Source organism: Podarcis filfolensis (genome assembly GCF_964270895.1).
Source record: "Podarcis filfolensis genome assembly, chromosome: Z".
NCBI lineage: Eukaryota > Metazoa > Chordata > Lepidosauria > Squamata > Lacertidae > Podarcis > Podarcis filfolensis.
This window is the reverse complement of record NC_139617.1, coordinates 46,833,392-46,944,728: the sequence shown is the minus strand read 5'-3', so window position 1 is coordinate 46,944,728 and position 111,337 is coordinate 46,833,392. Positions and strand designations below refer to the sequence as shown.

Here is a 111,337-nt window from a genome sequence, read left to right as displayed (position 1 = left end):
TCATAATTTTAAGCCTTTCCATGTTTGTTTACTTGCTTGCTTTGTTCATCATTATAACGAATTATTTATTTGTTTATTTGTACTTAACACTCAAACACAGCATTTGCCTAGTTTCCTTCTAAAATGTGGCATGCAACATCCATTTTCCTTTTCTGGAGAAGGGGCGGCAAAGATTATGCACGATTGAAAATGAGAAATTTCTACACAATATTGTGCCTATGGGCAGCATGGTCTTCGGGGGGCTCCCAATAAAATATTTGAGGGGGCCAGGACCCCCAAAAGTTCATGGGCATTGCCATTGAAATAGTGTGTGTGTGCCGCACCATGTGATCGATTATGTGGGGTGGGGCTTACTTGGGCCCCCCAATATTTTATTCAAGTTAGCACACCTGCACCTGCCTCAACTCTGCCACTCCCCATTTTAATTTTAAGTAAGAGTATTGGCAGCTTTCACTTTCGATTGGTTGTGGGTTGCCTGCATTGTTTGTCTCTGTTTTATTTGTCTGGCATAGAAACCATGTAGGTGTTTTGCCTGTTTCGGGTGCATTCTGAGCATCGATAGCTTTTCTCTTGTTAAATGGGGAGCTTGTGATGCCCACAATAGTTTCTTAGCTTTCCAGATGTGTCCCCTGGGCCCCAAAGGGTTGGGGGCCACTGGCATGTTACTTCTGTTGTAAGCTGGTTTATGCAGATGGAATGGTGAGTACAAATCCTCTATTAAACAAACAAACAAACATCTCATTTAAAGACTTAAGTCCCCCCCTCTTTTTTAATAAAGATATGACCCTTAATAATAATAATAATAATTTATTATTTGTACCCCGCCCATCTGGCTGGGTTTCCCCAGCCACTCTGGGCAGCTTCCAACAAAGACCAAAAATACACTAAAATGCCACACATTAAAAACTTCCCTGAACAGGGCTGCCTTCAGATGTCTTCTGAATGTCAGGTAGTTGTTCTTCTCTTTGACATCTGATGGGAGGGCGTTCCGCAGGGAGGGTGCCACTACCAAGAAGGCCCTCTGCCTGGTTCCCTGTAGCTTGGCTTCTCACAACCAACAGAAGGCCCTCGGCACTGGACCTCAGCGTCCGGGCAGAACGATGTGGGTGGAGTGGGTGGAGACGCTCCTTCAGGTATACTGGGCCGACGTGAAGTCAGATTTGCTTGCTTAAGCTGCCCCAGAAAGGGCAAAAAGGCTTTTGGTGTACAGTAAGAATGACATAATATAATAATTTATATGCTACTTAATTCTAAGTTAGATTTCTAAGCAAAATATGAAAACCAGTGCACAGATATTAAAATATAAATATTCCTAATTAAAATACAGAGTAAATGATCCAATTGAAACATAAACAACCATAAGAAAATATACAGTAAAGCAATCTCATTAGAACAATACAGCAATTAATGAAATGTTTCCCAGTTAGTCACATCTACCTCTTGTAAGCAACAATAAAGCAATCAAGCAGGATTTAGATACTAAAAAGATACTGTCAAAGAACACTAAATTATAATATTTGCAAATAAATGAATGACCGCACAGAAATAGGTTTATGACTGCTTAGTTAAAGTTTTGGCTTCTGGCTTCCTCAGCAAACATTACTAATCCCAGCTGTGAAACAGAAGAAGGGGAATTATTCAAGTAAACTGTACTAAGCCTATCTCAACTCCCTTGCTAAACTGAGCTTGTCTTTTTACAAGGACCATGTGTCAGTCTTTCAGTCCTTAGACTTTAGAATTCCCAGCCTAATTAACATCGGGCAGGCACTGTCGCTATACTGTTTTCAACGTGTTTTCCCCCTACCTATTAGTTCTGCCCCCCCACTTTCTTCTCCCTAAACCCAGAGATTCCCTATGCAGTCAGTACAACTCTCCTATTTGGATTTTCAGAGCATAGGGAATCTCAAGATCCACATTAAGCCCAGGTATAGACTGGCCCAGTATGGAAGAGCCATTAATGAGCATTCATCCTTATTTGCTTGCAGGGAGTTTAGATGATGTTGCACCAAAGGAAGTGTCATCCTGAAATTTTGGGTACATTTCCTCCATCACTATCCCTACTGCAATAAGTCTGGATCCCATGGGCGTACCCAAGGAGGGTGGGGGTGGGGCACCTGTTCCCCCCATAAATCAAGTAAATAAATAAAAATACTTAACTGACCAAATGCATCACAGATAACTTGGTTCTTCCCCCACTAACATAAAGCCTCCTCCCCCCTCCCAATAAAGTCAAGTTACACCCACGCTGGATTTTGTTATGTGTAGTGGGTTTGATGCCCAAGACCTCCCAGTTGACTAACTGCACAACCTGAATTTGCAGCTGTGTGTTTGAATCCCACCCCAAAATAGTGACGGTCTGGAAGTGCCCCATTTCTACTCAGAAGCCCATGAGATTTCAATCAGGCTTACTCCCAGGTAAATGGGGTTAGGGATTGCAGCCTTAATCTGTCAGTTAATTAATAAAGATACTCATCCTAATTCACAGGTGAAACTTTAGGGCTCTACCATATGTCCTGTTCATCAAGCACTCATTCCGATTTGTTTGAGGGGAAGTTATCCAACTACTTCACTTAAGCGTGTGTGGAGCCTGTGGCACCGTGGGTTAATGCTTCTGGCTCTTATGCAGAAGGTTGGTGGTTCGAGCCCACGCAGGGATAACTGTGAGCAGGATGCTTTGCAGGATATTTGACCAGATGATGCTCAGGATCCCTTCCAACTCTGCAATTCAGCAACCATGACTTTCCTTACTGAAAATAAATAATATAAAAAAAATCCATGGTGCTGTTTGTTGGGGGTGGGGGCAGTGAGTTTGCTGCACAAGAGCACCAAATCCACTTTAGGGGCTGCACGCCCATCCACAAAATTGTGACACTTGCAAGCCTCTACCCGGAGGTAAGCCCCATCGAGTTCTGAGTTTAAGCACGCATGCAGGTTTCAATTTGAGTCTCCAGCTACGACTGATGCGAAATTTTGGCATGTTGTAAAAAAAAAAAAAAAGGTATAACAGAATAAAATGAATAAATGGATTTTTAAAAATATTTTAACAAAACTTTTATGTAGTCAACTTTGTCCCCCAGAGGAGCTGGTTGTGTTACTTGTTTATTTTTGCTTCTTTTAAAGTTTTGAGTTGAAGGAAGCACAGCAAAACGCGACTCTGGTGGGACTCGAACCCACAACCTTTGAATGACTTCACCCAGTCATTAGTCTAGAAGTCCAATGCGCTATCCATTGCGCCACAGAGCCTGCTAGATAGCGAAGGATGATCCTGCCCGTCCTCTTTTTGCCCTCCCTCCCTCCACCAGTTGCGGCTCGGCTGAGCTCTTGATCTGATTACAGAGCCGTACTTTTTCCTGTCGCCAGTTGTCCCTTTGCAAAGGCGTCTTAAGGCCACCGACTTTGCAAGGCGCGCGCGGGGACACCGCGAGCCTCTTCGCTTCTCCTTTGAAACTTCTTTTGCAAACTCCCAGTTCTTGCTTTGCTGTCTGAAGCTTTTTCTCAAAAAATAAAATAAATATGTGAAACTGCTTGAGATCATTTTAACGTGCGGTGGGAGGGCCATTGTCATAGGACCAGGGTCTGGGACAGGAGGAAACCGAGCTAGGTAGTGGGAGAGAAAGAGAGAAGGAAAAAGCAGAGCAAGAGTAAAGAAAGGAGTAAAGTCAAAGCACACAGCCCTTCCCCACCCACGTGCAAGGCTGCGGAGCGCAAGAAAGACTACAAATCCCGCGGTGCATTGCGGCAGAGCGCTGCTCTCTCGCGCCCCCTGCAGGACCCCCTTTTGCCAGAGCGCCTGCAGCATCAGTGACTAGCTGCTGTTGCTGCCGTTTGGTTTCTTCCTTTTCTCCTCCCGCTTGCAATTCTCATGCGGGAGGGAGGGCAGTGCAGGTGGAAAAGGGAGGAGGAAGGAAGTGCCAAAGGCAGGAGGAGCCGCAGCCGCTGGGCTGATCAGGAGAGCCTTTGCAAGAGGAGGAGGAGGAGGAGGAGGAGGCAGGAGAAGACAAGATCCTGCCCTTTTGACAGCTGCTGAACCAGCTGTTACTGCTGGACCCGCATCCTCTGCCCCGCGAGGAGGATGCGGTGTTGTGACACTCAGTAGCCACAGAGCTCCGTAGGAAAGCAGAGAGAGGTGGGTTGCTGCTGTGTCAGTGTCTATAGCGCTGCAGCATCACAGAGCGCTACATCGGGGGTGGGGGCTGGATAGAGAGGGGAGCCTTTTGTCAGGGGGTACGTCCCAGGATGCTGCTGCTCATTCTAAAGCCGGGTGGATACAGACCCCCGCAACTTGTGTGTGTGTGTTAAGGAAAGGGGGCTATTGTGCAAAGATGCCTATAAAAAAAGCTGCATCTCCCCCCACTTTCTGTTTGGGGAGTGGGTGTAGAAGCGGGGCCATTGACCTTATTTTCTCCTTTGTGTGTGCGTAATAATATATAATATCCTTCGTTTCCTAGCTGTCAGGCCCCAGCTATGCTTTCGTTTGGTTTAATGCTGCGGACGCCCTAATTCAGTCTGCAGTCCTACCTCCACTTACCTGTGAGCAAGCGCCATTAGACTCAACGGGTCTTGCTTCTGAGTAGACCTTGCTAGGAGTGCATTCTTCACAGCCTCATCTTGTGTCTGGTTTATGTCTAACGAGGCTTATAATAGCAGGCTTGCCTATTATCGCTGCTCCCTTTCTTCCTTTCCCATTATTTTTCGTAATAGCATCAGTGGGTTGCTGTGAAGCTGGGAGGACTTTAAGCTTGGCTCCTCCTGGGTAAAGCTAGTACTCTATTATTCCTTTGCAGATAATGAGAGTGGAGTAAAATGGAGTAGAGGGGTGAGGGAGCCACCATTTGGGATGTTTAATTGTATGTTGGTTTGATATCACTGAAAAGGACTTCTCAGAATTTAAGGCTCATATTTCAGGAATGAGTGTGGTGGGTATTTTTAAGTCCATTCTTAGGAGCTGGTGTTTTAATGTTTCTTTGGGTGGTGGGGGAAGTAAGGCTGGCTCTAAACATAAGATGAATAGATAATACTAAGGCTTTGTCGCCTTCTTCTTCTTCTTCTAAAAAAGATAATTTGATATATGTGAGAATCCTCCCCCATCCCAGAGTTCCCTGCTGCAATCACCTGTTTTCTCAAGCAACCAAGGCAGCATGTGTGTAATATTTCTTATTGAAAGGGATGGGGGATAAATTGCAGTTTTTGCTTTGCTAACCTGCAGAGAGTTCCTCCAGGATACTATAGGATTCACTCTCCGCAGCATGACCACAAAACCTGCCAGAAATTGAAAACCCAACAATTTTACTGAGTGTGTCATGTGTGCTTCTCCTGTGGCACAGAAATTACCTTAAAGAGATCAGGACATTGCCTCATTCAGACCTAGGTCTGGGGGTGGGTGAAGATTTTGAGGAGGCCCCTCTACATTCCTGACCCTGTTCTGATCTCTGAGGCCCAGATCTTCTACTCACCTGGCCTCCAGGTAAATGCTTTTTGAGCATTAAGGTGCCTTTTAAGCATCACCACACCTTTCCAAGCATAAGGTGTCCTTTTCACTCCAGTGTGTGTGTGTGTGTGTGTGTGTGTGTGTGTGTGTATATATAGATAGATGATAGATAGATAGATAGATGATAGATAGATATAGATATATAGATATATAGATGTAAAGGGCAGCCATAAGGAAATCACTGGTTGCTGGTGGACTGGGAAAGATAAGTGTATCTGTGTTGTTGTTGTTATTTTCAAAGCCGTGTACAGTCCGACCTTGGTTCTCAAATGCCTTGGTACTCAAACGCCTTGGTTCCCAAATGCGGAAAACCCAGAAGTAATTTTTGAATGTTTTTCGGAAGCCGAACGTCTGATGCGGCTGTCAGTTATTGTTTCTGGGGTACCTGCACCAATCAGAAGCTGCACCTTGGTTTTCGAACATTTCGGAAGTCAAACTAACTTCTGGAACAGATTAAGTTTGGTGCTTTTGTTTTTGCTATTTGTTTTTGTTTTTGAGGCTTTTTCGGTTAATTTGTTTTTATGACTGTGTGGAACCCAGTTCAGCTACTGATTGATTGATTGTGTGACTGCAGAAATGCATAAAAGCCGCCCCCCCCAATCCAAACAATGACTATCATCAGTGTAGGTAAGAATTATTATTGTTATTTTAATTTTTATCATCTACAATACTGTCTTATTTATTTTATTGTACAGTACATTGATTATTGCTTTCATTTTATGGATCAATGGTCTTGTTAGATAGCAAAATTAATGTTAAATTGCTGTTTTAGGGGTTGCTTTTAGAAGTCTAGAATGGATTAATCCATTTTGCATTACTTTCTATGGGAAAGCGCGCCTTGGTTTTGGAACGCTTTGGTTTTGGAATCGACTTCCAGAACAGATTATTAAGTTTGAAAAGCAAGGTACCACTGTAATACTGGAAGAATAATAATACTGGAAGAAGGAGAGTGCTTCTTAGCAAGCAGTGGTGAAATACCCCACCACCGCTGCTAGTCAGGGGAGACCAGTCTTCCCCAACGCAGTGCCCTGCAGAGGTTTTGTACTAGAACTGCTGTCAGCCCCGGTCAGCGGTGGCACCAATTTGGCTGGTGAGGGCGCTGAACCCTCCTGGTCTGACTTGGCACAAAGCAGCTTTCTCTGCCCATATTCCACCCTGGCAACCAGGACTGTGATGGGCTCACCATTGTTGTAGATGGTGCAGGGCTTTGCTTCTCTGGATCAGGATTCTAATCATGGACCTCTGCTTTGGAAGGTTGCAAAGGTTTTGAAAGTCCACAGTGGAAAGGTTGGGGGAAAGGCCAATATCGGTTATTTAAATGATATGCTTGCGTCAAAAGAACATACAGTATTTGAGGAAAAAAGGAAGCACAGCTAAAAGGCCAAAGGAAGGCTGTGTTTCTGAGTGACTGTTGTGCAAAGCTATTACACACACAGGAAGCTGCCTTATACAGAGCCAGGCCATTGGTCCATCTCTGTATCTCCTACACTGACTGACAGTAGCTCTCCAAGGCTTTAGATAGGGTACTCTCCCAGCCCTACCTGGAGATGCCAGGGAACTGTGTGCAGAGCACATGATGGACCTTTCCCATTTTGTTGGAGTCTTCAGCCTACATATTTGTAAATAAACATTAATGTTACGAAATGGCACTAAGCCTCCAGCAACAACCTTCTGAGCGGAGCCAAGCCTGAAAAGTGCTGTGCCCCTGGAACTTCTCACTGCTTAGAAATGTGGAGTGAGCATAACATGCTAGTGTGGCAACAGGGCAGTGCTAGAACAGGGATGGTGATTTTGTGGTCCAGCAACATCTGGAGAAGGGATGCTGGTGGCGCTGTGGGTTAAATCACAGAGCCTAGGACTTGCTGATCGGAAGGTCGGTGGTTCAAATCCCCGTGAGCTCCTGTTGCTCAGTCCCTGCTTCTGCCAACCCAGCAGTTCGAAAGCATGTCAAAGTGCAAGTAGATAAATAGGTACTGCTCTGGCGGGAAGGTAAACGGCATTTCCGTGTGCTGCTCTGGTTCACCAGAAGCGGCTTAGTCATGCTGGCCACATGACCTGGAAGCTGTACGCTGGCTCCCTCGGCCAATAAAGCGAGATGAGTGCCGCAACCCCAGAGTCGGTCACGACTGGACCTAATGGTCAGGGGTCCCTTTATCTTTAACATCTGGAGGGCAACAGTTTCCACCTCTGCACTACTGCAGACAACACTGGGAAGTTACCTTGTGTTCATAGTGTGTCTCTCATTTACAAATGTACAAGTGGAGTACAGTGGAAGCAAGTCTAACAGGTAGCAAAACCACTAAACCTGCCTCAGATGCTCAAAGCACGCGCACATCTCACACCACATGCCTTTCATCCAGCTTGACTCCTGATCAACAATTCCCAGAAATCTGTCTGTCTCCCAAATGAAACCTGATACTCTCATGCTTTAAAGGAAAATATCATTTGGGGACATGAACATTCTTTTTGCCAAGTCCATGCTTGCTCATTGGTTGCTTGGTGACAGGTCCAGTCAAAGGAATCAAGACTGTCAGGTTTGTAACAGTGAGTAGGAAGCAGCCGTGTTACATCACAATAATAAGCCATGGTGAACTCAAATGTTGAGTAATAGGAGCTCTACTTTCCAGTTCCTGGGTTCCCACTTTGACTGCTTAATAAACTTGTTTCCCTTTATCAAATGGCTCAAAGGGTAGTTGAATAGCGGATTGAACCCTTCGTGTTGGGGAAGAGCCATAGCTCAGTGTAAGAGCACCTGCCTTCCGTGCAAACGGTCCCAAGTTCAATCCCTGGCACGTCCAGGTAGGGCTGGGAATTTTGACAGTCTGAAACCCTGGAGAGCCTCTGCTGGTCAGTGTGGACATTATGGGGCTAGATGCATCCTGTGAGGCCAGAGGGGGATAGTGCAACCGGTGTGCCGTTCACATGGTGAGGGAGAAGCTGCTGCACCTGTTTTGGGAGGTTTGATTGAAGCCCAGATAGCTGCTAGGCGTAGGTGGGGATGACTCTGCCCTCTGGGAGGGAAGGAAGGCTAGATAAGGGTGGAACTGTGAAGAGGTGGAGAAACCGAGACAGGAGGCTGGAGGAGAGGAAGGCAGGAGGGAGCTCAAGAGCTGTTTACAGTGACCTGGGGATGTAAGTGATTCATCTACAGTGCTGTATATTTTGGAAAGTAGTTTGTCTGTTGATTTATAGTGTATAGATGTAGATTTCGGCTGGCAAATTTCGGCTGATGAGCACAGGTTAAATCCTGATTGGTTGGATGGGATCTATGCAAGCGTCTTCTTATTTCAGGAAGGTGTTTTGGATGGCGAAAACAGAGGTTTTCCCTATCGTATTAGCAGAAATTTCCGAGTGAACCTGCATGGGAATCCCTGCTCAAAATGATGGGGAAAACCCTCCCCACTTTTAGTGAGGGATTCCGAAGAGCACACCCCTTCCTGCTCTTTACGCTGAATAAGCCACTCACACAACTGCAAATTGTGAAAGAAGCACCTAGATTAATTTGGCCCAAAGTGTGATCAGCTTCTGAAGGAAATCAAACTAGATGTCTCTCCAAATTGTATAATTCTGAACAATTACAATAGCACTGCCGATGTACAGATTCTGTGGTCGTCTTTAAAAACACACAGAGAATTTTTTGGCAGGATTTTTAAAATTGTTCTTTTTCTGAGCGAAAAAGGGGCTAATTGACTTGCCCACTGTGTTTCGAATCCTCAAGACACAATGAACAAACTCTGCAGGGTTCCCTTGAGTCCAGTCCAGTGGGCTGGATTCAGGGGGGTCCCTGCTGCAGGATGGCATTAAGAACCCAGCCAGGGAGTTGTATTTAACCTTCTGCCCAGGCTTCAGCAAAAAACAGGATCCATTTTGTTGGATTTGCCACCCAAGACCAACAAACGAAGAGCAGAGGGGGTCAGATTCGTCTATCCCCATCCTCCTCATTGGCCAGCTTTTTAGCTGAATAACCCTTGGCTTGAGGACAGCCTGCAAACTGCAGTGTCATCTCAGGGCTTGCAAATCCCACCGGCATAGCTGATGCGTTTCCTGTTGCCTGTCTAACGTCCTGTTTCTCCCTGTCACATCAAAAGGGAGCGTGATGTGCACGAATAGGTTGAAGGCCAGGGAGGGTTTGTCTGGAGTTCAGGGTTGGAGCCTGTGCCTGCAGAGAAGAATCAAGTCCTTCAGAAGCTGAGGTGCTTTACGGACATCTAAGAGTTGTTCCTGTTTCCTGTGGTGCTTCAGGCATGCCTTTCTAGATGCACACATGCAAAGGGGCACTGGACACTATCAGAGCTGAAAATAGGGGCATGCTTGTCATGCCAGAGGCTTAGCTGTCAACTGTTCCCTTTTTTAAGGGAAATTGCCTTATTCCGAATAGGATTCCTCGCAAGAAAAGAGAAAAGTTGACAGCTATGACCAGAAGCAAGTGTGGTTGGATGTGGAAAGGGGAAGAATATGTGATTATTTCAGTTACACATACTTTTACTTAGTGAATACTACCTTGTTATAAGAGAACCACCTCCTTTATTTTCTGTAAGCCCTTCCCCAGAACTCACTTTTTGGCCAGGGTCATTGGATCATGCCCCTGACCCTGGGGCAGACTTCCCCATCCTTCCAGATGTTGTTGCAGTCACCATTCCCACCAGCCCCAGCTAGCATGTCAGGGGCTGTGGGAGTCCAGAACACATGGAATACAGCTGTGGTACTGCCAGAAGATCTCTTCATTCAGCATTTGTTCAGAGCATAGAATCGTAGAATCTTGAATTTGGAAGGGGACCCTGAGGGTCATCTAGCCCAACCCCAACCCGCCACAATGCAGGAATTTTATTTATCTATTTATTAATCTGTAAACTAAACTAAAACGTCTGTGACAAATGGCCACCCAACTTCTGCTCAAAAACTTCCAATGAAGGAAAGCCCACCACTTCTGAGGGAGTCCGTTCCACTGTTGAACAGGGCTTATTTTCAGAAAGTTTAGTCGTAGTTAGTTAGTAGTTAGTTTAGTTAGTTCAGAAAGTTGTGTAACTTGAAGCCATTGGTTTGGATATGTTGGTACTTATTATTTATTTATTTAATAAGATTTATACTCCACTTGACTATTAAAATCAAAAACAAAAAACCCTTTCAAAGTGGTTTTTAAGAAGATAATAACATCAAGATAAATTCACAACCATACTTTAAAACATACAAAAGTTGAAATACTACACAATCACCCTCAACTTTCTAAGCACCTGGGTAGGTTTGTCTAAACAAAAAATGTTTTTAGGAGTGCCGAAAAGAGCACAGTGAAGGCTTGATCTCAGTGGGCAGGGGCGTGTAGACGGCAATGGCTGTTTAATGACATTTCATTCCAATTACACACTTTGGAAAGAATATAAAGGTAGAGGTAAAGGGACCCCTGACCATTAGGTCCAGTCGTGACCGACTCTGGGGTTGCAGCGCTCATCTCGCTTTATTGGCCGAGGGAGCCGGCGTACAGCTTCCAGGTCATGTGGCCAGCATGACTAAGCCGCTTCTGGCGAACCAGAGCAGCACACGGAAACGCCGTTTATCTTCCCACTGGAGCGGTACCTACCGTATTTATCTACTTGCACTTTGACGTGCTTTTGAACTGCTAGGTTGGCAGAAGCAGGGACCGAGCAACGGGAGCTCACCCCGTCGCGGGGATTCGAACCACTGACCTTCTGATCGGCAAGTCCTAGGCTCTGTGGTTTAACCCACAGCGCCACCTGCATCCCTTGGAAAGAATATACAGTGTAGATACCAGTAAATGCCAAACTTTGCAGACTTGCAAAGTTAAGTACAACCTTCTTTAAACACTTGGCAAGAGTCGTTGACATGATATATAAATAAAGAAAATCCAGAATATCAAGGTAAAATTCAGGATAACAGGATATAACCTCTCCAATAAGAAAAGTGAGCAGAAGTTTCTTCTGGTGGTGAATTAATGGAAGAAATGCAGGGAGACTAGTTATTTCTGGTAATGTTGCCTCTGACTACTTTGCAGTGTTGTGTTAGTTCATCTACAAGTGCAAACTTCCAAACAAGTTTTGCAGAGTTAACTAACGATCATTTCTCCATCCAGGCTGCTACCAGGAAAAATCAATTATTATTGTTATCCTGCATTTTCCTGTCACTTACCTCGCCTAAAAGAAGTCTAATCTTTTGGGAAAGTGGGTTTGTTGCAATTGCACTAAACCTCCCAATCAACTATAACTGCCCACCCTGAATTTGTCGGTATGTCACAGAAGTCCCCCAGGTTAGGGAAACACTGTCCTTGTGGGCGGATGTCCAGATGCTGGATACCATGGTGGGCAGAGGCAAAACCAAAAGTCGGGAGCGTATCAGATGTAATTGTTACCTTTGTGAAGTAGGCTAGTTTCTGCACACACCCCTATCTATCTCCCATCCAGCCTTTATCAGAATTCAATGCCACATTTCAGCCAGGCAGAAAAACTTAGGAAGGGTGTGAAGCAGATCCAGTCAAGGGGGTGGCCTGGGGAGAGGTTCTGGCATTGGAAATGTCCCAAGGGCCAGGTGGAGAGGTTTCAAGGGCCACATTTGGGCCCCAGACCTGAGGTTCCACACCCCTGAAGTATGCACTGCATGAAGAAGTGTTTTTTTTGGCTTGTCCTGAACCTCCAGCCATTCAATGTCAGGGGATGATCCCTACATTCTAGTTTTGTAAGAGAGGAAGCAGGGAGTTAGGACTGAGATGGTTTTCAAACTTGTATGGTAGGACCGTCTCCTGAACAATCATACCAAAATTCCTGTAGCTCAGCTTGGTGCCCTCCAGAGTTGTTTTGGACTACTACTCCCATCAGCCCCAGCCAGCATGGCCAATTATCAGAAATGGCTGAAATGGTAGTCCAAACCACCTGGAGGGCATCCGGCTGGTAAAGGCTGCTGTTGGTGGATATTTCAAAGAAATATTGTGGTACTTGTTAAGTTGTGGGTGAACATATCAGACGACACAGCGATTCTTCAAACAGCTCTTGTTTATTCACAGGCCAGCACAGAACTGAACTGAAGGGTTCAGCCAGCCTGCTTATATAGAGCTCCAGTACAACGTTACTGTAACAACTTTCTAAAACTATCCAATCACTGAACGTCACTTTCGATCCCTTATTTGCATAACTATCTACAGTATCCCCCTGCTGGCCCAGGGTGAGAACTTCAGTACATAACAGTACTGATGAACAGAGAATGCCAAGATTTCTTTATCATCGTCACAGACCAGAAATTGACTTTTATAACATTCCCTTCCACGTTCCCAGGTCATATGGTACAGATAAACCAGCAAAGCACAACAGGCCGGGAAAATAATCAATAACCTTGGACTTCTGTACATGTTTATCCTGTTGCTCATTAGGTTATGGTCCAAATAGCATTCTCTCTGTCGGGAGAAGGTGAAGCAAAGAGGCAGAGAGACGTCGCTGAAGCAAAAGGCTGCCTTGTGCAGAAGAAGAATTAGCTAGGATTGCAAGCCCAGATTTCCCTTGGTGAGTTGGGCCTCGGCTTTTTAAAAATAAATGTTATTATTTAAAGTCTTTGTTCACAGTTTAGCAAAGGTGGACAGACGTGGCCAACCTGAGTGGCCATTTAGGGCCAGCTGTTTGGAAAGCAAGGGGTCACCCAAGTTAGGTGTTGGGTTGTTGTTGGTTTGGGGTGGGGGATAGTCTGCAAAATGTCATTGGTGCAATAATAGTGTATTAGTTGAAGAATTATATTGGACTATCCAAACATCATTCCACTTTATTAGTTGTTCTGCTGTGCTTTCCCAAACATGATTGCTTTATTGCTGCCTGGAGGAGCCCTTTCGTTATGAAAACGGGACAACTCTGGAACATTTGCGGCATGAAAAGTTGCAGGGTTTCAGCAGGGTTACGGGGCACACACTGGTTGGAAGGGCAGCTGTAAGTCTACCCCACAGCGCTTGCTGCATTGAAAACATGATGGTACAGCCCTCTTACTATCATCATCATCATCATTTATTATTTGTACCCTAGCCATCTGGCTGGGTCTCCCCAGCCACTCTGGGCGGCTTCCAACAAAGATTAAAAATACATTAAAATGTCACACGTTAAAAACTTCCTTGAACAGGGCTGCCTTCAGGTATCTTCTAAATAATAATAATAATAATAATTCATTGATCACAAATAGTCCTGAATGTGCAGTAAGAAGGGGGCTTGCAAGAGCTCCTCATCTCACCAAAGGGAACTTCCTTCTCTCCTCTCCCCAGGCCAGCATGTTACGTTCGGCGGCTCTGCTTCTCCTCTTTGTGGTCTTCCGGCTGTTCCTGGGGCTGCCATGGATCCAGGTGGTCCCGGCTCTCTTAATATTCTACTTGGGATCTGGAGGATGGACTTTCCTTCGCATCGTCATCATGACAGCCAGACGGGATGTTTCGTAAGTTTTGCAAACTGGCGGACCTCCCCCTCCGCGCCTCCTTCGCGTGGCTTCATCTGATTTATGTTTCTTGCTAACATGCCTTTTACAGCAATCATTTTGATGTAGCTGTAGGTCCAGAGTTTATGTGGGTTTCTCAGAAGCACATGAGAAATGCAAGCTTTGGCACTAGCTGCAGCACTCGGGATCTTGAAGCAAAGGGTATGTGCTGGTTACAGGAGGGGCCATTGCTCAGTGGAAGAGTACACAATGCTTCATTTTCGGAAGGGCCCAGTTTCTATCCCTGGTACGGTGGTACCTTGGGTTACATACGCTTCAGGTTACGGATTCCGCTAACCCAGAAATAGTACCTCAGGTTAAGAACTTCAGGATGAGAACAGAAATCGCGCAGCAGCGGCGTGGCGGCAGCGGGAGGCCCCATTAGCTAAAGTGGTGCTTCAGGTTAAGAAGAGTTTCAGGTTAAGAACGGACCTCTGGAACGAATTAAGTACATAACCAGAGGTACCACTGTATATCCAGTTGGAAGGACCAGCAGGAAGTAATGAGGGCCCTGGAAAGCCACTGCCCATCAGAACAGATTAGGGGGATCCAGCATGGTGCCATGAAGATGCACTTGGTCTATAATTCCCATCAGCCCCATCCAGCATGACCAGTGGTCAGGGCCCTGGAACAGATAATACAGGGTTAGGTGAACACACAGCCACACAGTCTGTTAAGAGGGATGCTTCCAATTTTAAATGTGTGGTTGCAACAGAAACAGGCAACTGCTCAGCCAATTCTGCTTCCCTCTTCATGGTGACCCAGGGCAACTTGCCTGGGTCTGAATGTCCCAGGCTTGTGCCTTTCCCTGCTCTCTGCCGTGCCATCAGCAGCTGCTTATGTAGGGCCCTCCAGATGTTGCGGGGCTTCAGCTCCTATAATCTCCAGCCATTCACCATTGGCTGAGGTTGATGCGAGTTGGAGTCAAACAGCATCTAGAGGACACCTGGTTAAGTCCAGGGGTCAGCAGACTTTTTCAGCAGGGGGCCAGTCCACTGTCCCTCAGACCTTGGGGGTGGTGGACTATATATATATATTTGGGGGGTGGGAAATGAATGAATTCCCATGCCCCACAAATAACCCAGAGATTCATTTTAAATAAAAGCACACATTCTACTCATATAAAAACACGCTGATTCCCAGACCATCCGCGGGCCGGATTTAGAAGGCAATTGGGCTGGATCTGGCCCCTGGGCCTTAGTTTGCCTACCCATAATCCACACTGATGGGCCAATACACCCTTTGGAAGTAAGCTTCTCACACCTCTCCTTGGAGCAGCAGAAGCAGTGGTGTCAGGGAGAGCGAGCTAGTGGAAGAGGTTTTCCCAACACTGGTGAAACTGATAAGGCTCTCCAAGGTGTTTTCAGATTCACTAAAAAGCAGAGACCTGTGTCACTTTCACAGAGAGCCTAGAAGGAACTGAAAAGGCTTTCTTTCATTCAAATGTGCCCACTGATGTGTTCGGGGCGGGGGGGGGAATTATTAAGATCCATGAGGATCTATGCCTTGGATCAATACTTTTGTGCTACTGGCAAGCACCAGATCTGTGATTATTTTTCTGTGCAGCCTACCAATGTAAGCCTTATTTGATGGTAGTTTGGCTGGGACCCAAAGCAAAAAGATGACAATTCAAGAGACTCCATTGTTTTAATCTTCTGTATGTAACTTTTACGCATACCCCATGGAAAGACTGTATGTGTGTGCATTCATGTGCGTGTGCCCTTCTTCTGTTTGTGCTGGGGCCAGGGATTGACCAAAGGGCAGGGGCAGGTGTCCACAGCACTCTCAGAATTCCAAAAGTTCCCACAGGCCCCCCAAAATTTGCAGCCCTGGTGTAATGTGAGGAACGATGTTGAAAGAGTCTCTGCTTGGAATAAAATGTTGCTGCTCATTTGTGATAACATTGCTAAATCTCCTTTGAAGTACTGTTCCATGCCAGACTGCACTTTGGACTTCAGACGTGCCTAAGAAATTACAAGCAGCCAAGCTTTCTAGTCTATGACTTTGCCTGGTCTGATGCCAAGAAACTGCTTTTGTTCAGGCAAAACTGGTTTTTGAAGGGAACACACACACACACACACACACACACACACACACACACACACAATAATCAAGCATGGCTCCTTTCAGGGTGTGGCAGTGTTGCAATCACCTCTCACCATCCCTGGTCTAAGAAACCCTACAAGAGAGGAGGAAAGGTCCTTGAAACTCAATAAGAGAAATCCTCCTTTTTGTTAGATGAACGTAAGAACATCAGAAGGGCCTGCTGGATCAGACCAGTGGCCCTTCAAGTACAGCATCCTGTTCTCACAGGCAGTGGACAACCAGATATCTGTGGGAAGCCTGCAAGCACAAGAGCCCTCTTCCTTCCTGAGGTTTCCTTGACAGATGGTCATCCAGCCTCTGCTCAAATATCTCCATGAAAGGAGAGCCCACCACTTCCCAAGATAGCCATTTCCACAGCCAAACAGCCCTTGTGTCAATAGTTTAGCCAGAATCTGCTCCCTGCCATTTCCACCACAGGGCTCTTCTATTCCTGTCCTCTGAAGTAACACAGAGTGAGTCTGCTCCGTCATTTGCAGGACAGCCTTCAGGTATTATAAGATGGCTATCATGTCTCCGCTGCGTATTTTCTTCTCTGGGCTAAACATTCCCAGCTTTTTCAACAGTACGGCTTAGTTTCCGGACACCTCCCCAACTTGGTTGCTCGCCTGTGGGCACACTCCAGTTTATCAATGTCCTTCTTAAAATGTGGCATACAGAACTAGATGCAGAACTGCAGATACAGTCTTCTAGTGCTGGTGTTATATTAGGGGTCCCACTCACCAGATCCTTGCTTAGAGCCAGTGTAGGGTAATTGTTAGAATGTTGGAATTTGACCTGGGAGACCAGGGTTCAAATCCCCACTCAGCCATAAAACTCATTGGGTATCCTTGGGCCACCCACTGCCTCTCAGGCTAACCTACCTCACAGGTTTGTTGAGAAGATAAAAATTGGAAGCTGAGAACCATGTACACCACCTTGAGCTCCTTGGAGGAAAAGGTGGTATACAAATATAGGTAAAGGGTAAAGGAACCCCTGACCATTAGGTCCAGTCGTGACTGACTCTGGGGTTGCGGTGCTCATCTTGCTTTACTGGCCAAGGGAGCCGGCGTACAGCTTCCAGGTCGCTTCTGTCAAACTAAACCGCTTCTGGCAAACCAGAGCAGCACATGGAAACACCATTTACCTTCCCGCCGGAGCGGTACCTATTTATCTATTTGCACTTTGATGTGCTTTCGAACTGCTAGGTTGGCAGGAGCAGGGACTGAGCAACGGGAGCTCACCCCGTCGCGGGGATTCGAACCTCCGACCTTCTGATCGGCAAGTCCTAGGCTCTGTGGTTTAACCCACAGCGCCACCTGCATCCCTGGTATACAAATATGATATAAGATAAATAAAAAATACAAGCAGGCTGGCTTCATAGTATTGGCAGGCAGCTAGGGAGATAGAGTTCAATTTGCCAGTGGGGAGCACTATTATATTAATGGCAAGAGACCTTAGCTCTGTGGCAGAGCATCTGCTTTGCAAGTGGAATGTCCCAGGTTCAGTTCCCTGATGGCATTTCCACGTAGGCCTGGCAGAGAACCCTGCCTGAAGTCTTGATGAGCCACTTCTGGTCTGTGTAGACAATACTGAACTAGGTGGACCAATATTTTAACTTGGACCTAGCAGCTTCCTGTGCTCCTGTTTGGGGAGGGCTGTAGCCCAGCAGTGGAGTACCTGCTTTGCATGCGGAAGGTCCCAGGTTCAGTCCCCTGTGCCATCACCATGTCGCAGGTGATGAGAGAGCCCCCAGCCCCAGCCCTGGAGCTCGGCTGGATGGTGTCACCTGGTATAAGGCATCTTTCCTGTGCCTACAGTTAGCCCCGTGTGAAAATTCTGTGACTGAGTGCTGAGGAGGCAGCAGGCTGGGTGTGTAGGTGGGGCTTTGCAATAAGGGCGAGTTTAGGAGGGGTTCTGAGCCTGGGATGCTTGCGAAACCCTCTTCCATGAAATGTATCCTGGTTCTTGTTCAGCTGAACACACCTACAGGCTTGAAGGAGATGCAGCGGCATGAGATTGCCATACTGTTAAGAGTGTTTCAATGAAGATGAGTGGGTGGGTAGTTCCTCTCCATTCCCTTGGGATGAGCTGGCCAACTGGAATCATGGCACCTCTGCCCTGGCCGGGCCCCACCTGGAGTCCTATGTCCAGCTCTGGGCACCACAGTTGAAGAAGGATATTGACAAGCTGGAAGGTGTGCAGAGGACGGCAAACAAGATTACAGTGGTACCTCGGGTTAAGAACTTAATTCGTTCTGGAGGGACATTCTTAACCTGAAACCGTTCTTAACCTGAGGTGCCACTTTAGCTAATGGGGCCTCCCACTGCCGCTGTGCCATGCCGGCACAATTTCTGTTCTCATCCTGAAGCAAAGTTCTTAACTCAAGGTACTATTTCTGGGTTAGCGGAGTTTGTAACCTGAAGCGTCTGTAACCTGAGGTACCACTGTATTGATAAAGGGCTTGAAAACCTAGCCTTATGAGGAGTGGTTGAGGGAGGTGGGTATGTTTAGGTTGGAGGAGCCTGAGAGGAGATATGAGAGCCATCTTCAAATATATGAAAGGCTGCTTTTTGCTGCTCCAGAGGCTAGGGCCCAAACTAATGAATTCCAATTACAAGGAAGGAGAACTTTCTGAGGGTGAGAGCCATTCAATTGTGGAACAGACTCCCTCAGAAGGTGATAGACTCTATTTCGTTGTATATTTTATAAAGCGTAGGTTGGATGGCCACCTGTCAGGGATTCTTTAGCTATGATTCCCATCCAACTCTACACATCTATGATTCTGTCTCCTGGAGGGAACCTTAGTTGTGCCTTCTTCTCCTTGCCAGGACTGGATACGTTGTCCTCTTGACTCGGTTGAAGGTTTGGTGGTACGTGAAGCACAAGTACACAGTTCCAAAGCTCTTCCAGCAGGCAGCACGCAAGCATCCAGGAAAAGCAGCCCTGATTTTCCAGGGGACAGGCGAGACGTGGACCTTCCAAGACCTGGATAACTATTCCAACCAGGTGGCCAACTTCCTGTATGAAAGAGGCTTCCGCTCTGGGGATGTCATCGCCCTGTTCATGGAATCCCGCAACCAGTATGTTGGTCTCTGGCTCGGCATGGCCAAGATCGGTGTGGAGGCTGCCCTCCTCAACTCTCACGTGCGGCAGGAGTCGCTCCTTCACTGCATCAACATCTCGCACTCAAAGGCCGTCGTGTTTGGAAGCGAGTTGGCTGATGGTGAGAGGCAGTGGGAGGGAATCCAGGGGCAGGAAGCAGAGCAGAAAGCAGGCAGAAGAGCCGGTGTATTTATTTGAAAAAGAGACTAAGGAACCTATGCCCCTCCAGCTTTTGTTGGACTCTAACACCCATCAGCCCCAGGCCAGCATGACCAGTGTTCTGGGATAATGGAGTTCAGCTCCTATATTTCTGGTTCATGTCAAAGCCACATGTGTCTATTCATAAGCCCATTCTATCCCATTTCTGCATTAATCTTAGATATATATTTTTAAAGAGTCTGTACAGAAATATGCATTCTGTATTGACGTACACATTTCTAAACATAGCTATACAACCCACTATTCATTTATTATATGGTCACAAACCTGCTAAAGTAGAGCCTATAAAGAACAGATGAGGATTCAAACATATGATTGCACATATTTAAAATGCTCTTTGATGCACTTATTTGTCCTAAAATATTCACACTGCACACATTTTTTTGAGCCAAGACTTCCAGATGTTGCTGGACTCATGACTTCCACAGTTTCCCCATCCCTGGTGTAGAAGATGAACCATTGTGAAGACCTGCAGCTGTGGATGCATGGGCCACTGTGGCAGAGAAGGTGTGTTCTCTGTGCTTTTGCTTCTAACACCTGTTCTCCCTTTCTAGCCTTGCGGGAAGTGCAGCCTTCCCTTGGGAAGTCCATTCACCTCTTCTGTTCTGGCGACTGGAAAGCGGAAAGCACGCTGCCAGGCTCAGAACATCTGGACCCTTTGATTGAAAAAGCATCTCGCCAGTCACCGACTCCCCCAGACAAGGGATTCCTAGGTAGGCACAGGCAGTGGGTAGGAACCATTTTTCATTGCATGTTTCTATGAAATTGCTACCGCCTTTTCAGTCTCTTTTACCTACTCTTTTGCCTTAACAGGCAGCCCTGTTTAGGGAAGTTTTTAATATTTAAAGCTGTATTGTGTTTTTAATATTCAATTGGGAGCCACCCAGAGTGGCTGGGAAAACCCAGCCAGATGGGTGTGGAATAAATTTATTATTATTATTATACTCGGGAGCTAACTCTGAAAAAGAAAGACCAAACCCCAAGTCACTGTTGCAGGATGTGTCTGAAGTCACATGCGTGTTCAGCACTGTGTATTCATACAAACACACCAACAAGAAGCTTGGAATATTTTGCTGGAGTTATGGCATTTGTCCATTCATGAATATATGCTTGTCTCTATTCTTGCCTGGATAAAACTCCTGACACCCAATAATTTTATTCTGGGCAAGCTATCCTAAAGACCAGATGGGCAGCCCAGTAATTCTTAGAGGCAAACAAACAGCTTTACATTAGGATTCTTGAGAGACACATTAACAAAGAAAGCTTGGTTTATTATAATAAATGAAAATGACGGAATGTATGAATTCTGTTTCAGACAGTAAAATTACAATTTAAGCAGGCAGCAAATCCTACCATACACAAACACCTAAAGAGTGGAAGAATCTCTACCTACTCTCAAAAGCCTACAGAAGTGAGCACGGCAGTTTTGCTAGCAGGGCTTACACTAATAACATAAGCAGCTAGATTTATTGTGCTTTTAAATTTACCCCAGGATTTCCTGCCTGCATCTCACCTCCCCATCTTGCAAAACGTGTTTGAATAAACCCTAGTGAGTTATGACTGGCTATCTTTTGTCTGCTCCCTGCCTTTCCATTACCAGGAGTTTGAGTAGACTTTGCTGGCAGCTAGATTTACATGTGTTGACCTTTACAAGGTGTGAGGAACTCAGGATATGCTTGAATGGCTTCAGGTCACTTTTTGAATTGAGGCTAGTATCAGGCTTATACTGAGGTCAAGCAAGGTTCATGATGGAGAATCTCATGTCATATTTAAGTTAGTATGTCAGCCTTTATACTTGTGCTGTGATCTACAGAGATAAACCATATAATAAGTTCAGATTGACACACACAGCTGTTCACATCAGTGTTCAGTTTAAGTCGCCACACCAAAACAGCTTATTATTCATATGGGGAAACCCATATGGGGAAACACAACCAGACGGGTGGGGTATAAATAAATTATTATTATTATTATTATTATTATTATTATTATTATTATTATTAGGGTTGGTGAAGCAGGTTTTATCTCTATCACTTCCAGGCAGGGCTGGGGGAGGTAGTACTGAGTTGGATGGACCAATGTTTTGCAAATTTATAAACTGCTTTACAGCAGTTTATTTCATAAATGACTGTGTCACAACTCAGGGAAAGCCTTCTTAAACAGAAACATCTTCAGTAGGCAGCCACCTAAATATCATAACGCTGAGTGCCTGTCTAATTTTGGCTGGTAATTAGGCTCATTAAAACAGGGCAGGGGAACCCGCAGCCTGCGAATTTCATGTGGGTGGTGAGGAGAAGCAAATGGCGGGAAAGAGGGTGGCAGAAATACAGTAAAGGGGTGCTCTGCCCACCTTATGTCTGGCCTGCCCACCACTGGCACCAGTCCTGCCCACAGCTGGCCTGCGGCCCCTGGCACACCTTCCCCAAGGGAATGTGGCCTCTGAAAGGGAAAAGGGCTCCCTGCCACAGAATAAAGCCAGGTGCTGGCACTGAAGTTCTGCTTTTTCACGGAACACCAATGCCACTAGATAGCAAAGGTGACCCTGAATTTTTCAACAACCTTTTGCCTTGCAGATAGATTGTTCTACATCTACACTTCAGGCACAACTGGGCTGCCCAAAGCTGCAATCATTGTCCATTGCAGGTGAGCAAAATCATAAGGGATCAGTCTGTGGGGTCGGGGTGAGGAAACTCCCAGTCAATTCTGTTTTGCGTTACTCCTTGAAAAAACAGGACTAAGTTTATTAAAAACCCAAATCCAAAACAGCAGGTTGAAAGCATAGAAGCCCCATACTGTGCATATTTACTCAGAAGTAAGCTTAGGGTGCACAGGGCAGGCTGTGTGGTGCCCATACCTCACGGTCCTACCCCCCAAAAGCTCCTGAAACCTGAGGCAATTGAAAGTAGCTATCCTTATCTCCTCTTCTCCAGGCTAAACATACTCAGCTCCCTTAACTGTTCCTCATAAGGCTTGGTGTCCAGACAAATACTGATATCTCTCTCTCTGGTCTCCCAATTCAGGTATTTCCGAATGGCAGCCCTGGTTTTCAATGGCTTCCGCATGCGACAGGACGATGTGGTCTATGACTGCCTCCCCTTATACCACGCAGCAGGTAACACCATCACTTTTAACCTTTCAGTCTTTTCCAGTGACTTACCTTTGACCCATCTGCTTCACTTTTGTGATGGCTATGTTGTTGCTGAACTGTGAACAAAACGTCCGGCTGAAATGAAGGGAATTGATAGAAACACAGGATGCTGCGTCACACCGAGTCAAACTGTTGGTCCATCAAGAGCAGCAACAGCAGCATTTCAGATAAGAGCCTTTGCCAGCCCCACCCAAAGGTGCTAGGGCTTGAACTTGGGACCTTCTGCATTCAGAATCTGTGCCCTACCCACCATTCTGTACACTTGTTATTATTTAGAGGAAGGAAGTTCCAGGGTTCTGGAGTGACCCACCGAACGTGATTCTCTACATGCCATTCCCAGGTGATTTCTCCCACCCAGGCACTGACTTGGCATGCTGGATTCTTCCCTTCCCAAGATCATGCCCTGGGGTCTTGTGTAGATTGGGTCTGAGCCAAACTGGGAACAGCAAAGTCTTGCTTCTCATAAGCTAGTCACCATTTTTAGTTCCAGATTTCCTGCTGGCTAAAATGGGTTTCCCTCTCCCTCTTCCCTTCTAGGTAACATTGTTGGAGTTGGCCAATGCGTCCTGCATGGGATGACGGTTGTGATCAGGAAGAAATTTTCAGCTTCTAACTTCTGGGAAGACTGTGTGAAATACAACTGTACGGTGAGGCAGGGCTGAGACCACAGCTGTGCGGGTGGGGTAAAGAGGAGATCCATAGTATTGTAGAGTTGGAAAGGACCCCAAAGGTGATCTAGTTCTACCCCCTGCAATGCAGGTTTCACAGCTAAAGAATGCCTGACAGATGGCCTTCCAACCTCCTCCTCATCATCATCATAAATATCATAATGCATGTGTGTGTATTTTTATATAACAAACAGCAAAACACCAGACAAAGCAACAAATTCCTCCCAAAGGCAAACACATAGCAGCACATTTTCAAAGCATCTTAAGAGTCAGGGGATTGACTCAGTAGCTGGAACACCAAGAACCTGTAAGGTGGGTGTCGAGTTGGAGATTTTTCATCTCATGCCAAGGCTGGAAGATGGCAGCACAAGAACAGGGCCCTTTCTGTGGTGGCTTCCTGTTTGTGGAACACTCTCCCCAAGGAGGCTCTCCAGGCACCTTCATTACATATCTATAGGCTCCAGCTGAAAACATTTCTCTTAAACTAGGCTTTGTGCTGATTAAATGATCTATGGGCTTTTAAGGGGTTGCCTTCTCCAAGCCTTATTTCCAGAGCTGAATGCATTTCATTTAACATCCTGTGCCTAAAAAGGTGGGAGAGACATGAACTAAAACGTTAACTCTTTGAGAGGAGGGACAGGGCACAGATTTGTCAGGGGCCCACGTGAGAATCAAGGCTATCATTTCAAAGGTAGAAGACTGCATAGCTGCCACATGTAGGTTACCTCGTGCCATGCATCTCATTTTGTCCCTGACTACTACTTCCTCTGCTGCTGCCATCAGATCGTACAGTATATTGGGGAGATATGTCGGTACCTGTTGAACCAGCCCTCTCAAGAGGTGGAGAGGAAGCATCGGGTCCGGATGGCTTTGGGCAATGGCCTGCGGGCTTCCATCTGGAAGGAGTTCACTGAGCGCTTCGGCATCCCCCAGATAGCCGAGTTTTACGGAGCCACCGAATGCAACTGCAGTGTGGGCAACTTTGACAACAAGGTAAGGGCTGCCTTCTTGCTGAAGGCGTTGCTTGGCATTTGCCCAGAGTGCCTGAGCCCTGGCTTTTGGCCCTGGGCCCCAGACCTCCTGCCCTTCATCCCTTTGCTTCCGTGGTGACCTCCAAAATTTTCTCCTCTGCAGCTGGGGGCTTGTGGCTTCAATAGCAGGATCCTTCCCAACATTTACCCCATCAACCTAGTCCGAGTGAATGAGGAAACTATGGAGCTGATCCGGGGACCTGACGGGCTCTGTATACGGTGCAAACCAGGTGAGGCTGGGTAGCAGCCCAGTAGGGTGGAGAGCAGCTGGGTAATCCTTGAATGAGAATAAGAGGGAGAGAACAGCAGGGCTGGGGCACTGTGATCCTGACTTCCATGTTGTAGCGTTCCCAAAGCAAGGAAGGATTGGACTCTGATTAATGGAATACACACGAGGCTTGACCAGCAAGACTTTGGGAGAAGGTGCCAATAATAATCCTCTCCACCCCTTGACCCAGGTCGTTTTATTCACAAAAGAACTTTTTACACAGCGTTCGTAAGAACTAATGAGATTTCCTCTGAGCATTTCAAAAAACCGCATGTGGGAGAAAGTCAGATCAGAAGAAATTCTTTTAACTACAAAGAAACTATTTCCTACTTGAGCATGCATATGTAGTTCAGAGTAAATAAAATAGGAAGCAAGGAAGAATGCTTTTAGCAAAAACCCGGAGGTCATAAACAGGAATATTATTATGGCTGGGGAGGGCGGGGTATAAATAAAATTTATTAATAATAATAATAATAATAATAATAATAATAATAATAATAATTGAAGACTAGTGTGGAAATGTAGAGAACTGAAGTTTGGAAAAAATTAAAAACTGAGAAAAGCCCATCCCTAGGTCACAGTAGACCAGGGGTCAGCAACCTTTTTAGCTGTGGGCCAGTCCACTGTCCCTCAGACCATGTGGGGGGAGGCTATATTTGGGGGGGGGATGAAGGAATTCCTATGCCCCACAAATAACCCAGAGATGCATTTTAAATAAAAGGACACATTCTACTCATGTAAAAACACGCTGATTCCCGGACTGTCCACAGGCCGGATTGAGAAGGCAATTGGGCCACATCCGGCCCCTGGGCCTTAGGTTGGCTACCCTTGCAGTAGACCCTCCAAGTGCCCCTATTTTCCAGGAACATTTTCATTGGTAAATGAATCCCTGAGCCATCTGTAGGAAATCCTGTATAGGGAAGTTTTTTTCTTAATGTTTAATTATGTTTTTATATATGTTGGAAGCTGCCCAGAGTGGCTGGGGCAACCCAGGAACATGTGTGGGGTATAAATAGTAAAATTATCATTATGGAATGGAATATTCCTATTTTCATTGGAGAAATGTCACAGAGGGTTTTGATGAGTGGAGGTGGCAGGTGATTCATCCCTGAAGTGGAGCGCATCAATCAACTTTTGGACTACTGTGGGTTCCTGCAGGTCTTTAGATGGAGCAGTGGCCCCCAGGAGCTAAGATAAGACCGAGGACAGATGGGACCCTGTCAGAGAGACAGAGATCTGTCCTCCTCTGTCCATTGTCCTCCTTCTGGGCTGATGACCATGATTCTTAAGCTACAGCCAACTCAAGCTCTCCCCTAAGAGAGAGAGCACCTTGGATGACACTTCACTTAAAATTCCTGGGATTCAGGGGCCTCGTTCACACACAATTAAGCTAAGCCTAGGTTTAGTATTACAATATGAGTGACAGCGTGGCCACAAAGAGAAGACCGGAAGCTTCTGCTTCTATTCGAGATTAACCACAGTTTAGTGTTATATCCATTAATCTTAGCTATGGCCTACTGAAAAGCAGCCAGCTTCATAAATGTTACCGTCTTACACTTTTCTGTGTATAAGACAAAAATTATTTACTGTAAAATAATGTTAAAAAACGGGGTTCATCTTATATACGGATAGTGCGTGGGGGACGATGACGGGTGATTGGTTGCATATGTGAGCAGGAGCTTGTCAGTGGCAATTTTGTTGGTGATTAGTGGCTGCGTCAAGTGCTGCTTTGGATTGGCTGCTGCTGCGGAAATTGGGTAGGTGATTGGTTGCTGCGACAAGGATTATTTAGGATTGGCTGCCGCTTCGGCAAGCGGGCGTGCAATCGCCGTCTCCTGTTTTTGAGCAGGGAGGCACATGTTGGCTTCGGTGACGCGAGTGATTGTCAGTGTTCGTAATTCGTGCAATTCCCCCCCCCCCCACAAAAAGCTCAACAACTTTGGGCAATCCCCCCATTTTCTTAAATTTGTGTCCCCCAAAATAGGGAGCATCTTATACACAGGGGCGTGTTATACACAGGAAAATACAATACAGTCATACCTCATGTTACGTTTGCTTCATGTTACGTTCCTTCAGGTTACATTCTGCAGCGACCTGGAAGTACCGGAAAGGGTTACTTCCGGGTTTCGCCACTTGCACATGCGCAGATGCACAAAATGACATCACACGCATGCGCAGATACAGCGCTTCTGGTTGTGCTCTTTTCATGTTGCGAACGGGCCTCCGGAACGGATCCCGTTCTCAACCAGAGGTATCACTGTATATAGACATACAATTTAGTCTGAAGTTTGTCACTGTGGGTGAAACGACAGAGCCTAGGACTTGCTGATCAGAAGGTCGGCGGTTCGAATCCCTGCGACGGGGTGAGCTCCCGTTGCTTGGTCCCTGCTCCTGCTAACCTAGCAGTTCGAAAGCACGTCAAAGTGCAAGTAGATAAATAGGTACAGCTTCGGCAGGAAGGTAAACGGCATTTCCGTGCGCTGCTCTGGTTTGCAGAAGTGGCTTAGTCATGCTGACCACATGACCCAGAAGCTGTACGCCGGCTCCCTGGGCCAATAAAGCAAGATGAGCGTCGCAACCCCAGAGTCGGCCACGACTGGACCTAATGGTCAGGGGTCCCTTTACCTTTACCTTTGTCCACTTTTACACTAGAGGGCACTCTAGCACCACACAGGAAGAGGGAAACCTGTTTTCCCCCTGCCACATTAGCTCTTGAGTGCCTTGTGGTTAGCCAGGCACTGATAAACTTTATAAATGAAGATCCTACAATCTAGGCACTAGATTCTTTCTGGGGAACAACGAGTGATTATCAGCAAAGTACTTTTATCCTTAAGCAGCTGAAACTTTAACAGCTTTAAGGCTGTTTTAATCCGTCGTGATTTTATGTCTTAATTCTGAGTGAACATACAGAGGATTTTGCTGTTAGTTGAGTCATCTACTCATCAACTGATCTAATTCAAAGCTTGGAAATCCTTTTAAAGAAAGATGTTTCCAGCACTTCTGATGACTGTGTGTTTGTGTTTGTGTATGAGCACACATGCCCAGTACAGATCTTTGTGGCTCTAATCGAAATAATGTTCTGTAGCCAGATAGGTTGTCCCTCTCTTCCCAGCTCCCAATGTGGTGATGTAATCATTTTAATTTGTACCAAAGTATGAGGGAAAGGATCAAATACAACCTCTTCCCTTTTCATAGAATCATAGAATTGTAGAGTTGGAAGGGAGAACAAGGGTCATCTAGTCCAACCCCCCACCATGCAGTAATCTTTTTGCCCAATCTTAACCCTGAGATTAAGAGTCTCATGCTTTACTCACTGAGCTATGCCATGGTCTTTTATTTTTGCTGCATTTCCAGTTATGATTGCCTCCCTAATGCAATTTAGGGGTGGGGGGAGAGAAAATAAATGGATATTAAATTAACGAATGTTAAAATGATGTTGGATTGAAAATAAGTGGCATTAGCAACAAAGTTAACAAGAGTATGCAAAATTGAACTGAAAATGGATGAAAATATAGAGTTATAATATGTTAAGATATAGAGTTAAGATAAACGAAAGAAGGTAAGGATTTGCTGATTTGATTATTTAAACGGGGATACAAAAAGGGGAGGTGTGAGGAGGCCAAGGAAATAAGATAATGAGTTAGGGTTACAAAAATGGATTTGTTTTTATTCTTCTTTTTCTTATTTTATGTATTTTTCTATGTTTCTTTTATTGTATTTCTTTCTTTTTATATGATCTTTTAAATTTATGTTTTTGTAAAACTCCAATAAATATCTTTAAAAAAGAAAGAAAGAAAATAAATGGATATTAAAGCAGCACTATACTACTTGTAAAGGGAGAGGTTAAACTGATAAGAGCTGATTCCTAGACAGAGGACGCAGAACATAGAGAAGGAAATGGCTAGAGTAATCTGCATAAGTCAGGGGTCCCCAAACTAAGGTCTGCAGGCCAGATAAGGCCCAAGGGACTCGTTCATCTGGCCCGCGGCGACCCCCGCCTCCCACTGCTACCGCCTGCTCTTACCAGCACTGCACTGCTCGGCTGCCCACTTCTAGGTCGGAGGAGCACCGGAAATAGCTGGTGCGCATGCACCAGCGTTATTTCCGGTGCACATCTGGGTCAGAGGAGGCCCGTGCACATGCGCACAAGCTATTTCCGGTGCTCCTCCAACCTGGAAGTGCGCCGGAAATAGCGTGTGTGCACGCGTATGGGCATGCGCTCCCCCGCCTTCCGGTGCACCACGCAATTGGCGCTGGAAACACCAGCCCGAGGCGTGGTAAGTTTGCTGACCCCTGGCATAAGTCATAGCCAGCCCCAAAATCCACTAAACAGCAGTGCAATGGGTCATCAGCGTAGGGCCATAAGAAACCTGTACCTGGGGAAATTGCAGTTCATCAAGTTAAAAAGTAAAAGTGGGATTTTCTGGGCTGTGTTAAGACAGAAGTTGTGCAGGGAAAATATGAGATGGGGATATTGTGCTCAGAGAGTTTTGCCAAGTGATGTTAATCCTTCATGCATGAAAACTTCTGTTAATCTTTAAGGTGAAACAAGACACTTAGTTGTCCTTATTATAAATGGAAGGAAAATCTATTTTTTCATGAGCTCACTACCAGCTGGGATCTGGTCAGTGCATGGATGGATTACTGCCTGGGATCCATGCGATCCAAAATGGAAGAAATGTGGGGTATAAATGTGGGATATGAGAGCTTATTTTGCCTACACTTGCAGCTTAATCATTTGTCCCTGTCATCTCGGTCCAATGCTTTGGAATGCAGCTGGAAGATACTGTGGAGCAAAAGAAGACCAAGTGTCAGGAGGAGAGCAATTCTCCTTTTAACTCAGGGAACACATGTGCCCTTCCCCATGACATTGCTGCTCTGCCAAATGCCTCTTCTGCCTCCTCTTGCATTTCTATTATGTGGTGGCCATGTAAGGTGTCCTTCTCTGCCCACAGGAGAGCCAGGCCAGCTGGTTGGGCGCATTGTCCAGAGCGATCCTTTGCAGCGCTTTGATGGCTACTTGAACAATGAGGCCAACAATAAGAAGGTTGCCCGTGATGTCTTCACCAAAGGCGACTGTGCCTATCTCACAGGTAGGCCCTCCTTCTCCTGTATATATCCTGCTGCCTCTGTGCAAAGCTGCCTTCTTCCAGGTAGCAAGACCATTTGCCTGCCTAATACCAACCAATCTGCCTGGACTTACTGACAGTGACTTCCCAGGGATTCAGGCAAGGGTCTCTTGCAGCCCTGCCTGGAGGTGCCAATTGAATCTGGGACCTTCTGCATGCAAAGCAGATGATCTGCCACCAAGCCACATTCTTTTCTACATGGTGCTTAGGGAACAACTTGCACCTTAATATCAGCAAGACAAAGGAGATGGTGTTGGACTTTGGGAGGAAGAGAGGAGAACTGTACATCGGGGAGGGCTGTGTGGAGAGAGTCTCTTCCTCTAAATTCCTAGGAGTTTACCTCAGTGAAGACCTTACTTGGAAAATCAATACAACCCAGGTGTTTAAGAAAGCCCAACAGAGACTCCATCTCCTCAGATTATTGCGGAAGAACGATGTCAATCAACATTTGATGATCTCCTTCTACCGGTCCACAATAGAAAGTGTCCTTTCATACTGCATCATGATGTGGCACGCTGGTTTGACATCAAGTGCCTACAGAGGGTGGTGAATACAGCACAAGATATTATGGGCTGTCCTGTGAATCCGCTGGATGAAACAGTGGAAGAACTTTGCCTCAGGAGAGTGAGGGAAATTCTCAGGGATGATTCACACCCTGGCCAGCACTTTCTTGATCTCCTCCCCTTGGGCAGAAGATATAGAAGCAGGATTAGTCGCACCAACAGGGTAAAGAACAGCTTCTATCCGTGGGCTATTAGGCTGCTGAATGAAAAGATAACAACAGGGCAGCTGACTTTCGGGTTTGGTGGGTGTGCATCAGTAAACAAGGGGAATTAAGACTAAGTGAGCTGAGTGGGGGGGTGCTCATGTAATCTCACTGTATACAAGTTGTACAAGTGACAATAAAGTATTTCAATTATTTCAATTTCCCCTAATAGCATTGGAAGCTGCCTTATACTGAATCAGGATATTGGGATATTGTCTTCACCAAATTGCCATTGGAATCCATTGACTTTCCCATTAAGCTGGCCATTGGGGACGCCATTAAGCCTTCCCAACTTGGTGCTTTCCATACATTTTATTTCTTTTAAAAATTATTAAAGAAGTGTAGAACAATTGACAAATAGGAGGAAATAACCCAAGGCAGGATTAATTTTTTAAAAAATCTGCAGCTCCCATCAGCCACCACCAACCTGGCCAGATGGAATTGTAGCCCAAGAAATACTGTATTTTCCCGTGTACAACTTTGGGCAATCTCCCCACAAAAAGCTCAAAGTTGTTCTGTTTGATGTTTAAAATACTGGTTTCTTAATTTGGGTTAAAAAAAATAGGGGTTGTCTTATATATGGGGGCGTTTTATACACGGAAACATACGGTATCTGGTGAGCACCAAGTTGGGGATGAGTGCCCCAGTTTGGCCATCATGGGCCAACTCTTCTTTTTGCCTTCCATGGACAAGAATGGAGGATCAGAACGCTCTTTTGGATTTTGCGAGGGGCCCTGCAACAAAACATTGCAGTGTGAAGAGTTCCTACTCCAATCCATTCTCCCTCTGTCCTGGTTTTGTTTGTTTCCACCACCAATGCGCCATGAAACACACTCAGTCCTCATTGGACTGTTTTTTGGGGTTGAAGGGTCATCCGTTCATTCCCCCCCAATTTTCTTATTCTGCACACCTCAATGTTCCCAAGAACCTGTTGATACCTTATGAATGGTGTTATTTAGGTTTTATAAGCAACAACACTCACCTCTGAATATTGGAAATAGAAAGAGTGTTTTTAAAAATTACCTGGAAGTGAGTTCCTTGTTCCAACATTTGCATTGGCTACCAGTCTGTTTCCAGGCACCATTCAAAGTGCTGGTTATGACCTATAAAGTCCTACACAGGTTAGAGCCAAGCGATCTGAAAGACTGTATTCACTCATACGAACCTTCCTGGTTCCTCAGATCTTCAAGAGAGGCCCATCTCTCGGTCCTTCCACCCTCACAGGCACACCTGGTGGGGACGCAGGAGAGGGCCTTCTCAGTGGTGACTGCTCCCACTCTGGAACTCCCTCCCTAGTGAAGCCAGACTGGCTCCCTCCTTGCTGTGCTTCTGACAGCAAATGAAGACCTTCCTATTCCAACAGCCCTTTGGGAATTGATGGCTTTTGAGGAAAGGGCTGGTGCCATATCATTTTTATTGCTATTGTCTGTGTTTTTAAGGCATCTTTTTATACAATTTTATTCCCATTAGGGTCTAGTTACATTTTAACTATTCTCTTTTCTATGTTTTTAGCTTGATCTATTTTATCTGTGTAAGCATGTCTTGAGTCCTGGACTGGGGAAAAGCCAGGATATAAACAACTTCTTCTTCTTCATATTGTTGTTGTTGTTGTTGTTGTTGTTATTTGCTAGTTGCAAAGCGACTTACAACCAAATAATAACTGCTGGGTGCTGTAGTGATAAAGGCGTAGGTAGCGAAGGACCACACTTTCATCTTACTGTGAGTTCTTTCTCTCTCTCCCAAACCCTACCCCACAATGGCTCCCTTTAGGTGACGTTCTGATCATGGACGAGTTGGGCTACATGTTCTTCCGAGACCGCACAGGAGACACTTTCCGCTGGAAGGGCGAGAACGTCTCCACGACGGAGGTGGAGGGGATGCTCAGTCGCATCCTAAACATGACAGATGTTGTGGTCTACGGGGTGGAAGTTCCAGGTAATGGGTGGCAAGCGTTTCTGGGTTCTCCTCCAATGTTGCCCTTCTCTTTTCCTGCAGGGCAGAAAGCTGATTACTATATATACTGGTAGTTCGCTGGACTGTTTGAGGCAGCTCAGCAAGAGTTTCTGACTCCAAACTGTTTAAAATAGCACCAAGTAAAAACTCCACACACTGGTCTTGGGGCTGTGAGGATCACAGTCCTGTTTGTTTCCAGGCCCAGTTATTCAATGTGGTGTTTTGTTTATAATCTTTACAGCTCCAAACCAGGGACAAGGAACACGCAGCCCTCCCAGGTGCTGTTGGGCTCTCATCATCTCTGACCGGCATGGCCAATAGTCAAGGATGATGGGATTTGTAGTCTAACAACATCTAGAGAGCCAAAAGAGTTCCATCCCTCTGCTAAATGTTCTGGGCCCAATATACTTCAGGGAATGTCTTCAACCTCATGAATTTCATGGGAATGTATTCAACCTACCCCTGGCAAGTGGTAAAATAATTTGTGGATGAATCAAACTTCTGTAGTCACTTGTCAACTAGAATATTTCATGCTGTGATATTTTGGCATGATGGAACAACACAGCTTAGGAAAAGGGGGAATGGTGGTGCGGTCTTTGCTTAAGTATAGGTCTGTGGTCCCTCCTGGTGCAAACCTTTAAAGCCCTTCCTAGCCTATGAGCAGACTACCTCAGGGATCACGTCTTCTCCATTTGCTCTGGCTTATAGATCGGCTTCTCAGTCTTCTGCTTTACATCCCATCACCATTTGCGATACAATGGGCAGCTATGAGAGATGGAGCCTTCTCGCTGGTGGTGCTGTAGTTCAGCCCTTATGGTCCCTGGCCTAAAAAGGTCCTGATAGTCACTATGGACACATCCACACCATACATTTACAGCAGTATCATACCACTTTAAAGAGTTGTGGCTTTCCCCAAAGCTGGGGTGAAACTGGACTTTATTTCACCCAGGTCAAAGACCCAGCTTGGCATCCCCAAATGTGCATTTGTACACACACACACACACACACACAGGCTTGGAGGCCCAATGGTGCCCCTCTGGAAGCTTCACCCGGGGCAAAAGCCCTGACTAGTCCCCACCCCAACCCCATAGCTGCAAAAAAGCATCCTGGGAACTCCTGAATGTTGTTAGGCAACCCCTATTCCTCTCTGTGGGGAATTTCTAGAGTGCTGTTACCATTGATCCCTCTTCCCAGGGTGCTCTGGGAACTGTAGCAATGTGAAGGGGAATAAGGGTCTCTTAACAAACCATAGCTTCTGGGATTCTTTGGGAGAAGCTATGACTGTTTAAACTGGTGTGATAGTGCTTTAATTAGATGGTGCAGGTGTAGTTATTCAGAGTCATCTTCAAACAGTTGTGGAAAGAACCATTTTGAAGGAGTTGCTGCTATTTAGTGCCCAATATTGGAAGGTTGGCGGTTCTAATCCCTGCGACGGGGTGAGCTCCTGTTGCTTAGTCCCTGCTCCTGCCCACCTAGCAGTTCGAAAGCATGTCAAAGTGCAAGTAGATAAATAGGTACCGCTCTGGCGGGAAGGTAAACGGTGTTTCCGTGCGCTGCTCTGGTTCTCCAGAAGCGGCTTAGTCATGTTGGCCACATGACCCGGAAGCTGCCTGCGGACAAATGCCGGCTCCCTCGGCTTATAGAGCAAGATGAGTGTGCAACCCTGGAGTCATCCGCGACTAGACCTAACAGTCAGGGGTACCTGTACCTTTATTGTCAATTAAAATAGTCCCCCCCACCCTGTTCAGGATAGGATGGGGTAGCAGGCAGCAAGGTATGTGTGACGAGAATTGAGGCAGGCAAGGAACCAGTCGTGAGCTATGCCCACCTTGATTCTTCTCACAAGAACTCCAGCAAAGGGGGGGGGGCGCATGGATTTCTACTCAAATTCTCACACCACTTTTACTTTCTACTTGAATTGTTACCTTTATTGCATAAGCATGGATTTTAGAGTGTGCCTTCATGTTTTAACTGATTTATTACCGGTACTTAAAATAAAAGTTATAAGCCATGGGGATGGGGAAGGGATTTGATGTTGTGCAAAGTATGAGATTTCAGCTTCTTCCTCTGCAAGCAGAACAATGCAGCGTGGGATGTGATTCCTCAATAGACATGTGTTCCTTGGAGCAATGCAGAATTTCGAATGCATTCAGTTTTCGTGATGCAGTTGCATTCAGGAGTCAACTATAAGGCAGAGCTTTGCAGTTCAGTTATGACAGAAGTTTATTTGCATACAGTACTTCTGCTGTGGTTACTGAGTTATTTTTGCCTTTTGCACACTCAGGACAGATAAAGGATTTTGGATAACTTTTTATTTATTTCTTGTTTTAACCTTGTAAAAAATAAAATAAAAAAGCGTATTAGATATAACGGAAGGTGAAACATGAGCAGAGTTACCAAGAATTAAACACGGTCATACCTCGGGTTACAGACGCTTCAGGTTGTGTTTTTTTCAGGTTACGGACACGCCAAAACCCGGAAGTACTGGAACGGGTTACTTCTGGGTTTTGGCGGTCACACATGTGCAGAAGCGCCGAATTGCAACCAGCGCATGTGCAGACGCGGGTTGCGAATGCTGCGGGTTGTGAACGTACCTCCCACACGGATCACGTTCGCAACCCAAGCGTCCACTGTATATGTATCTGCTTCCATGTGAAATAGCTTTAAGCAGCACTGGATTTAGGGTGGTGCAGGGAGTTACCCCACACAGGGTGCTGAGCCGAGGGACCAAAAATTTTTGGCCTCACTCAGGGTGCCATACTACCAAAGATTACCAAAGTCCACCTCTGGTATTAAGGTGTGTATCTGTGTGTGGCTGTGGCCCCACCCACTTTTAGCTGTGCCTCTGCCCACTAGTGGAACTCTAACAGTTTCCCCCAGGATAACAGCTAACAGCTTTCCAACGTGAACAGCCAATGAAGCTGAACACCAAAATATTGAGGGTGGGTAAAAGAAAGTACTTCTTTACACAGCACAAAATTAAACTCTGGCACTTGCTCCCCAGGAGGCAGTGATGCCACCAACTTGGGTGGCTTTAGAAGAAGATGAGGAGAGGGCTATCCATGGCAGCTAACCACAATGGCTCTGCTTTGCCTCCACGGTCAGAGGCAGCAATGGTTCTGAATACCAGTTGCTGGAAACCACAGGAGAGGAGAGGGCTCTAGAAACTGAAGAAGTGTCTCCACCCCCATCGTTCTGCCCGGACACTGAGGTCCAGCGCCAAGGGCCTTCTGGTGGTTCCCTCACTGCGAGAAGCCAAGTTACAGGGAACCAGGCAGAGGGCCTTCTCGGTAGTGGCACCAGCCCTGTGGAACGCCCTCCCACCAGATGTCAAAGAGACAAACAACAACAACTTTTAGAAGACATCTGAAGGCAGCCTTCTTTAGGGAAGCTTTTAATGTTTAATAGACTATTGTATTTTAATATTCTGTTGGAAGCCCAGCCAGATATGCAGAGTATAAATAAATTATTATTATTATTATTATTATTATTATTATTATTATTATTATTATTATTATCAACTCTATGAGAATAGCTCTAGAAACCTCAGAGTGTGTTTTTTGTGTTCTAGGAACTGAAGGGAAGGCTGGGATGGCAGCAGTTGTGGATCCAGACCATTCCTGTGACTTGGAGAGCTTTGCAGAGGACATGAAGAAGGCGCTGCCTGCTTATGCCCGACCTGTTTTCCTGCGTCTGCTTTCAGAAGTGCACAAGACAAGTGAGTCTCCTTGACAGAGATACAGAAGAAGCTTTAATCTGATTGTGAAACATGGAGTTTTTCTTGGAATGTTTTTCAGAAGCCACATCAGTGTAAAATCAGTCTGTAAACAAATTGCACAGAAAAGGAGACTCTTGTCTGCTCCACATGTGAGCTGTTAATACTTTTCTGGAATGTAGTTCAGCACAAATGCATTTATTTAATACAATTTCTAACAAATAAGCCACAGTATGGCTTGCGTCAGCTGAACCTGGGTCATGGTTTGAAGGAAGAAAATTGAACCTAGCAGTTCAAAAGCACGTCAATGTGCAAGTAGATAAATAGGTACCGCTCCGGTGGGAAGGTAAATGGCGTTTCCGTGCGCTGCTCTGGTTCGCCAGAAGCGGCTTAGTCATGCTGGCCACATGACCCGGAAGCTGTCTGCAGACAAATGCCGGCTCCCTCGGCCAATAAAGTGAGATGAGCGCCGCAACCCCAGAGTCGGCCACGACTGGACCTAATGGCCAGGGGTCCCTTTACCTTTACCTTAAGAACATAAGATTCTGCTGGGTCAGAACAAAGGTCCATGCAGTCCAGCATCCTGTTCTCACAGTGGCCACCCAAATGCCTGTGGGAAACCTGCAAGAAGGATCCGACCACAAGACCCCTTCCCCAACCCATAGCTTCCTCCATGTGCTGCATATTATATAGTTTCTCCATGCCTTTGCTTCTGCAAAGAAAACCTCCACCGCCCTTTCCACTGCTGTTCTCAGTCAAATCCTATTTGTGTCTTGTTTACACAGTGTTTTAAAATAATCTATAAACATGTTCCAATCCTCGTTAAAGTCAGTCTCTTTTTTATGTCTAATTTTACAAGTCTAACTAGCCAATTCTACATATTCTGTCCATTTCAACTGCCATTTTTCTTTAGTAAGATACTGCTTCTTCATGGCATTTTTGTCTATATAATATTTACGTGGCTATTGTTGCATAAAGAAATAGATTTACCTGTTTTGGGGGGATACCTGTTCCCATTACCCCTAATAAAAAGGCTTCTGGGGAGAGTTACCTTAAATATATTTTTTATCTCATTATAGATCATCTCCCAAAAGTCTTTAGCCACTTTACCCATCCACCACATGTGATAAAATGAACATTCTGCTCGTTACATTTCCAACAAATGTTTGGTGCAAATATATATATCTTTGCCAACTTACTTGGTATCAGATACCACCTGAGTATCATTTTCACAAACTTTCCCCTCAAAGTATAACACATTGTGGATTTCAGCCCAGATTTCCACAACTTTCCCTATGGTTCTGATTCTATATTATGCCCCATATCCTCAGCCCAATGGATCATGGCAGATTTAACCATTTCATCTTTGGCTTCCCATTCTAACAATATCTTATCCATCCTCAAAATCAGTTTTTCTCTATTGCATCACAGAACAACTAATAAAGCGAAAGGATATGTGGACAGTCTGGTATGAATCCACCACTAATAATACACTAGTACAGCGGTACCTCGGGTTAAGAATTTAATTTGTTCTGGAGGTCCGTTCTTAACCTGAAACTGTTCTTAACCTGAGGTACCACTTTAGCTAATGGGGCCTGCCGCCGCGCTGCCTCATCCTGAGGTAAAGTTCTTAACCCAAGGTACTATTTCTGGGTTAGTAGAGTCTGTAACCTGAATCATCTGTAACCTGAGGTACCACTGTATTGCATCAGTGACATGCTGCAGAATAACACACAACCCCCCCCAAAGCACCAATCTGGAGGGGCACAGAATGTCCTTCAAAACTTCACACCTGCTGTCCACACACCTACACCCATCACCTGCTGCTAGAGATTGCTGTCTCAGTAGGGCTGGTCCTGATGTCAGATAATAATAATAATAATAACAGCAACAATAATTTTTATTTATACCCCACCCTCCCCGTCCAGAGCTGGGCTCAGGGTGGCTAACACCAGTAAAATTACAATAAAACATAATAGGGAAAAAAACACCAATTTAAAATACAGGTTAAAATACAATTTAAAATGCAGCCTCATTTTAAAAGTAGTCCATAGATCAAAACCATAAAGGGAGGGAAACATAAGGGTCAGACTGAGTCCAAACCAAAGGCCAGGCGGAACAGCTCTGTCTTGCAGGCCCTGCGGAAAGATGTCAAGTCCCGCAGGGCCCTGGTCTCTTGTGGCAGAGCGTTCCACCAAGTCGGGGCCAGTACTGAAAAGACCCTGGCCCTGGTTGAGACCAATCTAACCACCTTGACACTTGGAACCTCCAAAATGCTCTGTAACTGGTGAACATGTAGCATGGCAGCAAGTGTACTGCTCCTGGCTCAGTGGCAGAACATTTGCATCCCTGCCAGAAGCCCCAGAAAGCCACTGCGAATCAGTGTGGACAATACTTGAGCTGGTTCAGTAATAGGCAGTTTCCTTCCTGCGCCCCTAGGCATACATTTAATTACCGTACTTTTCGCTTTCCCTTTACAATGAAGAGCTGAGGAGAAAACACAAGGACAACATTCCTTAACTGCTTTTTCTTTTTCTTCTTCTTCCTGCCTCCCTTCATCTTCTCTGCTCTCAGGTACCTTCAAGTTCCAGAAAATGGACCTGCGTAAGGAGGGATATGATCCCAATGTGGTGAAGGACAAGCTTTATTTCCTTGAGCCCCGGCAGTGCCGCTACCTCCCGTTGAACGAGGACATCTTCAAGAGAATCCAGTCAGGACAAATGAAGCTGTGAAACAGCCCCTGATCTTCTCCGTGACTTCTGCCCCTCTGTCTAGGGTAGGGTGGTGGGACTGGAGTTTGCATAGGAAAGGAAAAGCCAGTGATGGTTAGAGATTTAACAAAATGGCGGCGGGGGAGGGGGGAGGGAGGCGCAGCGAGTTGTTTTTTGGTTTAGTTTTTGATTTGACCTGTTTTTGTAGAAGACGATGGCCAATGGCAGCCTCCCCCAACCTGGTGCCCTCCAGGAGTTTTGGACTATAACTCCCATCATGAGGGATGCTTGCCATATGGTTTGCAGGGGGACAGCTGGGGGCAGGGGGCGGGCAGGTTGATGCATACCAAAGCATAGAAGCACTATGGCTTTATTTTCTACTTGGTTGGAACAGTGGCCATGCTGTTTCCTGTTCCTCTGGGTTGAGCATGCTAGGTCAGTGTGTCAGTTTCAAAGGCTCTGCCCTCCGGTTCCCTAGGCCCCATCCACCGCTCTACATTTAAAACAATACCACACCATTTTGAACAGCCATGGCTCCCACCCCCCACAAATAATTCTAGGAACTAAAGTTTGTTTAAGGTGCTGAGGTGTTTTGCTCTGTGAGGGGGTGGGCCTCCTAACGACTTTCGGGACCCTTAGCAAACTACATCTCCCAGGATTCTTGGGAGGGGAAGCCATGACAGTTAAAAGTGGAACGGTACTGTTTTAAATCTATAGTGCGGACGAGGCCCTGATCTCCCTTTGCCCCTTTTCTGTGTTTCCCCATAGGACCCACAAGGGCTGCACTGCTTCATTACGCCTCTAGGTGGTGCCATTGTGCTTCCTTTCTCTGGGGTCCACCTTTGATCCTTCTCCCTTGCCATGGTTGTGATTATAACTTTTTATGAGGAGAGATTGTCTCTCTCGACTGCACTGTCCCTAGTTTGCGGAGCGGGCAGGAAGGGCACAGTGACTCAACTTATTCCAGGGATATGGGTGGTGTGTTTGGTTGGGTTTTCCTTTCACAAATGGATGTTTATTTGTATGTTGGGGTTTTCGTATTATTATTTTTTTGCAATTTATTGCAAGTTCCATTTTGTTTTTAAAGAAACAGGAAAGGGTTAACGGCAAGCTTGCAATTCTGCCTACAGTGCAAGCTGGTTGGCTTTTCATTCCCCCCCCCCTTTTTTTTGTACAGTAGTCTGGCCAACAGCATCTCATTCTGTGTCTCATGTATGAACACAGACGTCTTCATTCCGCTTCTCCTACAGGGGTGGGGGAGCTTTAAAAGGGTCAGAGGCAAAAATTCTCCTTTGATCAGTTTCTTCATCTGTTTGCTCAGCAGTTGTGTCTCAGTGTGAATCCCACCTGTTTCTTAAGTTTTGCTAGGTGCTCTTTCCACCTCCTGCATTTTCAGAAAGGGGTGTGTGTGTGTGTGTGTGTGTGTGCGCGCGCGCGCACTTGCGCTTCAAATTGCTCTTAAGTGATTTTCACGAACAAAGATAGAGGGGCATGTTGGTTGCTTGGCTTCCTCAAGCCCACCACTGACAATGGCACAGTGTACTGTCAGGATGGCACTAGGGTGCATGTGCAAATAAGACCCCATGAATGCATCCCTGTTCCAGAGGAGCAGGTGCATGGCACTTGTGGGTTGTTCATTTTATATGCATGGGGACAAGGGGGCCTGGTGCCAGCTGCCCAAGGCAGTCCAGAAGGCTCAGGGCCACCACAGGTTCCATTTAATTCCTTGCGTCACCAGGGTGGAGCCTTGCCTGAGATGAAGTCCTGTTTGGGTGTGAGCCAGGTGATCCCATTCATGCTATGATTCTGTCTCTCTACTTAGCCATAGAACTGAATGGCAGGACCCTTGCTGGGGAAAAGGAAGCCCAGCCTCATCTCACTAGCACCTATCGGAAGTGTCAGTCCAAACGATTGATGAGTGCTTCAGTTCTTCTGCTATGTGCAATGTTTGCACGCGTGCTGTGAGTTACTGCGCACCTGTTTGGGCGAGGCCACAGCCCAGCTGTAGAGCATGTGCTTTTGCATATAGAGACAAAGGTTGCTGCTTCAGTCTGTGGCAGGGCTGGGGAGAATCTCTGCCTGAGACCAGGGAGGAGTTTGCTGGCCACACTGGACTTGGATGGAGCAATGCTTTGACTTCACACAAGACAGCTCCTTATCTCTTAGTACTTTGCACAAGGGTGTGCATTGGTGCCATCCAGCATAGCTGTCAACTTTCAGATTTGAAAATAAGGAATCAGCAGCCTCACCTGTCCCAGGGACAGTCTACGGGATATCTAACAATCCGGAATAGCAGCGGGAAACGGCGCTGGAATAAGGGAATTTCCCACAAAAAAAGGGAAGGTCGACAGCTATGGCCATCCAGGCAGGACTCTGGGGGAGGGATCTAAGGACCCCCTCAGCAGGGCTGGCTTACCCTGTTTTGAAGTAAGTTCCTCCAGTCTAAAATGACCTAAATGTAGACGGATGGGAGAATAATCTCAGCGTTTGTAGCAACCCAGGAGTTCTTGGATCTAGTGCTATCCTGCAAGGCATAAGGCGTCTGCTCAGCTTCCTTTCAGCATCCTCCAAGGCAGGGGGTGGGGAGCCTGTGGCCTGTGTGTCTTCCAGCTACGGCTCCCTTCATCCCTCGGCTATGCTGATGGGAGCTGCGTTGCCACAGGACCCCTGACCCCACTCAGAGGGAGTCGGGGGCCCTTTGCTCTCTTACTGCAGGCTGCTTTTGGGACTTCAGCTAGCCATTTGCCAGTTTTAATGCCAAAGTCCTTGCCCAGAAATATTTTAGGTAGAAAAAACACCTCTGTTGTTTGTGAGTAGGGTAATTGTCTTGGGAGTTGTAAATCAGAAAGGGGAGGGCTGTAACCAAAGGCATGCAGAAGGCATGCAACCCCGGCCATTGCCAGGTAGAGCTGGGAGAGACTCCTGTCCAAAAACCCAGAGCAGTGTCACCAATACTGAGCTATATGGACCAATTGTCCGGCTCTGTATAAGGCAGCTTCTTGTGTTCCCACTGCCATCAGCCCAGGGTGGTATCCAAGTGGGTTCTACTCAGAGTAGTCCAATGGAAATTAATGAACCTGAGTTCGTCATGTCCATGAATTTCAGCAGGACTGCTTTCACTAGCACCAATATATTGTGAGATGCACCCTCTTCCCCAAAATAATGTTTAGCAGGTTGAAGTTGGAACAGTTTGCTTTGAACTGCATGGTTTCTCCACAAGGGCAGAAATCCAGTTTCTCTTGAGACACCAGCGTCACTTCCAGCCAGGTGACCTGTTCATTCAGCACTCAATCTGATCTGTTTACAGAAAATCTGCACAAAAATGAGAGTGACTTTTTCCGATAGGCTTGGGCTGCACTTCTTTTCAGTGCATTTCCCCTTCAATTTCCTTATTGCAAAAGTTAGAGCAGGGGGTTAGGAGCGGACAGCAGGTTTGTTGCGCAAGGGCATGAATGAAATTTTAATTTGCCGCCTGAATTTGCCCGCATTTGTTTGGCTCCCCCCTTAAGAATAGCAACAGCCTGGGAAACATTGGTGGTTATTGAGGCAGACTAAACCTTGTCTACTGGTCCTACAAAATAGGAACAAGCATAGAGGGGCAGTGCTTGAATTACTGGACTAGTGAGCACCTATGTCAGAAGAACTTTAGGTGATTCAAAAGCAGTGTAACTGCACCAGCTGAAGATATTTGGGAGCTCCAGTAATGATGTTGCCCTTCTTTGCTTTGTACTCATGAGAGGTAGACTTTGCTGCAGTTGCTTTGAGGGCTCTTTCGTGCCTCTAGATTCCTCTGTCTCTCTCTGTCTCTGTCTCTGTCTCTCTCTCTCCGTGTGTGTGTGTGTGTGTGTGTGTGTGTGTGTGTGTGTGTGTAGACTCACATGTAATGATTTGGATTGGGAAGCAAATCATAGGCCTGCCTTCTGGATCTCCCCTGGTGTCAGGGCTTGACCTGCGATTTCAGGGTTTTAGCCTCCTTTATAGGGTCTTCACATGGGTGAAAGAAAAAAATCAAGATGAGAAGGGCAGAAGAGCAAAGAGTAAGGTTACCACAACTTCCATCATAGAGCTTTGGTATGCTGATGACAACGTAGTGTGCCCACGTTAAGAGGATGACCTCCAAAGCATCCTAAATGTCTTCGCAGAAGCTTACGAAAAGCTTGGCCTATCACCCAACATTCAAAAAACCAAAGTGCTGCACCAGCAAGTACAAAACAACCCCTCTGCAGCGCCACAAATCCAACTCAATGGTGTAACGTTGGAAAATGTCAATCACTTCTCCTACCTGGGCAGTTACCTTCCCACAAGGGCTAACATTGATGCCGAAATCCAGCATCGCCTGAGCTCTGCGAGTGTGGCTTTCTCCCAATTGATGTGCAGAGTGTTTGAGGACCATGACAGTCGCAGGGAAACCAAAATGCTTGTTTACAAAGATATTGTACTAGCAACCTTACTGTATGCTCGTGAAACATAGACCACATAAACTCCATCTCCAACTCCTCGAAAGATTCCATCAACAGTGTCTCCGAAAAATTTTACACGTCACTTGGGAAGACAGGCGAACTAATACCAGTGTACTGGAAGAAGCAAAGATCACCAGTGTTGAAGCAATGATTCTTCAACATCAACTTCGTTGGACTGGTCATGTTGTGTGGATGTCTTCCAAAGCAACTACTCTATTCCGAACATAAAAATCGAAAGTGGAATGCTGGTGGTCAACAAAAGAGGTTTAAAGACTTTCTCAAGGCAAATCTAAAAAAGTGTAGTATAAACACTAAAAATTGGAAAACACTTGCCTGCGAGTGCTCCAGTTGGACAACAGCCTTTACCAAAGTTGTCATGGGCTTTGAAGACACTCGAACTCAGAACGCAAGGGAGAAATGTGCAAAGAGAAAGGCACACCTGGCAAATCCACACCGTGATCAGCTCCTGCCTGGGAACCAATGTCCCCACTGTGGAAGGACGTGTAGATCCAGAATTGGCCTCCACAGTCACTTACGGACTCATTGTTAAGACCGTGTTTATGGAAGACAGTCTTACTCAGCTACGAGTGACTGCCAGAGATGAAGAAGAAGAGGCAACTACTTCCCGTGCGCCTGAGAGCTTTTGCTCTTCACTCTGCTCCTCCCACCTCACCAGTCAGGCACTTGCTCTGCCCTTGCTCCCCAAGCTGCACCCCTTCATAGTTTAAGACTCAGGACACCTGATGGCTCTGCTCCATCCCCGCTACTGACCACAGACACCTGAGTGCAGTTAGGTGGTGGTCCAAAATAAAGAGCACCTACATACTGAGTCCTGTGGCTCTAGGAGGTGTTTTTTTTGGGGGGGGGGTTGCACAGTATGGGCAAGATTCCCACAATGAGCATTTCACCTTCCCAGGGAGCTACTGCTTACTCACTTTCCCACTCTGGGCCCAATCCATGTAACTGCTGCAAAGAGGGTAAGCTAAGAGGCAGTTGCATTCATTTCACTTTGAGAATCAGCTCCCACCACTTTGAGTTGGGATGGTTGGGGGCTTCTTTTAAAACCGCTGTGCATGATTTGTTGTGCGAACTTAATGCACATGTTGCTTTCCCCCTCCCCTCCTCCCCAATGCGCTGTGTTTTTAATGTGCTCAATCAGGTGGACTATTGAAGGTAGCAAAGAACAAGCTTTTCCTAGCCAACCTTGTGTCTTAACTGTAGCCCCGAATACCAGATGATGCAGCCAGAGAGGTCTGCTCGCATTCCTCTTTATTGCAGCCTCCCCCGACCTGGTGTCCTCCGGACATTTTGGAATCCAGTTCCTATCAGCCTGGGCCAGCATGACCAATGGCCAACGGTGATTGAAGTGGTAGTGTGTTGGGTGGGGGAAAGGCTGTTGTAGCGCATATGACTCTGGTGCAGGGAGGAAGACCCAAGAGTTCTGTGCTGGTGACATTGAAATCCAGGCTGCATTCCTGAAGACAGAGTTAGTTACGGGCATGTCTTACACGAATGGGTCATACACATTTTTAAAGTAGGCATGGAGAACATTTGTGGTTCTCCAGACGTTGGTCTTCCCAACTCCCACCTGCTGCAACCAGCATGGCCAATACTTAGGGGTGATAGGAGTTGTGTCTTGCAGGCTCCTGATGCTCACCATCTCTGTTTCTTAGAACAGGACTACATAAGGATATTGTCCCCATGCCTCTAGAGTTCTGGTTAACTGAAGCTTCCTTTGCATCATATGGTGCAAGTAGCCAAAATGCACCATGGTGGAACGAAGCATCTACAAGAGTGCTGTGAAGGTTCTTCTTGCCCCAGCTACTGAATGGGCTTCAGCTTGGGACATTTTGGTGGCTGAAATACAGACAATTAAAATGTGTCTTTTTACTAATTATCATGGGGCACAGGGTCTGCCATGCTCTTTGGTGAACCTCAATCAGTTGGTCCCAGTGGGAGCTTCTCTCTTTCTCTGGATTTAACAGCAATTGTGAATTGTGTTTGACTGGGCGGGGGTTGCTTGTACTCTGGTGCAGGAGGAAAGAATACACCCTCTCCACATGTTGTGATCCAGATAGCACTGGGCTCATTCCAGTACCTGATATCAACTTCTCTCTCTCTATTTTAAAGAAGGCACAACAGCAAGTTTAGTATCCAGCTTTGCCGGCCCTACCATTGGACACCCAAAACCTGATGCCTGAGGTGGCTGCTTCTGGAACTGCCCAAAGAACATGGTTGATTAGGCAGTACCAAAATGTCTAAATAACTAAATACATTGCCTCATAGTAGAGCCGATTCTGGAACAAATGGTGCAAGAGTTAATGGCAGCTCCCATCAACCCCAGCCAAAGTGACTAATGGCCAATGATGATGAGAGTTGGAGTCCAGCAACATCTGGAGGGCTGCAGGATCCCCAGTCCAGAGTCAGGCTGCTGTGCCTTCTTGCTGCTTCCTTGATTAAGCTGCTCCCTTCAGGTTGATCCACAAACAAGCAGTATTTCGTGTGTGTGTACAGTTGTGCACATGACCACGTGGAGAACTTGTGGATGGACTGACTGTTTACAGAGGGGCAGCTGTTTAGAGCACACACTTTTCAGGCAGAATGTTGGATCCTAGATGCTTCCAGTTGAAAGGATCTGGAAGCATTTCTGCCTTGCACCCTGGAGAGCTGCTGCTAGTGACATAGATCCTCCAGGAATAAGAGAACACATAGCCTTGACCATGAATGAAGCAGCATCCTATGTTCTCTGAATGCTGCTTGTGTGTATGCGTGTAACAGTAGAGGTGTGCAACTGTGCTCTGCTGGGACCAAATAAAAAGGTGAGCCGGTGGTTTTACCCAATCCTGAGTCAAACTGCAATATCAACAAAGTACCCCGAGTCAGGTCAGCGCCTGCCAAAGCTTTGTCATATTCCGCTGCTGTTTTTCTGGACTCTATACCTTTCCGTACGTTGTATCTCTATGTTTTCCTATGTCTCTATGTTTCTGTACTCTAGGTCCATGCCCTTGGGAGCGTGAGGAAGGCTTTGCTTCCTTTGCCAGGGTGGGGTGGAAACCCCGAAGAATCTGGCGGCTGGGGGCACCTGGTTGTGCCCCTTCAGAATTTTTTTTGGGGGGGGGGCACGCTACGCCATTGGCACTGAAGAGCTGTGGACTTTCTTTTTATGAGTTGGAAACTTCATTAACTCTTTTTAGAAGTCATCCAAGGAAAAGTCCTTACCACCTGCTTTTTATTCAATATTTACAGAGAGAGGCTTGGGACACAGTCTCTTGGAATAATTGCATTTTTCCAAGTGACTCTTCCCTACGGGTGGCACTGAGGGCCCTTTGCTTCTGAGCCCTTTGCTCAACTACTTTCAAGGCTCGCTGGGTTCTGGGAGAAGAGGGGTCTGGAATGCTTTCTAAAGACACTGTGTCCATCAGCTGTTGTCCCCTTTCCTCCTCCTTCTCTCCCATTATTTCCCCGCTTTCCCCCTCATCTGCCTCTGAGCTATGATCTCCCTCAAACCCCTGTTGTAATTCTGAACAACTTCTTCTTCCCTGGAAGGGTTCGGCTGGAGAGGGGTCTCCACCATTCCTCCTCTGCCTAGTCCCTGACAGGTCTATATAGGCAAACCACAGTCATGACTCTATTCCATGAATGGCGAAAGCAAGCAAGCTAGACCATAGATTGCCCACCATATCTTTGGAAGCCCAAACCACAGTTTGGGTTCCAAACCAGTATTTTAAAAGATATCTGAATTAAGCCGGTGTCTTCAAGACAAGGAGGTAAAATCATCTGATGTTGCAGCTGCTCCTGTTTCAGCGGTAGGAAAATGGAGACGCTTTAATTAAATTTCCCCCTCCTGTTTACAACTCTAAATTGCCTTCCGCGTGAGAAGCTTTCCACATCAATGGGAAACTCCCTTCAATTCAGCACTGACTAAGCTCTGCAAAAGATAGTCCTGGGAAGGAGATACACAGGGAAGAGGGAGATATGTGCTCCTTATTGAAGATGGTAAAAAAGAAATAAAGGAGAAGCCCTCCTCCTCAATTAGCTTGGTGGGTGTTTGGCTAGAATGGCTGTTCATGGCTGCCTCGCCTTGAAGCTTAGAAAGTTCAGCTTCCATTTTCTCACCTGCTATCAATCACAGTTTACTAAGCTTCCTTGAAAATGTGCCCCCTTTCCTAAGGTGTCTCCGTGTGTAATTCCAGCAGCTGACATCCTTTGGGCATTTGTCTGGGGCACGCTGCTAATGTCTGCTGTGCGGACTCCCTTTGTTTTCCTTGTTTCGTTTTTCTGACCTGGTACTCTGAACATAACCAGGTGACAAACTGGAACGTGTCCAGAGGAGGGCAACCAAAAAGGTCAAAGGCCTGGAAACGATGCCTTATGAGGAACGGCTAAGGGAGCTGGGCATGTTTAGCCTGGAGAAGAGGAGGTTAAGGGGTGATATGATAGCCATGTTCAAATATATAAAAGGATGTCACATAGAGGAGGGAGAAAGGTTGTTTTCTGCTGCTCCAGAGAAGCGGACACGGAGCAATGGATCCAAACTACAAGAAAGAAGATTCCACCTAAACATTAGGAAGAACTTCCTGACAGTAAGAGCTGTTCGACAGTGGAATTTGCTGCCAAGGAGTGTGGTGGAGTCTCCTTCTTTGGAGGTCTTTAAGCAGAGGCTTGACAACCATATGTCAGGAGTGCTCTGATGGTGTTTCCTGCTTGGCAGGGGGTTGGACTCGATGGCCCTTGTGGTCTCTTCCAACTCTATGATTCTATGATTCTAAGTTCTCAGCTACCCACTTTTGATTTATCCTGGTGCCCCCAGTTTAGTGTCCTTCTGGGGCAGCTTTCACCAGTGTTGTACCTTCTGGATGTTTGGGACTGCAACTCCTACCTGCAACATCTGGAGGACAACAGATGCACAAAGGCTGTTCCTGGGGTATTGTGGGAAACTGAAAGGATAGCTAGACTTAACTGTCCTGTGCTTCTCAGAACGCTGCCAATGTAGCCAGGTCAATCTGCCAGGGCCCCCTGGCCATGGAGGGTGCCCTACAAGAGGACCGTTTTCCCAGGCCTTCCTCAAAACTTTCTGACAGACATGTTCAACAGTGGAGCACGCTCCTTTGGGAGGTGGTTGACTTTCCTTCCTTGGAGGGTTTTAAGCAGAGGCTGGGTGGCCATTTGCCAGGGATGCTTGAGTTGAGATTTCTGCTTTGCAGCGGGTTGGACTAGATGACCGTTGGGGTCCCTTCCAACTCTATGATTCTGTTATCCTAAACCTGAATCTCAACTTGGGCATCTCATTTCTGGTTGCAGGAACAGGTCCTCCTAATGCCAGTTTGCATATTTTAAAACGAATCCATTGTTTTCTTTGTGGGGTTGTGTATTTGCTTTTATTGTTTGTTTGGGGTTGTTTTTTTTTTAAATCAATGCTGTTTCAACATTTACTCAGGGAACATGGTGCAGCAAGAGGTGTCAATGTCTCTGTGTGTCTGCTTTGGGAGGCCGTGGAGAAGAAAGGGGGTACTTTACCTACCATATGTGTGTGTGTTTTTCCCTGAATTGTAAAGTAGGGAAAATTGTGTTTTACCTCTGATGCTTGCTCATGATCATCACACGACATCTTCTGCTATCTCGAGGCACCATGGCTTGTGATTCCTGCAGTGGAACTAGGGAAGAAAATGGAATCTTCATGTCTAATAAAAGAGGATTTCAAATTTACTTGCCATTGTTTTCTTGTTTTCTTCTTTTGCTATGGGTAGGGGATGGTTTGCCCTTCAGCTAGATCCCAACTTTACAGGTGGCATTTTATTCAATGTGAAATATGTTTGCCTTGGCTTCCAACATGTACCCCTTCCAAGGCCATGGGCAAAGCAATTCATAAGATCGCATAAAACAAAACAAACCACTTATTAAACATAAATATTTATAAATTACTTATTCAAAGAGCTCTCTAAGTGGTGTGCATAATAAAATGTTGATAAAACCCTGCTAAAATTCACAGAACTGGAGTGTGGGTGGGTGTATACACACATACCCAGAGACACATATTAATAATACAAACAACAACAATTTTTAAGTTGGATTTCTCAAAAGCAGCCTAAGGCTGAAATATAAAACATAGATAGCTTCAAGCCAAAAACAACAATCAATCTATATGGTACTAAAAGTACAGTGGTACCTCGGGTTAAGTACTTAATTCGTTCCAGAGGTCCATTCAAACTGTTCTTAACCTGAAGCACCACTTTAGCTAATGGGGCCTCCTGCTGCCGCCGGAGCACGATTTCTGTTCTCATCCTGAAGCAAAGTTCTTAACCCAAGGTACTATTTCTGGGTTAGCGGAGTCTGTAACCTGAAGCGTCTGTAACCTGAAGCGTCTGTAACCTGAGCTACCACTGTATAGAATTGTGTCCCTAATAGAGCAATTGGTTAGATTGGAAAATGTTAAATAGATCAAAGAATTGCCTTCAATTTTATGTATACATCTTTTATTACAAGTGCATATTTTTAAAATGCCGTTGGTAAGGTGCTGTAACTCAGTGAAAGAGCAGAAGGTACCAGATTCAGTCTCCAATAAACGGCACTGAGCACGAAAGGCAAGCAGCCGTAGGAAGTGGTGTCTCCTCTTCTATAAAAGCCCACCAATGGAGTGTAATAACTATAGGCTGGTCACCAACACCCCTGTCTTGGCAAAGGTGGTGGAGAGGGTGGTTGTGAAGCAGCTGAAGGTATTCTTGGAGGAGGCTGATTGTCTAGATCTGCTACAATCTGGGTTCAAACCCAACTTTGGAACCGAATCAGCCTTGGTGGCCCTGATGAGTGACCATTGCTGTGACCATTGCTCCATCTTTCAGCGGCTTCTGGTACTATTTGTTTACCATTGTATCCTTCTGGACTGACTCAGAGGGATGGGCATCATAGGCACTGCATTATGGTGGTTCTTTCCATATCTTCAGAGTGAGTGCTCCTCAGCACCTTGGCACTTGACACTATGAGGCAGGGAACTACCCTCTCTCCAGTGCTATTTAACATCTGTTGGGAGCGGCCGTTAGGCACTTTGGAACAAGCTGTCACTAGTATGCTGATGACAAACAGCTCTGCTTCTCTAGATAGGTGTCTGAGCATAGTGGTGGACTGTATGAGGACCAATAAACTGCCTGAATCCTGGGGAGATTCTTTGGGTGAGTGGTTCCCATATCCAGGAAGGTGAGCTACCTGTTCTGCATGGGGTTGCACGCCCTCAGAAGAAACAAGTGTGTTGCTCATGGGTGCTCCTGGTTACACCTTTGTCACTTAGAGGCCCAGGGGTCCTCTTTGGCTAGGCTTTGTCTGGTTCGCCAGCTACAGCCATTCCTGGACAGGGATAGCCAGGCCACTGTAGTCCACACATTGTAATGTGCTTTATATGGGACCACCTTTGGGCTGTGTTTGGAACCATTTTGATTTTTTAAAACTGAATTAGTAGTAGAGGCAACCCTCCATTTATGTGTTTTCAATATGTGGGCAACTCTGCGCATGCGCATTGTGCCAAACCTGGAAGTGACCCCAAAACATCACAAAAAGGGGCAGGGCAGGGATGAAAGTTTGCGGCTTTTTCAATGGTGTTTCAAATATAAGCAATTTCACTTAAACGCATGGTGCTTTGGAATGTAACCCGTGAGTAAGGGGGGCGGGTTGCCTGTATATAAATATTTTAGTAAATAGATAAAATAAGAGGCTGCCTTCCTTGCCTCAGCCACAGCAGTGTCTGTGTATTATCTTAAAAAATGGGGGAGAGGCCATAGCTCACGGACAGATCATTTACTTTACATGCAGAAGGTCTTAAGTTCGATCTCCAGGGCCCTCTCTGAAACCATGGACAGCTGCTGCTAGTTGGTGGAGACCAACTTTGGCAACCTGGTGCCCTCCAGATGTGCTGACAGAAGTGGACCTTGGTAATCTTTTGTAATATGGCACCATGGGTGAGGCCAAAAATTGGCACCCCCAAATGGATCTCCTCAGTTATGGATTTTCTCAATCTTATGCCCTGTGTGAGGGAACTGCCCACACCACGCTAAATCTGGGGCTGGGGCTCACTGCAGCCGATGGGAGCCATTGTCCAAAATGCCTGGAAAGTACGAGCTTGGCAAAGACTGGTATAGACAAAACCAAGCAAGAAGAGCCAATGGTCTGAATCAGTGTAAGACAGTCTCCCAGGTTCCTGTGTTCCTAAAACAAAATAAAGTCTGCTTCTTTCATCAGAAAATAAGATTTTACCCATGTAAATATGTAATTAATAATTAATAACCAACCCATCAACATAGGTAAAAACCCCAACAATATTATTTATGTGTATCTAAATTTTAGGCACATGTAAATTCAGGAACATATTATAAATGAGAGATGGGGAAGAGAGAGTCCTAGGTTGGCATCCACCTGTCTTGAGAGGCAATGGAGTGAGCCTCCAGGGATGAAGTCAAGCTGCTGTGTTAGCAACACCAAAGTGACCTCCCTGGGGCGCAAGCCTGGGTAGTGTGTAGGGAGGTCCTGGGCTACCCAGATGGCAAGACCCCTCTCTCAGCCTCACTGATGTGGTCCAAAGGAAAGCAGAGCAAGATGTCTGGCAACAGCTTGGCTGCAGAAGTTGCCAGAAGGAAGTATACAAGGCTCCATCCAACTGCCTTAGGGACTCTCCATTCCACACTTGTAGTGTTAGCCTTTTCTTCTCCCAAAGATATCCCACAAGGAAGTATAAGTTTTAGATCAGAATTTTCCTTCTTCTAGATGGGTTGCCTTCCCTGGCTGATGAGCCCCATCTACTCCTTGCTTTCCCACAACAGCACATGCAAAACCTGCCTTCTTGACCACTGGACCTGCTGTTGGTCTCATCCATGATGGGGCTATTTTCCTCAACTTCTTTTTTTTAATGTAAACTTCTGCAGAGGGCATGAAAAGCCAAAGTATATCGGTCTTCTGTGTTCATGCACACAAATTTACAGACTTGTGCACTAGAGTAAAGATGCAATTTCTAAAGCTTTAGGGAGTGGTTAAATTTGTTGACACCCATTTGCTAAGAGACAACTCTGCATCTCCACCAAACAAAGGCAATACAGTGGTACCTCGGGTTAAGTACTTAATTCGTTCCGGAGGTCCGTACTTAACCTGAAACTGTTCTTAACCTGAAGCACCACTTTAGCTAATGGGGCCTCCTGCTGCCGCTGCACCGCCGGAGCACGATTTCTGTTCTCATCCTGAAGCAAAGTTCTTAACCTGAAGCACTATTTCTGGGTTAGCCGAGTCTTTAACCTGAAGTGTCTGTAACCTGAAGCATATGTAACCTGAGGTACCACTGTAAAGGAAAGCAAAATAGGGATAGCGTTACCCAGGAAAACTACCACCCTCCCTTGACAAAGTTTGCATTTATAGAATCGTAGAAATGTAGAGTTGGAAGGGACCACGGGGGTCATGTAGTCCAACCCCCTGCAATGCAAGAATCTTTTGCCCAATGTGGGGCTCAAACCACACAACCCTTAGATTAAAAATCTCATGCACTCTGGCTGGCCTTGTTGAAGAAACCACGTTATTAGCAAGATAACCAAGGGATGCAGGGCCAAGGCGAGGGCAGCGAGCGGCCTGCTTCCTGGCGGAGAGGAACCTCCAAGTGGCCTCTGGTTCATCTATAAAAGGGGAGGGGATGGATGGCAAGCTGCTTTTGAGTATCACTTTCAGCCATTCTGAAGGTTAAATGCCTGTTTAGAGCCCCCTATTGAAGGGCGGAGGTGGGGTTTCTCGCATTGTTTGAACACCCTCCAAGCTTTGTTTAGCTGCTTTCAAGGAGCCTGTGAATTGGGGGGTGGGGTGGGGGAAAGCGCAGCATCCACTCCCCAAGCGGCTCCCCCTGGGCTCGAATAGAAGGGCTTCGTCCTCGCAGGAGAGGCTGGCTGTTTCCTGTGAGGCCTCAGTAGGCTGGGACTGCCCTGCTTTCTTTGAGCAGCAGTTTAACCCAAGCTCAGAGGCCGGCCTCCACCTTACTGATCTCTGCTTGACACCCAATTACCACATGAATGAGACAGAAAAAGGTTTTAACTCCCCCTGACCTTCCTTCCCCCTCCCCCTCCCCCTCCCCGCCATATCATTTCTCCCTCCCATCCCCCTACCCCCAGACCCCTTTTCTCTGATGCAGAAGGGAGTTCAACACAGAGACAGGGAGAAACCAAACAAAAGCCCCAGAGCCAGGAACCCTTCATTGTCATGGCCTGCAACAGCGGCTCCAAGCGCTCTCGTCTGTTACTCAAAGGCTTCGAAGTTCGACTTGCTGCTGACTGTTTGAGGGTTCCTCATAATGCTTCATTGAGAAATAACCGGCTCCTTTCGCAGGCGGAAAAACGTGGTCCATCAGCGTGGCCTGCTAAGTCACGCTGCATGAAATGTCACTGTCCTCCCTCTCTTAATTAAAAATGAAATATATGCCACTGTTATATTTGTTGCAGGTCATCTGCTGGAAAGAACGGTGTTGGGTTAAAGGGGAGCCTAAACGCAACACAGTGCAGGGTCAGGCCCTACCAGTGGGGCACTAGGTGGGAGTGCAAAGAACAGGCGCCCTGTGAGTTTCTACCAACAAAAATAGGGCTATAGAGTCATAGTCAAAGAATTGTATAGTTGGAAGGGACCCTATCTAGGCCAACCGCCTGCAATGCAGGAATTCATATACAGTGGTACCTTGGGTTACAGACGCTTCAGGTTACAGACTCCACTAACCCAGAAATATTACCTTGGATTAAGAACTTTGCTTCAGGATGAGAACAGTGCGGCAGCAGCGGGAGGCCCCATTAGCTAAAGTGGTGCTTCAGGTTAAGAACAGTTTCAGGTTAAGAACGGACCTCCAGAACAAATTAAGTTCTTAACCCCAGGTACCACTGTACAATATTCCTGACCAGCATTCTTCCATGCCAAGCAGTGCTGACGGCTTTGCCATTCTATGTTGCATTCCTGTGTTTGGCAGTGGCCTTTGTGGCACTGCTTTCGGAAACGGAGTGCAACTGTCGGAGAACATTTCATCTCAAATTGGATATTGTTCCAAAAGTTGGGTGTCCCCCTCTCTCTGCCAAGCGGTAGCAAGAGTCCATGGAGGCTCCAGGCACTCATGCAGGGTCTGTGTTCCTTTGGAGGACTGAGACATGGCAGAGACTGTCGCAGCTTTGAGAAATATGGTTTATTCACCTATTTGCACCTTCAGTCTGCATGGAGGGGGTCCAGATCATGGGTAGGCAAACTAAGACCCGGGGGCCAGATCCGGCCCAATTGCCTACTAAATCCGGCCGGTTCCAGGAATCAGCGTGTTTTTACATGAGTAGAATGTGTTCTTTTATTTAAATGCTTCCATCTGCAGTACTGAAGGGTAGATACAACAATGTACCATACAGTGAACACTTATATACCCTTGTGAAGCAGAGAATGTAGAAATGATGAGGCATTTTTTTTTGTATTGTTCCTTTTACTGTGATATCCACTGTAAATTTATTAATTCAGTTTTACAAAGTATACCAGGAAGATCTGAAGTGTTTTATACTGATTACCTCTTGGCTGACCAGTTTCCTGAGATTACTGCCAAGGCAGTTCATTTTTGTGTGGCAGCAATAGCTTGTTGACACAGGATCTTAATTTTAAAATTATCAGCACTTTATGCCGCTTTTCATCATTTTAGTATATAATTTTATATTTTTCACTGTTTTATATTCTACATTGTTTTTAATTTTATATTTAATATTGTATTTAATTGTACATTATATTGTCTTTTATGTATGCATAATATTGCATTATATTGTGTCTTTTTTGTATTCTGTTTTCTTCCTACCTTCTTACTGGTCCTTGACCGAACCAAATATACTAGTACTACTATGCAATGCTCAAATAGATACAATAGAAACACAGGGTTGTTCTCTGAGCTCATTCAGCACCTGCAAAGTGGGAGAGAAAGTCTCCATCTCAAACCCCCAAAAGATACCTTCCATATTTCTTGCACTCCCAACTCAGTCCGCCTCAACCAGCATAGCCAATGAACACCTAGGAATTTGGGAGCTGCCGTTCAGCAACATATGTAAGGTCTCAAATTCCAATTCCCCAACCTATATTTTTTCAAAGCCTTTAATACAGTGGTGCCACACCATACTGGTGTGGCAGGAGAGGATGGCAAGTGTGGCGGGAAGATTCAAGGACAATCAAAAAAACATTTAAACATTACAGTGTAGTGTGGTATAGTAAAGTAAATAAGAAAGATCGGAAAAGAGAAAGGCTTGGGGTGATGAGTTTTTCTCAAATTAGACCTAATATAAATGGTATTACCCAACAAAAGCAAGCCCATACCTCTCATTGAGTTTGTAGACATACATAAGGTACACACAGGAGGTTTGTTTATAATTACATTTTGGGAATGATTCATGTTCTCATGTAGCTGCCTTGTTTTTTTAAATTTCTGGGTGTCCCCATGGTCATATTATAAAGCAGTTGTGCTCCATGTTACAAATCAAGCCCTGCTTGTTTTTGTTTGTTTGTTTTCCAATGTATTTCTTATCAATAAAAAAATTGGTGTGGCACAAAAAAATTGTATTCCGAAAGTGTGGCCCATAGAAAAATGTCCCAGAACCACTGATTTAATATGTAACAAGCAGCTGAGTAGGTGCAAGCTAGGGGTTGAATTCTGGTGCTGGAGGAGCCTCTTGAGAGTCCCATGGACTGCAAGAAGATCAAACCTCTCCATTCTGAAGGAAATCAGCCCTGAGTGCTCACCAGAAGGACACATCCTGAAGCTGAGGCTCCAATACTTTGGCCACCTTCTGAGAAGAAAAGACTCCCTGAAAAATACCCTGATGTTGGGAAAGATTGAGGGCACAAGGAGAAGGGGACAACAGAGGACGAGATGGTTGGACAGTGTTCTTGAAGCTACCAGCATGAGTTTGACCAAACTGCGGGAGGCAGTGGAAGACAGGAGTGCCTGGCGTTCATGGGGTCATGAAGAGTTGGACACGACTAAATAACAAGGTGGTTGTGGGAAGAATGAGAACTACCAGACTTTTAGAAGCCATCTGAAGGCAGCCCTGTTTAGGGAAGCTTTTAATGTTTGATGCTTTACTGTATTTTAATATTTTGTTGGAAGCTTCCCAGAGTGGCTGGGGAATAAATAAATAAATTTATTATTATTATTATTATTATTATTATTATTATTATTATTATTATTATTATTATGGTCCAAGATAACAACCTGTGTTTGCAGCCATGATTTCCAGGGTATAGAAACTGCGGGACCTAAAACTGATCAGCAAGTCTGATACTTCTCAGATACGGCTGGCAACTTTTTCGGACACCCTGGCTACCAGCCAGAGCAGGCAACACTGATCTGGCCGGGCCATCTGCGTGGTTCCATCCAGGGCAGAAGGCGGCTGCTCCGAGCCTTTTCAAAACGGGCGGGCGGGGCCAGGCCTCTTCCGGCGCGCCGTTGCTCGGCAACCTCCGCCGCCCACGGAAGCAGACGCGGCTTCGCGCTTCCGCTGCGGGCAACGCCGTTCCCTCACAAAAGATGGCGGCGCCCTTGTCTCTTCAGCTGGAGTTCGGGTAAGGGAGGCGCCATCGGGGCGGCGGAGGGTTTCCTCGCCGAGATCCCGCGTGGGGAGCTCAGCCGGTGAAGGGGGTGCTTGGTCTGGGGGTGGAGGGTCTGGGTTTGGGTTTGGGGTGAGAGTGTTCTTTTCGGGCGGGTGGAGGGAAACGGGGGTGCCATTGTTTCCCATTTGGTTTCTAAAGCTTCCTTTCTTCGCCCTCACAGGCTACTCTTCTCCCACATAGGAATCTTTCCTCGCCCCGCCCCCCACGCCCCGCACTCCCCAACAGCAGGGACTCAGGACAGTCGCTTGTCCCCGCCTCCCACAGCAATGCAGGAATCGCATCTAAACACAGGGATCACACAATGACTCCTCTCAACAAGGGGAGGTGACAAATCATGGCTTTTAGCTTAGGAAAAAGGAAGCCAACAGGGAACACAGGGGAGGGGCGCAAAGTTATGCACGGTGCGGAGAAAGTGGAGAGGCATACACTTTCCTCCCTCATAAATACATACAATATATTCTCATTATTTGTTTAAAAGCACCATAGATTAAAAGAGGGTGCTGTGTGTGTGTATACTTCTTGATTCCCAGTGGTTTGTCGGGAGTGGAGTTCATACTGGGGCAACCTGGTGGTGATGGGGACTAAGAATGGGGTGCCTAGAGACTTAACAGGCAAGGTAGATTTCCTCCAATCAACTTAAAGTTACTTGTGGACTTTAAAAGGGTTGGGAGGCAGAGAACTGAAAATGAGACTGACTGTCATTGGTGCTTGTGACTATGCCAAGGTGGCAGATTCACAGGTTTCATGAGAAGGAAAGCTTGCATGAAGATAGTCCTGTCCAGTTTTGGCCCACAAATGAGGCTTCCTATTCTAGGAGTGAAGTGAAGTGGGTAAGAATTTGGTTATACTAAAGAAAGGTATATAAATAATAAAATTTGTGTCAGATTAAAGGAACTTGATGAAGAGAAAGGAAACTACAGGGCATCATATACTAGTATTGTGTCATTTAACTGTTCTCTGTACATTCAAAGAGTTGTTCCTTAAACTCCCCCACCCCACAAAGAATCCATTTTCTTTTAAAGTCAACGCTGGTATGTGTGAAGTAACAATAAAGAATGATTTTGAGCATATGCAGAATGGCCATTTTCTCAGTAGGCATAGGCAGAACCAGTTCCTACATACGTGCCTTTAGTGTTTCAGGATAGAATACGGTTGGGGACCTTGCAGCCCAGTGGTCTAATTAGGGCAGCCAAATGGCAAGTTCCTATCAGCCAAGTCATTCTCGCCTCCCACATACTTAATGTTAGGTGTGGGGCAGGTAAAGTAAACAGGAGGTTGCAGGCACCACCAATCAGTTGACTGCTGGGTCATGAGAAGCCCTTTTCAGAGCACTAGCTTGCAGTGGAAGGTATGAGTTCCAACACCTTTTGTTTTAGAAATGTAGAAATTTAGCACCAGAAGGAACATAGTCTGCCACTATCCTTTAAAACAGGTTGCTGTAGCCCCCCAGGTTTTTCTGGATTTCAACCTCCCATCAGCTGCTTCCAGCACAGCCAGTGGCCTGGAATGATGAGAGGTGTAGGATAGCAAAATCAAGAGCAGTGTTTACCAAACTTGGGTCTCCAGCTGTTTTTGGACTACAACTCCCATCCTCCCTTGCCAGCAAGACCAGCAGTCAGAGATGATGAGAACTGTAGTCCCAAAGCAGCTGGAGATCCAAGTTTGGGAAATACTGATCTAGAGGGTCACATGTTAGCCTCTCCTGATTTTAATGGTTCATCAGGTTTGATCCACGTATGGGATGGCTGCATATTCCTGCATTGCAGGGGGTTGAACTAGATGATCGTCAGTGTCCCTTACAATTCTATGTCTATGATCCTATTTGTTGAATAAAGAGCTAGACATTTTAAGGACCACAAAATAATTACATTGTAAACAACCCTGTGATCCTCAGACGAAGAGCGGCAAAGAAAATGAATGAATGAATGAATGAATGCACAAAGTGGTATGAAACAATATTGCATCATTAGTGCCATGTTGGTGGCTCTGTCTGGAATGTATTTCCTTTCTCGGTAATGTTGAAAGGGAGATAAAAATCCAGCTAGGCATCAGACATCAAGGTGCTTGATGTTTAGTTTTCAAATGCTGCTTTCTGCATTGAATAGTCTGAAGTCATTCTGTAGTTAAGTGTTTATTATAAGGTCTGTGAAAATAGGTCTCAGAGGAAAGTAATGAATGAGTCTGTCAAGCAGTCTTCCTCACCCTGGTGCTACAAATGTTGTAATCCAACTCCCAGTGTTCCTGACCATTGGCCATGTTGGCCAGGGCTGATGAGTTGTAGTCCAAAGCATTTGGAGATCACCAGACTGAGGACATCTGCTGTAAAAGTTTACAAAAAGGCACTCTTGTTAAAGAGGGGGTTTGAACATCACTTAGCCTGGCGTGCTCTGGTCCATGGGGTCACGAAGAGTCGGACACGACTAAACAACAACAATAGCAAAGCATACATGTGAAGGACAGGACTCTTTCCACAATGGGAATAGACTGGATTGCAACTTTTGACTATATACGTAATCAAGAAAGGAAGGGAATCAAGCACGCAACATTGGCATCAAAAGGGAAGCAACACAACTATGAAAAAGAGAAATGCCAGTATCTCTAGTCCTGAAAAGTTTGTGCTATAGTGAATATGTTGAGCTTTTGAAATATCACAGGTATAGGTATAGAAAGGAAACAAATGATCCTTCTTTAAACAAACAAGCCCACCTGTGACTTTGCAAATGTTTCCCTCATTATCTGATGATGTCCCCTCTCTCCTGCAGCTGGCCATAACTGTCTCTGTCTAGTGGTAGTGCATTAACTAGAATGGTGGGTCTTGATGGGGAAAACCCGGGGGAAATTGCACTCTCAGTGAGCTAGGATATGAATTCACACTTATCAGAACCAAACCTGCTATGATAATGTAGATGAAGTGCCTTAGATACTGTTTACATATGTTAATTTACAGAGGGGCTGCCGTGTTTTTCATAAAAAGAGCAAAAGGGCTTGTAGCACATTGAAGGCTGACACATTTATTATGGCATAAATGTTTGTGGGCTGCAGTGGAGAAACCTGTGGCCCTCCCAGTTGTTGCTGGACTCCCAGCTCCTATCAGCCACATCTAGCAAGGTCAGTGGTCGGGGATGATGTATCCAGCAGCATCTGGAGGACCTTAGGGTCCACATCCCTGATTTACATCCTAGAGGGGTACACTATTAAACTTAAATTCAGCCTTCACCAACATATGCTCTGGTTCAGAACTTCCATTGTGCTGCCTGGAGCCACTTACAGTCCAGAGCATCTGGAGAACATTGGGCTGGTGGAAGCTACTTCTGAAGAGATTTTAAGAGGTGCCCCATTTTACTATGTAAATGTGTGGAGAACATTTAGTTGAAATATGGTATATAAACATTCTAAATAAACTCCCCTTCAGTTCTAGTAGCTACCTTTCTCCAAACCTTGAAGGGTTTCTTCGACTTAAATAAATAATGTCCTTCCTCCATGCTCACACCATCTAGTACATCGTTTTGAGACAACTACTCCGCCCATGCTAGCCACTGTAGAACTGATTTCCAGAAAAGCAGTGTTTATTTGGTCCCCCCCACACTTTTCTTGGAAGTGCCTAAAAGAGTGCTCTATGTGTTCACATTGCAGCTGAGTTCTCCCCCCCAGCTAGTATGCTACAGAAGGACCTTATCTCCCATCCCAGTATCTGCAATTAACACAAAGTGTGAGCTTGTTTTCACAGCAAGCAGAAAGATGCCTCTTTCCTATCATTGGTAGGGATTGTTCTCGCTCATGAATCTCCAGATTTGTCTAACATTAATAACTGCTACTTCAGTTTTCAGTTAACCGTTTTTCTTTTTTGTTGAGCCTAGATAGCACTAACAGAGCAATCCTTGGGGAGTGTGGCTTTGTATAAGTAATAGCATTGCAGTGAGCATTACAAAGGCACTGTTGTGCTGTTCCATAGTACAGCCAAAAATCTCCCTCCACGTAACTAGATTTAAAGGGACTGGGTCTAATGCTAATATTTCACCGTAAGTATTTTGATAATTCTTTTTCCATATCTCTCGGTTAACATGGCAGTCATGAAGCATGTGGATGCCAAGAAGCCAGAACCAATTAATTGCTGGAGTAGATTTTGATGATGGCTCTTTTCCTCATGGCTCCATGGTTAGATGTTGCCTGCTCTCCCATCAATCTCAGCTGTGTGTCTTAGGTAGTATTCGTGCCTTTCCCAACCTGGTGTCCTCCAACTGTTGTTGGACTACGACTCATCATCAGTTCTAGCCAGCATGGCCAAGGTCAAGTATGATGGAAGTTATAGTTGAGCAACACCTGAAGGGTGCCAGGTTGGTATGTGCTTTTCTGGAACTCAGTGAGGTTTTTCCTTGAGTGGGTATATATAGAATTGATGATGGTTCAGGCCTGTACTGAACAGATTCCTCAACTGAAACTTTCTCTATATGTTTCTTCTCGTCCTTCTGAAATGCTAGAAGATGCTTTATTTACATTGTAGTTCTCTCTCCTGTGCCTCTTTCCCTAATACAGCCTCTTCTCCTTATATATGTATTTTTCTTTTAAAACTGAATTGGATTGGTTTTCAATGGGGCTATCACCTAATTAGATAAGTTGCAGAGCCAACTCTACTGGTAGGCAAAGTGAGGCTTGGATGGCAAATGGGGCCGCTGCTACGGAACAGTGGTGGCAGCCCCCTGCAGTTGATCTTTCTGAACCCCCTTAAGAAGACAGAGCTCAGTTTATCACACACCCTGCTATGTGCCCCCTAGGCTGCCCCTTCTCCCCTCTGTTAAGAGGGAAGGAGGACAACCATTGAGGAATAAGATTCAGTTGCCAATTGAGTAGGCTTCTCTCTGTGAAATGAGAGGGAGTAGGTTGTATCTTGTCCTTTTCCTCAGGTGTCAAATTGTCTTGGATCAACCCTGTATGCTAAGTCAATGAGTTATTTTATTGCATTTGCACATGAAGTAATGCACATGAAGTGAGGGGTATGTAGAGGGGAAACACCTTAGTTTTTAATTATGCATGCACTATAAAAGGCTGGTGCCTCTATGATTTTTGTCTTTCAGAATGTTGCTGATTATGTGTTTCTTGTCTTAAATTTTCAGAGGTGGAGCAGAGCTCTTGTTTGATGGGATAAGAAAACATCAGGTGACTCTGCCCAGCCAGAAAAAACCTTGTAAGTATTTTGACTGTTCTGTCTTCTTCTGGCCCAGACTTGGTTCTTATCGATGGACCAAGATGAAAATGAAAACCTGTTCTATTTGTGAAGCTTTTATACTCGAGGTCCAGTGGCACATGGGAAACTGCCTTTTGGTAGATCAGACTATTTGTCCACTTCCTAGACATGATGGCTCCTTGATTTTGGGCAGAGAAAGCCCTCTCCAGTTGCCTGCAACTCAGTTGCTGGCTGTTGCGTCAGAGCCTTACCTACCCATACTGCCAAATTTGACATTGCTGTGATGTCAGGGGGTGATGCATTCTGAAGCCCTGGAACTTCGAAGCACAGCATGGCTTGTCTGAAACAGTTCCATTCTGTTATTTGAATCTCCAAAAACCAGAGGTTCAAGTAGCAGTGCTGGGAGGGAAAAGGAGTATCCATGCCTTGGAAACAGCTTTTCCCTCATGGAGCAAGAAGGGATGATGGATGATGGGAGCATGTAAAGGGACAATTGGGAGCTCCCTTTAAGCCATTATTTGCTCCACATCGGACATTTTTTATGTCAAGTGTAGGGTGGTGGGCATCGTTTACCCAAAACAGCCTCATGGCCCAAATGGGGAGGTCTGGCAGGCCAAGTTTGGCCTGGAGGTTCCACACCCCTGCTTTAACTGGGGGAGCCAAGGACCTTCTTCAGGGAAATCAGGTGCTCAGCTGCTGCTTCATTGATCCAGGTGGCTTCTGGTCCATATTCATGCATGTTTCTGGGCAAGGATATAGTGAAGTGCTTTTGGTCTGCAAAATGAAGGCTACTGCAAAGAACAAAGGGTGACTTCTCACACCAACCCCTGGGATTAGACAGCTTCCTGGAGGTTAGCTCTATCAGTGACTATTGCCTATTATAATAGGGCTTCCCAATACAGAGGCAGTATTCCTCTGAAACACCAGCTATTGGGGACCGAAGGCAGGAAGTTCCATGGGCACATCATGCCCTGTTTGTGAGCCTCTCAGAGATGTTTAGTTGGCTGCTCTTAGAAACAGGCAGTGTTTGTTCTGACTCACCCAGCTAGTTCTGCTGCTCATCTGTAGGGGATGGTGGTACCCTGAAATTCAGGTCCCAGAGAACAGTCTGAAGGCATGTGAAGTACACAACCTCTCTGCAACTAAGCCTAATCTGAGTCTAATCTGCACGTGGATGGGAGGAGGCTTAGGGATCCCCACCTTGTGTTCCACAATGTAAGAAATGCAGCAGTAAATCATTGCACGTGGGAGAAAAGGAGAAATGAGATGCTGATGCTGCCCCCTATACCTTTGCAATAATGTGTAAACAATAGTGCATCAAGAAGAAACTTGACACAACCATTGTATGCTAGGGTCATGTAACGGCCATGTAAGGTAGGTTAGGCAGAGAAGTGGTGACTGGTCCAGGATCTCCTGTTTCTACTCATTCCTGTGTAGTGGGATTCCTGACTCAAGGAACAAGTGAATGGCAGAAGCAATCCACCACTGTGCTTCCCATTTGCAGCTGAGGATGTTTTTTGTCTTTGCCAAGTTATGTGCTTTTGAATATGTGTGAGAATATCTGGTCACCTGCCACAGTCTTGGGAGTAAGCATTAGATTCAAACATCTAGGGTCATTCAGTGAAGCTGAGTGGGGAGAGCTTCAAGACAGGCCAAGGGAAATACTGCTTTGCACATCCCATGGTCAAACTATGGAAATTGCTGCCACAGGTACGGGTTGCCAACTTGAACTGGCCTGGATTACTGCAAACTCCTTATGGTTGCTGCATATTGCCTCCAGGGTCAGAAATGGTATATTTCTTAATATCAGTTCCTGGGGAGCAGTGATGGGAAATGGCCGTCACACTTGTGTCCTGCTTTGCCAATGGAAAACAAAACCGGACTGGGCATGATTTCGGACTGATCCAGTGGGGCTCTTTTTACATTCTGAATGCAAACTTAAAACTCGTATTACTGTAAATTGTTTTAGTTTTAGAATTTAATCAAAATTTGATTGAAGCCTAAACTAAGGAGATGCGAGCCTTTGACCAAAGTAACTCCCAGTCCCTAAAGCTGGCTCTGACAGATTCAACAGGCTCCTTCTGCTCCAGCTTTTAAACACCTTTCTGAAACTTTCCTTTGTGGATAATTAATACAACTTTCTGCAACAGTTACTCCAATCTCTGATTTTAACTTTATATAATTTTTTATTGTATGGTTTTACATTCATTTGTTGTGAACTGCTTTAAATTTTTTTTTTAATTGAATGGGGCACACAACTATTTGCTGTAAATAAATAAATAAGAATAAATCTTATGGGCATACTCAGCTGCCTCACACCAAGTCAGGCCGCTGGTCTATCAAGCTCAGTCTTGCTGACTTCCGCTGCTGCCGGTTCTTGGACAGAAGCCTCGTCAAGTCCTGCTCCACAGTGGGATTTCTTAATTAGTGGAGCCATCTGATTGAACAACTTAAGTAGACGTGGGGAACCACATATTTACCTGCCCCAGACCTGACATCCTATATATTGGGCATATGGACATGGCTTGGAAAGGTGGCCTTTCAGGCCAAATTGGGACCCTGAATTGGGGCCCATGAGCCAGAGGTGTCTTCTCACCTTACCTTGCTCCTGGCTGAACTGAGGTTTTCATTAGTTAAGGCTGCAGTCCTATACACACTTACCCGGGAACTCTGTTTAAACATAGTGGGGCTTTCTTCTGAGTAAACTTCCACAGGATGTTTCCCAGTACTCACCCATCTGCCCTTTTTTATTGGGACAAAATCCATACAACTGTCCAGAGACAGGGAGCACAAGGCAAGTGAAGGATGCTGGTCTGCTTCTGTGTAATATTTTTGTAATCAATGTAGAATAATAGAATTGTAGAGTTGGAAGGGAGCTTGAGGATCATATAGTCCAGCCCCTGCAATGAATCATGGCAATCTGTGAACTGAGATAGCTCTTTCCACTCTTACTTATTGACTTTTATTTTGTTCTCTTGACAACCCCATTTTACTGTACCTCCTGTCCCATATGGTTGTTTTATTGCCATTGTATTGTTGATGGTTTCTCCATTTGTTTGAAACCCAACAAAAACGTATTTAAAGGGGGATGCTGCTGCCCTAGCTCCTCTTCCTTGCTCCTGCATACCAGCTCAGGAAGGACAGGTGAATTGTCCTGGCTCAAGAGGGTGAGGCAGGCAGCAGTGCCCCCTTTGCAGGGGTGTCATGCTACCCTGCAGCACCTACCTCTGATGCAGACAATTGCAGACAATGGTGAATAAACTGGAAACCCTCAATCATGAAAGATAAGAATTCTATTTATTGGTGTCCTCCTGGATGTGAGTGCTGTGAACTCCACCAACACTCAGTAGTGAAGCGGGTCATTGTATGGCTGCAGCAACCAGAGATGTCGGAGCGACTGCCTCCTTCTCCTGTAGCCATACAGTGCAGCATTTGTCTGTCGTCAAAAGAAGCATCACTTTCTCCTCTGTGTGTATGTCTAAACAACAATCCAGGAATAATTTTAACTCTTTCAATGGTGAGCTCTGATAGATGGCAGCTTCTAAGTCAGGCTTTGCTCTCCTTGTGACATCTATTTAGTCCCATGTGTGGGCTTGCTTAGCTGCTGCTGCTGCTGCTGCTGTAACATCTAAGTAGCTTATAAATGGTGATACCTGCAGGGTAACTTCAATGTCATGTCAACAGCTTTCCTCTACCCAGGGGGGCTATAGGGCCCCAAAAGGAGCAGATGTCGAAACAGTGGGAGAGCAAAGAGGTCTCATGTCAGTGCAGGTAAATATGTTTGGGAAAATGACATTCTATCCAACTATATTCCTGGTTTGGAGGACCTGAAAGAGGCACTCCAGATCCCATCACAATCTTTCTCGCTAAAATAATTAACATAGAAGAAAACTTGGATATTTGCCCTCCCTTGACAAATTCTCAAAGGGCTAAAAGGATGATAAGGCATAGCTATCTTAGCGATTTGCCAAGATGAGTCATGGACGAAATAAGGTCTTGCCAAGTTCTTCAAAAGAACCAGATAATGCTGAGATTCACCACAGGTGGATGAATCTTATCCCAGCTTTTGAACTGCCATTATTAAAAAGTAGATCTGGAAAATTTCCATTTCTTGCCCAACACAAGAAATACCAAACGTTTACTTATGACTTTTAGTAAACCGGCCTTCCCATCTTGACTTAGGGTGATCAAAAACATCCTATGGTGGTCTCATTTTCTTCACCCGATAAGGGTTTTCAAAGATGAAACAGTGAGAAAGTTGGTCCCTGGCAGAGAATCAAAGCAAATGCCGATAAGGGAAACAAAATTAAACAATAGAAACATTACGAGGAAGAAGAAATGCAAGAACTGAAGAGGAAGTTATTAAGTATAAAGTCTGAGATATCAATTCAAAATATAAGGACATTAGAGCCTGGAACACAATATTTAAATATGCCCAACAGCTCTCCATCCCGAAGAAGGACATTGGTGCAACTCTCGGATCTCTTCCTAAGCGATAGCGATGATAGACTCTTGAAACTAAGCACCCAGGTTATATCCGGACCTTTGCTTAACATTCCCAAAATCTACAAGGACGACCGTTCTTCCCTATTGCATCCCTGGCAAGATCGGACGGTTGGAGTTCCTGAGCATGAAGCTGGCTCTTTGCTGGCTAGTGATCCCCATTTTACAGCACATGCCTTTTTTAATACTCCCAAAGGCTCAGAAAGAGTTAATAGCCCCATGGCCATCCCATGAAGGAGGGAGGGATTGACAGCTAGCGGGCCACTGTGGGGCCGCCCTCCTTGCCTGGGGTGCGGCGGGATGGGCTAACCTATTGGGGATTTTGTCCTGCTGATTTTATATCTCAACATTATACCTTTCTGATTCAGGAGACCTGGTCCAGGGACGACTTGTTAGTGAGGGGATATCACTCCTTTATAGAGGAGGCCAACACGGGGTTTGGGATCACCACCATTGAAGGGTGAGGGAGGTTTGGCGGTGGGGGTAGATATTATAGGCGAAGAGTTTTGAGATGTGGTGATGCCCAAACCCCTTCCAATCTACAACCCATCCCGAGCAGGGATTACCCACCTCCGTCACTGGTGTTGTGCAATGCCAGGTCTATAGGCAATAAAACCACCACCATGTGATACTTTTTTATCTCGTTGGGGGTTGGCCTGGCTTGTGTGACGGAGACCAGGGTGCGTGAAGGGGAAGTAGTCGCCCTGCATGAGATAGCACTCCCGGGTTTCTCCATCCTCCACCAGTCGCAGACTGTGGGTCGGGGGGGGGGGGAGCAGTAGCGTTAATCCGGGAGGATTACTCTTTCAGTGCTCTGCCACCACCATCAGTCTCCAGCATTGAATGTGTTGGCCTAGTGTGGGGCACCAAGGAGAGCTTGGCTGTGTGGCTGGTGTACCGACCACCTAGCGCACCAGCAGCCACCCTGTCAGGCCTGTTGGATGTGGTGGCAGGCTGGGCCTTGGAGTTCCCTAGCCTACTGGTTTTGGGGGATTTCAACGTCCATGCTGATGCCACCCCCTCCTCACGGGCTGTGGACGTGGTGTCTTCCATGGCTACATTTGGGCTCTCCCAGTTTGTTTTGGGTCCCACACACCAAGCAGGCCACACGCTGGATTTGATTTTTGGTGCGGGTATAGATGTGATCATGTCCTCACTTGTGGAAGTGCCATGGTTTGATCACTACGCTCTGAAAGCCAGGATTCCTGCCTCCACCCCACTTGGGTGGTGAGCCTATTTGGGCTTGCCTGCGATGGATCCTGATGAATTTCGTCAGGGCTTGCGGGACCCTGCTCCCCCTGGTGGCTCACTAGATGAGCTTGTTGAGATCTGGAATAGCTGGTTCTTGGTGGCCATCAATGAGATCACACCTAAGCGCCCTCTGCGACCTCGCTGATACTGGGCCCCCTGGTTTACCGAGGAGCTCTGGAAAATGAAGCGGGACCTCAGATGGCTAGAGCGAGTATGGCGGCGTGCTCGCGACGGAGCCTCAAGAACATCTTATAAGACACTTATGAAAGCCTATGAGATGGCAGTGAAAGCTGCAAAGAAGTTTTACTTCTCAGCTTCCATTGCATCCGCTAGCTCTCGCCCAGTGCAACTTTTTAGAATAATTAGGTCTCTAACAACCCTAGAGGAACAGCTAAATTTAAATATGAATTTGACCCATAGCTGTGAGGCATTTGCGAGCTTTTTTGCGGAGAAAGTCTTGCTGTGACCTCCCTGCCAGTTTGGATACAGTAACAGAACTGGAGGCCCCTCAACTGTCCTCAAGTCTGGTATTGGACCACTTTGATTGGATACTCCCTGCTGATGTAGACAGATTCCTCTGAGCTGGAAGGCCCACCACTTGCCCCCTTGACCCGTGCCCATCCTGGCTGATTAGAGCGTGTCCAGACAAGGTGCAGGCCCCCCTGGGTGAGATGATCAATCAGTCCCTTGGCACAGGGACTTTCCCAGGGGAGTTGAAGAAAGCAGTGGTGTGTCTGCTCTTAAAGAAAACATGTCTAGATCCTTTAGATCTATCCAATTACTGCCCGGTTTCGAATCTTCCGTACCTGGGTAAGGTAATTGAGAGAGCGGTTGCCGAACAGCTTGGTAGATTTCTGGATGAAACATCAGCTCTGGACCCATTTCAGTCCGGCTTCCGCCCTGGTTACGGGACTGAGACGGCTTTGGTCGCCCTGACAGATGATCTCTGTAGACAGCTGGATCGAGGCGGGTCGGGACTGCTGATTCTTTTAGATTTGTCAGCAGCCTTTGATATGGCCAGTCATGAACTTTTGGACCACTGCCTTGCTGACGTGGGGATTCAGGGCACTCCGACAATGGTTGTGCTCCTTTATCTCAGGTTGGGGACAGAGGGTGGTGCTAGGGAGGGAGTTGTCACCACGACATTCCTTGGTGTGTGGAGTCCCGCAGGGCGCAATCCTTTCCGCTATGGTTTTCAATATCTTTATGCACCCCCTTGCCCAGATCGTCCGGAGCTTTGGGCTGGGTTGTCATCAATATGCTGATTACACCCAGCTTTATCTGTTGATGGACGGCCGCCCTGACTCGGCCCCGGACACACTGACCAGATGCTTGGAAGCTGTGGCTGGATGGCTGTGTGGGAGCCGGTTGAAGTTAAATCCTTTGAAGACAGAGGTCCTCTGGCTGGGTCAGGACAACATGGGGTTGGGGGGCCAACTCCCATTTCTTGCAGGGGCTCAATTAGTGCCAGCGCCTTCTATCAAGAGCTTGGGTGTAACCTTCAACGCCTCCCTTTCCATGGAGGCGCAGGTTGCAGCCACAGCAAAAGTGGTATTTTTCCATCTCTGCCGTATCAAGCCATTGGTCCCTTACCTTTCTCGCCCCGATCTGGCCACCGTGATCCATATGACGGTCACCTCCAGGCTTGATTATTGTAACTCGCTCTATGCGGGGCTGCCCTTGAAGCCGACCCAGAAACTCCAGTAGGTGCAGAATGCCACGGCGAGGCTCCTTATGGGGTCCTTGCCATGGGATCACATTCATCCAGTGCTTTACCAGCTGCACTGGGTCCCAGTGGAGTACAGGGTCAGGTTTAAGGTGCTAGTTTTGACCTTTAAAGCCCTATGCGGCCTAGGACCCTCATACCTATGGGACCGCCTCTCCTGGTACGCCCCACGAAGGACCTTAAGGTCCACAAATAACAACACTTTGGAGGTCCCAAGCCGCAAGGAGGTTAGATTGGTCTCAACTAGGGCCTTAAGGACCTTAAGGTCCACAAATAACAACACTTTGGAGGTCCCAAGCCTCAAGGAGGTTAGATTGGTCTCAACTAGGGCCAGGGTCTTTTCAGTACTGGCCCTGACTTGGTGGAACGCTCTGTCACAAGAGACTAGGGCCCTGCGGGACTTGACATCTTTCCACAGGGCCTGCAAGACAGAGCTGTTCCGCCTGGCCTTTGGTTTGGATTCAGTCTGACCCTTATGTTTCCCACCCCTTATGGTTTTGATTTATGGGCTACTATTAAAATGAGGCTGCATTTTAAATTGTATTTTAACCCGTATTTTAATAAACTGGTTCCCCCCACATTATGTTTTATTATAGTTTTATTGGTGTTAGTCACCCTGAGCCCGGCTCTGGCCAAGGAGGGCGGGGTATAAATAAAAATTTATTATTGTTATTATTATTATTGTAATAATTTCACAAGCTTCCTTTGCATTTGTGGGCTCAAAGCAAAAGCACCTATTTCAACATATGGCTCATATCACGTGTGGGGCTCCCTTTGTGTCTCAAGGGCGGGCTGCCTCCTTGCCCATTCAGGGAGACATAGATTTGGGTGTGCCCACCTGCTGATGTTAGGCAGGTGATCGGAGTTGGCCCTACCATGAGACAAGCTGCCTCAGGTGGCAAATATTGAAGGGCAGCAAGTGGAGAGAGCTGTGTGTGTGTGTGCTATGCAACCTACCTGCATCCACTAAATAAGCCACTGCCCTCAGGGTACAGTGAAGTATGTTGAAATAAGATCCAGCAGTCTGCCGAGCTTTCGTACATGGCATGGGACTGGGAGGAGGCAACTGCTTGCCATTTGCTTCAGGCAACAAAATGTATTGGGCTTTCCCTGCAGGTGATAACCATTGATTGTGCCTTCTTGGTAGCAGCTCCCTAGCACTGGACTTGGTACTCCATAGAAATTGTTTTATTCACACATGCCTTTGGAGAACAGCAGGTGGTGTAGTTTTACACTGCTGGCTGATTCAATTGCTTTGTTGCTCTTCTGTTCATTATTTAGAATTATTATTTTCTTTCAGTTACTGGTATGTTTGATAGGAGCATATAGGAAGCTCTTTTATTCCACATTGGGCAGTTGGTCCATACTTCATGGGGCTAATGGGAACTGGAGTGCAGGCTTTTCCACTGGACTGTGGGCCTTCTGTGCTGTTGTTTAACAAGCTGCCTCAAAAGCCATGGGGGGAAAGTATGTGGTGTTGGTTTTTTAAGATTTCCCCTTCTGCATAGTTCCCTTCTGAATCTTAGAATTCCCCCGGATTTTCTTGTAGTAAAAAAATCAGGTTTTAATGCTGAACTGCAACTGTCAGTGTGCAACTGTTTGAAGACAGAGAGATCATTCCAAACGTAAACTTGAAATGTAGGACAACTTTGCCCTTGGTGTCCAGAATAGGCTCACCTTTCCCTCTCCTCCTCTTCTCCCTCCATCGTGCCTGACAAGGAATGAGAGGGCTTTTCGTAGGTTCTCAATGGCTGTCTTAATGGCCTTCTTAATGATAGTGCCCTTCACTTCACCAGGGGACTACATGGCAGGTTGTGTGGCATGTATAGATCCATCCTCCAAGAGAGGAGCAGCTGTTGAGTGCGAGGCTAAAAGAGGGTGGTGGCCAAGATGGGACATTATGCCAATGACCTTGCAGGGTTGATCTTACAGAAACCTCACATCCATAAGTGGAATGGCCTTCTCTAGGCCACACAAGGAATTTCCCCATTACCAGAGGGTGTCCCGCCCCACATGCACGCTTCGATTATTTGGTAATAATCAACTGACACTCTTTCTCAGCCTTTTCCCGTAAGGCCTTTTGGAGAACAGTAGTTGAACTATGACTCAGGGGCTCTTACAAGGCGTGTCAGCTATTCAAATCAAGCTTCTCTCTCTCTTCTGCACAAGAAAGAAAATGGCCTAAGACAGATTGTCTTGGCTGTCCCCTGCTCCCAGCCACATACTTGATGAGAGGGCGGGAGGCAAAGGGTGAGGCCCTCAGGAGCCAATCCCTAGGAGGGCTTTGGCCAAGCTGTGGGAAGGGTAAGAAGAGGGTCAGGGAGGGGACACCCAGGGCCAGCTCTAAGCTTCTTCTGGGGGCTACTGTGCAAGGTGCCTTCAGTGGGCCCACCCACCTTCATCCAGCCTGCTCCCTCGCGGTCACTGTTGCCAGCTGCTGCTGCTCCTCTGCCACACAGTTGCTGCCACTGCTGAGCAAGCAGGTGGGCGGACAGCTCTTCTTCCTTCTCCTCACCTCTGGCACTTGTTTGCCAGCTTTCCCCATCTGGACCAGAGCAAAGGGGAAGGGGGGCAAGCAGGTTGCCGTAGCAAGTAGGAGGAGCTGGTCCTGCTGGTGTGGTCCAACCATGCCATTCCTTGGAAGGGAGCTGTGTTGAATGAAGGCATCCTGGAAGAAAAAGCCACTGCCTTGAGCTCCTTTAGAGTTCAGTACAGTAATCAATCAGGGTTACCTCTCTATCCCCACCATCCTGGTATGACACCTAAAGGTGGTAGGAGGGTGAATTGGTGGTGGTGCGAGTGGGATGGATGGAGGAGGGGATGGTGGTGTGTCTGTGTATTTGTGTGCAAGTTTGTAGGAGGTCCACAAGCCCTTTAAGTTGCTCGGGTTTAGTTCACACGGTTCGTGGTGCCAGCTGTTCCTCGCCCCCCTTCCCCTGCCCTCCCTCCCAGGGACTGTTTGCTGAGCTGGGGGCTCCTGTGCAAAATTGCTTTTCAAAAGAGCCACTTTCTGCTTAATTAAACAATGAGCCGTCCCTCCCCTGCACATCTGTAAAGCCCCTTCTGCAGTCTCTTTATCCCACAAACTGCTCCATTCTCAATCCCTTTCACTTGTAAATCTCCCTTGCTCCCCCCCACCCATCCCTCTCACTGGCTTTCCGCAATGAAGCTGAGAAGTCTGATTTGGTGGGTCTTGTGGGGTGGAGAAGACCATCAGAGATGGCCACCACTTCCATGCACAGGCCCAGTGGGTCAGCTAATCAAGCTGCTTGCCCTTGAGGAGAATGTCCTAAAGGGAGTATTGGAAGATGCCTCTCCCCTGCCCACCTGCCAGAGCCTGTTGGGACTTTAAATTCAACTTGACTGTATGCCTCTTTCCCACCCACCAAGTTGGTTCAGCCCACAGCAGTGAATGAAGCACCAGAAATAAGCACATAACTAGCTTTACCATCAGTCCTAACTAAAAGAGCAGCAACAACAACAATGTGGCAGTAAGCAAACAAAGAAAAAATTCAATTAAAGCAATGAACGCACTTCACTGCGAAGACCTAAGAATAAATAAATAAAAATTCTCTTAAATGGGGGATAAACTATGCAGCTAGTTTAGGTTTATCACCCAAAATGTTAGTTAATAAACTGAAATATTTTGATTATAGTGGTAAAAGGGTGGCCCCAGCTGGGCAGCAGTTTTTAATTTTCATTTCAATTGAGTACTCACAAATCTATCCACAGAAGGTGCCATCTGAAGAGAAACACGAGGCATCCTCTTAAGAACCAAAGTTATTGAAACCCAAGATCACTTTTTAAAATTCATCTAGCCCACCAAGCCATGGAAAGTGGTGCCCCAGCCTGATTGAGAAGTGATCTTCAGAGATGCTCTCTCCAAAGCCAAAAGAAGGACCATTTCTTTCCATGCCCTGCAGGCCCATAGCTCTTGGAGGGGCATCTGACCCAGGGACTGAAAAAGCCAACCCTGGTGCAGTGGTTAGAGCAGCCCTGGTGCTCTCCAGATGTTTTGGACTGTAATACTCAACGTCCCAGACTTTTAGACATCTGGAGGACATCTAGAGTTTAGGGAAAGCTGGGTAGGAATGTTTGTTTATTTATATTTATTTTAGTAGGGTTTATATACTGCTTTCATCCAAATCAGTTTGCATATCATGTTGGAATAAGACCAGGGAGAGCCGGGTTGAAAACCCCACTCAGCCATGAAGCTTACTGGGTGACTATGGGCCAGTCATTGTCTCTTAACCATTCCTACCTCCCTGTTGTCATTTAAAGCTGAACCCTATGGTCCATGTGGAAAGAAAGCCCTGCATCGTGTTTCTTCTGCTGGTCATGTGCACAAAGCAATGCAGGGCACTGAGCCCCATTCCTACCCCCCAGAAATTCTGTCTGCTCCCAACTCCCAACAGCCAATTATTCCTCCTCTCAAACAGGCCTTTCCTATGTATGCATATACTTCCCAATGTATCTTCTTAGCCTTAAAGACTAGGAACATTGGGGCCAGGAACAAAAGCTGAATAATCTTTCCGGATAGTAAATCTGTACATTGTATGAATTAGAAATCCACACACTTTTTAATGTGTTACAATTTGTTGTTATTGTAGCAGCATCTTACAGACTACAAGGGGGCAGGTCCCTGCTTCAGGCGGTTTGCATCTTGAAATAGTGACCTTAGGTTTTTGAAAAGACTTTTGCCCTGTGTCACATGTTGCGATTTCCCCCCATTCTTGAAACAGCCCTTTGAAGGAGTCGGTCCCTCTTCCCATTTTACAGAACGGGGAATTAAAACTGGGAGAGAAGCCCTGACCAAGGTGGGTTTATAATTTGGGTTCGGATCAAACAGGCCAACCAATGAATCGCACCACTGAATGTAATATGTGGAGCTGGCAGTGTGAGAAACGCAGATAGATAAGCTAATTGCCAAATGGCACCTTAAACCTTGGATATGGTCACCACCACAGAATGTCTAGGCGCCATACTTTTTAAAATAGAATTTATTGTTGTTGTTGTTATTATTGTTAATTCATTTCATTTCTATGCTGCTTTATCTTGGAAAATAATCTCAAAGTGGTTTACAGGTAAAGGGACCCCTGACAATTAGGTCCAGTCATGTCCGACTCGGGTTGCGGCGTTCATCTCGCTTTACTGGCCGAGGGAGCCAGCGTACAGCTTCTGGGTCATGTGGCCAGCATGACTAAGCTGCTTCTGGCGAACCAGAGCAGCGCACGGAAATGCCGTTTACCTTCCCGCTGGAGCAGTACCTATTTATCTACTTGCACTTCGTGCTTTCGAACTGCTAGGTTGGCAGGAGCAGGGACCGAGCAACGGGAGCTCACCCCGTCGCGGGGATTCGAACCGCCGACCTTCTGATTGGCAAGTCCTAGGCTCTGTGGTTTAGACCACAGCGCCACCCGTGTTCCTCAGAGTGGTTTGCAACACATTTAAAATTCCAACAAAACAATCCAGAATAAAACAAATTCAAGCTTCAAGGAAAATGTTTCAGATCCTTCTCTAAGGGACATTCTGCTTTCCCCATATTTATTTAGCTGCTTAATTTATATAGCAGAAGTACTCTGGGAAGCCCATGTGGTGTGACTTAGGTGATCAGGGTTCGGATCCTCACTCAGTCATCAAGCACGCTGGGTGACCTTGGAGTGGATCACAGCCTCTTCACCTACCTCGGAGGGTCATTGTAGGGATTAACTGAGGAGGGGGGAACTCATGGACTCCTTGGAGAAAAAAGTGGGAAACAAAGGCAAAAAATAAGTTCTTCTGCTTACCTGCTTAAGAAAGCTGGAGGGTCCAGCCAATTCACCAGAAGTGAATGATGATGGTCACCCCAAATGCAGAAGGTTCAGCTTAACATATTTTGAAGTAATATCATCTAAAGCAGTGGTTTTCAAAGGGTGTGGCAGGAGAGGGTGGCAAGTTGCCCTGATCCACTGACTCAAAGGTGGGCTCATGGGAGTGGTTTGGTGCAGGTATATGAAAGAAGGATTCAAAGGGATTGCTAGAGTGATCAGTTCTAGTGCTGTATTAATTGAAAGACTTACCAGTAAATCAGCCTGCCAGGCCTTGCTGCTACTATAGATGTAGGATGGACACAGCAGCAGTGAGAGTTTGCCATGACTTGTCCACACCCAAGTAAGCGTTCATAAAGCCTCAGTGTATAAAGTAGCGCATATCAGTTTGCCCAGAACCTCCCATCATGCCTGGTTGGTGGGACCATAGGTGGCCAGTTCTCTAAAGCTTCTCTCCTTCCTGGGCCCAGAGCCCAGCATCCCACTGTCCACAGAATAAGCACAACATCAAGCGAGCCAATTAGCATATATCAAAGCAAGGAAATATAAACATATGTGAGCTTATTCTCACAACAACCACAAATTATTTCTGCGGTTATCTTGACTATCAAGACAGTGTTTGCAGGCCTTTGGGAACATTTCACTTAGGTTCAACACACAAGTGTAGCAGGAAGATTAAAGGACCATCATAGAAACATTTAAGCATTTCAGTGTATTATAGTACAGTGATACTTTTTTTTCTGTGGGGACGCAGGGGGACTCATACCCCTAAACATTTTGTGAATTGAACGGGAGAAGAAATTCACTGTATTAATTTTCCCCGATTTGAACTGTATATATTTCCCCCCGGTGGTGATTTTCTTGAGTCAAAATGAGAGTACCCCTAAACATTTTTTAAGGAAAAAAAGCACTGAGTTATACCATAAAATTATATATCAATGGAAAGATAATTTAATGAAGAATGTAATACAATAACTTTTATGAAGGATTAATCATTACAACAGCAGTCATAAAGAAGAAACGTGAAACAAACCGAAAAAATGAGATATACAGGTTAAATTGCCATGCTGGCACTTTGCGATAAATAAGTGGGTTTTGGGTTGAAGTTTGGGCCCTCAGTCTCTAAAAGGTTCTCCATCACTAGTATAGTATAGTATAGTATAGTATAGTATAGTATAGTATAGTATAGTATCAAGATCAGAAAAGAGAAAGGCTTCTTTGTGTTTGTGAGGAGGTGAGAGTGTGTTTAACTCAAATTAGACATAATATAAATGAGATTGCCTGGCCAAAGCCTCTCACTGAGTTTGTAGACATACTTAAGGTACATATTTAAGAGGCTTGTTTACTTTATTTTGGGAATTATTCATGTTCTTATCTAGCTGCATTGTTTTATACTTTCTGGATATAGTATGATCTATGATCATATAAAGTAGTTGTGTTCTGTGTTATAAATCAAGCACTACTAGGAGTTATTTCTTTTTGTTTCCCAATGAATTTCTTATCAAAAAATTTGGTGTGACATGAGTAAATTTTTATTCTGAAAGTGTGGCCCAGAGTAAACAGTTTGAGAACCACTGATCTAAAGAGTTCTATTTAAGTCCAGAGTCTAAAATTACTTAAGTCCACCCCTGGCCTGGCCTGCAATAAGGTGGCTTCTGATAGCATATCCACCCCCACCCAGAAAGCCCCAGCTCTGTTCTGCTTTGCTTATGGAACTCAACCATCTGGGTATTTTTTCAGGGAGGAGGTAATCAAAATGTGAAGACGCACTGGATTATTTTGTGAGTAATCTGCTTTGGTAATGCTCCTGCCTTAATAGTGCCCTTAATTCAGCCTTTTGGGCAAAGGGCCCATCTCTTGCAGAGCAATGCATTGGTGTGGGGGTGGGGAGGTGCTTGGCTTCCTGTCCTCCCTGCCCCCTCCCTCAGTATTGAAAGAATAAGTCATCTGTCAGTTGCTGGAGGTTGTAAGTGCTCTTCCCATCCATGCAACCCGGAATAAAGGAAGAGGCTCGACAGAGGCAAGTGGCGGGGGTGAGGGTGGGAGAGCTTTGTCATGACTACGGTGGCTGAGAATGTAGGCAAGGTGACGCTTGGCCGGAGTTAGTGACCTCAGCAAATTGGAGCTTGGCCGTGGTCAGTATGATAAATGATCTCATTCTTACGAGTGGAGTGGGGAGCGGAGAGGGAGGAAAGGAAGAAGATAGGAGGGTGATGTCAGGGTGAAAGCGGTAGTCTATGGGGAGGGGGTCAGAGGAGGAGGCAGTTGAAGGATAGGTGCAGCACCTGATGATGGTGCCTCTTTCATAGCATCATAGAGTTGGAAGGAGGCCACAAGGGTCATCTGGTCCAGCCCCCTGTAATGGAAGAATCTTTTGCCCAACATTGTAATAATAATAATAATAATAATAATAATAATAATAATAATAATAATTTATTTATACCCCGCCCATCTGGCTGGGTTTCCCTAGCCACTCTGGGTGGCTTCCAACAAAACACTAAAATACAATAACCTATTAAACCTATTAAACCTATTAAAAAGCTTCCCTAAATAGGGCTGCCTTCAGGTGTCTTCTAAAAGTTTGGTAGTTATTTTTCTCTTTGACATCTGGTGGGAGGGCATTCCACAGGGTGGGTGCCACCACCAAGAAGGCCCTCTGCCTGGTTCCCTGTAACTTGGCTTTTCGCAGTGAGGGAACTGCCAGAAGGCCCTCGGAGCTGGACCTCATGGGACTGAGATTAAGAGTCTCGTGCTCTTCTGGCTGAGCTACCAAGACAGTAGTACTTCCATTTTGTCTTGACTTCTGTGGCTTTTGTCTGAATTGTCTCACCCTTCTTCTCCTACACACTTCTTCCACCCACTTTGAAGACTTCGGCAGGTATCCCATCAGGTCCACTGGCTTTGTTGTTTTTCATTTGTTTAATAGCTGTACACAACCCTCCCAGATTTGGAGATACTGCAAGCTCATCTCTATATTTGTTTTTGTGGAATTTGTGAGAGGACCTTGGCAGCTACGGGGGAGTTGTGGTTAAGGAGATGCTCGCAATGTGCTACCGTCTGTTGAGCGTAGGGGGCATATGCCATGGTTTTTTGGCCCAAAGAGGGTCTTTGTGGCTTTAAAGAAACTGTGCATCATGAGTGTCAGCTAAGTACTGGATCCCTTGAGCTTTTTTTATCCAACAGGTGTTCTTTAGTTCTCTGGTTCTCCTTCGAACCTCAACCTTAGCATTGGCATAGATTTTTTTCTTAGTGGCGTAGTTTATATCTTTTTGCCAGATCTGAAAGGCCTTCCTTTTCTTGTCAGTTATTGATTCAGTCTCTCTGTCATTCTCATCAAACTAGTCCTGGTGTTTCTTGGTGTCAGAGACTGCCTCTAGGTCCCGGCTCACAAAGGACCAACGCTAGCCGGTAGAACGGAATAAAGTCTTTATTGAAGTATAATTTCCATTTCCACATCTTAGCGTGCGTCTCTACGTCTATTCCCTAGATCGGCGAAGTCCCATCTGAATCTCCGCCTCCTGTACACCAGTTCAAGACCCTAGCCTTGCTCCACCTTTTGCGTCTCTCCTTTCGCCTCTGGGTCCTACCACCCCCCGGGGTTCCTTCCTTCCTGGATGCCTCGGATGCGGACCCTTCGGATTCCTCCCCCTCCCTTCGGCGGGCTTTAGGACCTGGCTCCCTTTCCGGGCTGCTCATTGCGCCTCCCTCTGGTACATTTGAACTTGGCGCGCGCGCGCTGTCTCCGACCCTCCTCTCTACCGTTTCCTCGCTCTCTGACGCAGGCGTGGCTGCTGCCGGAGAGCTGCCTGTCGCTGGTGCCTGGAACTCCTCCCCCCTGCTGCTCTCTGGTGGAGTAGCTGGTCCGGATTTCCAGCTGCTGCTCTCTGAATCCCCTCTGGTCCCTTCTTCCTGGGGTGCCCCTCTTGGTAACCCCCCAGCTCTGCCCACGGGAGCCCCTTTCTGTGAATCCTCCGATTCGCTGGACAGACTTAGAGATCTCGGACGGCTATCATCGCTAACCTCTCCTTCCGATTCCTCGCCATCCGTTCCCTCTGCTCCTGAACCCCTGACATCCATCCCCCCCTCGAAGCCCCCCCTTCCCCCCTCCCCTCCTTCCGGTGTGGGTTCTGGGTGCTCCGTCGTGGCAGGGGTGAGTGCCGGATACAGTTCTTCCCTCGTGTCGTACATCACATCGGGCAGGTCTGGCTCGTCCTCCGTGCGCTCGTCGACGTCGATCTCCTCTGCTTCCATCTCCCTGCCTTCGTGTTCAAATCCCACGTCCTCCCCCAACACGTCCATGTCCATCTCTCCCCCGTCCCCCTCTGAGGGTGATGCCTGCCAGGGACCCCCCAGCCACTTTCTGCGCCACTGCTCCTCTGGTTGATTATCCCACCAATAGGAGCGGTCTGAGGCAGAACCCGAGGGTGAACCTTCCGGAGAGCGTATGTGTGGTGCCGTCTCCTCGTCCGAGTCGAACCCCTGGAACGTGCTGCCTGAAAGTGTGGGTGTGAAGAGCCAGTCATCGAAATACTCGGCTGGCATGGGCCTGTGTGGGAAAATGGCATGGAACTCTTCCTTGAGAAGAGGCTCGTCCAAGGCATAGCCTGGCACCCAACTGTTGGCGCTGGCCGGGGTATCCTCTCTGGCAAGAAGGTATTCTACTCCCTCTTCCCCCCATCTCGAGTCTAAAATCTCTGTGACTTCGTTGATGCGCTCCCCTCTTGGCGACCCCCTTTCCCTGGGTCCTTCTCTGGGCGGATCTGGTGCTGTGCCTGGCTCGTGAAATCTATGCGGTGCTTTGTAGGGCGTGAGCACCGATCTATGGAAGACCGGATGCATTCTGGAACCCTCCGGAAGCGCTAACCGGAAGGCCACTGGATTGACCTGTGCCTGGACTTGGTAAGGCCCTAGCTGCTTATGCCCTAGCTTCTTCTTGGCCAACGATCTGGTCGGCACTGCTTGCGCTGCTAACCAAACCCAGTCTCCCACCTGTATGTCTTCCCCTACTCTCCTGTGTCTGTCAGCCTGCAGTTTGTATGCGTGCTTTGCCAGTTCCAACTGCCTCCTAAGCTGTTCGTGGACTTCCTGCAACTCTGACGCTAATTCTTCCGCTGCCTGCGGCTCCCCCTCCCCCACTCTCTCTAAACCTGGGAAGGTTCTGGGATGCCTCCCGTTGTTGGCGAAGAACGGCGTCACCCCCGTCGACACGTGCTTCGTATTGTTGTAAGCGAACTCTGCGAGGGGCAGGTAGTCCACCCACGTGTTAGGCTGCTGATTGGCGTAGCATCTCAGGTACTGCTGCATGATGGCGTTGACCCTCTCCGCTTGTCCGTTGGTCTGCGGGTGTCTCGCCGACGCTAGATTGATCTTGACGTTCAGGATGCCCATCAACTTTTGCCAGAAGTTCGAGATGAACTGCCGCCCCCGGTCGGATAGAATAGATCGTGGCAGACCGTGGACCTTAAACACGTGGTCTATGAACAGTTTGGCGGTCTGTTCTGCCGTGGCCACCTTCGCACACGGAATGAAGTGTGCCATCTTGGTAAACATGTCCACCACCACAAGCACTGCCGTCTTTCCCCTCGAACCGGGCAGATCCGTGACAAAGTCCAGGGCCACCCGTTCCCACGGCTCAGACGGCGTCTGCAACGGTTCCAGCAATCCCGCCGGCGGTTTGTGCACTGACTTGGCCCTTTGGCAGGTGTCGCATCTCGAGACGTAATCCGCTACTTCCCCCCGCATCTTGGGCCACCAAAAGTCTCTGGTCACTAGTTCTACAGTCTTTTCTCTGCCAAAGTGCCCGGCAGTGGGGGCGTCGTGTAGCTGCTGCAGCACCCTCGCGCGGAGGTCATTCCCCGGCACGTAGAGTGCTCCCTTGCGGATGAGCAAACCGTCTCTGATCTGGAACTCGTCGTCCCTCACCGTGCCCTTGTGCACCTCCTCCATCTTGGCTAGCGCGAAGGGGTCCTCCCGCAACGCTCGACGTACGGCGTCCAGATCCACGGTCGCCGAGGCGCAAGCCCACGCTTCCGGTGCGAAAATGTGCTTGGCTGCCGACGGTGCCTCCTCCTCGAGGTATTGCGGCTTTCTGGACAAGGCATCCGCCATGATGTTGTTGTCACCCGGGATGTACTCTATCTTGAAGTCGAAGTCCGCGAAGAACTCTGCCCATCTAATGTGCCTCTGATTCAGGAACCTCGCCGTGCGCCAGTACTCTAGATTCTTGTGGTCCGTGCGGACCTGCACTGTGTGCCTGGCTCCGATAAGGAAGTGCCGCCACGCTTTGAACGCTGCATGGATGGCTAGCAACTCCCTGTCCCAGATGGTGTAATTCTGCTCCGACTTGCTGAGCTTCCTTGAGTAGAAGGCGCACGGCCTCCAGTCCCCCTGCTGGTCTTGTTGCAACAGTACAGCTCCCACGGCTCTGTCTGAGGCGTCCGTCTCCACCCTCATCGGTCTGCTGGGATTTACATGCAGCAGCTGCTCCTCGGAAGCGAAGAGACGCTTGAGTTTCTGAAAGGACTGCTCCGCCTCCTCCGTCCAGATAAACTTCTTCTTCTTGGAGCTGAGCGTGTCGGTGATGGCCGCCGTTTGCATAGCGAACCCCTTGATGAACTTGCGATAAAAGTTGGCAAAGCCGACAAACCGCTGGACTTCCTTCCTATTGCGCGGGCTTTTCCAGTCCAATACTGAGCGAACCTTGGCGCTGTCCATGGCGAGCCCCTTGTCCGACAGTTTATAGCCCAGGAAATCCACCTCCGTCACGTCGAACTGGCACTTCTCCAGCTTGGCGTACAGCCTGTGCTCCTTTAGTCTCCGCAGAACTTCCCTGACATCCCTCTCGTGCGCTTCTCGCGACTCAGAAAATATCAGGATGTCGTCCAGGAAGCATACGCATTTCTTGTAAAGGAGTCCCGCCAACACGTGATGCATAAAGGCTTGAAAACAGTGAGAGCCATTTTGTAATCCGAAGGGCATAACTCTGTATTCGTAGGTGCCCAGTGGTGTGAACATGGCCGTCTTCCACTCGTCGCCCTCCCGCACACGAATCAGGTTGTACGCGCCTCGCAGATCCAACTTGGTGAAAACGCGTCCTTTCCTTACCGTCGCGAGCAGGTCGTCTATTTTGGGCATGGGGAAGGACGAGGGCTTGGTTTTCGAGTTCAAAATTCGAAAGTCAACTACAAGCCTCTTCTGGGGCGTGTCTCGCTTCTTCACAAAGAATACTGGGCTGCCCCCTACAGCTTTCGACTCCCGAATGAACCCGCGCTTCAAATTGTGGTCTATGAACTCCCTAAGTTCCTGCAGTTCGTCCTCAGACATGGAATACAGTTTCCCTGTTGGCAGCGTTGCCCCCGGCAGGAGATCAATCTTGCAGTCATAGGGTCTGTGGGGGGGCAGTTTGTCCGCCTCCTTCTCGCAGAAGACCTCCAAAAACTCCTTGTACTTGTTGGGCACCGCTTGCACCATGCCTAGGTGTAGCTGCGGTGCATCCTCTCGCCCCTCTCCTTCCTGGCAGGTCTGGATGCAGTGCGCTGCGCAGTAGGAAGAGCAGAAGGTCAATTGCCGCTGGTACCACGCTAATGCCGGGCTGTGCCTATCCAGCCAACTCATGCCCAACACTATGGGCGTGTCCGACAATTGGGTGACGTTGAAGCTGATGACTTCTCGGTGATTCCCAATTTGCATCACCATAGGTGGTGTCTGCTGCACCACCTGCCCCCCTAGCAGTTCCCTGCCATCCACTGTGACCACGTTCAGGGGCAGTGTGGCTGGCAGTAGCGCTATGTTATGTTGTTGAAGGAATTCCAGTGCGATAAAGTCCGCATTACTGCCAGAGTCAATCGTAATCGGCACTTCTAAAGTGAGACCACTGGGCAGCTGGAGCGATGCGGTGAGCTGCACCACTGGTTTGGGCGGGAGGGGATCCGTGGGCTTCAAAATCTCTGGGGACTTCTTCACTGACTCGCCTGGCTGGCCCCCAGTGCTTCCGTTTCCCTGCCGTGGTTCACTTTGCTGAGTTGCTCCCATTACTGTTATTGAAGCTGCAGTGTGCTTGTGGAGCCTCTGGGGACACTCTTTCGCCATGTGCTTCGAACTGTCACAGATGTAACACTTCCTGTTCCCTCTAGGCTGCTTTGTTTTGACTGCTCCCGGTGTTAAGGCTCTGGTGGCTGATTGAGCTCTAGCACCGCCGATCTCCATTGGCTCCTCCCCCCCTGCTTGCGGAGGCGTTGATTGCGCACGCGCGACATCCCTGGGCAAGAGGGAGGGCACTCTGGCTGGTGTGCGTCCCCAACGCCCTTCTCCTCTGTCCCAAGGGCGGTCCTCCAGCCTCACCCCCACTGCAAGCGATCTGTCCACCACCTCCTGGGTGCTTTTGGGTCTCTCCCCCCGTGCTATCTCATCCTTGATTTGGGGGTTCAATCCTTCCCAATAAAGATCTCTAACGGGGGGGGAATCCTTGTCCCACCCCAAGGCATTGACCAATGCAAAAAAGCGGGAGTGATACTGCCTCACGCTGGCTTTCCCTTGTCTCAGCTCAAATATGTCCTTACGGGCAATGTCAATGTCTATTTTCGATAGAAAGCAAGAATCCATCGCTTTAATGAATGCAGCTGAACTCTGGAGCGCTGGGTCCATATCTCTCCACAGATTGCGCAGACATGCTTTCGCGTCTCCATGCAAATGAGACAAGATAAACCCCACTTTTTCTTGCTCATCTCTAAACTCTTTCTCCAGCAGTTTCAGCGCGAACTGCACGTCTGCTCGGAAATTGGGGTACTGCTGCAAATTCCCATCAAAGTGAGATACAATGCTGCCTCCAGTCCTTCCCAACCCGATTCCCTCGGATCTGGAACCCGTTTGTGCCTGCTTAGCAAGCACTTCCAACCTGGCTTGGAGATCTCGGCATGCAGCAGCCGCTTCATCCTCTCTTTTCCTGGAGGCGATTATCTCTGCGCTGAGCTGCGTTACCGCTTCTCGCAGGGAAGCAATTTGCTCTTCAGTAGACATGTCGCTTGACTTTTGTGAGCTCCAAAGGCACCAGTCCTCTTTCCTCCCTGCTTCGCTCCCCACACGCCGCTTGAGTCAAAGAGAACTGATGAAAACTTCTGAGGAGATGGGACTTACTGTCAGAGACTGCCTCTAGGTCCCGGCTCACAAAGGACCAACGCTAGCCGGTAGAACGGAATAAAGTCTTTATTGAAGTATAATTTCCATTTCCACATCTTAGCGTGCGTCTCTACGTCTATTCCCTAGATCGGCGAAGTCCCATCTGAATCTCCGCCTCCTGTACACCAGTTCAAGACCCTAGCCTTGCTCCACCTTTTGCGTCTCTCCTTTCGCCTCTGGGTCCTACCACCCCCCGGGGTTCCTTCCTTCCTGGATGCCTCGGATGCGGACCCTTCGGATTCCTCCCCCTCCCTTCGGCGGGCTTTAGGACCTGGCTCCCTTTCCGGGCTGCTCATTGCGCCTCCCTCTGGTACATTTGAACTTGGCGCGCGCGCGCTGTCTCCGACCCTCCTCTCTACCGTTTCCTCGCTCTCTGACGCAGGCGTGGCTGCTGCCGGAGAGCTGCCTGTCGCTGGTGCCTGGAACTCCTCCCCCCTGCTGCTCTCTGGTGGAGTAGCTGGTCCGGATTTCCAGCTGCTGCTCTCTGAATCCCCTCTGGTCCCTTCTTCCTGGGGTGCCCCTCTTGGTAACCCCCCAGCTCTGCCCACGGGAGCCCCTTTCTGTGAATCCTCCGATTCGCTGGACAGACTTAGAGATCTCGGACGGCTATCATCGCTAACCTCTCCTTCCGATTCCTCGCCATCCGTTCCCTCTGCTCCTGAACCCCTGACACTTGGTTTGGTATCCAATAGTTTGTTCACAGGCTGCAGTAACGGATGAAAATGTGTGTGTGTGTGCGCGCGCTTTAACTCTATCAATGTTTAATTATTTTTAATGGGGTTTTTTGTGTGTTTTTAGCTGTTCTTAGTTTTATCTGTAAACCTCCTTGACTCCCTGTCAGGGAAAAGGGTGGAGTATTAATATTAATAATAATATTTATACTCCGCCCATCCAGCTGGGTTTCCCCAGCCACTCTGAGCAGCTCCCAACAGAAACCCTTAGAGCGATGGGGGTGGAGACACTCCTTCAGGTACACTTCAGGTATATAATAATAATAATAATAATAATAATAATAATAATAATAATGAACATTGTTGCTTGTGGATGAGCGTCTTTAAAAACAGGGAAAGTTGTGAAAATATGAAGGCAAGACTCCAAGACAAAAAACATTCCACATTGGCAACTTGTCACCTTCTTAAAATCCTTTTAACAAATTATTTTCTCTCTCTTTCTTCTGTTGCTTCTCACCTGTCCAGTAGGAAATGAACTGATGCTATCACCATCTAAAATAAATTGTTCTTTGGCTGTCTCAGTCAAATTGATAGTATGAAAAGAAAAACAGCCTGCCACCCATTTCTTCTCTCTTTCCCACCCTTAATGCTACTGCAACCCACAGTGCCCATCTTCCTTGTCAGCTTTCTAAATAGAAAGATAAAGGATGGATTTTAATAAGGAATAGGGCAAAGACAAAGGGCTGTTGTTGATTTTTCAAAGAATGAGAGAGGAAACTGGCAAAGTAGTCTTCCTTGCTGGAGATCCCCTCCTGTGGTTTCCAGCAGCAACTGGTATTCAGAAGCGTGGCTGCCTTCAGGTGTGGATCATGGGTAGTAGCCCTGACAGCCCTCTCCAGTGATGATGGTGGTCATCACTGCCTTCCCATGGGACCCAGTTCCATAGTTGTAACTATATGTTGCATGAAGAAGTACTTTCCTGTAAACTAGCAACTAAGAAGTTTCCCCTCTCCCCCCCGAAAAAAATAGGTTATTTTTTAAAATGGGGAACAGGAGTGTATTTTGGGGGGAAAGGAATTGGTGAGCTTGGTTCTGGCATTGATCACAAATTCCTGGTTTGAGCCGTTCTCAGAGGCATGTAAAGTTCCTTAATTCTTAGTGTATGTCCATTTGCCTGAGCTGCCATTTTATATTTCGGGGTTCTCGTAAAAATAAAGGGTGGTATTTCAACCATGTTTTACTCAAGAGGAGACCTGTTGAAATTAATGAGCATGAGAGTGGAGAACTTAAATTAAAAGAGTTTAAGGATTTATCAGGGATGTTAACAACATGGTTACAGTATCATCATTTGAATTAATTTTTTTAAAAAGGATATGAAGCAGGGGTTTGGGGAACAACTACCACAACTAGAGAGAGAGAGAGACCTGTTAAACCATAATGTTAAAGTGATGTCTAAAATGTATGAGATGTTATCGGAATAGGACACAAAAGATGAAAGAGTGAAATCTTCAATGATACAATGGGCAATTGATATTGGTCATAATATAGAAATGGAAGCATGGGAATGATTATGGAATATGGGTATAAAATTTACAGCATGTTATGGTTTAGGAGAAAATTATATGAAAATGTTATATAGATGGTACCTAACATCCATGCTGGCCACATGACCTGGAAGCTGTATGCCGGCTCCCTTGACCAGTAAAGCGAGATGAGCGTCGCAACCCCAGAGTCGTCTGCGACTGGACTTAACTGTCAGGGGTCCTTTATCGTTCCCCCACCCCCCACCGTGGCATTTGAGTAGTGTGCTTTGCAGAGGAGAAGTGGGTTGGAAGTGGGTGCTTTACCCCTTCCACAGCTGCCTCTTCACTTTCCCTTTCTATTTTTATTTCTAGTTCCCCTTCCCCACCTCCTCAGGCCAGGGTTCTGCATGTGTGCATGGGGTGCTTATAAAATGAGACTGGAGTTGGTGTGAGATGATGGGGTGCCCCTGCAAATACTTGAAAGCAATGAGGTGGCATCAACCTGGTCGTCCAGCGTCCTTTTTCAGGTAGCTCCTTCCGCTCACTGGCATTACTGCAGTGACAACTTTCCTTTCTTAATCAGCTTTTATCTGGGTAGGAAGAAATGTTAGCAATACTGTGTTCTGATTTCATATGGGCAGAAAATGTTACTGGGCACTGCTGCTAAAGCGCAATCCAAATTAATTCTTTCTTTTCTTTTTCTCCCCCATCCCCCACCCCACCCCTCAAAAAAATTATTGCAGGGGATGTTCGAAACCTGCTGGTGTGGATTAAAGAGAACCTGTTGAAAGAGAGGCCGGAACTGTTTGTGCAGGGAGATTCTGTGTAAGTAACTGTGATTGCCCAGAAATCGTCCTGTTCTGGATGTCCCCAGGAAGGCTGGACATGAAGGCAGCTGTCCCCTCCACTTGTTTGCCTCCCCCACCTTAAAAATCAACCAGTATTTAGAGCAGGGACAGCCAGATGTTGTTGGACTACAATCCCCATAGCCCTTTACCATTGGCTTAGGCTGATGGGAGTTGGAGTCGCAGCAACTTCTGCAAGACACCATGTTGGCTGTTCCTGATTTAGAGGGATGCTGTGACTCCATTTCGCTGTTGGTGGATTCCTTGTGCTCCATGAAATTGCCTTACTCCATAGTCCTAGGCATGCCTACTCCCACGTAAGGCCCTCTGCATTCACTGGGGTTTGTTCTCATTTACAAGGGGGTACAGCAGGGGTGGGGAACCTCTAGCTCAGGGCCCAAATGGAGCCCCACAAGCTCCTACCCAGCCAGCGCCAACCCCTCTCCCCAGGGTGCACACACTCCCAGAGTGTATTTTGCTTGGCTGAGATTTGTCCTTTAATTCTGAGGGTGCATTCTGCTTCCCTGGATAGAGAGGGGAGAGAGTGGTGAGGGTTGGGGTATAGCCTACTGTACAGAGCTGAAAAATGCACTTGTTTCTCCACCCACTTTTGCCTCTGGCCCCACCCACCACTGGCATATGGCCCTTGGAACATTGCTCTAAAGGGAATGCGGCCCTTGGACTAAAAAAAAAAGCCCCCAACCCCTGGGATATCGCATTGCAGCATTTAGTCACCTTTTCTAAAGGCCATCTAGATGGGTGGCCTTTAGCAAATCCTGAGCCACCAAATGCCTTGTGTGCAGGCTGTGGAATTTCTGCAGGTAGCCCTACTCCCACAGCAGTTCTAGTACAGCAGAAAAAGGAAAATAAACCCCTCATATTATTCTTATGGGCTCGGTCAACCAGCACCCCACTTTAGCATCACATGACGTCCTGTGCTTTCTGCCACCTATGTTCACACAGGCGCCGCCTCTGTCTTTTCAAGACGGAAGTGCTGACTAGCAGAGCCTTCCTGGGAGTCCTCCCCCACCCCCTGCCATCCTCTAGGAGCAGGGAAGAGCCCTCCTCTGCGGCGAGTGGGGGCGGCTGCATACTTAACATTCGTCACTGCTCTGTGGTGAGCTGGAGCGTGCGCCAAGTCCCCTGGCAGCGACAATTGTTGGCAGTCAGAAGAGGGGGAATCCCTCTGTCTCTGATCCAAGGCTTCACAGTTGATCCTGGCTGTTTACAGCCATTTAGCGAAGTGGCTGCAGTTGCTCACTCTAGCCGCGTTAACCTGCCCCTGTGCTCGATTTGCAGGGAACAGATTTCAATTACGGGACTGGGCTGCGTGGTGTTGAGAAAAAGCTGCCGCTGGTTCACAGCCATCTTTGGGGCAATTTGCCTCTGAATTTGGTCTCCAAGCTTGCAATTGGCAGTGCCCATCACCTCCATTTTGCAGTTTCTTCCATTTATTTTAATTCCTTACACCCCCTCCCCTTCAGAACACTTTGTAGAACAGAAGGGATTATTTTGTGGGAGAGGGGAAAGTGCGATTTCGGTCAGCCCCCCCCCCCACCCCCTGCCTCACATACACACAATCCCAAGAGGGTGTTGTAGAGCCAGCAAAAAGACCACTGAAATGGCAAAGAAGCTGGATCACCTTTCCTATGAAGCAATGCAGGGTTTGGGGGGGTAATTTGTAGAGGGGGTTAGATTCAGTATTTTGTGGTGGATCATGAGTGTCTGTAAACTGCTTTGGGAACCTATCTTGGCTGAGAAGTGGTGGCATAAATAAATAAACCTTGAGCCATTTGATGAATTGGGGAAATGATGTACATTTAGCACACAAGCTATACACAGGCATAGGAGCAAGTAATGGTCATTGTTGAATGTATTCTGTGATTACACCATGCCAGTGTGAAATTTGGTACTGAATGCAGATTTCAAGATCCTTAATCTCTGCAGTTGTTTTAAAGACGGAATAGAGCTAGTCTGTGGAACATATGATGTCAAAAAAGCAGGGCATTCTCTGTTTGTGTATCTCTCAAACATTTGCATTGTTATATGCATACTACTAGTAGTAGTGCTAATAATTATAATAATAGGGAGGTGAAGATAACCTAAGCTCGAAAAATGCTAAGGCAACATCTAGTGATATCTCATTTGCTGAGCAGGTACTGAGTTTTCAGCAGTAAGCAGATGAGTACATGGCAGAAGAAGGGGAAGGGCCATAGCTCAGTGGCCGAGCATCAACCTTGCATGTAGAAAGTCCCAACTTCAATCTCCAATGGTATCTCTATTTGACAGTAACAGATCATTCCCATCAGTAAGTAGAATTTGTCTTGATGGAGAAATAGTCTGACCAGGTGTAAGGCAGCTTTTGAGATGCTGTACATTTTCAGTCACAACTCTGCAAGCATGAGATCCAGAAACTTCAAAAATGAAAGCTTATACAGTGGTACCTTGGGTTACATAAGCTTCAGGTTACAGATGCTTCAGGTTACAGACACTTCAGGTTGCAGACTCCGCTAACCCAGAAATAGTACCTCAGGTTAAGAACTTTGCTTCAGGATGAGAACAGAAATCGTGCAGCAGCAGCAGGAGGCCCCATTAGCTAAAGTGGTACCTCAGGTTAAGAACAGTTTCAGGTTAGGAACAGACCTCCAGAATGAATTAAGTTCTTAACCTGAGGTACCACTGTATAGTTCTTAGCTACTTAATTGCCTTTTTCTGCATTGCGTTTCAAATTTTGCTCAAAATTGTGCTTGCATTTTGGCAGGCAACAGACAGCATTCATTCTGTGATCAGTCCACTCCCTAAGAATTGGCAGGTGTTAATCTGAAGTTTGGAGTTCTTTATCAATCAAAAGGCTTTTCATCATTTCTGGGAAGAGGAAAATGTATGAACCCAAGGTCTGAAAGTCTTTTGCTCAGAGAGCACAATGACCCAGAGCAAAATCTGGCTTAAATAATGAATATAATGGGAGATGTTTGGCTGTGGTACATGTGAAAATGATATCGGGATGACTTGGTAGTGTTTTAGTTTACTGCTGTTAGCCATATTAAAGTCATTTTGAAGAAATGGAGGATATTTTTTTCTTTTTAAAATAAGCTTTAACTGCAGTAAATCACAAGCTGAACATGATGCTGAAAAAAGAAAAAGAAAAGTTGAATGTGATTTTAGGCTGCACAGGCAGCTCTCAAGTCACAAGAAGGTAACCAATCTGGTCCTCTCTTTTGGACGCCACACTTTAAGAGGGATGTAGACAAATATCCTTTCAGGAATTCCAGAGGACTGCAGTAATAGTACAGTTGCATACTCAGTTAGAGTAGACTCAGAGTTGCATACGACCTGTATGAAAAACAAGTCCAGCAAGGAAATGTTGAATGAACTGGGCATATTTAGCCTAGAGAAGACAAGACTGAGGAGAGATGTGGTGGTGTCATTTCGGCACGAGAGGACTGTTGTACAGAAGAAGGCAAAGACTAGCTCTAATAGACTTAAGTTACAGGATGACTGATGTGGGCTGAGCATTAGGAGAAGCCTCTTAATTGCAAATTAAGAGTTCAACACTGGAACTAATTTCTTAGAGTTGGACTCTCCCTCACTGGATGTTTCCATGCAGACGCTGGACAGCTGATGACTAGGTCTGCTTTAAATGCTCTAGATCTCTGGATTTCCTGCCTCAAGGAAGGGACTTGACCTACAAGACACCCTCTAGATCAGTAGTGTCCAAAGTCCATTTAGGGGGCCTAATCCAGCCCACCAGTCGGTTTAATCCTGCCCCTGTGGCAATTTATTTACTGGAGTAAAATCCTTTAAAAAGCTGCTCAACAGCTGGGGTAAAATCCTAAGAAAAGCTCAACAACTTTGGGGTGAAATCATAAAAAACTGCTCAACAACTTCAATCCTAAAAAAAGGTTAACAACTTTGGTTCGCCTTTTGGTCGGCCCTCACAGCCCTTCACTTCATCAAATCTGGCCCTCTTTGAAAAAAGTTTTGACACCACTGCTCTAGATCTATGATTAGTACCTTTCCTAATTGGCCCACCTAGCTCAGTGTAGTCTACATAACTGACTTGCCAGGGTTTCAGGTAGGAAGGTGTCAGGGATCGAACTTGGAGCCTTCTGCATGCAAAGCGTGTCCCGCTGAGCGACAGCCCTTCCCCTCCTCCTCCAGAGACTTATTCCCTGTTCTGTCAACAGCTTCTCTGTTTTGTTGCAGGCGGCCTGGAATCTTGGTGCTGATCAATGATGCAGATTGGGAGTTGATGGTTTGTATGGATTCTGCCATTTGGGGATCTTGTTTATTTGGAACTGTGTTGCAAATTCTCTTGCATTGTTAGAGTGACTGGCTCCTCCTCAACTTCAGGGAGGGAGGAAATGGTGCCTGGATTTCTGATCTTTTGTGTACGACTACCTCAGTTTTGTAATTGTAATGAGATGGTTTTTAGTAGTGTTTTTATGTTTTTTAAATTTTGTGTATGAGCTGCTTCATGCCAAGAAATGTGGTGCATAGACACCAGAACTAAATAAAATATCTTGTGGGATTCCTAGAGGCATTCCTACTACTACTACTACTACTAGTAGTAGTAGTAATAATAATTTATTAGTGCATCTTGGATTATTACTATTATTAACATTTAAAATTATTAGGACACCTTGAATTTGGCCTGAAAATGAACTGACATCTGACTGGCCGCAGTGCAAAAGAGGTTTCTGGTCTAGTTTTGGCTGCTCTTACTATAAAAGCAACAGAAGCTAAAGCATTAAGATGTCAACGTATAGAGCAAGGATGGGGAACATACGTGGCTCTCCAGATCTTGCTAGACTCCAGCTCTCATCATCACTGACTGTTAGCCAGACAGGCTAATAGAGGTTAAGGTCCAACAACATCTGGAAAGCTGAACACTTCCCATTTCTCATATAAAGTAAATGATACAGAAATCATTCTCATTTTGCTTTCTTTTTCTTCATTCAGGGGGAGCTGGACTATCTGCTCCAAGACCAAGATAACGTTGTTTTCATCTCCACCTTGCATGGTGGTTAGACTGCTGGGAGTATGAAAAAGAATATTTGTGCTGGTGTGCAGAAGGGATTCCTGGCCCAGGCATAAACATTCCTTGCTCTCTTGGCTGTCACCCCAGATCAGAGTTGGTTTCTCATTAGCTCCTTTTCTTTAATGAAGTCTGCCCTTTTGACACTTGGCTCCTCCCACCCAGTGGTTCAGCTCTCGCCTCTTTTGTCCAAGAAGATCGAAATAATTTCTGCACTTGGTCACCCTCTTCCCTGCTCCAGGAGGCGCACACCATGGAACAAATGGCTGAAAATGAGCCGCTTTGCACGTGGAACGGCTGAGCTCACTGTGGCTGTCACACTTGTTTGCTGGCTTCTCCTTGGCAGCAGCAGGGGAAGGTCTGTGATCAAAGAGGGGATCTCTCTTTCCTTCCAATCCAAGCCTTGGATCAGGTTGCAACCAAAGGGATATGGGGGGCATTCAAGGAAGAAGGCAGATGCAAGACACCCGCAGCCTATCTGCTCTTGATTTACCATGCATGGATTTCAGTTCGGTTTTAAAAATCTAGAGCCAGCTCACAAATGGTTACTTTGAATTTTGATGCCTATGAACTGCACTTTTGCCTGCCTTTTTTTAAAGAAAAAGAAACTAGATGACCCCCAGAGTCCCTTCCAACTCTACAATTCTATGATGCTCTGCTTTTTTTTAATCTTCTGGGGGCACTGCCTGATACCTGTTCTGCATTAACAATAAACACACAAGACGTAACCGGCTGTGTTCTTAGATAAATAAGGTATACTATTCATTGTATCAATTTGTAAATTTCAACAGAAGTAACTCATAAAGTTCAACAAACGAACAAAGCAGAAGATCCAGTGGATCAGATCATTCTCTAGTCAGTTCATGCATAAGGTCCCTTTGATGTACAGTTGTTTATTGTTTGATATTATTTTTGCTGTAAAATGTGTGAGATCATGATATTGTATTTATTTGCATAACTTAGTGCTTTAACTACTGATGAAGCCCAGGACAGCAAAACAAGGCTAATATTCCAGAAATCCTTGTCTAGACCCTGTGAAAGGATTTTGTGGAACTGTAACAACCTTTCATGTGGATTGTTTGGACTTTATGAACAGACAGGTGAAATAGACACCATTACACAGATGGACCTTATGCATGAACTGACTAGAGAATGATCTGATCCACTGGGTCTTCTGCTTTGTTCATTTGTTGAACTTTATGAGTTACGTCTGTTGAAATTTACAAACTGATACAATGAATAGTATACCTTATTTATCTAAGAACACAGCCGGTTACATCTCATGTGTTTATTGAGGATGTGACCAAAGGTTTGTTTGTTGTTGTTTTGATCCTGTTCTGCTGCAGCAGCTGCGTATGCATGCGATTGATTTCCCTTTTCAAATTGTCTGCTCTGCACTGTTCTGTTGCAAAGTGTTTTGCAATGTGTTTCAGAGACCTGAGTGCTTCATTTGAAGCTGGGTGTTCTGGACTCAGGTTCTGCCTCAGCCATGTACTTAACTTCACTGGGTGGCCTTGAGCAAGTTGCTCTCTATGTTAACTTTAGTTCCACATGTGTAAAGTGAGATTTGAAATGATCTACTCTGCAGGATGGTTGTGACAATAAACAATAAAAGTTGTGAAACGATTCTGAGTATAGGAGTAAATGGTACCAATGCTACAGTTCCTGTGATGATTCACAGTTTGCATTGTGTTGGTTGGTGTTGTCTCTGTTTTAATTCTGGTCCAAGGATCTCCTCTGATCTGCAATGTGCTTTGAGGTGGGCCTTGAGATTCTGTTGGAAACAGGAAAACACCTGAGTTTCTTTTGAGCTCTCTCTCACTGCAGAAGAAGCATGCCACTTTTCTGCTTTTAGAGTCTTAAATAAAAACGCTGCTTGCTTCGTCCACAATTCAAGCAACATCAAAAGGACTTGCAGGAAGACCCACGTTGTTGCTTGCTCCAGTTGGCTATGATCTGGGGAAATATAGCCTCTGAAGTACTAGGAAACCAAGACTCTTCATCTCTAGTAAAACAACATGACAACAGTTGGCTTAGGTTTCAGCGTAACAGTTGGGATGACTTGTGTGGATGCTTCACTTGGGAAATTGTTGTCTTATTACCCTTGTCTTGTCCATGCTACAGGGACCCCCCAAGTATGGCACCCTCCAGATGTTAAGACTATTGCTCCCATCAGCCATGGCCAGTGGTCAGGGATGATGTGAGTTGTCGTCCAAAACACCTGGAGGGCACTGTGTTGCAGAAAGATAGATTGAGCGGTCTGGGCACTTCTATAGTCCAATCATTCCCTGGGATGCTAGTACTAAATGAAACAACCTGGTTCATGTGTCAAAGTAAACCATAGGTAATGGTTTACCGCTTACACCCCCTTTCCACCCACTTTGCCCCTCCACGGTGGCATATGAATGAAAGAAATCATGATGCATGGCTTAATGTTACATGTGAACTGGAGATTGTGGTTAGTTTCACTAAAACAAACCTCGGCTACAAATTGTGGTTTGGTTTGGTGTAAAAAACCAAAATTCCCTGTTCAGGTGTTACACTAAGCCAATGATTTTACCTTGTGCCCCCACATGCTCGGGAGGGAGGGGAAGCTGAGCAAACCATTTTGCCATGTCCCGTATTTCTGTAAGGTACAAACTGGGCAATTTTCCTTTCCAGCACTCTGATGGGCATACACACTGCCCTTTCCCCAGTCATCAAATCCTTGTTTGATGAGCAGGGAGGGAGCTGTTCTGTGCATGTCAGCTGAGTGCACCTGTGGGAGAGCATGTGCTATAGAGCAGAAGTGGTGGCATGTGGGTTTGTGAGAGTGTGGGGTGGCCACTTCCACTGCTGGCATCCCTGGAGGCGAAAGGCTCTCAGCACCTCCTACTTTGACTAACAGATAGGGATTATCCTGCAAAGAAAACTACAGCTAGGATTCAATCTTGGAACCTGTTCTTAATGCCTGGTCTTAGCCCCGGGCCATGCGCAGGGTGCCTCTCTTGCTACTATGTAATCTTAATCAGTTTTGTATTTGAAATTTGAGGTATGAGCTTGCAGACCACTCAGCTGCCCTCTCTTCTCCCTCGCGCCAAGAACAGCTTCCGTGCATAGCCTCATGATGCAGCTTCAAATCCCTCTTCAAAACATACCTTTTCCCACGGTGCCATTGACACAACCCCCTTGGTCCACAACTCCTGCTGGAGGTAACCCCATGGTATACGAAACTGAATGCAAATCCTGCCTCCACCTCCCTCTCCTGTGTGTGATTTGCTTCCCATTGTAAGCTGCTTGCGAGCAAAAGACTCTCATTATGTCATAAAGTTCCACACACATGGTAAATAAATAGTTCCAGTTGACCTCCGGCACCTCACCCCAAGTAAACAACTAGCAAAGACATCAGCCTTGAGTTACACATGCTCGTAACAATGGAACAAATTCAGAAATGACAGGCGTTAGAGTGGTTACAGTTATTAATTCTCACTTTATTGTAGTTTTTATAAAGCATTATATACCTCCAGTACAGGAAAAAAAACAAGCATTGTATTTGCCCAAGAGCAAGAGGGCGAATTAATGGCACAGGATTTGCAGCCTGGATATTTGTTTTCTATGAGCGAAATAAATAAAACTAAGGATCTCTGTTGTCAAGCCGTTGTGCATAGAAAATTTTAAAGTAAAGGAAATGGCTTTGTATTTTTGGATTGTGGGAATTTTCCCCTCGAGTTGTAATTTTTGCACAGAAAGCAGTTCAGTTTTTGCAAACCACTGGGTACAAAAGGGAGACGTGCAGCTTTGTGGAAGAGCACCTGCTATGCATGCAGAAGGTCCCAGGCTCAATCCTCCAGGTCAGCCTTCCTCAGCCTTGGGTCCCCAGATGCTGGACTACAACTCCCATCATCTGTAGCTAGTGATATAAGAATTAAGAGACCCCAGGTGTATTTTATTTATTTATAATGTTTCAGTGTTTCACTTCAATTGCATTTAACCTTTTCGAATGTATTAGGCTTGATTTTTGTGAGATATGCGTTTGTGAGCCTCTCCTTCCGATGCCGCACTCCATCTCCTTATCTGACCTTGAAAGTGGCACAAATGGCAGAATGAGTTAGTACCAGGGTGCTAAGCAGAAATCGGTGGAAGTTTCCTGAAAGATAGATGGAGAAATGTCAATAAAGACTGGTCATAGACTAGATTGCCAGGGCAACGTGGGACATCAATACCTAAAATGGGCAAAAGGCCTAGGCGCTTCTGGTCAACGCCAAAGGGATAGCAGGGGAAGTAGAGAGCAGGATGTGTGTTTTCTATCCCATTACCTGTAATCTTTCCTGATGTATGTGAATAATATGTCTTGTGACTCTTTGTTAGCTGTGTTTGAACTACTAAACAAGCTTTTGTCCGGAAGTGCCTCGGGGCAGAACTTCTCAACTGGCACATTGAGTTGAGCTCTGTCCTATTGAAATAGAATAGCTAAATAAAATAAATAAAAGTGCCAGGTCCCTAAATCTGGATGCTGGACTTGAAATAGTTTCCTTGGTTCTGTCGTTTATTTAAAAGGTGGTCACTCACCTGGGTAACGGACAGTGGTAGTATAGATGTAAATTCTAACCCCACTAGCAGGACCAGTGGTCAGGGGTTATGGGAGTTGTAGTCCAGCAACATCTGGGGACCCAAGGCTGAGAAAGGCTGTTCCAGGTAGTACTAGGACTTCCCCATTTCTGATAGCCTGGAGAGCTGCTGCCAGCCAGTGTAGACAATAATGAGCTGGATGAGCCAGTGGTCTGATGGCAGCTTATTATGGTCACTGGAAAGGAGGACAGTAGTGTTTAAAGGGGCTGGAGTAGCCCATGCAACAGCTAACCTCAGACTCTTGTGTTTTGCCGAAAAAGAGGTAAGGGGCTTAAAGTGTCTGGAATATGCAGCTGCTGTCATCTGTAGCCCTCTGACCGAAGGATGAGGAACCTGTGGCTTTCCAAATGATGCTGAACTATAAGCTGCATCATCCCTGGCTCTTGCTGGGGGGTGTAGTCCCACCTTGGTTCAGCCTTGACTAGGGTTCAACAGTTGAGCTTGGGTCTCCTTTAAATGTTACATTCTCTACAAGCTTGTGATGGGTCGCTGCTGCAGAAGAAGAAGAAGAAGAAGAACAAGTACAAGAACAAGTACAAGAACAAGTACAAGAACAAGAACAAGAACAGCAAAATTCTGAATGGAAAACGGTTTAATGTTTAAGCATCTCAGCCTAGGAATGCTGATACCTGGCTTCAAATTGTGTATTATTTATTATTGAAGTGAGCTGCTGCTGTTGTGTGTGTTTTTTTTAAAAAAGATGAGCTGTTTTGATAATAAATGTGGGACAGTGGGATAAAAATATTTTAAATTAAAAAGCAACTGCCTACTTGCCCTTGAAGCTTTCTGGGTAACTTTCAACTAGTCACTGCATCTTTGAGCCAAGCCTACCACACAAGGTTATTGTGAAGACACAGAAGAGCACATCCTTCACCTAGAGCGCCATGGAAAATGGGGTGGGGGAACATGAATACACTGGTGCAGAACAAGACAAAACCAAATTAATTTTGTGGGTCTCTAGGAAACTTGTAAAGGTAAAGGTACCCCTGCCCGTACGGGCCAGTCGTGTCCGACTCTAAGGTTGCGCGCTCATCTCGCTCAAGAGGCCGTCCAAAGACACTTCCAGGTCACGTGGCCAGCGTGACGAAGCTGCAGCTGGCGAGCCAGCACCAGCGCCGCACACGGAAACGCCGTTTACTTTCCCGCTATAAAGCGGTACCTATTTATCTACTTGCACTTAGGAGTGCTTTCAAACTGCTAGGTGGGCAGGAGCTGGGACCGAATGACGGGAGCTGACCCCGTCGCGGGGATTCGAACCGCCGACCTTACGATCAGCAAGTCCTAGGCACTGAGGTTTTACCCACAGCGCCACCCGCGTCCCCAGGAAACTTGTACCAGTGCTATAATATTTTTCCACTTCCAGAATTTGAATCTTTCCAGGGAATAATTTTAAGTCCATTTAAGGAATGGTTAAGCGTTGAGGGTGGCATTGTGGGTTAAACCACAGAGCCTAGGACTTGCCAATCAGAAGGTTGGCGGTTCGAATCCCTGCGACGGGGTGAGCTCCCGTTGCTCGGTCCCTGCTCCTGCCAACCTAGCAGTTCGAAAGCACCTCATAGTGCAAGTAGATAAATAGGTCCCGCTCCGGCGGGAAGGTAAACGGCGTTTCCGTGCGCTGCTCTGGTTCGCCAGAAGCAGCTTAGTCCTGCTGGCCACATGACCCGGAAGCTGTACGCCAGCTCCCTCGGCCAATAAAGCGAGATGAGCACCGCAACCCCAGAGTCAGCCACGACTGGACCTAATGATCAGGGGTCCCTTTACCTTTTTTAAAGGAATGGTTAGGAAGCCTGTGGCCCTCCAGCTCGTTTGACTCCACCATCCCTGACCATTTGTCATGATGGCTAGGACTGATAGGAGTTGGAGTGCAATAACTTATGGGGGGGCACAGATGCCACCATCCCTGCTGTAAAGCAACTGTCAAAGAGCTTGCTTGGGGGAGGGGTGGGACTGCCTAGATAGCTCAGTTGGTTAGAGCATGGTGCTGATAATACCAAGGTTGCAGGTTCAATTCCCATATGGGACAACTGCCTATTCCTGCATTCCAGAGGGTTGGATTAGATAATTAGGTGTCTGTTGCCACAGTGTTTGGCAACTGCAGAGGTACAGAAAATGCAGTTTGGTTGGGTTGGTTCAGTGAGGTAAGTTGGAAGGTGATACCAAGATATGCAAGGAGGAGAGAGGATATGGAAAGGATGTTTTTACATTTCAGGAGAAAGGACTTAGATGATCAGATTGTCCTGAACTTACTGGTTTGGGGAAATTTTCCAGTGATCAAAAGCACTCCAGCCAAACATCCCTTGTGCTTTATGGCATATGCACGTGTATATGCAGATCTTCAAAATAACCGACAGAGGAACCAAGGCCAAAGATAACAGAACAAGTCCTGATGTCTCCATATCCAACGCTGAAGGAAGTTGGAGGTGAACAACAGGAAGTGGATGACTTTATCACCCCCACACTGTGTGAGGCAAACAGTCCATAGCTGTTGGTTCCAGACAGTGAGGTGTAAATCTGGTGAAAGTGTGTGTAGGTGCATTCAGTTGAACCCATATGGTAGCCCTATATCTCTGGGATTTGTTTCCAAGTGACATCAGGCAAGCCCCAGCCCTACACATTTTCAAGCAGGTTCTGAAAATCCATCTGTTCTCCACATCTTTTAGGAAACAATTTTTAAGCTGTTTTTATATACTGGTGAGTTTTAAGGAATTTTAAATTTGTTTTAAAAAAGAATTAAACTGTGTTTTGAATTTCCATCTGCTATGTTTGCTGCTCTCTCCCCCAAAACCAGGATAAAAATCTTAAAATCTATTTATTCCCCCCCCCCTCACACACACACACATATATATATGGGTTGGGGGGAGTACACTGAGCTCTTTAACAACTATTACAAATGAATGTCTCATTCAAAGTGACAGTACTTGTTACTATTTGTAATTCAGCTGAAGTAACCCTATCACAAACTTCATGTGCATGTATACAGATATATATATATATATGACAAGTTCAATTTAGAGAATGTGCTTTGCTCAAACCTATGTCTTTAGCTTTATGGCCCCACAGAAATTTGAATGTGGGTATAACCTTTCAACTTTTTGTTTATTTATATGTACACCACACACTACTTATTTTAATAGGTTGTTGTTTTACGCAATAAAACCATTCATTTAGTGTCCAGTCCTAACCCAAGTTACCTGGGGCAGAGTTCCATTGAATTCAATAGGACTTACTTCTAAGTAGACATGGTTACGACTGCGCTGCTAACTCATCAGTGAGACTGATTACAAGTAAGTTCTTCAGAATTTGCAGCCCTGGGGACAGGAACTGCAGTGTATATCAAGACCCACAGATACCTTGGTTCTCTCCCCTCTCAGAAACAGTGGGTTCTTTCTGTTCCAAATTGGTATCCTAAGTTACTGAATATCAAGCTAAAATATATGTTCTGACTTTCCTCTTAAGAACCAAAGAGGAACTGAAACATGGCACTTACTGCTGCCACAATACTGATAGGACTTGATGTTATTTGACACTATTACAAAATGATACATGATCAAATAACAAGACAGTCCTTGAACTGTTGCTGCCTAATAAAATATCAAGCACTGTTTAAAATAAAAGGCAACAAGTTCACTTACTACTTTGTATTACACCTGTTATTCCAAAAGCATTTGATGATCTTCCAAGTGCATTCATTTTTTTTTATAAATTTTTATTGATTTTCCAACATGAATTAAAACACATTACAACTAACAATACATAGACAAACAAACATATAAACATGTATAATTTCATAACCTCTTTTTCTTAAGCCTTATTTCAACGACTTCCCCATACCTCCCTTTTCTGCATCCCTGTTTTAAACTTTTTCAGCAACCCCTAATTTCAATTACTTATGATTCACTTTCTTTAATCCTTTTTCTCTTACCCAATCATTTATCGCTGCAATTCTGTTTTACGTTACCCATGACATTTTAGCACTCATTGATTTTACAACAGTTCTTAAGATAAACTTTAAATTTCTTCCAGTCTTCTTCCACCGTCTCTTTTCCTTGGTCGCGGATTCTGCCAGTCATCTCAGCCAGTCCCATATAGTCTATCACCTTCGTCTGCCACTCTTCCAGCGTGGGTAGTTCTTGTGTCTTCCAATACTTTGCTAAAAGAACTCTTGCTGCTGTTGTAGCATACATAAAAAACATCCTATCTTTCCTTGACACCAATTGGCCTACCATGCCCAGGAGAAAGGCCTCTGGTTTCTTATGAAAGGTACACTTAAGGACCTTCTTAATTTCATTATAGATCATTTCCCAGAAGACCTTAATCCTTGGGAACGTCCACCAAAGGTGGTAGAAAGTACCTTCAGTTTCATTACATTTCCAGCATTTATTATTGGGCAAATGATAGATTTTTGCAAGCTTGACTGGGGTCATGTACTACCTATAAATCATTTTCATAATATTCTCTCTTAAGGCATTACATGCCGTAAACTTTATACCGGTGGTCCATAACTGTTCCCAGTCAGCAAACATGATGTCATGACCAATGTCTTGTGCCCATTTAATCATAGCTGATTTAACCGTCTCATCCAAGTGCATTCAGAGGAACTGATTTCACCCACCTTGCATCCTGTTATATACTGGTGTTAGAATCCCCCAAACATAATTTAATTTGTTTATATTAGAATCTGCCCAAACATTATTGGAACCATTTTTCAACTGGAACCTTCTTATCCAAATTTCCAAGAATTGTTGGTAGTCAATTTTGCTATGCCTCTTCAGTTTGTATTCACTGGATGCTTCTGTGTCTCACATGCTATATCCGGCAGTAACCCAGAATTGTGTGGCTAGTCCTCTGTACACCCAGCCCCTATGATGCTTCATCTCCAACAATATATTGTACACAGATCCCTGGACGTTCCTCTCAATTACACAAGCTGTCTAGCACTTTTCAAGCAGAGTGAAATAGATTATTTCAACTTTTGCATAGTTTTTGCTCTTCAGGGCGTACCTACCATCTGAAGAGTAATTTAGCTTGCAACAAAACACTCTGGAGTTATCTGGGGGAAGAGATAAGTTTAGCATATAAAACCAATTTCCCATGGGGTTATAATGCAGCCACCAAGATCTCTATTCCATATGAGCCTTAGTCCGCATGTATTGCAGAATGAGGCTGTGGATTTCTGAGTGTGAACTGTACCACAGCAGGTGGGCAGGTTCCCTATTTAAACATGTAAAAAAATCCCACTCACCTCTTACTGCAAGTAGACTAGCATTTCCAGGAGCTGGATGGACCTCAAAGCTGTCTAAACCATATATTGTGGCAGGGAGTTCCATAAATTAATAGGTGCATTATGAATGCTATGAAGGGTGAGGATGCAAATAAGATTAAGAAGTAATTAAATTATTGCTGGGTTTGGACACAGAGTGACTAAGAGAGGACTTGCACTTCACTTTATTTAAAAGGTGAAGTACAAACAACATAGACACACAAGAAGAGATCCTGATGATAGTGAATTGTGTTACTGCGCTTTTTTTAATGGGTGCAGTTTCCCTATAATACCCCCCCATGAACTGGATTCTTAAGAGCCATAAAACTGTTGTGGGTACAATGGGGATATCTACAACTACTTATTGGCATAGAACTGTTCATGTGCTGTGCAGCCCATAACCCCAGGGGCGGGGGGGGGGGGAGAGAGCATTTATAATGTGCCTTTATGTACATGGTTGGAAATACATGAGCCACAGTTGTGGATGTGTGTTGGCAGCTCTAACTCAGATAATTAACACACACACACACACACACACACACACACACACACACGTGCATACAGACCCCAGGATCAAGCTTTGCCCTGCACTGTGAGGCCTCAGTCAGCCCTGAGCAAGAATATATCTTTGTAAGTTTCAGGTACTGATTCTGACACACACACACACACACACACACACCATGTTCCTCTAGGGTGATTTAAATCAAGGTATGTGTGTCCATGTGTCACAGAGAAAAGAGAATTCTAGGGTTTATGAGGCTTTTTTTTTGTCCTGATAGAGCACAGGGGAAGCTACATTGGTTGGAAATTCCCACTTCTGAACTACATCAAAGGGACCAGAAGAGTGTGAGAGTGTGTGTGTGTCCCCTCCCAACATTGCAACACAATCTGATCACCCTAATTTTATTAACGTCTCCCTTCTCCCTTCTGCATCCTACCCCGGTTTTCACTGGTTGCAAAAGATGGCTAGATTGCAATGTTAAAAAAAAACAAAGGCATGTGCAACAAAGGGATTTGATGGGAGAGGGGACACAGACGGACACATGGACATGGACACACACACACACACACACACAGCATCTGTTCTGTGGCCTAGGACTGCTCCCCATTCTCCTGTGGGGTTATATGGGACTGTGAGGCAACCTGACTTTTCATAAGAAGTGACACACGACACAGGTACAGGACTAATGGTTATACTGGGTGACCTATGGGCTCTTGGGTTTGGGGGAGATAAGTGTTGAATGGGGAGGGTTTGGAGGCAGAGGCTATAACAGAAATTCTATAATATATTTGTCCTGTTCTGCTCAGGGCCTGATTTTGATAGCAGGATTTCAGGTGATGGAGGTGCATGGTTTTTTGTTTCTCCCTTTATTCCTGCTCTGAGACTTTGGCATGGTGGGAAAGGACCGATAAAAACTCCAAATAACTTAAAGCAACAGGATGCTAAACAGAGGGCCCTAAAATCTGAGGGCTAAAGGGATGTTATGAGGCTAGGATGGCATGGGTTTATAAGGAGGCTAAGCCTCTCTTATGGGGTTCCAGGAGAGAATGGAGACTGTCCTATAAATTAAGTCACCCCACAAAACACCCTTAGGCTTCAGTCCTCTGCCCACTCACCTGGAAGTAAATCCCATTGATATACACATGGACAGGATTTCCTTCTTAGAGGCTGTATTGGTAGATGTTTTACTTCTTCTTGCACCGAAGCCTTGTCTGTTTCGTGGGTTTAGCAGCTGGAAGACTGATGTGTCTCACCTGTGAAATGGCTGCATCAAACTTAGAGGCAGTCTTCAGTAAAAGACTATTATCTTAAAAGCAGACACATTCTTGGACTTTTTCTAACTCACCACCACCTCCTTGCACAAATGCACGACACAAAATGTGTGTCTTAGGTTCCCACGCCAACACCACCGTCCACCTCCAACCTGGTTTTCATCACAGAATGACTCCCCAACCCTTCTCAGGATCACCAGCCCTATTTATTCACTGTGAGGTGAAGTCTGACTTCTACAAAACCTGCACAGTTAAAATATAGGCAGTTCATAGCCTCGGGGAGAGAGGAGCATTTCTAGAAGCTGGGCGCTCTAGAAAATGGAGACAAGGAGGAGGTTATATGGTGGGGAGATCCAGATGCGTTGCTTTTGGAAGGGCCAGGGACGTTGCAAAGCCTCCCCCTCCCTTGTATGTGCGACTCTTTCTAGTTCCCAGAGTGTGGACCTTTTGAAACCACGTGGCGACACCTCCTTCCTCATCCCTTCCAGGTACTGCCAGCCAGCAACTGTCTCGGTTTTCCCCCTCAGTCATCACATCAACATTACATCACTAAAGGGAGAGGATCCGCGGGTCCTGGCTGGCCCCTACCACCTTGGTGGCCTGCACCAGATAAAACTGCAACAGAACACCTAAATAGGCGCTCCAGAACAAAACAATTTCCAAAAGGCGTTCGTCCCTGGCAATGACGGAAGGAGACCTCATTTCGATTGCTGTCAGAATATTATCTCTCTCTCTCTCCACCTCTACATAGGAAGGAAGAATCAAAGATGGGAGAATTTGGGGGTATGGAGCGATGTTTTGTTCCTTCTAATCTACGTGGGGCGCCAACCACGTTGATGTTTATATTACATTTTTAAGCACCTCAAACTCATCTTCCAAAAAGAGATAAAATAAAATCGAAACAATCCGGGTGCTGCTCTCTGCTCCAATTTGCATGACTTCACACACGCGCTTAATCCGGGAGTTACTCAAATTCATCCACGGAGGGAAATTTCAAGATGCACCGTACTCTGCCTGGCTGCCGTTTCTTCTATCTGAACGTTGCGCCCAGTTCATTCTGCCCATCTCTTTCTTTCTTTCCTTCCTTCCCTTCTTAAAATAATAATAATTTTAAAATCCCATTGAATTTCAAACCAATGGCTTCATTTTTTTTTAATCGACTTTCAAAAAATCCGGTACCTTATTTGTTTTAACAGAGAAAGGAATAAAAAAAAATCAATGGGAAATTAGTCTAAATTCTTTATTCAGGTTCAGAACAATTAAATGAAAATTAAGCAAAGAAGGAAAACATACGAATACACACACACGGAAACGATATCTAAATTCTGCTTCAATGTCTTTTTTTTTCCAACAAGGGAAAATCTCTTGCTATAAAGCAGATATTTTAACCGCTCCAACTGTCGGGCTTTTCGGGGGCATCCTGTAGTCAGCTGAAGAACAAGCGATCATAAAATAACTCCACACCTATTTCATTGCGAAATCGCAGGTCCCAACTTTTGAGACATTCCAGTTCCACAGAAGAGAGCAGTTTAAGAGGCAAATATTACCTTGCTTGCCGTAGACCCGAAGGAGCTCATTCGGACGCCGTTCTGCCTCTCGGAAGGCCGACGCGAGCGAGTTGACGATGAAGTTGAAGACTCGGCTACAGATGTCCAGACACAATTCTTGGTTAGTATTCCCGAACAAGAATTGCGTTTGGACAATCAGAAGCAAAGGTTCCAGGATCTCTCCGTGTTTTGTGTTGACATCTCTCTTACGAGGGGAGAAATCTTACGAGCCAAAGCAGCAGCAGCAACAAGCAAACCAAAATAGTTCTTTTCCTAGGGAAAAATGCAGTGTGGCCAAACTGCCCTCTCGGCCACAGCTGCCCTCCTCCTCGGTCCTCTCTCTTTATCTCTTTCTCTCCCTCCCTCCCTCTCCCACTTCTCTCCTCCTACTTTCTGCCTCTCGCGTCGTTTCCTCCTTTCTCACTTTTCATCTAATTCGCCAGATCGTTTTGCGGGGGGGGGGGGGGAGGGATGAAAACGCATTTTAGGGGATCCACCCCTTCTAAGCTTCTGCTGTTCTGCTGTTTAGCAGTAAAACTGACTAGGCTTTTAAAATAAGAACGCCCAAGTTGTGTGCTTAAGTGATAAAATAAAAGGGATTGCGTGTGAGTTGGCGAGTGGGTCTCGCACTCCCTTCCACACATAAACCCCACAGAAGATTTGAAGAGATCACTGTGGACACCCTTCCTCGTGGGTGCAGTGAAAGATATCACCTTCGGGATAAAACTCCGCTTTCCCTTCTGTCTTTTCTTTTTTTAATGGGATCTCGGAACAGGTTGCCAGGCTCCGAGATGCCCAACATCCTCCGGAGAACACATTTTCCATCTCCAACCACCACCACCTTGTCACAAAAATTCAAAATGATTGTTTTAAAAAAAGAAAATTCGTGTGTGTGAAATAAATATAGTGGTTCTGCATTTTGGACCATTTCATTCCCAGCTTGGTCTAACAGGACCAGAAAGAAGGAAATGCAATTAGGATTCTCTTCCAGAATCCTCACTCTTTTTCCAAATCCAGTTTTTCCTCCGTAAAAAATAGATGCAGTTTTCCTGCTTCCAGCAGCAAAGGCCAGGCATCCAATTTTCAGGATGAAATCCCCCTCCCTTCATAATATCATCGTGCAGGCTCTCTTGCACTATCGAATCCTGACCACATTATTTCATTTCTCTGTTTCAACTGCATGATCAAAAATGGGATTCAAAAGATGAGCAGCAAATGGTCCACCACGTCGCCTGTCTCTTTCTCCCTCCTGGTACCAAACCTAAAGGTTTATCTTTGCAGTGGTCCGGTGTTTTATTTTTTATTGCTGTAATAAACACCCTGGACTTGAATCTACCGGTATCCGAATTAGAAAAGCCTCACTTCTTTTGTAAAGAAGTGGTTAAGCGCTCATTTGCCTCTCTTTCCCCTTGAAATAGTTAGACCTCTCATCTGAGACTCAGCTTGCCCTCTAGAAAACTGCAGAAAGGGTCCAAATGGAGATTGAAATTTCATCTCAGCTGATTCTAAGGAGACGGGCCAAACAGAACTGGTCTAGTAAACCTAAAGTGGAGTCGCTAGCGGAGGCACACATACACACACACGTGTGAAAATTAAAATCTCACTAGTCAGATTATATAAGAGTCAATCCAGATGACAAAAGAAAGAGAGGTGAAGCCTTAATATTTTTGAAACCCCCACACACCACTGATGACGATTATAATGATAATTACTTGAAAGCAAAACAAAACACAGGCGCGGCAGTTTGAAGCCGGAGCGACTGGATCCCAACAGACACAGCTGTTGATCCGTTAGTTTGGTATGCGCACTCAATTACTCTCTATCTATCTCTCTCCCTTAACCCCCTGGAATGCCTTAGATTTTTTCATCCAGATACCGGTGAGACTATCAATCGCCTACCGATAGGAAAGGAAGTGGGGGACAAGCATCAAGAAACAAAACACTAAAACAAAAACGAGAGCAGCATAATAGATAGTAACAACAACAACAACAAAACAACAACAACAATAATAATAGTATACAGTATTTCTTAACACTGGTCTACAAAAGTTACTGTCGAAGCAATATCTAAGCACGATTCCACTCCCCCGCATTGCCAATCCATGCAACGTGGAGAACCCGCAATTGTCAGCCGAGTTCCTTCCATCCTTACACCTGTTACCCCTTTCCTTCCGAGCCAGGCAGCGTGCACGTGGATCTTGGCCAAGACCTTTCTGCAGCAGCTCGCAGACATCCCCAAGTGACTTTTTCTTTTTTGAGCGGGGCGCGAGGGGGGAAGCGAGCCGGAATATCAAGACGCTGGGTGTTTTCCTTCCAAATTTCCCCCTTCCCAAATCTCCTGCGCGGGTTGTTTTGCCTCTGGATAGGTTTCTATTTTATTTATTTTACCCGCCCCCCCCTCTGCTCCCTTCGCTTCCCCCCCCCCATCGTTTCCCTCCCTCCTTCTCTGCCTTGTATCCTTTGATGCTTCCCGCAAATCCGTCCGAGCGAGCAGCATCCACTGCCGGCTTCCCATTCGCTGCCGGGGATGCAGGAGACGAGCGCGCGCCGGCGAGGCAGAGCATCCTCTGGCTTGGTCCAGAAAAGGCCTCCGGAGCTGTGATGCACGAAGTCGCTCAGGAAGCAGCTAACTGGAGGCTGGGTCTGGCTGGAGCAGGGTTTTTACTGGAGCCCGGCAACAATAAGTGTGTTGCAGAGGAGGGCTAGCAAAGAATGGGGATGGTCTGCAATTGGTACTGGATTTGAATAACACCACAGGGTGATAAATGTCCATTGTGTTTTAGGGGGTAATGAATCTCCCGCTCTCTTCAGAGCTCAGAAACAGCAGCTGCAACCTGGAGCCGGCCATCTCTTAAAGACACAGCAACCCAAAGCCTGGGCCCAAAGTTAAGGAAGCCAAGCTGTTTAGTCAGCTAATGATGTGTGTGTGTGTGTGTGTGTGTGTGTGTGTGTGTGTGTGTGTAAAAGAGAGAGAGAGAGAGAGAGAGAGAGAGAGAGAGAGAGAGAGAGAGAGAATATTTCTATTCATTCTTTAAAAATAAAAATAAAAATTGGACAAGGATATTATCCTAAACAATCAGGCATCCATTCTCTCTGTCTTTTAAAAATGAAGCAGCCTTGATGAAGCACACAATTTTAAAGGTTTGTTTGTTGTGAACTGTATTTTGCAAAGCACCTATCATCCTTGTGTTTCTTTTCTTGCTATAAGATTTTGTGAAAGTGAACAGAGAGAAAGTGTTAGGAAGGGATACTGATTTCTGCAGGTCTGATATACAATATTTCACAGATCATATGGTGCCTTTTTAATTATGTCCGCATATTTAAAGGAGTAATTGATTTCCAGCATGCAGGAAACATATGCTCACATAGAATCCAAGTAAATCCGTAGTTGAAGTTGATTAAAACACACACACCCCAACACACACACCTCACATGTCTACTCAGCAGTAAGCCCCACAAAGGATAACATTTTTACTTCAATATTGCAGCCGTAGCTTTTTAAAACACGCACACACTCTGCACTGCAGGCCTTCAAAGCAGAGGCATATGTTATATGTTTGGAACCATTTTATAACTTTTAAAATACAACCTTTGAGGGGTGTATACACAGCCGCTCCAAAGATGGTTGGAGTAGTGGTGCTAGGTGGTAACAGATGAAGACTTGCGTCTTTGTATAGGAACGCTGCAGGAAAATGTTGCTACTTAAATTAACTTTAAATAGCAGGTGCACACACAAACATAGCCTTTCAACAGTAGGAGCCTTGGCTTCTTAAAGTGGTTGTTTAAGAGCCCAACATCTTGGGCCTTTGCCTTCCGCTGCAAGCAGAAATGGGAGCCACAAAATAATACTCATTGTTTTCCACTCATGAATACTATAGTACTTGACACCCATTGGATTGCAGCTGCAGCAGATGAATCCTAGATCAGCAGTGCTCACTTAGATGCTGGGTGCTGGGAGGCAGAGAGCCTATCAAAGGAGGCCGGACAGAAAGTGTGTGTGTGTGTGTGTGTGTGTGTGTGTGTAGGGGAAAGAGTGCAAGAGACTGAGGTCGCAGCCTGTAAATACATAAATAAATGAAACCAGCAAACAAAACAGCCAGATGAGCAAAGGGTCCAGCTTAACCTCTTGGAATGCAGCAAGGCCAATGAATGGGGATGGAGAATGGGGAACTCTTGACTGTTGCAATGGTGGGTGGCCAGGGAAGTGAACTTCCCCTCCAAGAAGGTGATGAAGAGCTGTTGAGGATATTTTTTCCCCTTTAAAAAAAGAACCATGCAAAGGAGCATGATCATATCTCGCTCACTCCCCCATTCCCAATGCAAGATGCTCTTTAGGTAAACCAGTAACTTAGGCTAGCTTAGGTGGTGGTGCCCAGGAGTCAAATCTGCCTGGAAGCCAGTCAGGATGTCCATCTCTTTGTCCCAAGGTTATGAGATGTGGGCTGTGTTTACTCTAGTGTTGAAGGAGAGGCACTCTGTGTGTGCTCCAAGGCACTGTTGCCATTAAAATGGCTTCAAATAGCCTGAGGCCTCACATCCAAAAGAGGTTGAAGAGCCACATCCCAATGGCTAAGGTATCAGATGTGCAAAAATTTAGGGTTATGGATAAAAAGGAGACATAGATTGACCACAAGCAAATTTAGAGCCCTGAAGTATTGTGCTGACATGTGATAGGGGATATAACAAATGTTTTATACCCTCCCCTTTTGTTCCACTCTCCCCCACATCTGTCCACCACACTGGCCTTTGGAGCAGGTAGATGACTCCATTTGCAAACAGTGTAAAATCCCATAGTAAACAGGCCAGGAAAAACCCACACAGCCTAAAACCATATAAGCATCTAAAACGGCTCAGCTAGGCAACCATTAAAAATAAAAAGCTGGTTGATGTGTTTGATCATCAGAGAAGTTTGACAGAAGAAGGCTGTTTTTTTCAACATGTTACCCAAAGGACAGCAGCGTTGGTGGCAGGCTAATGTATCTCGGGAGGGAGTTCCTAAGATCGGGGCACCCAGAGCGGAGCTCCAAACAGTTATTTCTAGTCTTTTTTATTAAAAAGATCTTGTGGAGTGGTTTTTAACAGCAGCAAATATAACCCAATAAGCCATGCAATAACAGCAAAGCAATAAATAAGAATAAATTAGCAGGAAAAGAGCATTAACAGAACAGCACCAGAGATTAAAATAGCTGATCAGTGATCTGCAATGCTCTGGGGAAAGAGAAAGGCCTTTTCCTGGTGTCCCAAACAAGGGCCAGGCAAGCATCCTAGGAGAGCATGATGAAGAGCCAGGATGCAACAACAGAAAACAATTCTCTCTACATGCTTCAACTCCAGAGGTGGTGGAGGTACCTGCCTGAAGTGGATTAGGCAACTTGAACTTTAATGAGCGTTGCAACCAAAGTTTGTTCTGAATTGACAAGGAGTCATTGCTTTGTGTGGCAACACCTATGCTGTGCTTTTTTTCCTGGGGGGACGTAAGGGTATGCATACCCCTAAACATTTTGTGAATCTGAGTTTGGCCTCATTGAGGGGCAGAATTTCAATATGAGTAGGAAAATGAGAGTACCCCTACACATTTTCTTTTTTAAGAATAAAAAACAACACTGTGCGGAACTCCC

General features: G+C 46.1%; 2 protein-coding genes and 1 long non-coding RNA gene across 4 annotated transcripts; 2 read left to right on the top strand and 1 right to left on the bottom strand.

Moving 5' to 3' along the window:
* The first annotated feature begins 3,789 nt into the window (after nt 1-3,789).
* SLC27A4 (solute carrier family 27 member 4) lies at nt 3,790-48,897 on the top strand. Of its 2 annotated transcripts, none has more exons than XM_083597313.1 (15): nt 3,790-4,126; nt 12,861-12,990; nt 13,731-13,897; nt 18,850-19,244; nt 19,897-20,055; nt 21,916-21,985; nt 22,363-22,454; nt 23,028-23,137; nt 23,942-24,151; nt 24,293-24,419; nt 29,413-29,550; nt 32,123-32,287; nt 35,877-36,023; nt 38,595-47,511; nt 47,969-48,897. In XM_083597313.1, exons 3-14 carry the CDS (start codon nt 13,737-13,739, stop codon nt 38,750-38,752), a joined length of 1,932 nt encoding a protein of 643 aa, XP_083453439.1. In that variant the 5' UTR covers nt 3,790-4,126; nt 12,861-12,990; nt 13,731-13,736; the 3' UTR covers nt 38,753-47,511; nt 47,969-48,897. The 2 variants fall into 2 exon arrangements, with proteins under 2 accessions (XP_083453439.1, XP_083453440.1); XM_083597314.1 differs by lacking the exon at nt 3,790-4,126 and adding an exon at nt 8,390-8,620.
* Nucleotides 48,898-56,658: 7,761 nt separating this feature from the next.
* URM1 (ubiquitin related modifier 1) lies at nt 56,659-94,157 on the top strand. Its single transcript, XM_083597471.1, has 5 exons — nt 56,659-56,763; nt 61,923-61,993; nt 87,392-87,473; nt 91,700-91,748; nt 92,456-94,157. The coding sequence occupies exons 1-5, from the start codon at nt 56,729-56,731 to the stop codon at nt 92,522-92,524; spliced, it is 306 nt and encodes a 101-aa protein (XP_083453597.1). The 5' UTR covers nt 56,659-56,728; the 3' UTR covers nt 92,525-94,157.
* Nucleotides 92,870-97,666, bottom strand: LOC310754966. The gene is made up of 2 exons (XR_014544116.1): nt 97,080-97,666; nt 92,870-96,657 (listed from the first exon to the last, which is right to left on the bottom strand). It is a non-coding gene; the product is annotated as an uncharacterized lncRNA (long non-coding RNA).
* Between the last annotated feature and the right edge of the window lie 13,671 nt (nt 97,667-111,337).

Bases quoted from the DNA above. Each gene is read 5' to 3' on its own strand.
- SLC27A4 (XM_083597313.1), top strand. From the start codon at position 13,737: ATGTTACGTTCGGCGGCTCTGCTTCTCCTCTTTGTGGTCTTCCGGCTG. The intron at 13,898-18,849 runs GTAAGTTTTGCA...TCTCCTTGCCAG, and splicing joins ACAGCCAGACGGGATGTTTC to GACTGGATACGTTGTCCTCT. The intron at 19,245-19,896 runs GTGAGAGGCAGT...CTCCCTTTCTAG, and splicing joins TGGAAGCGAGTTGGCTGATG to CCTTGCGGGAAGTGCAGCCT.
- URM1 (XM_083597471.1), top strand. From the start codon at position 56,729: ATGGCGGCGCCCTTGTCTCTTCAGCTGGAGTTCGG. The intron at 61,994-87,391 runs GTAAGTATTTTG...AAATTATTGCAG, and splicing joins GCCCAGCCAGAAAAAACCTT to GGGATGTTCGAAACCTGCTG. The intron at 91,749-92,455 runs GTTTGTATGGAT...TTCTTCATTCAG, and splicing joins ATGCAGATTGGGAGTTGATG to GGGGAGCTGGACTATCTGCT.